The sequence below is a fragment of the Physcomitrium patens genome, chromosome 1, assembly GCF_059467195.1.
Source record: "Physcomitrium patens ecotype Gransden chromosome 1, ASM5946719v1, whole genome shotgun sequence".
In the NCBI taxonomy this organism is placed as follows: domain Eukaryota; kingdom Viridiplantae; phylum Streptophyta; class Bryopsida; order Funariales; family Funariaceae; genus Physcomitrium; species Physcomitrium patens.
The window spans coordinates 19698009-19838245 of record NC_143410.1 but is presented as its reverse complement, the minus strand read 5'-3'; the positions used below and the strand labels follow the sequence as shown (position 1 = coordinate 19838245).

The following is a 140237-nucleotide window of genomic DNA, read 5'->3' as shown; positions in this document are numbered from 1 at the left end:
AAAATCCTATTAAAAGAAGTAAATAATTAATATAGTTGGTACTAAGATTAAGTTGAGAGTAGGGTTGGACTAAAAACACCTTAAGATAGGTTAGATTGATACTCAAGGATCGACTATTTGTGAGACATGGTCGAAATTAGACCTCTGGCCACTAAAACAACAGCCTATGATATAATAGGGGGTCATTTGAAGATCAAAGGTTAGGATTTGAGATCTGACTTGAAGTTCTTTTAAGAGACGTAAGAATTAATTTAAGAGGATTTTGAAGGACTTAACAATTATTATTCAAAGTCAAGGTTTGTATCAATGATTTGGGTTTTATATAATATAATTAAGGCTAGCAATTTTAGCTAGTTTGTGCAATTTGTGTGACATCTATGGTTGAAAACCTAACATTATTTGGATTATTGGATTTGCTAAATGTATACAAAATTTTGTGATAATCTAATGGCGTGGTTTAAAGACATCTAGTTTTTAGCACAAGAGGGTTTCAGAAGGTGGTAGTTTGAGATTGGATAGGGTTTCTATGATATCTAAAGATATATCAATTGGATTAAAGTGAAAATTGGCATGGTACTGGAAGACTTAAAGATTAAGCTACATACCAATTTTGAGACAAAGTTAATGGTTGGAAAGGGAGAAATCATTGCTGGGATTTCTGTTTCACTTTTCAAATTGGCGGCCAAGTAACATCAATGCAATTTTTGGAGGTTTTCTCACAATCTATAAGTTGAATTGGGCTAAAAATTCTTGAGCATATATAAGACTTATATTAACAATTATATGAAAAATTCTACATCAAGTGGACAGTCGGATTGGATATTACAACTTGTTAAAGCTCACTGATTAGGATTGGGGTTTATAAGAAAAATCTAAATTGCTTAAATATGAAAGTAACAAGGTAATTGGGATTTAAATATGGTTAAGACTACTAAGGAGAGTGTTTTAAGCACTTTTGAATTGAAATTCAGATTATATTCTTCTCGTATGAGTAAAACCTATTAGATTTTCTTGCCTATTTGTGATACAAAATCTCACCTTCTACAACTAAGTGCCTAGTGCATTCCTAAGCAAAACAACACGTAATACGACAATGTTGTTAACTTGTTGACTAAATTTCTAACCTATCAATCAACTACAAATACATATAAGGTGAAAGTAGCATCTATGAAGCTTTAAGAAGCATTTCTAGAAGGTCTTATAAAATTAATCTACTTTTATCTTTTTTTACATACTTCTATTTAAACGTATAGGTCTTTATTAGAGTATATATGTAGATCTTTGACATTATCCCTTCTTCTAAAGATGAGTTCTATGAGAAGCAATCTTCATATTTAGAAGAAATCTAAAATACAATGAATTGTATTTGCCACATATTCTGATTTTTATTCTCTTCAAAGATGATTGATAGGTCTTCTCAACCATCTTTTATGTCCAATATGAGGGTAAGAAGATCACCTTGTTATTTGATCATTATTGAGGCTTTTGTAACTTTCTTCAAATAAAGCATTTAAAATACTATCAAGAGTTGTTCTTACCTTTGATATAATCACCATATATTGGAATTCTCTTCTAAAGTCGTGATACCAAACACATTGTATCTTGCCATCAATTTGAAGAAAGATGTGTTGTTCTTGAAGATCTTCATCTTGATTTTGTCGTCTTGAAGGTTGTGACAATTGTAATATCTTGTCTAGTAAGTTTGCGAATAAAAGCTCTTGAATTGAATCTGTTAGTTGTTGGTTCTCCATTTCTTTAGTGTCACAAATAAATAGGAGCTACAAAAAAAAAAAAAAAAAAAAAAAAAAAAAAAAAAAGGTAGAATATTATCTTTTTTTGATCTTGTTTCTTTTATAGTAAAGATTTACTATTCTTCATCTTGATTTTGATGGATGTCATCGATAAAAAGTTTCAACATTCTTTGTTGCATTTGTAAGATTCTTTATTGGCATCTATATACATTCATTGATGTCATATCCATGCTAATAAACAAGATATTTTAACTTATTTCAGTGCCACCTTGAATCTAAGACTTCTTCTACCTCAAACTCTTGATTACTAAACACTTCTATAGGAAGAGGTGGTATTTATCTTCTTTCTAAGATATTCATTATCTTATATGGCTCAAAAAGAGACATATGAAATATGGGGTGGATCTTTATAGACTCCAATAGATATAATCGATAAGCAACAAAATTGACTTATTCACAAATAAAAAAAGATCAAAGCCTACAATAGTCCAACTTGTCACAAAAACTAGTAGTCTTGATATTGCGACAAAGTAGCCATACCTTGTCACCTACATTGAATTGTGGTTGTTCCTTACAATAGGCATCTACATTAATTTTTTATCATTCTTGACCTCTCAATAATTCCACCTTCATTGTTGTATATACCTCTGACAAATGATTAATTAAATCTTAAATAGTAAAATTATCAAATTTTGAAAAGTTAAAAGTATAAAGTCATAGATGATAATCATAATTGGCAAAGAAAATTATTTGCTGAGTAGAAGAATGTACCAAATTATTATATACAAATTCTACCAATGGTAAAAGAGTTGTCTAAACATCTTAATGCTAGTTGATAGTACATCTCAAGTACTACTCCAAAACTTAATTCACCTATTTTGTTTGCCTATTAGTTTGTAGATAAAAAATTGAAGAGAACTTTATATCTATCTTTAATATCTTAAAAAGGATTTTCCAAAATCTTGATATAAATTGAGTCCTTTTATTTGATATAATAACTTTAGACAATTTAAAATAACAATAGATGTTGTTAAGAAAAAACTTAGTCATTTCTTTACCTATGATAGATTTTGTACACGATATAAAATGTGCCATCTTGATAAAATGATCTACTACTATGAATATAAAATCATACAAATCTAAGATTGGAAGATCCATAATAAAATCTATAGAACGAACAATCACGATTGTTTTGAAATACGTAAAGGCTGAAGAAGTCCATAAGGTCCATGGCAAAGAGTTTTGGATCTTGAACAAATATTACATGATTGTACAAAGTCTTTGACTTCCTTTCATATTTGAAGCCACCAAAAATCTCTGGATTTTAGCTCCAACATCTTATTGTATCCAAAATATCCAATTATTAGAAAGTCATGAGAAGTTTGAAGAATACATAATCGTTCTTCACCTTCTAAAATGTATAATTGTCTCTTGAATAGAGTAGGTTGTTCTTGAACTTGAACTTGGAAATATCATGAGACTTAGAAGAATTATTCTTGATACTATGAACAAGAGGATTAGAGGACATACTTGATTGAATTTGCTTGATAATTTTTGAATCAATAGTTAATGTTGATTTTGTTACTCAAAAGTGAAAAAATTTTGGCTGCAAGAAAATAAATCTTTGTTCAGCAAAAGATGCATTTCTTTCTTTTGGTACAAGATAAGAATATCTAAAAAAGGCATCTGACAAATCTTATTATTTTTTGGATTGATAAGTGATCTTGAATCAAATCATAAAAAAGACATTCTCTAACAAGCTTGGCAATAATTTAAAATATGTTAATATAAAATATTCGAGGTTCTTGTGATTTGTATATATAATAATAGGATTTAAGGTGCCTTTTAAATAATGACGCTATTCTTAAAATGAATCCATGATTGTAAAGAGCTCTTTATTGTATGTCTTATAATTAAACTTGGCTACTAAAAAATTTCTAGAATAGAAAGCTACTTGATGGAGTTTGTTATCTACTTCTATTTGTGATAATACTGCACCTAAGATAAAGTTGGATATATCTATTTCTATACAAAATGCCTTGGAAAAATCAACACAATATAAATCTGGTGTAGAAGTAAAATCTTTTTTTAAAACATCAAACAATGTTTTGGCTTCTTTATTCCATTCAAGTTTGTTTTTACAAGTCAAACATAGAAATGCAACTGTAACTTGAAAAACAAATTTGATGAAGATTTAATAGTAATTGGCAAAGTCCAAAAAACATTGCATATATCTTACTGTTCTTAGAATCTTCTAATCTATGATAGTCTAGACCTTTTTCGGATCCATCTTTAGTTCTTCATTGGAAATGGTATATCCTAAGAAGTTAACTTGAATAATATGAAATACATACTTTTTTAACTTTGCATATAATCATAAATCTCTAAGTTTTTGTTACACACAACATATACGGACTTCATGCTCTATTGTGTTTTTAGAGTAGATTAAAATATCACCCAAATAATAGATGACAAAATTATTAAGAAACTCACAAAAGACATCATTCATTGTATGTTGAAAAGCAGCTGGTGCATTTGTGAGTCCAAAGGGTATGATATTATATTCAAAATTTCCATACTTGATTCAAAACATAGTTTTTCATTCATCTCTTTTTTTAATACATACCAGATTATATACTCTTCATAGATCTATTTTTGTATAGATCTTTGCTTAATGATCAAAAATTCCTAAAATCAAAAATAGACGACATCTATTCTTGATAGTAATCTTGTTGAGTTCTTGATAGTTTATAAACATTTGTAGAGATATTTTTTTCACAAATAAGATAGGAATCCCGATTGGAAATTTAAAATAATATATAAAATTCTTGGCCAAATCTTCATCAATGTATTCCTTGAGTGCAATCAACTTGTTTTGTTATAGACTATAGATTGGTCCAAATGGTAGTTGAGCTTCTTTGTAAAGATTGATAGAACAATCATAAGGATGATACTCTAGAAGAATATCTATGTTTTTCTTTTCAAAAATATTTTGGAAATCTTGACATTGATTAAGAATACCACTTGATGTCTTTCAACCATAAAAAAATTAATGTGGCATATAAAGCAAAAGCTAACCTTTCTTTTATAATATGCATAAAAGCTTTTATACCTACCAATAAAGGTTTGGATGTATTAGACTTATGTATTTGTACTTGACTAATAGGATTTTGGAATAAACTATCACAAAAATTAAGATTATAAGAAATCTAATCTATTTGCAGATTATATTTTTTTAACTAAGATAATCCTAAAATAATTGGATTAGATAAAGACCTTATTATATTAAATATTACTATACTATTATGATCTTTAATTATTACATCTAAAGGAATAATTTCATGCGTAATATCTCCAAAAGATAGCAAATGACCATCTATAACTTCTACATATATAAGTTTAGTTTTTTTGACTAATAATATCTCCCTTTTTTTGATAAAATTTTTATTTCTAAAATAAACTGAGGCTCTTGAATCTAATAAAGCTAAGTCTTTGTGATTTTTTGGTCCTAAATAAACTTCTATTGTAAAACAAGTTAAAAGATCAGAGGAGAGAATAGGACCTTTATTAGGAATTATGCAAGATTTTAGCCACATAGTTCTTATTGTAGTTAGAAAAACTTATTTTCCGATACCTTATCTTCTTTGGCAACCATGCTTCTCATTTTTGTGATTGTATTGTTTCTTTAGGCAATGTTGAGTAGTATGTTTGACTTGTCTATAATATAAGTATAAGTCTTCATCATGTCATTGACTCTTTTCTTGCTCTGTGAGGAATTTTAAATGTACTATATTAATTTACATTGAATTTAGATTGATTAAATTCATTGGATTATTAGAAATGATACAATCTTAAATAGAGCTTGACTTTTTGCAAAAATCTTTGAAATTTTGATCTTATTCAATCAAACTTCTTAGGCATACTAATCCTTATCTCCATTATATTTATAGAAGAAAAACTCCCCAGATTTGATTGTGAGGTCAATCTACTTACTTCTTTCAACTGCACAACTTCTTGCCACAGACTCTAAACTTCTTTCATAGGCGTAGATATAGTATTTCCATGATTCATGTTGGAAATACATGAGATTTCTAATCTTAAAGTTTTGAAAAGCTCATGAAGATCTACAATAGTTTCAAATCCAATCTTACTTCCGCTGTCGTATTACATGTTGTTTTGCTCAGGAATGTACTAGGCATTTAATTGTAGAAGGTGAAATTATGTATCACAAGTAGCCAAAAAAATCTTAATAAGTTTCATCCATACAAAAAGAATATAATCTGAATTTCAATTCAAAAGTGCTTAAAATACTCTTTTTAGTAGTCTTAACTATACATAAATCCCAATTATCTTGTTACTTTCATATTTAAGCAATTTAGATTTTTCTTGTAATTCCCAATCCTAATCAGTGAGTTTTAATAAGCTGTAACATCCAATCCGACCGTCCACTTGATGTAGAATTTTGCATGCAATTTTCAATATAAGTCTTTTATATGCTCAAGAATTTTTAGCCCAATCCAACTTATAGATTGTGAGAAAACCTCCAAAAATTGCACTAATGTCTCTCAGCAGCCAACTTGAAAAGTGAAACAGAAATCCCAGCAATGATTTCTCCCTTTCCAACCATTAACTTTGTCTCAAAATTGGTATGTAGCTTGATCTTTAAGTCTTCCAGCACCATGCCAATTTTCACTTTAATCCAATTGATATATCTTTAGATATCATAGAAACCCTATCCAACCTCAAACTGCCACCTTCTGAAACCCTCTTGTGCTAAAAACTAGATGTCTTTAAACCACGCCATTAGATTATCACAAAATTTTGTATACATTTAGCAAATCCAATAATCCAAATAATGTTAGGTTTTCAACCATAGATGTCACATAAATTGCACAAACTAGCCAAAATTACTAGCCCTAATTATATTATATAAAACCCAAATCATTGATACAAACCCTGAATTTGAATAATAATTGCTAAGTCCTTCAAAATCTTCTTAAATTAATTCTTACGTCTCTTAAAAGAACTTCAAGTCAGATCTCAAATCCTAACCTTTGATCTTCAAATGACCCCCTATTATGCCCTAGGCCGTCGTTTTAGTGGCTAGAGGTCTGATTTCAATCATGTCTCACAAATGGTCGACCCTCGGGTATCAATTTAACCTATCTTAAGGTGTTTTTAGCCCAACCCTACTCTCAACTTAATCCTAGTATCAACTATACTAATTATTTACTTCTTTTAATAGGATTTTATTAATTTATGGTCTTTTTAAGGTAGTAGAAGGGTCTCTATAACCTAGAAGGTAAAATTACTAATTAACCTTCAACCTAGTAACTATTAAGATAAGAAAATAACCTAAGAGGCTTTTATAAAAGCCATGTTTAGATATCCCAAATTATAATTGAACTAAGATAATTAGATATTAATTAAAAATTCAACTTTGATTACAATTTCACTATATAGTCGTGTTACATCACGACACCGCTAAGAGTAGCATCCATAATCTTTCCTTCTATAGACATTTTAAATAAATTCAAAAGTTAAATTAGAGGAAGATAATCTACAACCTCTAATAAAAATTTCTTAAAAGATGGATAATCCACTCTCTTTAAGGAAAAGATCAATATTAAAAAATAAGATTATTTAAAGGTAGGTAGCCTACAACCTTTAAAACACAACAATAGAAGAGAAGTAATCTTTTTACTTTTAAAATAAGACAAAAATAGTAAGTTAGTATTCTTCTCAAACTATCAAGGATATAAATTTTAAAGAAAGAAAATCTTCAATACAATCTTGTATCACTGAAAGGAACTAAAAAGTCACTGAAAGATGATATTATATTGAATTAAAATGGCTGTTGCCAAAAACAAAAAGAGTAGAAAGTCTTGGAACAAGACTAAGGACTACAAAAGCATTGATAAGAGTGAAAAAGGCTTCACTTTTGGTTTGATATATACTCTAACTACAAGCTATGTAATCATGTCCTATAAGACTTTTAAAACGTATTGACTTTACAAGACACATATCTAAACTTGGAAGGCAAATTTTCTCTATCTATGCCACATAGTTATCTTATTCCACAAGCTATCAATATAAGATTAACTTGTTGACTAAGTTTCTAACCTATCAATCAACTATAAACACATATTAAGTCAAAGTAGTATCTATAAAACTTCTAGAAAGCTTTTTTAGCAGGTCTTATAAAGTTAATTTACTTTTATCTTTTTTTATCTATTTCTACTTAATTATACAGGTATTTACTAAAGTATATATGTATATCTGTGACATTTAGTCAAGTATAGCTTTAGACTCTTTTTTTTAAGTAAAGTTTGGTTTTCTTGTTCCATTCTATTTGGTTTTGTTTGCTTCTATTTGGTTCTATTCTCTTCTATTCAATCTTGTATTTTAGATTCCATTCTATTTAATTATTTTTAGTTTTATTCTAGTGTGCTTGATCTTACATTGTATCAAGATCTTTATTGTTATAGATTTGGTAAGATTTTAGACCTTACAAAATCCAATCCTATTTCAGTACAGATATAAGCTATCAATAGAAAAAATAAATGTAATTCAAAAGATAAAAGAATATTCAAATACATCACACATACAAAGGTTTCTAGAATCATGTATTTCTTATTATATTTTGCTTATACAGAAAAATTATTATATTATTTATTAAGAAATGGATTTAAATTTTAATAGAACATTAACAAAAGTAAGGCAATGAAAATATTGAAGAAACTTCTTTCTTTACTACCAACTTTGAGAAAGATTAATTATGATTCATAGAGGCCAATGATATTGATGGTTGATGCTAATCTAATAAATATTGAATAGGTAATTGAATAAGATGATAAAAGAAGAAATAGATATGTAGTTAGATTTCGAGTAAAAGTTTTAAATCCTTATTAAAGGGCTTATATACAAGTCAGGATAGAATTAGAAGACATAATAACTATAATAAAAAATAAAAAAAAATACTTAATTAGTACAATTATGATTGCTGAAACAGATTGTCTTCTACTATTTGATATGATTGCTAGTTGTTTAATGTCAGATATTACAATATTAAGGTAGATAGCATACATTAAGTCTATGAATCCAAAATTCAAACATACTTTAAAAAAAGATAAAATGATTGCAGATATGTTCTTGCAAGCACAATATGATAATGAGAAGGATATGATTGATGATAAAAAAAAAAAAAAAAAAAAAAAAAAATGTTAGTACTAACTTTTATTCAACTTTATGTACAAAAAAAAAATGGTTGTGTTTGACTACACCACTTAAAGTATTTTTGGAGGATTTATATGATGGTGAATGGTTGCTCATTGGAAAGTACTTAAGTACATTAAAATGGTAAGAAGATTGCATAGATTATGAATTTAAAAGAATTTGGAAGAAGGCTTATGGATATTTTTTTTAAGATGGATTTTTATGGAAGCATCCAAAGCAAAAGGTTGAAATGCCACAACGGATTGTATGTAACTATGATACTCAAAAAAATATCATTAAAGAATTTTATAAAAGTTGATAGGCCAAACACTGAGGCATTATGACAACATTTGCAAAGGTAAAAGAAAAGTATGGGTAGAAAAAAATATATAAAGATGTAGTAGATTTTGTAGGATCTTGTGAGACTTGTTAACTATATTTAAATATTTGTCATCAAGATAGATTGTATCCAACATATCCATTAGCAATTCATTACAAATAGGTGGTTGATTTAGTTGCAATGTCAATGCAATCTAGACAAAAGAAATATTTGATACTTGCTCATGAAGATTTGACAAATCAAGTAGAAGAAAAAGCATGTCAAATAAATACTATGGAAGGAATATGTCAATTTATATTGGAAGAAATTATTTGCCAATATGGTTGTGTTGAAAATAATTTTTAGATAGATGGGAATTAGATACAAATGAAGCACAAGAGTTCTTTAGCAAGATAGATATTAAACTTGCCTTAACAACCGCATATTATATGGAAGAAAATAGCAGAGTAAATATGGATATTTTTCAATTATTAAAGCATTGATTAAAGCATGCAAAGATAAGATAGGTGATTGGTCTAAGTTATTACCATTTTCTTTATGGATATATTACACAATTCATAATATAATTATGGAATATATGCTAGCAGAATTAATGTATGGACAAAAATTGGAGATGCTAATAGAAGAGGTTGTACTAACATATGATGTATTATCTTAGAATGATGGCTTAACAAAAAAAGAATTATTAACATCATAAATTTGACAACTTGAAAGAAGACTTAAAGACATTGAAATAGCTATAAAGAAGTTAAAAGAAGCAAGGAAGAAAAACAAAGAAAGATTTGATAAAAAGCATCAATTACAACCAAAAATAATTCAAAATTGTGATTGTATATTGATTTATGATAAAATTTTGAACAACCAATATAACACGGTGTCATATTACATATTTTCATGTTTGAGAATATACTAGGCATCTCACTATAGAAGGTGAGGTTGTATTTTACAAGTATCCAAGAATCTTAATATGTTTCATCTTTATAAAAAGAATGTAATTTTAATTTTAATTCAAAATCCTTAAATCTAATACAAAGTAATCAAAAACACTCTATTTAGCAATCTCAACCATATATAAACTCCAATAGCCCTAATACTTTCATAATTAGGTAATTTTGATTTTTTTTTATAAGCACAAATTTTAATTAGCAAGCTTTAGCTTCTAATCTAATTGTCTACTTGGAACAAAAAATTTCATACAAATACCACTATAAGTCTTCTATGTGCTCAAAAGAATTCTTTCTAATCCAACTTACAAATTGTGAGAAAATGTCCAAAAACCACATTGATGTTACTTGGCCGCCAACTTGAAAGTTGATGCAAATGCTGAAGCAATGATTTCTCCTTCTTCAATTGTTAACTTCAACTAAAAATTGGTATGTAGCTTGATCTTTAAGTCTTCTAATACTATGTCAAATTTCACTTTAATCCAACTAGTAGAACATAAAATATCATAGAAAATCTACCTAACTCCAAACTGCCAACTTCCAATACCTTCTTATATCAAAACCTTGATATCTTTCAATTTCACTATTAGATTATCAAAAAAAATTACACGCATTTAGCATAGCTAATTAACTAAGTAGTATCAAATTTTGAATGATAGATATGATATCAATTTTATGAATTAGCTGAGAGTGCAGTCCTAATTTTATTGCATAAATTCCAAGTTACTAATTCAAACCTTTTTTTTGAATAATAATTTCAAAGTCAAAACAAATCCTATAAAAACAAACCTTATTACTTTGTAAGGAGCTCTAAGCTAGCTCTCCAATCCTAATCATCAATCCTCAAATGCCCCCATATTTTACCTTGGTTGTCATTTTAATAGCTAGAGGTTTGATTTTGAACTTGTTTTACAAGTAATGACCCTTGGGTATCAATTTAATCCATCATAGGGATTAATTAGCCCAATCCTATCCTTAATTTAACCTTAGTATCAACCACACTAATTATTTATTTCTTCTAACCTGATTTTACTAATTTATGGTCTTTCTAAGATAGTAAAAGAATCTCTATAGCCTAAAAGGTAAAATTATTAACCAATCTTTAACCTACTAACTATTAAGACAAGAAAATAAACTAATAGGCTTTAATAAAAGCCATGTTTGAATATCTAGAATTATTATTGAACTAAGATAATTAAATATTAATTAAAATTTTATTTTTGATTATATTTTTACTATATAGTTATATTACAATATGACATCTATTTCCTCTGAACCTGCATATCTTTTAATATGTGCCAAATGAATCATATGTCATAATTAGCATCATACCATCTCTTTATTTTTTATATCAAATCTTTCATTACTATTTTTACCATCTATTTCAAAACAATTATCTACTTCAAACAAATTGATATTTTTAGTATGACCCTCTACATTGATTTTTCTATCTCGTCTTTTGTAAATCTTCACTTGCTTTTCAACAACAGGTATCTTCAATCTCATACCATCCAACTCTCTCAATGAATATGTGCCATTATCATAAACCATTACTACTACATATGGTCCAAATCAATATTTTGAAAACTTCTACAAAGCATTATATTGATTATCTAGACTGCTCTTATAAATAAGTATCCAATCACTTTCTTTAATTATTTTAGGCCTCAATCGTTGTTGCACATCAAATGCTACAATTCATCTTTTGTAACCTTTCTAATGCTAGTTCTACATCTTATGATCTTTGTTCAAATTGCCAAATTCTAACAGCCAAAAATTCCTCTCTTGCGAATCCATCTTTCTATAGTAGCATATTCCAAGTTGGCACATGTTCTTCAATTGGCATAATGCATTTTTGACATGTCATAAGTTCCATTGGCATATATCTTCATACTGAACTATATGTTGTTCGATCAACCTATAATGCATAAAGCAAAAATTGAGGCCATTCTTTCATTCTTCCATTGTAAGCTTTAACCAAAGCTTTTATAATTGGTAGATGTCAACATTCACTCTTTGTATTCTCATCTAGATTAGAAGTAGTAATTATGGTCAATCAAAGCAACAACTAGTTCATACAAATATCCAACCTTCACTAATGCATGTGTAGTTGCTCTAGTTCAATACTTTTGAGTATAATGACTTCAAATCTCTTTATCCTTATTACTTTGATTTTCAAAATATACTTTTTGATTATGACTCCTTCCCTCACTTATTGATTGTTTGCAACAATTATCAAATTTATCTTCTTTATTTGCATATATGCATGCATCAATAGTATGACTCAATCTAGCTTCTTCCATTAATTACCTCTTTTATTTAATATTATCAATAATAACATCATGGAATACTTTCTTGGCAATTCTCAAAATTTCTTTTAATATAAACTCAACTTTAGCATTGAGTATATGTTCTTCAAGTATTGCCTTTAAATTTTTTGCTACTTCAATATTAGAAAGTAGTTTGTAAGTTGTCAATTTACCTTTATCTTTTATCTCCTTTATTTTTATTTCGAACATTGTTGAAGTATCTTTCATGGACAATTCTTGCAAAGCTGCTTCACGAGCCTTATCTCCTTGAATTTGCCTCTTGGAAGAATTTTCTTCTCTTTTATCATCAAAATTTCTTCTCTTCTTTTCTTCCATTAAAGCTTCATACTATCTTTTAGCAATATATGCATATATTGACAAAGCTTCTACATGATCTTCTTAACTTGTAGCTCTACAAATTATTGCAGAAATTTTCAATAAAGCTTCTTATGACATCTTGTCTTTTTACATTGTAAAAATGACAAAAGACCAAAGTCTACTTAGTTGAATATTTCCAACAAAATTTTGTTTCCCATCATTATCCATGCTATTTCTATAACTTACAGCTTCTATTGCTCGAATTCAATGTGTTGCTAAATAATCCTTTACCAATACTTTCATACATCCTTTACCAAAGTTAGTTTGAAAAAGATCATTAGTATTCTTTAATGCAAATTTTTCATATTTTTAATAAATAATTTCTTGTTGCTCCATCTTATTGAATTCACCACAATCTTTTTAAGAATAAAAATCATCATGATACCAAATACATCTTTGCACATATCTTTATTTAAAAGTAGCCTTTCAACTTGTTGTAGGAGTCTTTTCTTTAAGCCTTGAAAGTTTGATTTAAAGATTCTACATCCCACATACAATAACCTCAAGTCTCATGTCTTCTTTCTTTGGTAAAGCCAGTGGAGATTCGACAATAGGCCCAATCAATCGTATAGTAGGTATTAAAATCTTTGATACTTGTACCACTCTTTAAGCACCAACCCTATTCTTTTTTTTTTTTTTTTCTTATGGTAAGCAATGCAACAACATCTTCAACAGCCCTCTATTTTGTTATCAATCCTTCATCCTATTTCTTGTCTTCAAAAAGAACCTCTAATTTCTCTTGTAATTTTCCATTAGCAACTTGAAGAAATAATTTAATCTTATTTGATCCGAATATTAAATTTTTCATTTTCAATAATCGAGAAAATTACCTTTCAAATTTTTTTAATAATTCTATAGCTTGTAAATTCTTGTTCAGTCGTTCAATCCATTTCAAGAATGATTTCTTGGTAATTCAATCAATATACTCCAAAAAATACTCATCTTTCAATGTATATAAAAGCACCTCCTATGAACTTCCAAATTATTCTATAATAGACTTTATATGCTTTCTTATCTCTAATACTATAGTAAGCTCAAATAATTGAATCATCTCTTTTTCAAAAATCCGATTCAATTCTATTTCTTGTACATAACATCTTAAATATGTAGAAATATTCCTTCCATCAAATTGGTCAACCTTGTTAACAACCACTTGCAATGCTTTGGTTGCCAAAGCCTCTTTGCGATCATTGCCTCATTTGTTATTGCATAAATAATATAAATGCTTGAAATATTTTTGTAGTATTTGGATCAAAATACATACCTTGTTCACTAGTAGAAAACCTATTTGAAGCTTTACTTAAAGATCAAATTAAAGCTCCACTCAAAACTTTATCAAAAATTCCACATTTAACCTTCTTTTCTTCTTATGCCATCAATTTCAAATAACCACAAATACAATTCAATGCCTTCTATTTCAAACTTTCACATTAGATTTATTACTTATGTTGTATTACATATTATCTTATTTAGAAATGCACTGAGCATTTGGTTGTGAAAGGTGACATTATATTTTATAAGTATCCAAGAATCCTAATATGTTTCATTTTTATAAAAAAAAATACAATTTGAATTTTAATTCAAAATCCTTAAATCCAATACAAAGTACTCAAAAACACTCTTTTTAGCAATCTCAACCATACATAAACTCCAATAGTCTTATTACTTTCATAATTAAGCAATTTTAAATTTTTTTTTATAAGTCCAAATCTTAATTAGCAAGTTATAGCTCCTAATCTAACTGTCCACTTGGAATAAAATTTTGTACATAAATACCTCTATAAGTATTTTATGTGCTCAAAAGAATTCTTTCAACTTACAAATTGTGAAAAAATATCCAAAAAATACATTGATGTTATTTGGCCACTAATTTAAAAGTTGATGCAAATGATCAAGTAGTGATTTCTCTTTTTCCTATTATTAACGTCAACTAAAAATTGGTATGTAGCTTGATCTTCAATTCTTCTAATACTATGTCAAATTTCACTTTGATTCAACTAATAGATCTTTAGATATCATAGAAAATCTACCTAATTCTAAACTGCCAACTTTCAATACCTTCTTATACCAAAACTTTGATATCTTTTAATTTCACTATTAGATTATCATAAATTTTACATGCATTTAGCATAGCTAATTAACTAAGTAGTATCAAATTTTGAATGATAGATGAGATACCAATTTTATAAACTAGCTAAGAGTGCTAGCCCTAATTTTATTGCATAAATTTCAAGTCACTAATTCAAACCCTGATTTTGAGTAATAATTTCAAAGTCAAACCAAATCCTACAAAAACAAGCCTTATTACTTTGAAACAAGCTCTTAGCTAGCTCTTCAATCCTAATCATTGATCTTCAAATTCCCACTTGTTTTGCATTGTGTATCATTTTAATAGCTAGAGGTTTGATTTTGACCCTGTCTCACAAACGGCGACCCCCAAGTATCAATCTAACCTATCATAGGAATTAATTAGTCCAATCCTATCCTCAAATTAATCTTAGTATCAACAATGCTAATTATTTACTTCTTCTAATCTGATTTTATTAATTTATGGTCTTTCTAAGGTAGTATAAGAGTCTCTATAGCTTAGAAGGTAAAATTATTAACCAATCTTTAACCTACTAACTATTAAGATGATAAAATAAACTAAGAGGCTTGTATAAAAGCCATTTTTTAATATCTTGAATTATTATTGAACCAAGATAATTAGATATTAATTAGAAATTTATTTTTCATTGTATTTTTATCATATAGTTGTGTTACAACATGATAATGGCAAAGAAATTTGTAATAAGATGATTTGGACTTTATATTGTCAAATAAATATATGATAGTGGAACATACTTATTAAAAAAAATTGATGGTATAAAATTAAAGATATTTATAGAAAGTAAAAGAATCAAGTTATTTAAATAAAGAGGTAAAAAAATTTATTTTGATAAAAAAAAAAAAAATCTATTACAAGACATTGAAATAAATAAAGAAGAAGAAATTGAAGATGAAGAATTTGATCAAAAAAAGAACACTCTATATAAATGTAATAAAGTAAAATTGGTATATATTAGAAAATGCACAAGTTCAAAAAGAAATCAGATGTTGTGATGTAGTATAGCCAATGAATGAAAAAAAGAAAAAAATATTACATTCTAAAAGATCTTATTTTAAAATATTATAGAAAATATCTTAAAAAATAGATAATACTCAAAAAAATAATAAAAATAAAGGATACTATTACTCCTTTTTTACAAAATAGGCTTTTATTTACTTTATAGGACCATAAATAAGGCAAAATAAAATAGATTAGAAAATAAAATAATATAAATATATATAGGAAGAAATTAAGAATATATATTAGTAAAAACTACCTTAAGGGGCCAAGAATTGATACATATAAAGGACTAATTATCAATTTGGATCAAAATCAGACCTTAACGAACAAAACAGTGCACCTATAGTGACTTTGAGGTTCTTTGAAAGATCAAAGCATAGGATTTGAGAGCAAACTTAATAGGATTTTTATGAGCATTGGTTTTGTATAACTTGGATATGTAATGAATTTATAAGAGCTTTATAAAGTCAAGGTTGTTTCAAATGACTTAGAATTTGTGAAATAAAATAAGGTTGACATTTAGGATAATTTTAGAAATTTTGTAGCAGATCTATAGGTACAATTTTGTAGGTTGGTGGATATAATTGTACTTGATGTATATTATGAATATAAGTTCAATCCAATAGTTAGATCAAAGTATGTCAAAGTTTTTGTGGATTGAATTCTCAAAAATTGGAATTTGAGTCTTGGTGAATATTTTTAAGATCTTTAGTAATCTATTAATTGGATTGAAATAAAAGTTTTTTCCGTCAAAACTAAACTTAATTTTTAATAGTTTAAGTGAATTTTGAGAAAAAATCAATAGTTCAAATGGAAGATATTAGTACTAGAAATTCAACATTTAGATTGGAGTAGGAGGCCAGCCAACACTTAAGTAGATTTTAGGATTTTTCTTCTATTTTTTAAGTGCAATTAACTTCAAATTTGTTTTATTGGTTTTAATTATGAGATTGAGAGGTGTATAAATTTTTAAGCAAGATTGATTATTTAATCAATAGATATTAGAATTCTAAGCTACTTTACGATTTGTCTAAGATTTGATTTAGGATTTAAGATTTATCTTAGACTTAATTTAGGATTAGGATTTGATCTAAGATTTGGATAAGAACTATTAAAATTTAAATTAAGATTAAAATATTATTTGATTAAGATTTATTTAATATTTCTTTTAATATTTCTTTAGGATTTTTTTATAATTTTTTATAATTTTTTAAATATTTCTTTTGAATTTTATTAAAACTTGATTAAAATTATTAAGATTAATTAGAGTTTATTTAAGATTCCATTAGAGTTGTTAGGATCTTGTTGTTACAATTTTTCTTCTACCTTCTACAATCAAATGCTTAGTGCATTTTCAAGTAAGACTTCACGTAATCCAACAATAAAATTTTATTTTAGTATAGATCTTAGCTTAATTCAGTTTTTCTAAAATCCATTATATCAATAGTAATAAATAATAATTCTTCACCATTATTTCACTGAGGCTACGATAATCAACACACATTTACAAAGATTTATCTTTTTTCTTTATAAAAAGTATTGAAGCACATATTGAAAATTTGGAATGCCAAATAAAGTTCTTTTTAAGATTTTTCTTGATATAATTATTCAATATCAAAAGCTTGTTTTGTGATTAGTCGTAGATTGGACCAAATGGAGATTGAGCCTTTTATTGAAGAACAATGGCACAATCATATAGTCAATACTTTGGTAATATGTCAGCATTTTTTTTATTGAAGACATCTTGAAATTCCTTATACTACTCTAGAATAACTACTAGCAAGTTTATTTCTTTACAAGCTAGAATTTTATAAATAACAAATGGTATTTCTTTCTTAGTTGTCTTTATAAAAGCCCTTACTTTAAGAAATAAGAACTTTGTTGTTGATGACTTCTTATTAGATTTTATTTGAAGTAATTCTATAGAAAATCTAACCTTATAAAACCTCCAATCTATAGATGGATTATATCTTTTCAACCATAAAATTCCTAAAGTGATAGGATTAGATGGAATTTTTGTAATATTAAATATTATTTTACTACTATAGCCTTTAAATGATATTTTTAGGAATATAATCTCATTAGTAATATTTTTTGAAGATAAAAATCAACCATCTATTACTTCTACATATACAAGTTTTGACTTTTATACTAAAAAAAATTTATGAAGTTTAAAAAATTCTTTATCTAAAAAACAAGCAAATACTCTTGAATCTAATAAGATATTTGTTTGAAATTTTTGTAGATTAAGAAATAAAAATATAGTAAAATAATAAGTATGTTGGATAGAAAAAAATGAATCTTGATGAATTTGAGGTGTTAGAATGTCCAACTAAAAGGTCCTTATTATAGTTAGGCCTCTTTGTTTTCCTAAATGATTGTATTCTTAGTTATAGTTGTACATTGTTTCTTCAAACAATTCTCAAATTTGTAGCTTCTTTTACCTCAATATAAGTATGGATCTTATTCAAATAAATGCTTCTTTTCTTATATTATAAGAGATTTGAATTGTACTACATCAATTTACATATCCTAAATTCTAAAGAATGGAAGTAATGTATTTGTTGAAGCAGCAAAATACAAATTTCTAGTACATTGTTTTATCAAAGTCTATGAGCATTGATCTTAATGGTGTCAAAGTAATTAATTATTATACCTCACAGTTTAGCTAATAGCTTCATTGAGTATTTAAAGATCATAATAATAAGTCTTTTATATCATTCTTTAGTTTCCAATAGAATTGATTTATGAGAGTTTGTTTATTCTAATTGATGTTACAAGCTAATTACTTAAAATCAAATGTAAAGCATAATCTTTGATATAATGAAAAAATCTTTGTTGTTGTCCATCAAGCCTTATCATGTTCTCTAAATGCCTCTATAAATGCTTCTAAAAAAGCTTCAAAGTTGCTCAAGATCAAAGTTTTTTTTCAAATAAAAGAACAAACTAAAATAAGACTTGGCTTCTTAGGAAGATTCCAACTAAACTAACTTGTGATTCTTTTATTTCATAGCACTTGAATTGTAGAAAAGTTATCAATCAAATTTTACTAACAAACTCTTGAAACTTGAAGTATGTGCCATTAAAAATTTTTAGAAGACTAATCCAAGGTTCTTTATGTTCTTATATAGATAAGTTTTCTTATTGAGATATACGTGCTATTACGTCTTTGGATGTAGAAGCTTGAGAAAGAGATTATATTATAGATTGAACTGCTCCAAGTTTTGCATCACCACAAAATCTTAGAAAGAATCCTTCAATTTCAACAATTCTATAAGATAAAATATTCAATGTATTCATAATAACATCTAACATGGACTTCAGAGGCTTAATCTTGTTAGCAACTTTAGTTTCAGCCAACTTAAAAGAAAAAAAGAGAATGCATGAAGCTTAGAAATAAATTTTGATAAAAGATGAATGAAGATATTTATAAAGGATGCATTTAAAATGCATAAAGTCTCAAGCAATGAGGTATCAACCTATTGAGTGGAAAAAAATCCAAACAAATATCTAAGCATAAATCTTAAATTTCTAAAAGAATTTAATTTTTTTATAGTCAAGCACATTGAATTATGTTAAAAACAAAAAATATATATAAGAAATAATTTTAAAATATTTTTGCAACAATATTTGGCAAATTATTGAATGGAATGATCTAGTGAATAGTTTATCTGTTTATACATATATTGCAAGTTATCATGAAGCATTTATAGAAGAAAAAAAAATGATAGATGAAAATAATAAATAGCCATCAAAAAGTTCTATAAGAAGAGAGAAAGTACAACAACAAAAAATTCTATATATAAAGAGAAAATAGAGAATATATCTATAAAAGAAAAAATATATATTAAAAAAAATACTCTTACTTATAAATTGCAATCAAATGTTGAAGTTGATACATATTTGAAGAAGATATTAAAAGAACAAGTTTTATGTAGAAAGGTTGAATTTATAATTGGTGAAATTTTAAGAATTTCATAGCATGAATTTTATGAAGTTTTTATTGATACAATTAAGAAAAAAAACAATCTATATGAGATACTATGATATCAAATGCATAAGGAACAAAAGCAATAGAAAACAATATAGATGAAGATATTGAAATGCAATTTTTAGAAGATATTTCATAAATTAGATTTACAAAAGAAAAAGATGTGATTTAAGCTTCTTATCATTATTTTTGAAATCAATTTAATGTCAAAAGAATTTTATATATATATAATACAATTAATAAAAAAAATAGGTAGATAATAAGATTAGCAAATAATTCAAATAGAAATATATATAGAGCATGTCTAAATATCAAGTTGATGATATGAGATGTTATTCATGAATAATTTTTTTTATATAAGATATATCTATGTATTCTATTATATTTAGACAACTATATATTATTGCCATACAAATTGAGACAAAGGTAATAGATGATGGTTCATCTTATTTAAAATAAAAAATAGAGATAGAAAGAAGGTAGTTTAATTTTTGATTATTTGTGCAAATTATTAAAAGAAATTGCAATAAGTTGAGAGAGAAGCTATTATCAAATAAAAATTTTGAATTCCTTGATGGTTTTTACTTCACACCATTGTAAAAGAAGATTGCAATGGCTGAAATAAAGAAAGGCTTTTGCTTAATTTTAAAAATAAGATATTATCTATTAAACTTATTAGATTAATATAAGATTATTTATTATCATTTTAGATTATTGATAAGATGAAATCATGGATACACATTATATCAAAAATATTAAAAAAATAAATAAAATTGAAGAATTGATTCAAAATAAATTTATTTCAAAAATATTTAAAGAAATAGGATTTGTAGATACAATAGAAGAATTAAAATATTTATTGAAATTTAGATTATTAAGAAGAAATAGAATTATTAATGTGGATTCTAAAGAGTTTTATGATGAAATTCAAGGATTTATAGAAATTTTAAGTAGCCAAGAGATATGTATTGAAACTAAGTAAAAATCAATGACAAAAGATATTAAACCGACTACTTTACCACTACCATCTAATTTATGCAACCAAATTTAAGGAATTCTGAGAAAATAGGACATGAATTTACAAATGCTACATCAAATAGATTAAAGGTTGGATGTGAAGGAATCTTGATAAAATATGAAAAAAAATATTTTAAAAACATACTTTCACTATATAAAAAGGTATTTACATTTAAAGCATATAAAATTGGATATATTGATCCAAGTATTGTAGTATCTATGGTTATTTTTACTATTCTTTATAAACCATAGAATTTGTGACCAATTCTAGTAGCTAGAGCATATTTATCTAAGTTAGTGGATTTAATCATTGAAAAGATTAAAATGGAGATTTTGAAACCATCTATGGCACTTTATTTTAATTGATGGTTTACAACACCAAAGAAAAATGAAACAATGAGATTTATTCAAAATATGCAATTTACAAATAAACTAATTATTTGAAATATGAATTCAAGTCCAATTTTTAATGAATTTGTAAAAGTATTTATTGGGAGAACATTCTATTTAATGAATAATCTTTACTCAAGATACAATCAATTTCAATTGGCATTGCAAAGTAGTGATTTAATTATTATAAAGACTCCATTGGATTTAGTAAGAATGTGTACATTACCTCAAGGATTATTAATTCAGTGGCTCATATAATGTATGGAATGAACAAAGTATTAAGAGATTTTATATCAAAAAAGACTATGCCATTCTCAAATGATGTTTTAAGTAATGGGTGCATAGAAGAAAAAAAAAAAAAAAAAAAAAAAAAAAAATTGATCATTGGATCAAAAAGAATATTAAAGATTTCTTACAAATCATATTACAAATTGTGTGAAGATTTTATTATAGTTGGAAGATATACATTTGATCTTTTTAGGTGCAAAGTCTATTTTTAAAATAAATGAGATTTTTATTGTTGAACACATGTATCAATCATATGGATGTAAGCCAAGTATTAAAAAAGTTGATATTATTAAAAAGATGAAAGAATATGTAAACCCAAAAAAAAGTCAAAAGGTCTTTAGGAGCATGTATTTTCTATCATATATGGATACCCTATTTTTCAAGTGTAGCAAATCTATTATATAAGTTGTTAAGAAAGAATAAAAAAATTGTATGTTTAGTAATTCACCTTGGTACTACACTTAATTAGATAGGTGAGAATTTGGAGCATCTACATAGAAAGCTATGGATGTTGCCCTTGTGATATCAAATTGCTTGATGGTCTTTTCACAAATTCCAACATTAGAATGGAATTCCAAGAAAATAAACTATCAGAATTGCTGCAATGTATACAAGAACTTTATTTCAACATGGAATAGCAATGATGCTTAAAATTATGTCTTTCAATAAGATTTATTATAAATTAACACATTGATACATGGTCAATAACTTTTTCAGCCAGGTTTTGAGTTTCAGTTATTTAAGTGTCAAATAAATCTTTGTATATATGTATGATAATTTTGTATCTGTTTGATCCTTAATTATGTTTAAATATTATTTGATTAACATTGTTGTTATTATTACTACTACAAATAATAATCAAGTTATTATTATTAATACTCAAAAACCGATTTTAATAAATGTCATACTAATTTATTGATGAATACATATCCACCACACAAACATTTCAATAATATAGAAGGAATCTTTAGATAAGACATTTGCTTAGTTTATTATATTAGATGGTGGCCGATTTCAAAACTTATTTTAAGAATAATCTCTTCATCCTATCAATTCAATTCTCGTCAATTAGTTACAACACACCTCTTCATGTTAATTAATGATTAATAAAGGCCATTGACTAAAATCAATGTCAATGTAGGGGTACACGGATGAGGCATTCTATGAAGAGAGGCCAACGAAAGTCGTCGACGAGAACCATGCTGGACTCTGTGACTCTTGCAGCCGTCGATTGGGATTGACATTGAACCGTAGGATGCGACCTCCCAGTGTAACAATCTGAGCCGTTGAAATGATTAGGGTTCAATACATGAAGGAATTGAGTGGATTGTAGAGTCTCTCTTTGCGAGTGCTTTGCGAGGTCATCCCCTCTGCTTCTGCACACCCAGTTTCTCCTTTTGACCTTGGCGCGATCCTGCCAGGTGCGAAAATGAAGGTTGTAGCTGCGTATCTGTTGTGTCTTCTGGGAGGCAATGCGTCTCCCAGCGCGAAGGACATTGAGGCCGTCCTCGGGTCAGGTAGGTGAAACCCTAGTTTTCTTGAAATTGAGGATTAGGGTTGCGGATTTTTGAATGCAGGCAGAGATCAATAGGGATTCTGAGTATTATCTGTGGGTGTACTCAGTCGGTGCTGAGGCCGATTCTGCGAGGGTAAGGCTTCTGTTGAAGGAGTTGGAAGGGAAGGACATCTTGGAAGTGATCGCAGCAGGAAAGGAGAAGTTCGCATCCGTTCCCTCCGGTGGAGGTGGTGGTGTTGTCGTAGCCTCCGCTAGTGCTGGCAGCGGTGGTGCTGCCCCAGCAGCAGAGGTGAAGGAGGAACCTAAGAAGGAGGAAGAGAAGGAGGAATCTGACGATGTAAGTCTGTTAGATGTAACTTCTATTTTGGCTCTTGCCTCTCCCCCAATTTGCTTAGAAAGGGTCAGCACTTTTTTTTTCTGGATTCGTTTGCCCGTTTTTTCCTCACATAGTTCCGTCAAGGTAGTGTTTTCTTTCGGACTTGTGCCGGTTTTTCCTCTGCTTGACACAGGTGAATCACATGTAGTTCATGAAGTCTCAAATGGTCCAGGTTTATAGGTTATTTCTTTCGCATCGTTTTCCTAACCGTTAATATCTCGTTGTTTTGCAGGACATGGGTTTTAGCTTGTTCGACTAAATGCAGCAGTTGTATAATTTTGCATAAATACAATTGCATTGTTTAGATCTATCTGTCCTGGAACTGTTTCTCCAAACCCATGAGATTATCTCTGAGAGGCCAAGTATCATTCTTGAACCATGGTTCATGTTTTGACCCAAGAAGTTCATAGCTCCCAGCAGAGATTTGTCACTGTTAGTGCTCACCTTCCAATTAATGACAGAAGCACTATTGTTTTTCTCATCTGATCGACATGCAGTATTAATGGAATGTTATGAATCATTTGTTACAACTACAGGAAGTAAGGAATTGAACTGATAAACGTCACATCCGTCCTATAACCATCATTGCCTGCTTAATTCTGTGTGCATAATATAGATGACATAGTGAACTGGACCAAGTACTCGCCATCGACAACTATTTTTAATGAAAATTAAAGATAATTATCTGTTATAGAAACACTCTCCTATATATTATGATCTTATAACGAATGTATCCTTGTTGCACATCGACGAACACAACTACCTCAAAATTGTCCAGCCCGGATATCTCTATCTAACCTGTCAGCATTCAATGTGCCTGGCAACTCTCGAAAGTCGTCGTTGAATATAGAATAGGCACTGCCAAAAGAAACATCCAGATCAGTAATAACCTGGTAGAACTTGTAATTCTCTCTCTAATTCACATGAGATATGAATCTTAAAAAAGAAAGGTTCTTACTGATCGTATCATACCGTAGCACCTGGCAAGCTGTTCAAGAGAGAAGAGATACTCAGCCGTATAGACAAAGTAGATAGCTTAGAAGTACTAAAATACCTTGCTTCGCCTGGTTGCCGTTTGCCCAGGTTCATAAAAATTACCGCGAAGACAGTGATAATAATCTGTACAAACATTCAATTGTTTAGAACTCAACAAGGCACTAGACTAGTGATTAAAATTCTTTGGTAGGTCTCAGAAAAGTATCAGAACAAAATGACAGCCATTAGGTACTCACATACACCGGGCCCAATTCCCACCGTCTTGCAATTGGTAATAAGACAAACCATATGGCTATTGAGAGCCATGCTCGAGGGCTAATGGAGAACAACACAATGAGGAATATATCTGCATACGCCGAAGATGATGTCTGTGAGAAGCAAAAATATTCCGAAAACTACACAAAGCCTTAATGCCATCATTGCATAGACCTAAGAAACAAGTGTGGTGTCATCGCTCACACTCTGAGCATACGAATGATTTGGAGTAGTACCAGGAACTTTCAGCTTCCCTCGCAGGAAGTTGCCAAGCTGTCTCTGTAAAGGAGTTGCTGATTCTGGTAATTTAAATCTCTGCAGGGACACAAAACCAATATATACATGTCACAAATCCGAAGTTTGAAATGCTCGTGGATAAACAGATTGAACACCGAAAACATAATTTAACAGATCTTGCAAGGTATGAATCCGGACATGTTTTCAGCTAAAAAAAACCGGTTGACAAATAACTTACAAGTTCTTCATCCTCATCCTCAATTTCACCGTCCCTGCTTGAGATATGTTTTGGAGGAGCTTTAGGAACCACCACCGCTATCAAAGAATCTGTGATATCAATCCAGTCAATGAAGATAATTCTCATTCTAGTAATATCGAAACGCAAGTCCTTACATATCTTCCTCTCGATCTATACCCTGATGAATTTTGACATTCAATCAACCAAAGATTGCCTAAGGATCCAAAACCATCTGACATCATCTGTACCTCCATCAGCAAACTTAACAGTCACAGGTTTGGTATTCATCTCGTCCTCAAGCGCTTTCCCGCCCACAATCAACTTCAATCTCTCGTGGGGCGCACCAAATTCATGGGCTATAGCTTGTCGGACCCAACCAACCTGTACACAGACCCGATTTCCATACCAATAGTTGAATTTACGATCTGCACTCAACAGCGATCATCAACGAGCAAAATTTACCCGATTGACAACTTAGGGCAAAGGAGCCTCTCCTACAAGTCCGTTAGTTGACGTGTAGGTTAAGTCGATAACCCATTAACTTTACATGGGTATTTGCAATTCCTCCACCGTCAATCACATCCGGCTAAACGAACAACAAAAAAATCCAATTCCACCAAAAAAAAAACATTTCTTCTAACAAGGAATAGCAAATTGTTTCGCTGTTCTACAGAAAGATGTACCCGCTCTTCCATTCGTAGTGAAACGAGTTACTGTATGCTCTCGATGTAGTGGGTCATAAGGTGAAGAACATGCAATCTAGAAAATAACCCCGAAACCCTGCCAAATACGTACCTCCGATTCGGCAGGAAGATCCACAATGCGGCGTCGCGTGGATCCAGCCGTCCTGATACCCACCCTCACCATCTCTCTCACGAATACTCCTTTGAACCCACTTACTCCCCAATCTCGAACAAATTTCGTGCAGCTAGCTTACGCGCTCTTCCGCACAAACCTTGATTCAAACCTATCTTCCATTCCACAAGGATGCGTAGCGCATCAATTCGATAAGCTCACGCTGCGCTTCAGTGAGCGCATCAGTATCACGTCTGAAATACATAAGCCTAACCTTCCTTTTCTTTCCAGATACTCCTTTCTTTCCGTCTGTCCTTCATTTTCAAGTTTTCTTTTACCTGTACAAGTGCGTCAGGTTCAACAACCTTCTAACAGTTTGCTGTCGGCCCGATTGCGCAAAGCCCACAGACTCCGTTCAACTGCAAACCGAGGACGCGTGTGAAAGTAAAACTGCTTGGTATATTCCTGTTGGAGCTCTTGATAGTTTTCTTCTATTTGTCTGGTTATTAGGTGCTGCATAAGATGCTGCTGGTTGCAAATGGTGAGGTGCATAAAATGTGATAAACATAGAGGTTGCATGGTCTTCAGTGATTGTAAAACGTCCAGAGTAAGCAACAAGTTGAACTGGGTATGCATGTCGCCAATATAATTTAAGGTAAAGCATTAACTATTATCGAGTGAGCAAAACTTTCTTGTATGTGAGACTCTTCATTCAAAAATAATGATACCGCATACATGGGTATTTCTCTTCTTTACACTTTTTCACTATCCTGCCAAAGTTAGTCACTTCCTAAAACTCAGAAATCAAAGAAAAAGAAAAAACCTAAGCTACGATGTTACAGGCTCCTACAGTAGTGTCAGCGAATCTAGTCACCAGTTCTTATAGGAATGGTATTCTCTTTCGATGAGGTTGCCTACTTATTGTTCTTGGATTCTCCACTTGGGTTTTCTTCTTATGAAGCAGCTGGTAGACTCCCTAGGCTGCCAAATGACTCCCCTATCTTACCAAAGAAGTCCTTCACTTTGTCCACTACGGAGTTCAGCTCTTCCTGGGGAGGGATCTGAAACAATCACAGCATCCAATCTTAGCTGAAAATTTGGTAATCAGACTCGAATGAACAACACAAACTTGGGGTTGTCGTCGTCTTCCATGTTGGGCATGGCCAGCATTTGCTGCCTGTTGGGCTGCCTACCAGGAATACCAGCATTTCGTCTGCCTTTCGCCCTCACGCTCACCAAAGCCCCCTTCCTCTCGTCACTACTCTTCTCACCCACTCAGCTACACGACAGCTTCAACGCCACTCCACCGCTTCCGTTCATAAACGACGTGCTGCGCACGCCCATCGCCGCGTTGCGATTGCACAGTGCTCCTCCAGCAACTGTGCATGCGCTGGAAGTACCCGCCATGGTTGCCTCCATCGCAATCAATCAACAAAAACCACAACCAACCCAGCCACTAGAAAAATGTCGATCGAGAGCGTAGCAGCAATGCAGACCGAAATCCAAAGGCTTTTATCCTCCTCTGAAGTGAGAATCTGCACAGTGATGGACAATTCAGAATGCTATGCTCACAAGCTCCGAGAGCGAGAGCTCATTCCATGCAAGCAAACCTCTCCGACGTGGAACTTCGAGGCTCGGGATATTTAGGTTCGAATCCAGACCTTAATTCCAGGTTCGGGGACGAGGCATGGCCACGTCGTCCATGTGCACAAAACAAAAGGATGATGTGGACGTAATGCTTGAATAGCATTCGTCCACGTGGATTTAAAATCTGAGGCTCCTTGAAAATGATTGCCAAGGTAGCGATGACATCGGCGCAGTGCTGGCCAAACCATTTCTCTTTGATCCCCTTCAATTGCCGTGCTCTCTGTTGTGTTCCAACACCCTTGATCTCTACTTTTTTAGATGTTGCACTGCGCTGGTTTGGTTATTTAACCTCGACGAAAGAATGGCATTCCTCACTGCCTTGCAACTTTACCTTGCACATATAAATCGTTTCACACATGGTTACAATATTCCCTGTTGTGACAAGGGCTTACATCAAATAGATTGATGTGAATCAAACTTAAAACTTTTGATACTTTTTTTGTTTTTTGCTTTAATTGGATAAATTTTCAGCTATATGTTTATAATAGATTTTACTTTAAAAATACAAATTACCGAGAAAATGCACCATCAAAAATTGTACAATATCATGTTATTCTGTTCTTCATCTGATTTTGGGGGCTTGTGGAATTTTATGTTATTATTTTTATTTATGTACTCATTTTTAAGCAAATGCACATGTGCATTACATTTAAGACAACAAAAGAACCAAAAGAATACTATGCTTCAGTACATCTTCAAAAAGAGATACAAAATCCTGAGTTTTTTCTTTTACATATATCAAAAAGCTACAAAGCATTATATATATATATATATATATATATATACAGAACATCATATCATGTCATATCATGTCATTGATGCTGGGACTTCTCATAACAGCGTCTCCCATGGATTGTGGAATCTTGAGTTTGATTCAAATGACATCTGTTCACAATATTCCTGACGTGTTGATTTATGACATTGTTCTGAAAGGTTGCTTTTGGCAACTCTTCTTTTCAACTTCTCCACTTTCCTCTGCGCTCTTTCATCATTCAGTAACCTGCCCTTACTACCCTTGGGCTGCGAGCTTTTGCCGATAAGTTGGAAATTATTGAACAGGTCCCAATTGTTTATTTCCATGAAATACTTTTTTATAAGTTCATCTCCCTCCATCAACCAGCACCCGCAGAATTGTTTGTGTGTTTGTGTGCAATTAACTTGTTACGGCAAAACCTTGCAAGATATCGTTGGAGAGATATCAACTTAGTAAAGTTATTACATAAAGGTGAGACGTTAACCCTGCAGTGTGCTAACGAACTCGTCGAAATGGATTAAGAATCGTGGCAGTCTCTAAGTTTAGATGCTTTGATTATTAATTGACAACTCAGTAAAAAACAAAAAAAAAACAAAAAAGAAAAAAAAAACAAAAAAAACACACACACACACACACACATGCTGTTAGATCACTTCACTAGGAAACATTTATAAAAAAGCAAAAGAGATACTTGAATAATGTTTGCTTGTGCACAATTCAACACAGCAAGCCTCAATGCAACGCTGGCACCGAACTCTAAGAACCCTGCACTTAAGACTTGATAGCAGCCCTATTTCTAAGTTTAAACAAAACAACTAAACCTCAGTATGTGACATAGATAGCAATATGGGTTTGTTACAAATTCATCATCTATCCATGTAAAAGAATCACAGTCACATGTCTCAATGTCACATATCGAAGAAACCTTCGTTATTGTTCAATAAGGAACCGGGCAGCAATTAAAAGGTCATTGCAAGCGCTCAGATTAAATATACCAGTTAACAGTTTTATCCTGGATGCTCTAACATGTGAAAGATCATACATTGAAAGATCCACCCAACCTAAGTGGTCTGAGTACCTGATAGGAAGACATGTGTATAATTATATACATTCATACACATACAGAAAATCAAACCCCTCTCTTACGAAAAGAGACTCAAAAGGTCTTTAAACATCACGAATAGAATCCTGTCGATCCAAATATCTATATACCTACATGTCAACAGCAAAGAGATGTCCACCATTCAATGCACTTTCAAAGTGCCGTCGAGAGTCTTTTCATACTCTTCAATAGATTTGAAGAGCTCCGAAAAATTCCCCTTCCCAAAGCCACCACAGCCTCCCTTCTGAACAGTCGCACCCGTGCTTTCGTCCTTGTCCATGCACCCAATCCTCTGAATGATCTCGACAAATATACTTGGCCTGTTCAACAAACACTGCTCGTAAATAACACACAAACCATAGACACAAGTATATTCTCCTCTAGAAAGGAAAGAACCACCACCCAAAGAATAAAGACGTTCCCAAAAGAAGCCTATGAAACGACAGCAGGATTCCTTCCACAATAGCGAGCAGTTGCGCTTATACCACAGTTGGAAGCTAATAAAGATATACAGCAACGAGCTTGACACAATCACCTGCAACAATGCAAAAATTACTAGATCGTAGAGGTGCTATGCAGTGCACTAAACGCACCTGTCACCAACAGGCTTAGTAAAAATCTGCAACAAAACGCCCTGATCATCCTTATCCACAAGGATACCGAGCTCGTCACATTCCTTAATCTGCTCTGCAGTGAGGATATCGCCAACTCGGTTTGCCAAGTTCTTGTAGTAAGTAGGCGGAGGTTTTGGCATGAAGTCAAAACCTCCAATGTGTGTGCGGGTCCTCATCTCTCTTAGAGTTGAGAAGATGTTGTCACATATCAGAGCAAGATGCTGAAGCCCTGGACCTTCATTGTGCTCAAGATAAGTCTGAATCTGAGACTTGCGTTTAGTACCAAAAGTAGGCTCGTTGATAGGTAACAAAACCATCTCATTGTTACTAGCCACGACCATGCTGTTTAGACCACTCTCTGTTGTCCCCACGTCGCCGGCTGTAAACTCAGCAAACTCGTGAAAACCTGTGAACTTAGCAATATAGTTCACCGCCTCCGCAAGGTTATGTACATTCCCGACGGCATGGTCGAGTCTAACAAGACCATACGAGAGAGGAAGCGATTCAACCTCCTCGTAATTGGGTAGCATAGAACCCTTATATCCCTGCTCGCTAACATACCTCAGAACAACATCCCCATACAGCTTCACCTCGGCCATTACCATTTTCCCACCCTTTGCATCATCACTCAAAACATGAGGTTCTAACACGGATACTGCTCCATGCTCAACACTAATGCGAAAGGCTTCATCAGCGTCGTCCACAAGGATTCCAACTGCCCTCACGGCTAGCCCGTGAGAATCAGTAAAAGATCTGGCCTCATCACTTTTGTAACCAGGGTGAGGCATTTTAGTATTCGTTTGATCTATCGTGGATGAGTACGGGGCAGTGAAAGCAAACACGAGCTCATTCGATTGAATCGCATAGCTGCAGTACGTTTGATTTCCAGTTGTCTGGTCCGACTTTGCTACGAGGTGCATACCTAAACCCCAGGAAAACCTCCTCCACGTGTTCGATGCATCTCCGCACCTGTCAATTCAAAACTTTCGTGAGATGCTGTAGTGTGCCGCATAAGTGCTTGCTAAGCATATAAATATCAATTACCTCGCCCGTTGAAGAAACCTCTACAAGCGAAGAGCACGAGATAAGAACCCAACCAGTTAGAACTGCAACGACCTCGCACGTACGAAAAAACGGAAGGCACGACGACCACATGAAATTCTCGTGGGTTACATGCTCAAACAAACACCGCAAACCAGTGCACCAATTCTCGAGAAGTTCGTCATCCCACCCCCTCGATCGAATACTACAACAACAACAACAAAAAAAAAAAAAAAAAAAAAAAAAAAAAAAAAAAGGGGGGGGGGCTCCCCATAGAATGCCGAGCAGCAGAAGCTTTCGAAAACAAAATTACGCAAATTAGTACCAAAACTCGACGTGATGGAATCGCTCCACTCCGAACCGATCCGTCTTTGGATTGTTCCTCACAAACCGCTCACAGCCCACAAGGTGCAAGGGACCAACGACGCTGCCCTCACTTTCGCTCTTGTCGAGCCCCATCCCGCCACTCCAACTGGCAAACCTTCCGCCTCTCCTCCCCGCTGTCCGTGACACTCCGCGATACAAACGAGTACCGCTCCAAGGAGCTGAAGAACGCGTTGGCGATGCTACACCACCCTGCGCCCACGCCACTACTCCCTCCAGGGTGCCTGCGTCGTAGCCCTGGCCCTTTTCCCTTCGCCCACCACTAACCTCCCCTGCTATAACCTCCACAAGAATCTCCGTCGAAGGCCTTCTTCAAATGCTTCAGCGTCACCCGATCGAAGCAAACGCAGGCGAAAGTTCCGTAAAGCTATGGGGTCGAGCCAGGTAGTCGAGAAGCCTGGGCAGGGAACCTGTGCATGCGATTTGGACCCGGGGTTGGCTAGATTCCTTCCGCCACACGGCCTGATAGCGTCATGAAATGCAAATGCTCACTCTCCGTGAGTGGGTGTTTGCGCTGGTGCGTGCGTGCGCGCGATGACGAGCTCCGCCCCTGAATGGGATAAGCGTGGTGACTTTGCCTGACTGGGAGGTGACGGCCATTCTGATTGTAAACGTCGTGTGTCCACGTTGCGGACCGACCTTTCCTGGTGGAGGTCTTTGTCGGAACTTGCGCGGGGACTGTCCATTCAATTCAATGCTATGCACAATTTCACGCTGGCCTCCCTTTGGAAACTCTTTTTTTAGTATGTGAGGTTACTGAAGCTGAATTTCAGATGGCTCTGGAATTTTCTATCGATTAAGAAAAAGAAATTCAGTAGTTATTCTTTTTATAAAAGAAAGAACAGTAACTGTCGATGTGATTTCTTTCCTTATTTGCTGTAGATTGTAAATTGGTAAAGAAGTGGTGGTTGAACTTCCTTCTAGAAGTTAATTGAGCAATTGTAAAGACAATGTTTGACTACAATATTAGCAGGTGTTTTTCAAACACATCTTTACATGCATATACACACATAAAAATAAATACTACATAAAATTTATATTTAATTGAAACACAATTGCTAACGAGCAGCTTCGGTAAAACCATGTCTTATTTAATCTTTTATTCATAATCCTTACAAGTCTAAAATCAATCACGCATTAATCTGATGTTTTGAAAGGAGGGTTTTTTTCTTTTCTTGCCTTTTATTTTACTTATGTTATATTAGCATGCAGTAATAATAGATTGTAATCCCGACAGGTTTAGGAAGCCATTGTAGATCTTAATACAAATATTTTGTTTATAAAATACTACATACATTGGTGAAAGTTGTTGCTAAATCACATCATGATACATATAGTTATAATACAAAATATATATATATTTACCCATCCATCCAGGGGAATGTTAAATAGACCTAAGTTTTTAATAAATTGACCCACCCATCTTAACCATCATGAAGAAAAATAATGATTTCCAAATTCATTTTCCCACTATTAGATCTGCAACCAGTAAAAACCAACCACATTCATCATGATTACCATATTCTTCATAATTTAAACAAAAATCCATGGTGTTTAAAATAAAGTTGTTTCAATTGTATTCTACAAATTCCTTTTTTTTGTATTAGATTGTCCAATCGTGATAAGAAAATAATCTTTCATGGAATATTTTTTATTATTGTTTTCATGCATTACAAATAAAGAAATCATAAAAATTCATAATGCGTGAAAGGTTTACGAGCTATCTCATTAAATCAATGAGGGTTTTCATCACTGCACATGACAGGATAGAAATAAATGAAAGAATAAAATGACGAACGAAGTTTGTGGGGGACGGAAATGGGTGGGATAGTGGGCACGGTCATGGGAAGCTGGGGGTGTAGGCTAAGTAGTCGGGCCAGGGGGGAGGAGGGAGGGGGATGACGTGGCAATCCGTGATGGTACAGCATGGACAGACACGGTATCGGATGTGGGGGTGGATGTTGGCGCTGGCGTCCTTGAGGGACTGGTAGTCAGTGGTTGATATCTGCTTCGCGGCGAAGCATCCGGGTATGAGGATCTGGAGGATGGAGGCCTTGTGGGCAGCGAACTGGTGGAGGTGGCGAGAATCGAACACAGGGTCGGAGTTATGAGGGGAGCGGAGGTCCATGCGGGTGAAGTGGTCGAAGACCTCCCTCTCCATGAGGGAGTCTTGAAGGACTCCACGGAATAACGCCGCCTTCTTCGTCTTCTCTAAGGCCTCGCTCTCGTTGTACCGAGCTGGGTCCAACGGTCTTGGGGCCACCTTCTTCATCTGCTTATTTAGTGAGAGAGCCATTCCGATTTCTGTGAAAACTTTCTCTCCTTTTTTCTTAAATTTGATGTTTACTGAAGCTTTCTATATATATATATATATATATATATTTATGTTACTTATTTCAAAAAAAATAAGTTTGAGAGAGTAAAGAAATCGATCCATTCTTTGATGAGCATTTGGATTTATTAACAGATTTTCCTAACAGTCGTTTTAAAACAAAAATCCAGAAAATGTATTGATTTATTGATTTATTTTTTATATAGTATTGTAATGTATTTCTTTGTTACTGTGTGCTTTTTATCTGTGTTTTTCTTGTTGTTGTAGTGATTGTAATGCAGTTGTGAACGATTCTAGTACTAGATTATCTTATTCATTGTCTTTGGATTTATGAATCTTCGTGATTCTGATTCTTTGATACCATGTAAAATTCATTTTTTCTTGTAATAAGAGTTGCACTTAAATGTTGCAGGTGCGTGCCTCAGTTGTCCAATTTGACACACTTACTTCAGCTTTCAAAAACCATTTTGAAAGATTTATATTGAATAAAATCACACGCTTTTGGAACAATGGGTATTGTAAAGTTAAAGAAGTAGTGGTTCTCTTGGTCCAATCTCCCTGTTCTTGTCTGTTACCTCTTGTTGAATGTGTATGCGTGATTTTATCCTCCAGCCTTGCAGAAACAAACCTTTTTTTTTATTTTTTTTTATTTTTTGTTTTGTGATTTGAAGTAGCTCCAATTTAGAATATTCAGGAGCTTTGTTTGAATGGCAATAATCCTATCCTTTTAAGAAAAAGACAATATCAGAGTTATTTGAGCAGTTTCTAGGGAGTTTTTTTTTTTTTTTTTTTTTTTTTTTTTTTGTGGAGGATGTGTAGCGAAACCCAAGGAAGAGTCAATTGCATGGGAAAAAAGAGTGTAAAAAGGAAAGACAAGAAGAACTTGTTTACTGAATTGCACTTCAAAAGGTGCAACTTTTGAGCTTTGAAGAGGTGTGTAGCATCAATTATTTCATTGCATCCTATGGATGACACGACCATTCATGGGTAGGAAAATAATTCATTTGGTTGAACCGATAGAAGAAATGGGTTTAGAGTTCTAGAAAGGACGGGGCACAAAAAAAAAAAAAAAAAAAAAAAAGGGCAAGGGAGAAGATGCTAGAATTACCAAATACAAAGAAAACAGAAAAAAGAAACGTAATAATTCAAACAATCTGAACACAAATCTTAACTTCTTTACCTTTAATATATGCTACCAATATCTTAAAGCTCAAAAAAAATGAAAAAAATAAAAATAAAAATAAAAATGAAAGCTCTGGAGCTCATTCTTCACCAATTTGCTGGTTTTGGGGAGAGGCGTAATTAACTTAAATAAAATAACCACTTTTGTTCACACTTGAATTAAAAATAAAAATGAATTATCATAATATTTTTTCAAGTGTACCTAAAATTTAAAAAAGAAAATTAAAAAAAAAACAGAAATCTTCTGTTGATGACACCTAATTTCTTGAGAAATGCTTAGGTTTTTCGTTTTTATTTTTTATTTAATGTATATGTACATGTGTGTTTAAATATATGTATTTTTCAATCATTTCTATACAATTCAACCATAAATCATTCATTCATTCTAACTTATTATCCTGTTCTAAGTTTGAGGTTTACAAATACCAATAGTGTTGAATTTCAAAGTCTCTTATTTTCCTATTCTTAAACACTATTTTGTCTTTGGTTTTAATGCATGCATGTTCTTCATCTGCCAAATCATGATTCATTTCAACACAGTATTCAAAGCGAAAGAAAGAATGAAGAATTAGAAGAAGGAAAAAAGCAGGAATCACAATGTCTGTACACAATTTGCTTTTTCATCATATATGTTGTAATTTACTGTATCTTTGTTACCACTTCTTTTTCTGTTTTCATTTTCATTTTCATTTTCTTTCTCGATATTCAATCAAATTTACATTGTGACATTTTATCCAAAAGATGACTCATACTTTGACATTTCCACTCAACAACATACAATTCTCATTGTATTGTGGTCATTTTAAAAACCATCTCCAATTGGTACTGGCATGCTTATTGTTCTAGAGTTCATTTATTGGTTGTTGCATAGTCATGCCTTTGTTGAATAATGATACAAAAGAGAAAAGAAAAGAAAAGAATAAAAAGAAAAGAAGGTAAAATGACAAATGGGAAGACAGAAAGTAAAAGAAAATAGGACATAGAACTATGGAAGGTCCTTTCTATATTACCAAGTAATGAACTTGGTTATTTTTCTTTTTAATTGTTGATATATCTTTTTAGTTGTAGAGTTATTATTGGTTATTATTGTAGAGTTAATATTGTAGATATAGTACAACTGTGAGTGATATTCCACAACTTTGCTACTACAGGATTTAATGATATATACACGAATAAATATATACACAACTTTCACACAAAAGTTATAGAGCAAGTTATAGTCATATGTTACTGCATTCTTTTTGGTTGGTTTGGTTTGGTTTTGCTTGCTTATTTATTTATTTATTTATTTACATTTTGACTTGTTTGTTTGATTTGTTTTGATTTTCTTGTAGTTTGAACAGTTTAGTAATCCACAAATAAAATAAGAAAAAGAAAATGAAGGAGAGTTTTTGACCCTTTAAAGATAAAGAAAGTAGAATTGCAATAACTGTCACACTAACCCATTTTAGAAGCCACATTTTAATAAATTAAAAAATAAAAGCGTTCATCCATTCGACGAGGATGGAGACGTTCATCCACGCAGTGGTGGCAGTGGCTGTTCACGCTGCAAGGGAGGGGAGGGGAGGGGGTTTGCTGGCTTCACCATTTGGAATCTGTGGGGGGGGGGGGGGGGGGTGCGTTTGGGATCTCATGGCTGTGTGTGGAGGTGTGATGGAGCCCATGAATTCCATGCATTCAAGCTCACGGACACAGCGCCCCTGTTGCTGCTGTTGTTGCGCCTCGACAGACACCATGGCCATCACCAGAGCCAAGGCACGGGCGCTGCAGATGACCAAAGTGGTGGACTGCCACACAGACACTGCGCTGCTCCCCACAGCTTCTTCGGCGCTGCTGGAGCCCCAGTTGTGGAGCAGCCTCCCCGAGCACCTCCTGCTGGAAGAGATCCTCACGCGCGTGCCCGTGGCCGCCGTAGTGAAGTTCCGGTGCGTGTGCAAGGCGTGGCACGGCGCGCTGCGCTCCCGGGACTTCCTGCGCGCCTACGCCGAGGCGCGCGCGCAGGGCCCCTGGTTCTTCATGTTCACGGACGACGACTACCGGGACGGCTCCAGCTTCGACCCGCTGCTCAACACTTGGCACCACATCCCGCTGCCGGCGCTGCCCCGGGACGAAACGTTCTTCCCAGCTGCGTCCGCGGGCGGGCTGATCTGCTTCGGGTGCTACGCCGACGGGTGGAAGACGTTCGTGGTGTGCAATCCCCTGACTCGGGTGTGGCGCCAGCTCCCTTCCATGCTGAATCCCCCCTTCCGGCTGCACACTGTCGGCATGGTCGTCGACGCCGACACCACTTCCTACAAAGTCCTCGTCGCCGGCAATTCCGACATTTACGAGGCACGCCTCCCCCCATTCAGATCCGTCTTTTTCCCTCTGTCGGTGGCCCACTCAGCGGCAGTCTCGCTTGAAAGTTGATACTCTTCATGCATCGCTTTCTATTCACTGTTAGTAGAGCGACGGACGAGCTTTACCATATTAGAAAAGACAAAAAAGAAAAAAAAAACAGAAAAAAGAAGTCATAGATCGATTCCTCGGAAAAAGAAAAAAAACAACAACTCGCATCAAAACACAATTCGATCTTTCACTTTGAGTGGCATGAATCTCAAACTCATTATCTAAGCTAATCAAACCTTCTGAAGTTTTTGTGAATGTTGCTTTTCTTCAAATTCTTGTTTGAATAAGTAGTCAACCTGGGTTACGAATGAAAGAGTTTTAAGTAATTAAATAAACAGATCTGTTTGTTTAATTTTATGTTTCTGAGTTATTTTATTATTGTTTATTGTCTAGGTATATGATTCAGCAACCAATTGCTGGGAGAAGACATGTATAATCCCACCAGGGTTTTACAGGTGGCACCAAGGCATACTTTGCAATGGGTTTCTATATTCCAAGCGTTTTGAGTTTGATGGTTTGGTAGCATATGATATGGTGGAAGGTGTGTGGAGCAAAATTCAAGCTCCCATGCCTCATGCCTTTGACTACCATGCTTTGGTGGAGTGTCAAGGCCACATTTACACTGTCGGTGGACAAATGAAGAATGATGTCACTAAACAGATTTGTATTCTGCAGCTTGAAAGAACTTCTCTTCAATGGATTGAGGTACCCATGAATGTTTATGTACTTAAATCTTAGTTCTGTTCTGTAATGAATTATGTTTGAAGTAAATTTTTTACATGAAATGATGTATGAACACTATCTGCAGTTACTTTTCTATGTAAGAATTTATCTTTGTAAACAAATTGAACTTGCAATATAACACATCTGATTTTGTTTATTCATAGTAAAACAAGAACACATTATTTCTAAATTCATTAACATGTATGTGTGTGCATATATATATATATATATATATTGAATATTACATTGGTTACAGTTGGTACAGATTTTATTTATTTATTTATTTATTTCTGTAATTATATTCTAAATTATCTATGTTAGGAACAAAGAAATAGTCACAATACTAATAAAATTTTAAAATGTTTTGTAGGTGGATTCCATGCCAAAGATTTTGTTTGAGGAGTTTTTGAAGGATGGAGAATCCTTTAGTTGTGCAGGATATAGTGATCTTGTTATGTTATATATTCCTGGTGGATTGAAAGATAGGTTGGTTTTGTTGTATGATTTAATTAAAAAACTCTGGAGGCGGTTGCCACAGTGCACTTTACCAGAGCATTGCATGCAAGATGGACTTTTAGATGGTATTTCTTTTGAGCCTCGTTTGGATGCTGTTGTTTGACACCCTGAATTTTTTCATGAAAATCAAAACTCTTTGTGTCGTAAATCATGAAAAATATGGTGGGTGTTACATTTCCAGAGTCATTTTTGAATAGAATATATTACTGTATAAAAATGTTGAATGAAAATTAATATTCTAAGTCAAGATTATATAACCCTTGACATAAAACTATCATTCTATTAAAGAAAAATCATTTATTTAAAAAAATGACTAATTAAGTTTTGATGAGAAATTAAAAATAAGTTCATAAGGACACAGTACTCATTACGTCATAACTATAGAAAGCTTCAAGAACATGGCACTGGAAATTCAACACAATTTCTTGGTTTCAAAACATAATCAATGCCCATAATAGTTTCTTGTTGTTACTGTGGTACTTCATACTTTTAGGAAGTGGGTTAGGAGTAATAGCACTTGTAAAAACAACAATTTAAAAATTGAGACACATGACTACATTATACTTTGAAGAAAAGTACAAAAGAACAAAGAATACAGATGAAAAACATAAAGGAAAAAACCCGTATCTTTTGCAAACTTACATGATCAAAACACAAAAATATGGGTCATTGGGGCTTGATTTTTATCACAATCAATGCGAAGTTGAAGCATCACATCAGATTATTGTTTTTCATTTGTAGTTTTTGTATAAACAGTTAAACATAAAAACATAACAATCTGATTTTTTAGACTAGATGTGTTTAACAAAAGTTCACCAACTTCATACAAACTATTATTATAGTCAATTTGAAGAAACTAAAAAATAATGATTATATCTATATATATACATACATATATACTTGCAGTCTTTAACAGAACCAAATTAGAATGAACATAAATACTTTTAAGTATCAATTCCATATTCTTTTAATTTTGAAGAACATCTTGTGTCTCTTGCATCATGAATGTTAATATATGGATATTATGCAAATAAGATGTCGAAATTATTACACACACATATAAGTATTTAAGTATGAATATCAAAATTTTATTTTTAAATATCCGATATTTTTTTCACTGAAAATCAATTCCCTTGACACTGAGGATCAAATGGTAATCCAAAAACTTTGAAAGCAGAATAGGCAATAAATATGAATTTTATTGACATACTTTACTAAATTTAATAATTAATCCAAAAATAAATTTATATAAGTATTATTACAATATTTAATGAAAATTTTATTACATAAATAATATTTTGTAAATTTTTAGTACATATATTTTTATTATATTATAAAATAAATAAAATATGTTTTTTATTTTTTTATTTTTAAATTTATGATATACAAATTTGAATTTATTTTGTAATAAATACTGAATTTGTAAGATCTTTTGGCATAATATAGGATACTTTGGCATATCTAGAAATATTATAGGATCCTTTAGCATATCTTAGGATATTTTGGTATATCTTAAGATCTTTTGGCATATCTTTCTAAATTCTAAATTCCTTTGGCATCTCACTATTGACCATTTGTAACTTATTTAAAGTAATATTTTTTTATTTTAATTTTATTTTTACTTATTTATTTTAATATTTAATACTTATACTTTGCTATTGATCAAAGACTTTCAAACTAAATACTTTTGTAAACATGTGATGCTTATCTTTAATTTATGCTTTTGTCAACAAATTAACAAACATGTCTTCTATTGCACAATAGTTCATGTCAATCACTTCAATTTCAATCTTCTCTCTTATAAAGTGATGTTGAATGTCAATATGCTTTGTTTTTGAATGATGCTTTGGATTCTTTGTGAAAACAAAGCATTCTTGATTATCAAACTTCATTGAAGTTGCTTTCAATAACACAAGTCAAATGCCTTTTAAAACTTATTATAGCCAAATTGCTACTATTGCACTCTAACTTGTTGCCATGTACTCCACATCTATTCTTAACCTTGTAATTATTGATTATCTCTTATAATTCCATGAGATAGCTTCTACTCCAATAAAAAACATATATCTCGTTGTTAACCTTCTATCAATTATATTTCTAGTCTAATCAACATTACAATAATCATGTAAAATAATATTATCACATTTAAGTCACAATTTAAAATGCAAAGTATCTTTTAAGTACTTTATGATCTTTTTGATAGTTGCTCAATGGATTAGTCTAGCATTTGACATGTGTTGACTCACAATACAGACTACATATACTAGATCCATTTTTGTATCAACTATTATATATATAAGTAAATATATTGATATCTTCTATGGAACACCTTGCATTGATTTTCAATTTTAGCAAATTCTTTATCTATGAGCTTCATCAACTTCAAATTGGTTTCCAAGGGTGTTATAATAGACTTGCAATTCTCCATATTGAATTTTAAAAAAAATTCTTTGATGTATTTGCTTTGGCTTATGGTAATGGTTTATTAAGTATAATTTCTTACAAATTCCACTACTAAATAATAGTAAAGTTCTTTCAAATAACTTATTTCATACTCTTTTTTAAACTTTGTTTTAAATCAATATATCATCTTCAAGATTTTAATTAAGTTGATCAAATCATTAATATAAAGGATGACAATCAATAAGAAATTATTTGATTCCATCATGTATATAAAATGATTAGCCTTATTTCTTACAAATCTCTCATTTATAAAGAATGTGTCAATACATTGGTATCATGCTCTTTATATTTGTTTGAGCTTATATAATAATTTCTTCAACTTATAAGTAAGAGATTGTATATTTTTTTAATAAATCCATATGGTTAATCTATGTAAATATTTTTTTTTAACTTTCTATTCAAAAAAGCCATCCTTACATCTATTTGATATATTTTTAAGTCCATTAATGCTCCAATGGCCATAATAGTTTTAAAGGTAGTAAATTTGGTCATAAAATAGTTTGTGTTATCTTTGTATTATGATTGACTAGGATCTAAGCTACTTACTATGGATTGGAGTTCTTTTATACTTCTCGCATTCAAATGACTAAAGCATTGATGATTAATATTAAATTTGTCTTGATCTTTTGGAAATCCAGCAAACACCACCATTTCAACTCCATTCATCTTTTTACAATTGATAAAATAGAAGTTTCCAGTTCTAAAGCCTTTGGCTATATTTTGTTCATCAAATGGCTTTATAAAACATCTATACATGTTAAATTAAATCTTACAACCATGAAAAATAAATTTGTTTATGAAAAAAAAGTTTTATTTATTTATTTATTTTCACATGCAATTTTTTTTTATATATAATTTTATCTTCTTGATTTAATCCTTTATAATAATCTCCATTACAATGGTTCTAATTTTAATAGCATATATTTTATCATTGTCTTCCATCTAAATTATTATTAATTAAATTTCTTTTTAATTATTAAATAAATACTTGTATAGAATCATGTGCTTGATAGCATCTAAATCAACTATCTACTTGGATATAGTTGCTATAAAAGCTCCTTTACTTGCCATGAATACATAATCACTCCATCCAAATTAGTCATGTACATTGTTAGTATTTTTTCTATCTTCTTTCTTTATCTTGTAATATTTTTTTACAAATTGACATAATTCTTTACGAATGAAGCAAGTTCTAATATTAATTTTTACATTACCACATTGGTTGACATATCTACTTTATTCTTCTCTTAAAAAGAAAGTTGAATCTTTATTTTAATATATATATATATATATATATATATATATATATTATTTTATTATTATTTATTTTATAAACAAGTCTTATCATAACATAATGTAATATAAGTTCTTTAATCTTGGTAGATTCTAATGCTATAATAAGATATTTATAGAACTTGAAAAGGCTCAAAAGTAAGATCATGACAATGTCATAATTATATATCGACTTGTCAATAATAATTAATTGATTTATAAGAATTTTTACCTTGTTGACATGAGCCTTGAAATAATCACCTTCTTCCATCCTAATTGTTAAGTTTTTTTTTTTTTCTTTATCTATAAAATATTTGTAAAGTTTTTACTTTAAAAAATATTGCAAAAAACCTTCTATACTTTTGCTTGTTTATTGCAAGCACTTTCAACATATAACATCAACAAGGTTGCACAAATAGAAAATGTGGAGTAAGTTAAATTTCACTTCTAATATCCATTATTTATAGGTAGTAGTTGTTGCTCTTATTAATAACTTCAATTCTTTGACTTTTGCATTCATCGAAAGATACACCAAGTATATCTTTAGGCATCTTACTTACTACAAAGATATGCATTTAGCATATTTTTTATGCTCTTATATTATCTAATGATCTTTTGACATAATCTAAAATCTTTTAGCATATTATAAAATATCCTAAGATCTTTTGGCATATTCTTCTATATCTTAAGATCTTTTTTCAATTCACCTTTAATCATTAGCAACTTACTTAAGATAATATCTTCTATAAGGTAACTTATTTTATTTTTTTCTTTTTACTCACTTACTTCAATATTCAATAAAGACCCATCAATTATTTCTTTACTATATTATAATCTATCCAAAATTAGAATATTATTTTATAAAAAATATTAGATTATGATTAATATAATCTAATTTACTTATTAAATTTTAAAAAGAGATTTTTATAATAAAGTATATTTTTTATGAAATTGGAAAATAAATGTGAAAAGAAATTCTAAATAGCACTAAAAATTAGAAAAATATAAAAAGTACATATAGCTTATTTAGTAGTAAAAAGAAATACCAATATTTTAAAGAGGTTTTTGATTCTTTAAAGACCATTTGTAAATAGAATTAAAGCTTAATAGGATTTTAAATTAATAATAAAAAAATTATTATAAGAAAGTATTTTTTTGCATTATGAAAAGAAAATGAAAATTGGAACTAAAAAAACTTACACATATGAAATGTAATTCTTTCAATTTTATTCTATATTTTAGTTCCAATACTCTATTTTTAATTTAAAATAAATGACCAAACCAAATATAATGTCTAATTTCTAAAAGCCATTAATTTAGCATTCATTAATTAATATCTAAAAACTATTAGACATTTATTTTTTTGCTTAAAGAACCATTAACTTCCATTTGGACATGAAAGCTTTAATAGTACGTTTTGGATTATTTGTGCTATGGCTACTTTTATTACAATCTTTGCAATAAATAATTCAAACCACTTTGAATTACATCAAAGAAGTTATACTTTTTATATTAAATATTTTATCAAACATTTACTTTAATAAATGGTCTTTATCAAAGCAATTCATATGATTAGTAAGAAACATAATAAGAAAATTAATATTTTATTTAAAATGATGGCTTAAATTAGTAAATTGATTTTAATAGAGCACTAATAATCTATTTTTTTTGGAAATGTTTTGATAAAAATTAATCAATATCATATATGGTCAAGGAAATACCAAAAGATATTAAAAAAAAATTATTGATATTAATTTTAATGCTCATGTGTCTCTAACTTGATTTAATAAAGTAAGTTGAAATATTTATTTAAATTGCAAGTAGATTTTAAATTTAGACTAATTTATTTCAAGACTTAAAGCTAAGATAAATTTCTTGATATTATTTATCAAATAAAAAAACAAATTTCCTCTTTATATATTATAATTATAGAATCAATTGGCATGTTGAATAATGACTTGTTTATAGAGATTCTATAAAATAGAAAGATCTCATAGATGTTGTTAGACAACATGCTAAATAGCAACATCAAGAATTTCACCAATCAAGATAAAGAGGTAAGGTGCCAAAAGACATCTTTGTCTTATACTTCTCTCTATTGGAAATTAGTTTATAAAACTTTTATTAATATTTATTATTTTACTTGCACTATAAATGCTAGTTTTATTCATATAAAACAAAAAATTATTAAATTTAAGTGGTTCTAGAGGTTTAAACATAAATTCATAATTGAAATGCTCAAAAACTTTAGGAAAATCAAATTTTAATAGAATGAGGGATTGTTTTGAAGTCTTAGACTAATTTATGGTCTCTTAGGAAACTAAAAAATTAATTAAGATGATCCTTAGTGAGAGAAAGGTACCTTGGTTTTAATGAATAACCTCTATAAAAATTTCTTGGTGTTTCCTTTAAATTACTAGGATAATTTTTTTGTAAGATGTGTTTTATAACTTATCAGACCTTTGATTACCTAAATTTATTCTTTTATCTATTTTATTACTTAACTTTGATTACCTAACATTAGGCTATAAAGAATTATATAATTCTTAAATTTTTATTTTACATAATTATTGTAGAAGAAGCTTAGGATTACTTCAAGAAATAATGCTTTTAAAAAGTTCAATATTCAAGCAATGAAGTTGAGAAAGGTAGTAGAGGTAGGAGTTTGTTTTATATGTGTAAATAATATTTGCAATACTTTGGTTTTACACAAAAAAAAAAATATATATATATATATATATATATATATATATTTTTTTTCTTTTTCTTTTTCTTTGGTCCACTAAAATTCTAAATTTTATTATGTCTAGCTATTTTAAGTGCTTCTTGTTTGGATAAAGAACCAAAGTATTAGATCATTTCTTCTTAAAGATTACTTTTATTTAACTTAAACAGTAAAAATTTAAGAAGAAATTGAGCAATTATCTCTCAATTTATCACTTGTTATTACTAAATGCTTCTTGTTCTATTCACTTGCTTAAAACTTAAGTGTGAATTAAGATTTCTATCTATAATTAAAAAGTAATTTTAAGTCCTATCTATAAGATCTCTTATATCTATTACCATTAATTATAGATGAAAAGAAATTAATTCTTGATCTTGTAGCATATCATGGCTAATATTACAATCTATTAGAGGATTTAAATTGGAGGCTATAGATGAAACTTTCACATCCAAGACCTTTGTACTAAAAACAAAGTATGACTAAACATGGTTAGTGAAATATGAGATACTAGCAAGATATATATTATGATTAGATGTCAAACTTTCCAAGTTACTATCTATTAAGTTTAATGAGCTTAGCAACTTGGATCATGTGAGATTATTATTTCTTCAACTTAGATTGTAATTAGAATTAGATTTTATTTAGTTGCAATATATTAAAATTAAATGTTAAAATTTATTAGATCTTATAAGTTTGTTATCTATTTGATGTGAATGCTCAATCATTCTATGTCTCATATGGTCCTTACTTATTGTAGTATTATGTGAAAATACCTTAAGAATGTATTGATCTTATCTTGAAGTTGGATTTACAACTCAAAAGAACAACTCAATACGTGTTTAAAAACACCTTCTTGGAAATCTTGAAAAATCTAAAAAATCTTATTTTACTTAATTCAATTTCAAATAAATCTTAAATAATTATTCAAAAATACTAATTAAATCCTTAAAATTTTAAATAAAATTATAAATAATAAATCAATAATATTTAGATTCTAATCAAATTTTAATTTAATCTTAATTAAATTCTTATCAAAATCTATGTAAATCTTAATCAAAATCTTCAAAATCCTAGAAATATTTAATCAAATTTTAAACAAATCCTAACAAATCTTAAAAAACTTTAATCAAATCCTAAATGAATTTAATAGAAAATTTTAAATCTTTATAATTATTACTTTAATTATAAATCTTCATTCAATTTTTTATATATTTCAATTTATTATTTGATAAAAAATATAATTTTTTTAAAGAAAATCAAACGTTTGATTTTCTTTCAAATGTAAAGAAATAAATGCTCTTAATTAGATTGTTTTTTGGTCATCTTCCTTCTCCAATCTCAATGTAAATCTTCTTGCATAAAATTCTCCTTTTTCTAAGATTAATTTTTTTTCAAATTTTTTATAAATTTTAAATCTAAGTTAATTATTAGTACATCAAAAAATTATTTTTATCCAACTAGCAATTGATTAAAATCATAGAAAATCTCAATGACCTTCAAAATTTTATTTTTGAGATCCTAATTTACTTGAATCTCAATTACACTTGATTGAATTATAAAATTATCTTCAAATTTATAACATAATTATAATACAAATATTTCAATAAATGTATAATATTTCATCCATAGATTTGTTATAAAATTTACTCAATTTAATAAAATGTAACCTTTTTTTATTCCAAATTAATAATATAGTCATCCAAAATAATCTTAATTTTGTAAAGTTTTTACAAAGTAATTATAAATTCATATTTCTCAAAATCAAAGCTTATAAAAACAATATCTACATCTTCTTTTAAATTTTTTCTTTGATTAAAAATAAAATAAAATAAAATAAAAAACTCATATTTACAGTAGGTATGTGGTTTTATGCCTCATAATCTACTTTTGATTCTAGTTCACAATTGGTCCTAGCTTATAGTCTATTTTTTATCCTAATTCACAATTGGTCCTAGCTAAGTATCAATACAAGATTTTTTGAGGTAATTTTTGTTGAAAACTATTATTTATTTTTACTTAAAGATACCTACTTATAATGTTATTTTTGCTAAGCTTTCAACTTTTTACTAATTAATAGTTCTACAAAGTAAAGAAAAGCTATTTTTTTTTATCAAAAGATGATATTAGCACTAAATTATTTTTACTACTATCTTAACTTTTATCTTTGTTTTTAAAATAATTCTCTACTATATTTTAAAATAAGCTCTTTTTTAATGTGATTTTTTTCTTTTACTTTCATTTAGTGGTTGTGTTATAACACAACATCATTACATCCAAGTAATGAATTTATATAGATCCTATAAGGTTCCTATCTATCATATCATAAGATTTGAATATTCAAGGCCTTGAAGGATCAACTTGGATATATTGTATTGGGCTTTATGTGCAAAACAAGCCTAGGTCATATAGACATCTCAAGTTTTTTGCCACACCTTTTGAGCTCAAGACAATGATAGATATTTGGCCTTTTTTTTCCTACTAATAGAAAGATTTGGAGACATTGTGTCATTTTAGGAAGAAATCATTAGCTCTAGTTGTCATGCATCCATCACGTTGTATTTTGGCCCTATATCCTCTACTATTGTTAATTTTGCTTATTTTTCCAGATGATTTTGCTATATGAATTGAAACTTGGCTCTACTATTGTGAATGTAAATTTCACTCCTCAGCCCTAATTACAAGATGGCCTCAATTAAGAGTTGCTTATAAAGTGAAGTAAGCAATTGGCAAAAGACCTAGGAGGAACAACCACAATACAAGTAAAAGAGTTGAAATCAAGTAATCACAACATCCAAAACGAAGTCACAGTCCGTTCATTGGATTTTTACCAAGTAAAAAGTAAAAGTAAAAAGTAAAAATATATATTTTTAGATAGATAATTTTTTTATCTTTCCAATGACATAAAAATCATGTAATTACAAGATACTATGAGTAAGTTATGATAGATTAAAGATAGAATGTAAAAAATAGAAAAGTTAAGTGAATAATTTTTACCTCAACGATAACTTGCTTCTGAAATCAGGAGTTCGAGCCTCACCAAGGCTCATAAGTAGTGTATATCCCCCCTTTAAAAGGCCTTGAGGCCTTAGTCTTATCTTTTTACCTATACCCAAGGTGCTACAATCCATATGGGAATTGTGCACCTCTCTTCTTACAAGGACTATACTAGCTGCTGATCTTCCTATTTTCTACTAATAAAACTACTTTTTTTTTTTGCATTTTTGACTTCACCATGGTGTTTGAAAACATCAAATTAGCCTAGAAACCTTGCATAGTCTTCAAATCTTGCTTCATTTCTTCATAATGGCTCTCAAGGTGATAAAACTCAATTTTACCAAAGTCTTGAAATTTTCTCTAAAAATTCATAAAAAATTCTAAATAAATTCTAAATAAATTCTAAATAAATCCTATACTATTTATATAATACTAATATCCATACGAGGCTGTATTTTCCTATCTTAGTGATTTTTTATAGTAATAAAATCAATTTAAATCCACTAAAAATCTTATTTTATATATAATTAATTAAAAAGACATGAAGCTCTTTTTCATGCTTCTTCTAACTACTAACTAATCATTGATAGGATTTTATAAGTAATACATGTAAAAAGGAGCCAATGAAGATATTGGTTTCAATAACTAATTCTTAATAATTAACAATAAGAAAAATACTAAACTAACTAAGATAATTACCTCTAAGACTTACTAAGTCTCTATTTTTATAAATTTTCTTCTAATAACACTTTTTTAATTTATAAATACTTTTAAATTATAATAAATACTCAAATAGTCAAACAAAAACTCTCTATTCTTAACATTTGTATAATTGAATGACTTAAAACTATGTTTTTAACTAATCCACTAATTAAGATCAATTTGTGGAATTCACAACTATAAATTGATGTCAATATTTCTGGTACTTATTGCCCTCTATTTGTAGCCAATCTAGGATTACAAGATAGTTGCACACCTTTGAGAAGAACCTCTCTTTGAGATGTGATCAAGGGTCTTGGCCCTTAAAGGTGTTGTTCACATTAATGCAAGCCCTATATTATCTATAACATACTTTGCACCCTCCTAAGGAGTTTCATTAAGCACTATGAAAATTCTAGAGTTGACAATGGCATCAAGTGTAGGAGCAACTAGATTTTGTGAATTGTGATTACATGGAGACACGACATCTTCATCCCTATGCAACTTATTCCTTTGCAACTTGAGTGTTTCATATGTGATTATTGTGAAGTCTTACAGTTTTCTCAGGTTGCCAACTCATGTACTTGGACTCCTTATGTTTTGTTGCTTTGTTTATTGAAGATGCATAATTACCAGCAATTGAATGTGATTTTTAAAATTTAGTTGCAGGTTGTAATGTGTACAGAAGATTCAATATGTAATGAGTTGAGGGAGAAAAAGAAGACTTAAGTCTTCTTTGCGGTGCAAAGAATTGCTACATCCATTTGAAGGAAGGTTCTGTGAATCAACAGATTGGCACACTAGTTGTTTTAGGACAAAAGAATACATGTAGAGTGCCAAAATTACAATTATTAGCTAAAGATATGCTTAGAAGATATTAAAGAAAGAAGAATAGTATTAGCGGAGAAGAAATGGAGTCTTAGTAAGTCTTAGAGGTAATTATTTTACTTGAATTAGTATTTTTATTTATTATTGAGGAGTAAGGATTAGTTACTAAAATCAATATTTATATTGATCTTATATCTATATGTATTACTTGTACAAAAAATATAAATTTTAGTTAGTAGTTAAAAGAAGCATGAGAAAGAATCTCATGTCTTTTTAGTTATTTATATAGAAAGTAGAATTTATAATAGATTTAAATTTATTCTATTACTATAAAAAATCAATAATATATGAAATTATATCCTTAAATTTCTATTAAAATTATGGAAACATTATAAATTTTTTTAAAATTTATTTAGAATTTATTTAGAATTTATTTAGAATTTTCTAAGAATTTTTAGGGTAATTTTCAAGACTTTAGTAAAATTAAGTTTTATCACTCGGGGAGCCATTATGAAGAAATGGAACAAGGTTTGAAGGCCACTCAATGTTTCTAGGCTAATTGGGTGTTTTTAAATACCATGGTGAAGTCAAAAATGCAAAAATATTAATTCTACTAGTAAAAAATATGAGGACCAGTATAATCCTTGTAAGAAGGGAGGTGCACAAGTCCCATATGGGTTGTAGCACCTTGGATGTAGGTAGGAAGATAAGACTAAGGCCTCAAGGCTTCTTTAAAAAACTGGTTTACACTACAATGAGCCTTGGTGAAGCTCGAACCCTTGATCTATAAGCAAGTTACCCTTGAGGTAAAATATTTTCACTTCACTTTTAATTATTTACTTCCTTTTTTTTAAAACTTTATAACTTACTCATAGTAATTCGGATTTATATGTTCCTTACGTCATTGGAAAGATAATAAATTTAACTATCTAAAAACTTACTTTTTTCTTTTTACTTTTACTTTTTACCAGATAAAAATACAATGAACAAATTGTGACTTAGTTTTTGATTGTGTACTTGCTTCATGTCATTCATTTCAATTGTTTTGTGGTTGTTCATCTTTTGTTCTTGTTAATTGCTTACTTCCCTTCATACCACCAATTACAAGCAATTCTTCATTGAGGCCATCTTGTAATTGGGATTGAGGAGTGAAATTTACATTAACAAGTTCTCTAATAAAGCCAATGCCAAAGAAGATCCATTTGTGTAGGTTGTAGGTTAGTTTGGAAGTGTTGGAAGGAGAGCTTTGTAGCCTACTCATGAAGCTGCTTTGCTAAATTCTTGCTCCAAAATAATATTAGCTAAGAAAAAATTAGTTGCTGCTGAGAAAGAACAGCAATGACAATTTGATCTAAACATAGATTATGAGCAGATGTGGACACAGATATTGAATTGTACCCATTGACAGATGTGTTTAGGTCCATAGCTTGATGATGTTCAAATTTATCACATGTCTTGTTGAAGACGTTAGAATTGTTGAAGACGTTAGAATTTGAGTGTGCCTTTGTTGGTAGTATAGATTCAGAGGCAAGTACCTCTTATCTGATCAGTTCAATGCATAATCAAAATTAATCTCTTAAGATCAATATTAGCGAGTTATCCATGAAAGAATAATGTAAGTTTAAAGTTGGGCAATTTTTGATACAGTGAGTAGTCTATAGGCAAAATTAATAGTTGATAGGTAGGTATAGATAAGTAATGTACACAAATTTCTTCACATTTGTCATGAGGTTGGACACTCTGAGTTCAAGCTCCCAACCAGTGCCTGAGTTCATGGCCATGCAAACTGAGGCTCCAGAGAGTGTCCATTGTCAAGGCCAGTGTCTAAGGTGTGACCAAGGCTGCCTACTGCTTCTTTGGCAACTAAGAGAAATTCTTCAGAAAGTCCCTTAAGTATTATCTATGTAGGAATTTTGAAAGAGCTGGAGTTGACAACAAAATCCTTGGTTTAAAATAACATTTATGAACATAATTATTGTTTTATTAAAGTTACAATGCAAGTATATTTTGAAGTAAATTGTATTTTAAAGGATTCAACTATTAAAATTCATGAATTTCAATTATTATTTATGCATAGATAGAGACATAAATAAAATCAGATTGATTAAGATTGTAGTGTAAAATATTTATTATAATAATATTATAACACATATTGAGGCATTTCAAATGGATTACTCATTATAAAACCATCACATGGATAGAATCAAAACATCTGCACATTAGATTTAAGCAGAGAAACAGTTAAAAAACACCATGTATAATCATGCTCAAATTTTCATAGGTCTAATCTACATTTCCCATGAAGTTAGAATTTTAATTTTGAAGGTTTAATTAAAAAAAAAAAAAAAAATCTTATCACGATGGATACATTAAACAACACACATCAAAGCAAAAAAAAGTATAAGCAAAACATGAATTTACTGACATCAATAAATCCCAACTAATTTAACCTTAGGAAATTTTACCAAGCCCGGGAAGTATCTTTTTCAAGACTCAGAATTTTAGTCCACGTTTATTTGAAACAAGATTGACATGTGGAGTTGTCACACTTACTGTGTAACTACAAATTCTTCTCTAAACAATCCATGAGGTTGAACAGTTAAGAGAGTTACACCTGGGTGATACTCGGGCTGCGACATCGCCAACCAGATACCAGGCATCACGACGCCCGAGCCCGGTAACATCTTCGCCTCGGAATATTAACGGGTATCAATAAGGATATATGTAGTGGTATCAGTTGAGGGTATCAGTAGCCGGTAGAGACGGGAGAGACGGAACGCGTTCACACTGGCAATCGAAGAATGGGTTTGGTTGTGTACATATGGCCGAGCCTGAAGCGGAGTTCAAAGGCCTTCGTCCTTAAATCGTCCGTTGTTTCTCGTGGTCTGCCCTAGCTTAGCTGTGCTTTGCTTACCTTCTCCCCTGTTTGCTTTCTCTTTCAATCGGCTTTGCACTCTTCGTCTGTCACTCTGTGGTGTTTAATGAGGCCAGATCTCCAGCACCAGCGGTGCTTTTGATTGACATCAGCGAGCGAGCGAGAGCGAGAGAGAGAGAGAGAGCGAGCGAGAAGCAAGGGATTGAGAGAGCTTGAGAGGGCAAGATCGATCAATTGATCGAGCGTCATGGACACCGAGCTTACTAGAGAGGAGGTGAAACAACTGTGGAGATTGTGATTTTCATGTTTGGGTAGTAGTAGATTTTTGCGGTGACGTGATTTTGTGGTGTGTAGCAGTGATTCGTAGTGTGATAGAGGGCAGCTTATTCGGGGTATGGCAAGCGGTGGTGATGGGAAGTGGTGAAAGGAATGTTGGTCGGGATGGGGTCAGAGGTGAGGATTAGGGCAACGACAGAGGAGGAGACGATCCAGTGAGGGATTTTAGGTTTAATGGTAGGGAGATTGGTTTTTTGAGTGATGGATGGTGGGTTTGGTTGTGCGCAATAGTAGGACTGATGGAGAGATGATTTGATTGTTGTAGGTGTTGAAAAGGGATATCCCATGGGAGACGTACATGACAGCCAAGCTGATCAACAGCACTGGATTGCAACTACTCAGGCGGTATGACCACCGTCCGGACAACGTGCAAGCTGCATTGCTGGATGAGGTAAATATTTTCACGTTTTGCTGAATTTCTTGCCCTGCCATTGCTCTCTGGTCGAGAGCTGCAGGACACTTCTACCTAGCGATTAGCATCTGGATAGAAACGTGCTGGCTTGTTATCTCAACTGGGGTGGATCCATGTTGCCAATTCGGTGTGCAGCTGAACCGAATTCAACTGCTGCTCGCTGAGTTTCTGTGAAGGAAGATAGTATACACCTGAGTAGATTGTACTGGTTCCGTTCGTCAAGCAAGAAAACAACCAATCTTGAGTAGATTGCGGTTAAACCTAAAACAAAATTTGCCGGGTTTTACTGTAGAGACCAATTATGACCTTCATGTCAGGATCTAAATTGGATTTCAGTTTTGGAAACTTGCATTGTTATAATCTTAGTTTTGATCCCTTTCTTAAGAATATCGTATATTTTTCCAGTCACAAGTGATATGGAGATACGTCTATCATTAGCGGTTCGTAGAGTACTGAATCTTCTTCACTTAAATTTACATCTATGTTTAATTAGTATTAGTTTTCTAGAATTTCGTGTTTTCAAGAATAGACCATTTGAGTCGATTTATGGTTTTTTTTATTGCTGCTGTTCGTAATGCGAAATCCAAATATTGGTTTCCTTACGGTACGGATTGTTGATATTGTTTTTCTAAGAATCTTTGTACCTGAATTGGGAATGCAGAATGGAGTAGCTTACGTCAAAGTGTTCGTGGGCATTCTACGAGACATCTCCAAGCAGGAAACTGTTGAATATATGCTCGCAATGGTGGACGAGATGCTCACAGGTACTTTGCTAAAAAATACGCGATCTTAAGTTCGTATGTGCACGACAGTTTGTTGACAGGAATCACAAAATGATCGTGAATTGGTGGTTTTCTGGACTGGGGTTAGACTGCCATTGCTGGAATTTTACTGAATTTTGATATCTTCCTATTCTCGGCCTCGATTTGCAAGTCGAATGTGTTTAAAGTAATAGATATCTAGTATTTATGAGCGGCGACTTCAAAGACATGATGTAGAGTGTTCATCGACGTGTCGTTTGATAATGTGGGGATACTATATCATGGGAGGGCTATATGATCATAACTTAGTTGAATAAATTTCTGTCCTCATTTTGGCAGCGAACCCAACGCGTGCTCGTTTATTTCATGACAAGTCTTTCCAAGACAATGAGGATGTTTACCGACCGTTTGTAAGGTTAGTTCCTGCTCATTTACAGGCTCATTCATTTTTGAAGTACTGAGAGAGTGTTAGAGATAGAGAAAGAAAAAGAGAAAGAGAGTTCCTCCTCCCACTTATCATATTACCGCGGGTCTGCTTCAGGTTGCTGTCAAAGAAGAATTGGTTTATTCAAGAGAAGAGCTGCAAGATTCTCACATTGATTATCAGGTAAGTAATCTATAATTCTGACATTAGTTACCGGAAGGGGCATTTATAGATGTGCCTTTTCTTTGGTCAGAGAACGCTTTAAAAGTTATTTTTACGTTGAATGGTAATGTCTCACCAATATTTCACATGAATAAGCACAATTCCTTTTTATATCCGCGAGGTGCTTGACTGATCAAGTTTGTGGCTAGGGTGTTGCAGTGCCCGGCAGTATGAAGAGACAGATCTTGAAGATATTACAGCTTCACAGAAAAAGGCAGACACATTTAACGAGGTTCTCCGGAGTGTTCTGGATTGGCTCATCACACAGGTAGAGGTCCTACCTGTTTGGTTTAGGAAGCTTCATTTAGGGCTGTTTGATTTGACTAGCAGATTCATCATGGCGTGGTTCGTTTCTTGCAATAACATTCAATATAGCTTGAAGTTTAATTCATAAATAATTTAACCGGTGGCATCTGTGTGCAGCTAAGAAACCCGTCACATCCATCTCGGGGGATTCCCACTGCTGTGAGCTCTTTGGCAACCCTCTTACGTGTTTCAAAAGTGCGAGCTATGTTTGTGAAGGCTGATGGCGTCAAGCTTCTAGCTCCCTTAGTTACCCCTGCTACCAACCAGCAATACATTCAGGTCATTATCCTCCCCCTCCTATTGCTGTTATTAATGATGCACTTTTACTGCCGATAGTGTTGTGGTGTCTAAGCTTTTTCTTATAGGGTGTTTAGGTAGATTAGATTTAAGTTTCTCTTAGTTGTCTGTGAACTTCTATGATCCTCTTGTTTTCCTTTTTGAAACTGACGTACAGATTTTATTCTAACAACTTCTCAAGCCCCTAATTGTTGCAGCTGCTGTATGAGGCGTTGCTGTGCATATGGCTTCTATCTTTTTATGATGGTGTTGTGGAATCGTTTTCCACAGCGAGAGTCATATCCCGCCTAGTGGAAGTTGTGAAGATATCCACTAAAGAAAAGGTGTTTTTGATGCAACCTACAGAGCTTTAGTTTGTAATGTCTTGCTTTTGAGTTTGTTTTCTCAAGCAACAAAGTCTTTTTAATACGCTTGCACAGTGGGATTGGGAATAAACTTCATGACAGCTGTATTGTGCTGTGCATTGCGATTTCTCTCTTTTCGTTCGGCAGATTACATGATAGTTAATCAATGGCAAAACTGCAGTTTGCAAATCTCATCTTTGTACCTCTTTATCTCTCAGTTACTCTGAGTTGCTTCAATTAGGAGAAAGTATTCCTCTGCAGCATCTTTAGTTATTTGAATGCTGACTGATCAAGCTACTGTGTACAACAGGTTGTGAGAATTGCTATGATGGCATTAAACAACCTTTCAAGCAAGGGGAACTTTGCTGCAGAGATGGTAGATTTGGGCATGTCCAAGGTTGTACAGAGCTTGAAATTGCAAGCATGGAATGACGAGGTCAGTTTCTACTAATTTCTGTTCTTAGCTGCGAATGGTGATTGTATATTTAAACTACCAAACTAAACTTGCCACATTTAATTGTGGAGCTGAGCGGTGGCTTGTAATCCCTTTCAAATGCCTCCGCATTGAACCTTATTGACATCAAAGAAGGAACCTAACATCAAACACACACTTTGGGTGCTTTTTGCAGGACTTGTTGCAAGCGTTGGATGTAGTAGACGCAGCTTTGAAGGATATTATACGCAAGTTGAGCTCATTTGACAGGTACAAAGGTGAAGTATTCTCCGGGAATCTGGATTGGTCTCCAATGCACAAAGATCCTGTGTTCTGGCGTGAGAACATCTCCAAGTTTGAAGAAAGCGACTTTCAGGTTCTTCTTGACGTCTTCAATGTTGTTCTCTTTCTTCCATATTCTTCTCCTTCCTTGTCTCTCTGGCTCACTCCGTCTCTTGCTAACAAAATTGCAATTGACACATATACACAAATATATATACGCGTGCACGTCCATTCAACTCTTAGTTTTTTAATGAATCGAACAAAATTTCTCGCACGTTCCTAAAGATTGTCGTTGGCTGTGCGTGAAGGTACTACGTATTTTGATTACGTTATTGGACAACTCCCGAGATCCTAAAACCCTTGCAGTGGCTTGCCACGATATAGCCCAGTTTATTCAAAATCATCCAGCTGGTCGAGGGATCATCCTTGATTTGAAGGCCAAGGAGCGGGTGATGAAGCATATGTCGCATCCCAATCCTGAGGTTGCAACGCAAGCCCTTCTATGCGTGCAGAAAGTGTTACTTAGTGCCAAGTATGCAAGCTACATGCAATAAGTCACTGGTGAGATTTTTTTTTATAATTTTCTTCCTTTTGCTTTCTTCATCCAGCTCATGATGCCCAATAACTTACTGGGAAAATGCTCAATTGTCTTTCATGAAGCTTTGATGATGTACTTGATTGAGGGGCCAGTTAAGCCCCTGCAATTCTGCAAATAATGTACCACATTTACACAATCATTTACAATTTCCCCTACATCATGAGTTGGAATGCGTGATTTTGTTTTATGAGTTTTCTTTGTTCACTTCTGTTTCTTATGTTCTGAATACAGTTCTAAATACTTCAATCTTCGGCTGAGTACGTTGATAGCGTGGTTCAGTTTCCAAGCATTAACACAAGCAGACCTACTGTGTATTTCTTAACGACTGCTCCCACGGGCATCCCTTGATTACCCCTTCATCCGAGCTGGTCGTCCGCTATTTCAAGTGCAGAAAGATATGCATGCTTATCAAACTCGCTAAGACGCTTGTATGAGGTTGTGTCGAGTTCCATTCCTTGTTATATATTGAACAACAGCAGTTAGAATAGTGGCTTGCTCTTGAATTGAAACTTTTCCTTTTCAGGAACCGAAGTCGATAATCCTGTGCTGTCTTTATTAACGATGGACATATATTATGTCATATGTGTCTCAATTCACTTGACATTGACAGTATTCTTAATGGTAGGAGTCGTGCTATCGACAAATGAGTAAGGTGGACTGCCCTGTCCTTATCGTGCGCAAAGTGTATATTTTGAGTAAACACTAATAGATCTAAATCAAACAAAGCACATTCATGGAGATGGAAATGTAAGTGGGTGTTGAATTTTGAAGTGCATATAATATTGAGGTCTTTAGGTTTATGGGAGAAGGTGAGAGTTTGCAAAATATAAATCTTGTGACCATTTGAAATTGAAAAGGATCCTTTAGGTGGCTTTATACTAAAGAAAAAACAGTCCAGAGTTAATGTGAAAAAAATAAGGTGGAATGTATTTTATTTCCAACCTGTGTATAAGGTTGTTAGGAAGGTCTATGAAAATTAAAAGGAACTATTTAATCAATGTTTGTTTAAATAGTCATGTTCAAGACTTAAGTTGCCATAATTATGATTGTAACTAAAACATGACCTAGTTTATGTCATAGCCTCTTTTTGCTTGATGCTATCTCCAAGGCTTCTAAAAGACAATTACACTAAGGGAACTTCAGAAGGCTTTAGAACTCTGACCTTACAAAGCTACCTTCTAAGACTGAAGACAGTGGAAGTTGGCTCAAAAAACATTATTAAAAGGTTAAAAACTTTGTTATTAGATGATTTTAAAACAGTATGGTACTCAAAATACAAGAGTTATAACAACATCCATTACAAAATTCAAACTCATATAAACTATGTTTTTACTTATTAAGTAGAATTATAGTATTAATCATAATTACAACTTGTTCTTTTTGATCAAGTTATCAAAAAAAAAATTAGATAAAAAAACACTTGTCAATATTTGTAATTTTCTTTGTTTAATTCAAGCCATAATATATATAAAAATTTCAAAAAGATGTATTAAAAATAAATAAATTATATAATTACATAATTCTCTTTCACTAATATAATCCCCCCACTCTCCTTACATCCTTAATATGATGAATGTTAAGCAAGAATAATTATTCTTCTACTTCATCTAGTGATATGGAAATCAATTTTATAATATATTGACATCTTAGTTTGGCCTAATGATATGTTTTTAACTAAAAAGATTCTTGATATGTATTCTAAGTTTTACATTATTTTTCTCTACAAGTTCAATAGATCATTTGTAAATATAATTGCATTTATTATGTCTTGGTCATATTTTTATGATTATAATGTGATGTTAAACATGCAAACTTCACAACTTGTTCTTACATCTAAAAAGTTGTAGTACCATCATATTTGCAAATTATGGACTATAGTACTAGATTAATTTGCATCAAATTAAATTTGTTTGTCAATATATTTTGTTAAAGCTTCATTAGAATGTTTTTCTTTCCTCTCATATCTCTTCCTCTTATATGTATTCATTATTCATAGCTTCATTCAAATTTTGGGGCTTGACTATTTTGAAACCTTCTTTTCTCTTGTCTACGTCTAATCCATTCGGCTAATTTTGGCCCTTACAGTTCAAATAAACCTCTATGTCTATCAATTGGATGTTAAAACAACTTTCTTTAATAGTTTATTTTGCAAAAAGAATTAAATACAAATCCTAGATGGTGTCACTTCTCTGCACCATGGCTTCATATGTTACCTCAAGAAAACCTTCTATGAGCACAACTAGTCTCCTTGAAAGTGGTTCAAAGTTATCAACTCCATTCTAGTCACTTTTGGCTTTGTTAATTCCATTGTCAATCACAACATATACTACCTCCACCATAGCCATGACTTTGCTATACTCACATTATATGTCAATAAAACTATGATTGCTAACAATTGCCTCCTCCTTCTCCAATCAATTAAGAATCAACTTCACTCCAAATTTTTACTCTTCAGCTTTGACAAAGTCCACTACATCCTTAGCCTACAAGTCATCTGCAACATTCACTATGGTTGGCTCTAAATCACCTAGAACTTCTACTTCAAATAAAATTTGGTCAAATTTGGATTCTTTCATATTCAATCCATCTTTATTTCTATTGCCCTTAGAACACTCTTCTTTATAGCTTACTACCCCAAGCAAATCATTGATAACCCTGACTCACAAATTTCCTTTTCATTTGTCCACAATGTGTGTTACTTCAATTGAGCCAACATTTCCACCTAATCCAATTTGGCCTTCAAGGTTAGTATTTTATTTCAATATATACATAATCTCAGCCAAAAACATATCTAAGCTTATAAGCATATCTTTTATTATATCCATGTTTTGCTCAAATATAAACTAGAATACTACTATATAATATACCTTTGTACTTATTTGGCTTCAGCAATACCAACTAGACTAGCAAAATAGACCAACATTGCTCTACTTTAGGCTACATATTCTTTTTGACTCAAGGCAATATTAGTTGATATTCTACTCGCTAAAGATCTACTATCTTTTCTAGTATCAAAGTCAAACATATGGTTATGGCTTTGATGGCTTCAAAAATAATTTGGCTTTGATACTTGCTATACAATCTGCTTTAATTGAAATTGTAAATAGTGTCACTTTTATTTGGTGTGACAATTAGTGTGTCTTAGTTTTAATTGATACTACAAAATTTCACTTTTGTACAAAATATATATAATTATTTTTTACTACTTCATTTGTAAACTAGTAGCTCACAAAAACATTCAATTCAATAAGTATCCAACAATCTAAATGAGAGCTGATCTATTTATATAAGCTCTATTAGGATCAAAGCTTGTTTAACATCTTCCAATGATTGGTATATGCAAAGGAGAATCAATCCTATATCACACTTTGTTTAAATGAGAGTATTAAAAAATAACAATTATTATAAACTAATTATGATATTCTATTGTATTTATTATAAAATCATATCATATTGATGAGTCACAATCTTTTTAGCTATATCTTCTTTGACAATATATAAATAAAATTTAAATATAATGTTAAATAAGAAGAAAATATATTACTAAATAAGAACTATTAAACCCTGAAACATAATTTATTGTCACAGACATACACATGTAAACCAATAATTATCTACATGATTAGATAAAAGTAGATAAAAATAAGTTAATTCCATAATATCTTCTATAGAAGCTTCATAGACATTGCTTTGACTTTATAGGTGTCTATAATTGACTTTTTAGGTTAGAAACGTGGTCAACAAGTTAGCCATGTGCCACACATGTTAATAGCTTGAAGAACAAGCTTACTATATGGTACACATATAGAAAACTTGCATTGTAAGTTAAGGCATGTATCTTGCAAAGTCAACACATATTAGAGGTTCTATAGGACATCACCATGTAGCTCCTAGTCACATAGTATATATAGAGGCAAGAATGAAGCCCTCTGCACTCTTGTCAATTCTTCTCTTGATTCTAGTCTAGATTCAAGAGTCTCTAGTTTCCTTGACTTTTGGCAATAGCCATTTCAGTTTTCTTTTAATATACATACTTCTTTATTTCCATTTTGTTATACTTGTTAATTTTCTTTCATCAAGTTCTTGTCCCTAATACTTATAAGTTTTAATAATTGTATGGTTGCTTTATTATCTATTTACATGATGAAAGAAGAATGTGTTCAACCTTATCTAAATGGCATTAAAATAACCATTGTCACTTCAAGACATATGTTCAATCTTTGAGTGAAAATTAAATATCCACCATCAATAGAATTGTCAAGTTTAGTCGCAATTAATGACTAGTTATTAGAATATATTAAAACAAAAAACATATTTTTAAAAAAGTAATAGATGCTTCATTATTAAAATGATGCACTTTTTGTAATCAACATCTTAAATTCTTAAATATCAATATATGATTATATGCCTTTCTTTTTTTGTATTCCTGATTAAGCCATAGATTTAGTCATAATATTGGCTTTTATTATGTCTACAGCTTCTATGGTATGAACAACAATCAATTGTTGACTCACCTCCTAACCTTCACCATCTTGTACAACTATTGGCTTCTTCATGAGGGCCTTGTTGGCCTTTGGAAATGATGAGGTCTTTATTACCTACAATGTTGTATACTTGGATTTTTTTGTATATACCAAGAACCTCTTGTTTTTGTCAATTTGAAGAATCAAAAAATTTATCTACAATCATAGCAATATCTTTTTTAGATGTATTTTAAAATATTTAACATGGTTCTTATATTTTAAAAAAGAATTAAATATTTTAGTTTTTTATATATTTTTTGGTTTATTAAAAAAATTTTATAATGTTTGGTTGTTTTAAAATATTTAAGGAATTTGCAATTGATATCAAGTTTAATGCTCATAAAATTGGTACCTTTGCTTAAGCAATGCATAGATATAATTTTCTTCTATTGTATTTATAAATAATTAAATAATATTTTTTATAAAATCTTATTTTAAATCTTTACATTAAAAAAAATAGAATATAAGATTTAAAATTTTAAATGGATAGTAATTAAATATTACTCCTTGAAACAAATATAATCATTTTGACCTTTATTTTAAGTTTGATAAGATTGTGCTAGTTTTTCTTTTCTTTTCTTTTCTTTTTTCTTTTTTCCATCTTTATTAGCGTATACTAATGTATGCTAAAATATGAATTAATAATTTAGAAAAGAATTTATCTATATAAAATAAAATTAATAATATAGTTTTTATTTAAATGCATGAAGGTTGTTATCTATATTGCAAAAAATATCATCAATTCGCATCAAATTTGACTTGTGAATATTTAATAATTAAAGTAGGTGTATCTTTATATATACAGTTGTACAAGAGGTATTATTATTATTATAAAGATCTTAATATTTGTAGAAAAGCACATGGCTTCTTATTTTCCCTAGTATTGAGATATAGCCTCCAAAATTTGTGAACGTAACTATGTCAATTGACATGTTAACATGCATACTGGACCCAGACAAGAGGCTAATTGATACCTACATGGTAATCAAATTATCAAAAGCAATTATCTGTGTTTCATAAGTTGTGTTGATTGTAACTTCAGTAGAAGTATTTTTATTATTAATAATTATTAATATTATAAAATAAATGTATAAAAAAATATTTAATTCTACTAGCAAAAAAATTGTAAGAAATAAATATAAATAAATAAATTAATATATATTACATTTTTTCAAATTTCTAATATAGTTATTCTATATTAATAAGAAAGTATATCAACAAATTTATCTAATAATCATTCTTTAAAATTTTAATTCTTGATAAAAAAATAAAAAAATAGTAAGAAATATAGTGGTTGTTATTAAAAGACTATCTTAAATTAAAAATTTGAATTTATACGAATAAAAAAATTAATTTTTATTTTTTTATAGCAAGATAAGTTATTTAATAGCATCTTATTACAAACCATTTTTTTTTTGTTAACATCCAAAATATTTTTTTCTAATTTCAAATGACTTGGATTTGTAGAATAGGATAGCTTAAATAAGGTAGACATACAAAGACTTCCAAGACTTCTTGATGGATCAAATGACAATGCCTATTTGTTAACCATATATATACAATTCTTATTGGATCAAATGATAAGACCTATTTATTGATCACATATGAAGGCTTTTCACTAATCAGTTGATAGTAGATTCTCATTAGACTAAAGAAAATACAATAAAAAGAAATTTAACAAATACAAGAAGGGTGTTGAGGTACTAATAAGTAATAGATTGAGAAATTTGATTTAGCATTTAGAATTTTTTAAGTATATAGTATGTTTTAAAAAGTAAAAAGAAGCACTTAGTGGACAATATGCATCTTCTATATGAATCTATATAATTAAAGGTTATAATATTGTATTTTAAAGTGATTATTTATGTAAAATATTGAGATTTTTTTTGAACTTTGTTAAAGTTTTGAAGAAAAAAAGATAGGCAAGTCTAATATGCTTGCTATCTAAGCATGGACAATCTACAATAAAACTTGAAAGTGTCAAGTTTGACCACGTTCTAAAGCATAATGAAAACTCCTGACCCTCCAGCAAAATCTTCCACATCTTAGAAGCAGAACTGACAGTTGGACTCCATGGTCTTCAAAACTAGAAAATTATCTTTTATGTCACAATACAAAATTCCTCCAACGCCACCCTTGAGAACTGGGTCCCCATGGTGGGTAAAAGGACACGGTGTGAAAAGGGATCCTGCCAGAAGGAAACAGCAACGAAATTACCATCCGACACCACCAAGTCAAATCGTTGACCCTACGATGGCGGCGTGGATTACGAGGTGGCTCCGATGACTAACAATGAAATCACTCACAAATATGATGCGTGACGGCTCTGTCGAACATGAACCCTGTAGTCGAAGGAGCAGCATGTTTTCTAGCGCCGTGAACGAGATGCTCAACCTAATTGTTGATTTCCGCGTTAGTTTTGAAGGGTATTTTGTTGTTGTTGGTGACATTGTTTTTTTCGGTAATCTTACAGAGTTGTAGATTCCGATGAAGCCTCGAACCTGGGCAGGTATCCCGATCCTGTTCGTTAATTCAACTCAAGAGGAAAGAGTCCAGAGGATGTAGACTCAGCCGAATGTGCGCAGTGCACGAATGGGCAGGGGACTATCTGCCTTCCATGTTAACTGAAGAAACGCACCCTATTTCATCTCTGCTGGCGCTGGTGGTGGTGACGGCTGTGGGCGAGTTGAAATGGCGTCCAGTATGGGTATACGAAGAGTTGGCGTTGGATAAATCGGAGTCATACCAGCGTGGTCTCGGGGTAGATTGATAGCTCTCGAGGAGATGTTTGAGGAGATATTCGGGAAACTCTCGCGCGCCGATCAGCACCTGGACCACTTGCGTGATGGAAGGCCGGGACGTTGGAGCGTCGTTTGTACACAGAAGGGCCACCTTTAACACCCTGATGGCTTCTTCTTTGTTGAAGTCGTTTTGAAGCTTTTGATCCGCATAGCGAAGCATCAGCTCTTCTGCGCCTGTTTCGTGAGCTTTTCTGGACAAGTCCCGCATCTGCATCCAAACAGAGTATTCAATCGAGCGCAAGGATGGTTTACACTTGATTCTGAGCATTGAAGATAAAGGAGCACTTGTTCGCGCGAGCGCGGAAGCGTGTGTACATGTGGGCGAGAGAGAGAGAGAGAGAGAGAGTGTGAGAGAAGATGCACCTCGTCAATAAGGCAAATCGAAGATCCAAAATCGGTGATGCTCATGGTAGCCCTACCAGTGACAATCTCCATCAATAGGACGCCAAAGCTATACACGTCCACCTTCTCTGTAAGCTGCCCGCGCGTCATCTCGGGAGCCATGTAGCCTCTTTTATGCAATCCCCAACAACAAACAGCTGCACGTTAGATTCCTCGAAGTGTTGTTAAGTGCACAAAACTATGATTGGAATCCATTCGTGAATCTGTGCGACATTGGTGAACTAGAATGGACACAATTATTCTGAATTTTAGGTTAGAGACACCCACAATGTGCCTGCAATGGCTGTTGTCAAATGTGTTCGTTCATCTGGGCAGAGCTTGGCTAGACCAAAGTCAGAAATCTTGGCTTCGAGGTTAGCGTCCAGAAGGATGTTGCTTGCTTTGATGTCCCTGTGGATAATGCGAGGAGTAATTTCCTCGTGCAGGTATGCCAGACCTCGAGCAGTTCCAACCGCAATGTTGAATCGAGTTGGCCAACTGATATGTACCACTTGCTCCGGGGCCCCTACACTTCCGGAATTGATTTTAGGGTATACTGTAATATTTTTAGACATCGATCTTCATGTGCAGAAAATTGCTAAGTGAAGCTTCGGAAGAAGAGGATTACCCAACATGGTTTCACGAAGACTCTTGTTCTCCAAATATTCGTACACAAGAAGTCGGTGACGTCCCTCGACACAGCAACCCCGCAATTTCACGAGGTTCCTGTGCTGCACTTTGCTGATGATCATCACCTCTGCCAGAAACTGAGGCTTCCCTTGCTTGGAGTCTTCAGAAAGCCTCTTCACTGCCACTTGCGAACCATCCCTAATCTTTCCCTGTCCAGAACCACCACAGCAGGTCAACTCTGGCAATCCGGCTTAACCTTGCACGACCATGAAACTCAAAAGTTTTTGGTCTTTGCCCTCCAATTATTACTTCAAGAACTATCAGCTGTCATGTTCCGTGATAGGCAATTTCGAGGGTGCTTACCAGGAAAACTTCTCCAAATCCACCTTCGCCCAGTTTATTGTCTTTGTGAAAATTTCGAGTGGCCTTTTTCAGCTCTTTATACGTGTACAAATTCGTTGATATAGACGCCTTTGCAAAATCTGAAGGCAAAAACACACCACCAGATTTTCAATGAACTAATTCCTTCTATGCTTAATCGACCATATATGTATTTGTATCTAAATGTATGTATATGTAAGTGTGAAATGAGAGGAGCGCTCAATTCTGCTTGAAGTTACGGAGCGAAGCGTTCAAAGTTTCACCCTCACCTTCTTGGATCTCTTGAACGTATCTCCGGGCAGCTCTGTATTTCAAAGCAAAGACAGCAATGATAATTATCAGTACGATGACGACAACACTCGTTCCCACCGCGGCTAGATACACTGGAACAAGATTACGATTCTTGGTGTTCCGGAAAGTGCAAGTGCCGCAACACAGCAGATTCTTGTAAACCTTTTCCTGATCCTCGTTGAGATACATATTTTGCTGACACAGAGGTTTAAGATTGGGGTCGACAGCTTTGGTGCACCCGCTAAGGTTAACCTGCACATTAAAATCGAGGAACTCCTGTCATCTTAAAAGGTGTGATCAGCACGTCCCATGCAAACCAACAAGATCCACCGGGCGTTGCTCAGGCTTCAGAGATCCGCGTCCATAACATCACCCAGAATATTCGTGAAATTAAAATACCATGTCAAAAATCTTACTTACGTTTTTTAAGTGACACGTCAATTGGGCGGTGGGGACATTTGGATCAACAGCTTTAGACTTGATGATGGAATTGTCTCTCTCATCAACAAACACGTCAATGCCGGCGACGCCATACAACGTTCCGTTCGCGTATACTGCAAATGAACGAATGACAACCCATTGCGATCAGTTAACATAAAGTCTCTGCCTCAATTGTACCCAGTCTCCTTAGCTATGCATCCAGCAATGTTGATAGAGTTCAGGTCTAGGGTGGGGATCTGCGAACCAGGGTGAGCAACAGTGGCGACCTCGCCTAAACCATCGAAATCCATGTATGGGTCGGTCCAGAAACTGCCATTCGTGCTTGAATTTCGGAGTTGCGCTTGGTAATCGTAGTAGGGGCGAATGGCCCAGAGAGGATTCCAGTGAGCATCTAATTGGCTCACATAAGTCACGGTGCTGTTCATAGAACATGAGACTTTGCGGAGTTCTGTAAGTGGATCTGGGGGGTTGTCAGCTTCACCCGGCCCAATGCTGAAAAAGAATACCACGACGTTGTTCGTTTTGAGGGTTGCAACTTCGCGCTGAAGAGCGGGGTCGTAGAAGGTGGAGCTCTTGGAAAAGTAGCCGTCGGTGAATACCAAAAATATCTGCCGATGGGATTATCCAAAGACGACGCATGTGCGTAGGTTTAGAGGTATTTGAGAGAAAATCTCCCTGATTCTGAAGAGATCATTGGGAAAATGGAAAACACATATCACAGACGGTTTGGGGATTGACAAGGTACGAAGAACCGCACCTTCAGCTTACTTAAAGGTTGAAGCATCGACCTTGCTTGCTTAAATCCTCCACTGATGTTTGAGTAACCATTAGCTGTATTCTTCACGCTGGACAGCTCAAACCTCTTGGACAACTCTGCGGCATTGCTATCTTTTCCAATGCGCAGCTGCAGGTTGACGGCATGATCCAGAAACGTCGATTACTATGTCAGAAAATTTTACTGTATCTATCACGCAACTTCGGCGCAATGGGAAAAAAAAAAAAAAAAAAAAAAAAAGAAGAAGAAAAAGCAACGATAAGTCATTCCGAGTAGTAAGAAAAACACTTACCGAACTCGGTTGCAGTGGAGTCGCGGCTGTGGAATCAAAAGTAACCACATTTACCAAATCGTCGATCCGAACGGTATCAAAAAGTTCTGAAACAACATTCACAGCCAACTTAAAGGCGTCGACATTTTGCTGTCCGGTGTCCAGAAGGATAACCAGATCTTTGACCACCGCCGTTGCCAAGATATACCACGGCCGTTTGCGGGGATCGTAGGTTATGCAACCCCCATTAGGATCGGCTACCTGTCAAGGAATTGTTGACCACACATTCATGCATGCTGTGAGACTTTGCAATCCCACGGAAACAAGAACTTGTAATAAAAAAAAGTGGTAGACTCATGGGACAGTTTGAAAAGTACTCGTCCAGGAAAGCTTCTCCAAACACCCTCTGCAGATCCGAAGTAGTTCCAGAAAGTGTGGGTAACCTCGCTGCTCGATTGGAACGCAAGATTTGACTGGGAGCAAATTGCTCTCGTGATTTCCGGCCTCAGCTTGTCATTCGAGTAGTCGATGATGGGTGGCGGAAGCCTACAAGCGAAGCAGTTCAAGAAATGCATATTTTGTGAGTCGCTGCTCGGTTGATACAACACTGCATTGAGCACAACTTGGGGGCACATCATACCGAGCAAGTGAATTAATCCACTTACCGGACGAAGCCCTTCATGTCAAAGCTGAGCTTCAGCTGTAAGCATGGTTTTCCAGTGTCAAGAGATTGGCAATCCGAAACGTTTCGCAACGTATTGGCACACACAAAATTGTCAGTGTGAACGGCCGAGCAGGCATGACGCGCGCAATTGTCGATGCACAGCGTAAGCCCTGCAGAGGAAGAACCAAGAGACAAAACCTTGGTAAGTACTCAACGTTGGAGCCCCCATCGTGGTGATCTAGTTTATGGAAATCAAGAATTGCTGTATTGCCCGTAGAAACACCGATCTGTGAAATCAATGGGGAGGCCTGTCGTGTATTCTTCGTATCATCTGCTGTTCAATCTGCAGTGTCAGATGGACGTGTCTCCAGAAAACGAATGCTATGAAGAATTGGGCACCTCACCGCATTCATCCGTATCTCGCGCATTATGGAGAACATCGGATGCCAAACGCTGAACCTTCTTCTCCTTAACGCTGAATTCTTCCAGTGTCATCGACTTCGAAAGCAATACCCAGGGCGACGCAAGGAGCAGCCACCACACCAACACCAACGTTCTCAAATCAATTCCCATCACTCCAGCAGTGTCTTGCTCCTCGAAAACCCAATCTTTCACCGATCCTCGTTTTTGCTCCGCATTTGTGACACGGAAGTTTCAGGACTCAAGACAGAAAGTCAAATATTCATCTGTCCCTGTTGTCTCTTTCGCCTCTCCACCCTGCATCGAAGCCATCAATCGTCGCGCAGCGCTGATGCGACGCCAAAAGAAAAGTAGCTGACTCTCCAAACAGACATGATCCTCATCTGTCAGGCCTCCACAGTCAGACATCCCACTTCTCCTCATTACTATAAACACCTTCCACTACACTGCACCAGTATTCGTTTCAGACGATCGATTCTCGTGCATGCTTGCGCAAAACCATCGACCAGCAGATGTTTTCACGAGTGACCAGTCACCCGCAGCCTCCGGCCGCGATCAGCTAGAAAGACTTGAGATACTACCTTTCTTGCCGCACTAACAAGCACTAGTTCGTGGAGGATCGACACCAGCCTAACAAGCCTCGTCGCTAACAAAATCCCACCCATGAGCACTGTCCAGATAAGCGAACCTCATGCGGCGATCTCATTTACTCTCAGAACCCCTCTCTCGCGTGCTGTCTCGCTCTTACTCGAAAACAATGACGGCGATGCAACAATGAAAGCCGGGATCGACAGGAAGGAAGAAGCACCCAGAAGCCGAAGGGAGGAGGTGGAGAGCTGCAGGCGGTGAGGCAGTAGAGACGAAGAATCAATGAATCCATCAATCAATCAATCTTCGTCGGTCTAGCACAGTTTGGTATCAAACCCATGCAAATGGTCCCGCACCCACGAAATCTATTTCCAGATTAAGACAAAACATAGGCACCAGCAAGTCAATCTCCGCCATCTCAATCTGAGGTCCACTCGTCCTTCCTGTTTTTCGACGCCCTCGGCCGATGATCTCCCCGCGCCCGGCGTCGCGCGCGGTCAAACCCCTTCGGTGGGCTCGTGCCGCCCGCGGCAACTTAGGGGTCTTATCACCGTGGAGACGGGATCCCGTGGGCTTCGGTGGCGTTTCCAAGTTGCATGCCGCGGTCCACGTCAGCGTGTGGTCGGACTTACGTCATGACTTGTTTGTATGGCATTTTGGTATTTATTTAGGGTGATTGGAAAAGTGGATGAAGTTTCTCACTTTATTTTTGTATTTTTGTTTTGTTTCCTTTCCTTCTTCAAGGCATAGAAGGGTTTTTTTTTTTTTTTTTTTTTTTTTTTTTTGTTGTTGTTGTTGTTTTTTTGTTATTGTTGTTGTTGTTGTTGTTGTGTTTCATTTTATTTTTTTCAAACCTTGTGGTGTTGTCATTTTTTAACAAGTTGAGTCTTTTTTAAGGTGATCTTATTTGATTTATTTTATTTTATTTTATTTTGTACCAATTGGTTTTGTCACATTCTCTAAACGGATTCAACATTAGTAATTCTATCATGTTAGGAGGCAATATTTCTCTCTTGAAGATTATTTTATTTTATTTTATTTCCATAATATCTAAAAGCAAGCTCCAACACTGAGAGGCAATAAAATCTTAAATGTCATTTCAATGACAAATATTATTGTCAAAAGTTAATTGAAAGAATAGATAAGAAAGAGAATAATTGACAAAAGAGACTTGTTTATTATTTCCAAAAATTTAAGATATTATAATTTACCAAATTCTATATTTTAATTTGATTTTCTATATATATATATATATATATATAACTAATTTTGTTGTTTCTAGGATGCAAAAAATGCAATTGCTATTCATTCCAAGATCTTCATTAACAACAACTGATTGTTGTGATGTGTTTTAGGCACCACATTTTGTTTATTTATCATGTAGTGATATTATATGGCATCTAATTTTTATTTATTTTAATTTTGGTATTTGGTGTTTTTTTTTTTTTTTTTTTTTTTTTTTCATTTTGATTACTTGACATTCTTGCAATTTTTATGTTAGATATTTCACTAGATAAAGGTCAATTTTTTTTCACCTGATGCAAACAAAATAATCTTAATCTAGTATTAACTTCCATGCTGGAATAAAAAAAATAAATAAGCTAATTTCCAAACCTAATTGTTTATATATAGAGAGATTGAAATACTTATGAAAATTATTTGCTAACAACAGTATAAAGGGAGTCTGAAACAACAAAGCAGAAAGAAATTAATTTGTAAAATCAAATCAATTTTATTAAATTAATCTAACCAGATTGCATGATTTTTGAATTTTAAAATGCAAAAAATTCATAGAAAAAAAGAAAAGAAAAGAAAGAATGACAAGATAAATAAACATTTAAAAAAAAAATGCAAGTTGAAGTATGTTTAATGACACATGTAACATCAATGACTGAGGAATGATATAATATACTATAAAATTGTTTTATATGAAAGCATGATTTTTTTAGTTCTAGCCATTAAATAAATAATCTTTAATAGTTGGTTTTGTTTTTATTTATTTATTCGTAAGTGATTTTAAAATACCACAAATAACAACATTGCAATAGTTTTTCCTTAAAACACATAAATTAACAACAAAACCTTCACTCGTTTTTTTTTTTTTTGTTTTTTTATCGGTTTTGTGTATTCCAAGCCCTTACGTTCGAATGTTTAATAGCTGTCTGTTTTGTAATATTTAACATGTAAATAACAGTACTTTGGCAACGGTCCCTGGTGAGTGAGCCCCCACTTGTATCCTGTTCATTTCATTATTTGAAGATGACTACAAACAAACGTGCAACATGGCAAACCACCTTATAAAGCACCCAACCAGTCACATCCACTACCAATTATGAACAGGAAGGAAAAACACAAAACATAACAAACAAGCAAAACAAAGAAAAAACAACAAAAACTAACCATTTCTGGGTCTCTATGAAAAGATTCATAAGAATCAAAACCACATACCCATCAACAACATTTGCCAATGTCCTAAAAATAAACATTTAAATTTTTTAACCCCTGGGTCGCAATTACTAAGTCTGTGTGTGTGAGTTTTTTCTGGGTGAGTGTGCGCGTTGTCGTTGTGGGGTCGAGGGGCTGGAGCTGCGCTATGGGATTAATCCAAGCGGTGCCCAGAGAAATGTGGCCTTATTTCGGGAGCTGGGCCTCGTTTCTTCCTCCGACGTCGTCGTCGTCGTCATTCGGATCTCATGAAACTGGGTTCCGGCGCAGATGGGATCCCAACCATCTTCACTCACTCCATCCATGGATCCATGGACGCTGCCTCTCCTCCGAATCGCGCACATTCGGCAGGAGCAGTGTATCGCATCGTATTGCAGTGAAGCGACAGCTGTGGGATACCAACTGGGTCGGTGCTGCTCTCGATTTCCTGCCCCGTGATGTTCATCCTCCGCGCATGCGCTTAGATTCTGCGGACCAGCGTGGGCTAAACCCAGAGTGCGAGCCACAGAGAATTCTCGTGGAGGGAAGTATGATTGGTTTGTGAGACATCGCCTCCAAATGAGCCTGCTAATTTTGAACTGTTCTCCCGGCAGTGCGGTTGCCGCTTTTGGTTTCGTAACATGCCACTTGGATTCGGATTTGCCGGCCCCGCTAAGGACTATCAATGGTCTCGTCGGGGAGCTTTATTGGGTTGTGAGTTTGAATCCCCCACGTATGATAAGAATTTGCTGACCCTTTCTCGAGAATTGTTGGAAAAGGTCAGAGCTTCGGGTCTAAATTCACGTCTTGCAATCTGCTGCATAGAGTTTGGCATTTGAAGTTCCCACGTGACAGAAAGAAAAGACCAGCCTAAGTAAAATCTGTGTTTGCTCTGCGAACGGTGGTTACAACAGTGTGAGATATTGAGGGTGCTTTCATGCTAAAATCATGATTCCTTCACTATGTGGGGTGTTAGTTAAAGGAGCCGAACTGAACTCCACCAGTTCTGCGGTTGATTTCTTTGACTGTGTGCGAGTCAGAGAAGGGTGTAACTATTTAACGTCAGGATTCGCTCAACATGGAATTGCTTTTTGAAGAAAACCAGCATCCTGGTAATCGTTTTCAAAAGACCCACTAGCTCATCAAAAGCGACCCAATCCACGCTGGACCGATCGAATACCGTGCATGGGAAGAAATTTACTCTTGTGGTGGTTGTCAGGGTTCGAAAGATTTCAGCTGGATTTCTGTTATTTAGATTTGCTTATTTATTTATAAAAAAAATTCTCTCTGCCGCACGAATGAAAGGAAATTTCGATCTGCATCACCTAAGGCTTAGCTAGCCCAACGAGAGAGCAATTCTTTATTGATATTATTATTGCTATGTTCATCATTTAAATCAATGCCGTGATGAAAAGTAAAAACAAATCCAGATGTGCACTCAACCTTTCATATAAGCATGAAGACACCACGATCATACCGGGCAATTCCCTCAAAAGCTGACCCAGAGAAAATGATACAACTCGGAGGACACTGAATGTTGCGATTTAATACGGAGTCAAGGGACGATAAGAAGGAAAATAAGCGAGAAAGATTGATCCGCATGACTCAAGTACTGCAACAGATTCTCCACGAGTAGGACAACACTACTGTTCCCTGCACGAGTGGCAATTCGTCGAGAAATAGCTGTCTTGAGATAATATTCTCGATGCACCGTATTTAAATTGACAGAGTACGATCTCCTCCAATGGATGTGATAAATAGTAAGCAAACACATCTCGCAAGCACCACTGAAGTCCATTACAGCAAATTATGTAACGAGAGCGACGAATTCAGTGGTGAGCAGTGTAAATCATAGAGGGCATGTAGACTGCAACATACCTACTTCACCACTAAGGTGAGATATAAAAAAGCAGAGCCTATTCATGGAAAGTATAAAAGTTTCCGTTGAAAAGAAGACCCTCAGATCGATGCCTGTACAATTTTTTCCAGTTGATCCATCAGCTTTTCAAGTGTTAAGGGCCACTTAATCAAGATAGATATGCGTCGATGAATTGGACCGCAGATGCAGATGACATTGCTCCAGGAAAGTGCTATATTGACAGAAGCAATAATGCCTCCCCCTGCAAAAGTTTCTAGTATTGTTATTCAACTACCCAGATAAAACAGTAAAGTGGAATATTTAAAAGGAGTAGGGTCTTTGTAGATAAGAATAATGCAATTCAAGTAGACTCCAATGCTAGAAATCACAAAGGAGTTTCACATTCAGTAATTAAAGAGATTAATGCATCTCCGGCAAAGGCTATGCTCCATATTGGCAAGGAGCAATGAGCAATAGTAGATCCAAGGTACACATCCGTGAAGATGATGGAAATCTATACAATCAAATTGAAGTGCTGGAACGGCTCGGTTTATCCTCGCTTTAACATACTTGTACAGATTGAGGCCTAAGCTCTAAGCTATGGGTCTGTGCAGGAACTGTTACCTTCGCTATCCTCTGTTTTAATTTCACCACTGAGTCGCTAGGAACCGCGAGTGCTGCAGCTACACGTGTGGTTATCTATATTGAAACCGAAGTTACGGATGCCTACACAAAAAAGAATCAGGCAATTGCACATTTTGAAGGAATCAAGACGACAATCGAGGTGAGATACTCTCAGCTTTAGAATCAACAGCTGCATACGCCGCCTAGTGCGAGATACCCTTGATCCCACATCTGATCGGATCTCAAGAGATTTGTCTCCAATTGCGCTGTGTCGGCTGTCAAACTGGGGGTATCCAAAATCTTGTGCACCAGCTCGTCAAAGCAGCGCTGAACATTGATGCTCGTCTTGGCACTTGCTTCCAGAAACAAGCACCCATGTTGCCTCGCAAACGCAATCCCTTCCTTCTTAGCGACCACGCGTTCGCTCTCCTCCAGATCCACCTTGTTGCCGATTAGCATCTTGATGCAATCCTTGTTGGTGGAGAATCGGTCCACCTCCTTCAACCACACATCTGACAAATCTGTAAATGTAGCCCGCCTTGTAACATCGTAGACCAAGATGATGCCCTGAGCACCTCTGTAGTAAGTGCTCGTCAACGTCCTAAACCTCTCTTGCCCTGCAGTATCCCAAATCGTCAGCTTCAGACGCTTTCCTTGCAAGCTCACCATTTTCACTTTGAAATCTACTCCAATTGTTGGCGACAGGTCGTCGAATTTGCTGGCAGTGAACCGGAGAAGGAGACTGCTCTTTCCAACACCTGAATTCCCGACCAGGAGGATCTTGAACAGGTGATCGAAGTCATTTCCGGGGCCAGCCATACTCACCACACTCGAATTACTTCCTGCAACTGCATAGACCTGTATCCACAAATCCACTTTACCCTATCCGTCGACAAACTTCCGCTCCAACAAACCCTATTCTTCTTTCTTCCAACACATCGTCGAACCCACAGGAATACCTACTCTACACGCAGCTGATTGACTCGATCACTCACGTCAGGGACGACATCGCTGGCAATACAATATTGTTGCTCAATTGAAGCAAATACTAAAAAAAATCTCTTCAACCGAAGGTATCGCATCGCAGGCACAGCAGTCTGAACAAGAGCAGACCGGTATTAGCCAGATTACGCCCTCGAGATCTACAAAATGTGAATAAGAAGACGCGGCAACGACATCTCTCTGCATATCACAAGACGATTGCGATTATCCCAATTCGCCAAGCAACAAACGTGATGAAAAAGCAACCGACTCAACAATTGCGTGAAGTGTTCCTCATGGCACAGCATGTTCCTTCTCTTACGCTCTTAGGTTAGGTGTGGATCGTATCCGATTGCTTCTACCTCATAGCTGCCAGTCGCATATTCCTAAGGTATGTCTTCAGCATCCGCGCAACACAGTGTTGAGTCTTAATGAGGCTGATAAACTTTCAATCCAGGGAAGAAACACTCTTCAATTGGTGGTCGCAGCTTGACTTTCTAGACGCGATTGGAGGTGTAAGACTCCAGCCCATTGACCAGTGTACCACGGTAGTGTATCGTGTGTGTCCAGGTCGGAAAGATTTCATACCCTGCTTGACCATAGCAAGCTTCTCAACCTTTTAACTACACAACATGCTCAAACCTAGTAGCTTTATTACTAGATGTGCGCTCATCTTTTCGGATCTGAGCTCTGAAAGGGTGTCATGTAGTCGGTAGTGCTTTTACATGAATGTCCGGGTTTACTACGACTCGAACTCTGAATGGAGTCTTGCTATTTGGACATATGTCACGAACATGCATAAGCGTTTGGCCAACTGTTAGCAATACACGCAGCGCAAGCCAACATGTAATTGTAATTGTCTGCCCGTAACATGTTCCATTGCTCAAGGCCGCGCTGGTAGTAAAAAGCTATCTCCCATTTGCCTGAACTTAGATTCCCTGGGTTACTACTTTGTGTAGACTTGACATTAGAAATTTAAAACTTCACTACCTGGAAGATGTCGATTGCTACAGTCAACAGACTGCTCTCTTAACAAGTGCCCAATTCAACTCCGATCGTCGTCTGGTTCGTGATAAGCGATTGACTAACTCTATTCACGAGTACCACTTCTCTACTTTTCTCGCCATCAAGAGAGTTCGAAACGAAAAGGGTGGACGCAAGTAACATTGATGTTAATGAAAGGTTTATATCCTTCACTCAAATGATCTCAAGATCGTCTGCTGGAGTTTATTTGCGCAACGAACAATACTGCGGAAACCAATCGTACGGCTTTTCAAATAGAAAGCACTTCAGGCTAAGCAACGATCAACTTTAGGCTCTGCAATCAGAACTGTTAGACTACCTTGTAAACAGCAGCAATCCAAGCATCATGCGAGCCAACAAACTTGATCAGGGCAGTACATGATACGAGGATTATCATATTCAGACTTTTTGACAAACAGGAAACCACAAGGAAAAAAGCATTCATGCACCCAATGCCACGGTTTCCGTAATTTCACGCCTGCGGGACAGACGCATTGGCGGCCTAATCTTCGCAGCATTTACTAGGCTTGCACAAAGTGGTCAAACTTGCACGTGACGAAAAAGAAACCAATATCAAGGGGATTTTAGTTGATTTGCTGCTGCTCAAATGCGGGATTGGCAACCATCAACTCACACAAGCTTGTCTGCATCAACAAGATCATTTCCAATAATCTTATCTGAAAATCTCTATCCTGAGTCATCGACATCGTATTCGGTCTTGAAAGCCGTAATTGAGGAGGCACCATCCTCACCCGGCATGTCTGATGTTTGCCCTCATGGACTCACCAGGGCACCCCTCTTGCATCGTGTAGCTGATCAAATTCACATCTTCTTCAATTTCGTCAATGCGTTTCTTTCGAGCTTTTCAACCATTGCTGGATTGCTGAACGACATCAACACTCACAGGCGATTCCATCACCTGAGTAAGAGTTGGCAAACAGGCTTTCATACCTCTCACTTGCAAAAACTCCACAGGTAAATGCTCCTGAAGTTTAAAACCGCACAATGCTCAGAATTGTCTTGGAAACACCGTCCGAAATGTTGAGGGACCCAATTCCTGGAACAACCTCGGCTCTATTAGCAGCACCTAATCTAAAGCAAGGCTCCCTCAAATACATCTCCAATAGACCTAAATCATACGCAATGTGAACCCAACAATGAAAACGCCCAACTTATGATCCATGCAGAGGTAGAATCCATCGCGCGCATGCAAAGAAACGTAATAACGAGATCTTGGCAATACCGGGGCCACCATCGCCACACAGATCGTTCCCAGTGAACGCATCAGGCAGGACCTCGGGGTATCACCCTGGCAATCTTTTTAGCCGTAGCTCCACATTTTTAGATACCCTTTCACGCTTGCTTCTCCAACTCTGCCATAACCTTGATCGCCTCGAGATCTCCACAATCCCCACAACAATCCTAGCCATAGCCCTAGCCCTAATGATTTCCGAGTATTCTTTTCCTAGTGTCATGTATGCCCAACAATCAGCCCACACAGGCCTTCAACACGAAGAAAGTTTACAATAAACTGTTGGCCACATAGCTCTCCATGGCAGAACTTCAATGTCACAAGACCCAATCTTCCGACGAATTTTGGAAATTTTTTCATGCCCTCCCCTACGTTTTAATTCACGTACCTGGTTAATTTCTCTTGTAATGACCACGAGAAATCCTCTAAGTGCTGACAAGGCGACATTGCAGGGAGCAATCCCGCCTGGGCTTGTTCACTTGGGCCTTATCCGGCCTAGTTCGTAAATCAACAGGGGGGTTTGCATTTTGAGCCTGAGCATGGCAATGGCGCTTTTAGGGGTTTAGGGCGCCCGGGAGAATTTCACCATTCGTTTATGATGTTTCTTTCGACTTGTTTTGATGGCAGATTGATGATCCGGGTGTCAGTGCAAGAGTAGCCTTCTTTCGTCCATTTCAGTAAGGAACTGCTTGTTCTGACGTCGATTTGTAGTGGCACGGACAATCAATTCGCCGGGTGGTGTTGGACATGATGACGTTGTTGTCGCGGGCAAGTTTTGGTTCGCTCCGATTTGCTCCAGAACGTGGAGCAGAATGTAGCTCCCTGTGTGTATCATTTCAAGCTCGAAAGCAAGGGGGTAGTGCAATTTTAATGTCGTGGCCGTTGGTTTTGAAGCTGCGATCGAGGGGCGTTTGTGCATCGGTTGGGAATGAGAATAGTGGGGAGACTGTGCGAGCAGGACCTAGGATTATGTTTGCTGCGGGTGGTACAGGGGGTCATGTATACCCAGCTCTCGCAATTGCTGACGAAGTGAAGATGTTGAATCCAGCAGCTGAAATTGAGTTTGTGGGTACCATAGAGCGCATGGAGTGGGTTGCAGTTCCCAAAGCAGGCTTTCCAATCTCTCCAATTCCTGCTGTGGCGATACGGCGGCCATTTTGGAGCTTGGCAAATGTACTCTTACCGTTCCGCTTGCTTCTCTGTTTGTGGATGTCGTGGAGAATAGTACGCAAATTTAGACCGGATGTGGTGGTTGGAACAGGGGGCTATGTCGCAGGTCCATTGTGTCTCATGGCCGCGCTGGCTGGAACCGCGGTTGCCATTCAGGAGCAAAATGCATATGCGGGAGTGACCAACCGCATCCTTGGTAGAGTTGCGAAGGTCATATTCATAGCTTTTGCGGCTGCTACCTCCTACTTCCCAAAGCAGAAATGTGTCTTTATCGGAAACCCCACCAGGAGAGTGCTCCAGCAGCGTATTGATCGATTGTCTGCATTACGTTACTTTTTTGGGGATCTAAATGTGGATGGCCATGAGGATCTGGAGGTGGTTGTCGTGATGGGGGGTTCACTTGGAGCACGTATTATCAACGAGACGATGGCAGAAATTGCTTCATCCCTGTTGGAGCAGAAGCGTGGGAGGTACATTATCTGGCAGACAGGGACAATCAATTACGATTCTACAATGAGGAGAGTCGGCAGCCATCCACGATTAGCTCTCTTACCGTGAACCTCTGCACCTTCCTCTTCATGTTTTCGTTAGGTCCTTGTATTTACAACAATCTTTGAACAGTTGCAACCAAGTACTGTCCGTTGTTGATAAGTTATAACGGTAGGATAAACCCGTAGCTGTAGTTCTGCAAAGCAATTTTGTGTCGTTTCCGAAATCAAAGGAGTTGACTGGTTCCTTGTCTGGGTGGTTGGCAGATATGTAGACGCCATGGAGATGATGTATGCTGCTGCGGATATTGTTGTAGCAAGGGCGGGTGCAATAACCTGCAGCGAGTTGCTGGTCACAGCTACGCCGGCCATTCTGGTTTGTGCTCAGACATGTATATTTATGGGGTAACAAGAGTGAACCAATTCTAGAAATGAGTTACGTAGAGACAGAATTCTTCGCTGTTATCTGTTCTGGCTTGTGGCAATGTATACCTATGGGCTTGTGACTCAGGGAAAAAATAATGCTCTAAGAATTGGTAGATGCTGTCAGATTCCGGCCACCTCTGTAGCTGAAGATCATCAAATGAAGAATGCACGGGCCATGGCTGAGGGTGGTGCTGCTACTATCCTACCAGAGAGGGATCTTGTTGCAGAAAGACTTGCGACAGTGATTCTGAACATTCTAGGTGCCGCGTATAACTCCTCTTGCTGCTTTATGTTTCATGAACCTCTCCTGTTTGTTGCATAATTCTACTGAGATCCCCTCTACATTATTCTTTGTTAGATTTGTTTTATTTTCAACTATTTTAATGTTATTAATTAGGGGAAACATTCGAATGCCAAATGCCAGGTGCTTCTTGCAGCATTCCCAATATAGTCCAGATATATTGACTTTGTCTCATTACAGGAGACAATGCAGAACAGAGGAGGATGCAAAATGCTGCACTACGTATGGCAGCACCAGATGCAGCACAGCAGCTCGCCAAACATGTGCTCTCCTTGGCATCATGATTTATTTGGAAGCCATGCAACGAGTTTGATTGCTATAACTGTTGTAGGTTTTTTACTCCAGAGATCCGTGAAGGCTTTATGTTAACAAGGTATGACCTGCCCATTGTGCTTTACTTTGGATGTAATATTTGGCTTTGCTTGGTCTTCTTTACTTTTCGAAAATGCACTACGTAGAATATAGAATCTCATTTCTCGAAAAACATTCCCGTTGATTTTTGATGGATGGTACGAAAGTACAGGAATCCTTTCTTTTTTACTGTTCATGAGACCTTTATGCAGCTACACTCCAGCATGTTAAACTATGATTTATATTTCGTTACCTTACTGGATCAGGCACGCTGTTTATGGTATAGCTGGCGGAAATATCGACTGAGAGAAGGAAATGATGTGCGAGGAGAATTCGAAGCATGTTCTTGACGAGGCTGTTGCAGATGCATGATTGAAGTGCCTGCTATTTGATACACATCACAACCACGTTCGTCTCTTTCAGCAATTGTATTTGTAAATGCCATGATCATTTCATCAATGTCAGAGCAACCATAATTGAATGTTTCATGCGGAATACTAACTTTGGCTTTAGTTCAGGTCTTGGCTAGGGCTTGCATTTCCATATTGAAACGCTCGTGAACGCTTTCCTATACAAACCAGATTCGAGCAGGGATACATAGGATATTGAAACCTTTTTTTTGAGATCCTGAGTGTGCTGTAAACACTAGTTGCACGAGAGTGATGAAAATTGTTTGCTCGGTTTCCTTATATCGTTGCAAACAAGATTCTTACTGTTGGCATGCACTCTCCAGTAGATTTTAAGAATTAATCTCGACGAAATGCAAGGATACGTGTGGTAGTTGCTGCAAAATCTATAAAAAGCAATGTATTACATGTTCTTATATTTTTTCTTCAACGTTTCTCTCATATGTCGGGTCTGAGGTTCGATGTCGGAACGATATGCTGCAGTGAATCTTCCTCATTCAGTTATCACGAACAGAAATCTTCGATGTATACAGGAAGATGGGAGGTGCCACATCATTGCAGTAGATGCTGCATTTGGAAAGGTATCTAGTGATCTCACGATGCTGGCTTATGAAAAGTAAGCCCTATTCTGTCTTTCAATCCATTAAACGCTGAATGTACAAGTACACTTAACTCCTTAGCGGCGTGGAAGTCTCTATTTCAAGGGCTCATCCTTTCTAGGTACAAATAATGTGCTCAATATTCATGTTTCACCTGAGCTCACAGTGGATGCTGGGTTGTGTTGATAGGGGGTTGCCAATGCAAGGTTCACATAGGATATGGAACTTCAGCCCAAATGAAAAGGCTGCTAAAGTATGGCCAATGGACATCCTTGACCACACATAGTCATCCCAAGGACTGAAATCTCCTTCATTGAGCAGGCAATCAAGACTCTCACTACTTCTAAAGAATTTGTCCTTGATTCTTGTGAAGCAATTGTAGTTTTCAATGTTGAATATTTGTGGCAGAGCTCGAGAAGATGTTTGAATTGGCATACTTCATTTTACCCCATCAATCCTGGCATTGCAATAGTGGCACTGTGATTTTGCAGTGGAGCTCTGAGAATTAATTGTTGTGACTATTTAGTGCAAATCTATACAATTAACTGATTTGGAGGAGTTGATCAAGGTGAAACAAAAGTAGTATGTGCTTGCACCTCTTAGTGCATGCAGTCCATTTAAAATACACTACTCTGCAATAAATCTTGTTCTACTTGCAGTGAGGTCTGTGTCTGAAAAAGTCTTACTAAACTGATACGCAACTCAATGTCATGTCTTTTATGAACTAAGTGACAAGATTAAATATTTAAGCCAATTAATTATTTTTCTCCAATTAATCTTTCTACCTTTTTGGTGCATATTAGGCCATGTAATGCTTGCCCATGAGGGAGTCTAATAGACAAAGAAGACAAAGCAAGACTTCTTACCTCTCAATCTAAGTTTTATTACAACATTTGATATTAATTGTTGGCATTTTGTATTTAATCCAATGGCTACATTAGATATTGGCACATTCATTTTATTTGTGTGACTAAAATGTTATTTAATAGATAATAGATAATTAATATGGATGAATTTTTTTTCAAAAAATTTCAAATTCAAAAGAAAATATCTTGAAGATGCCATTTTGTTCCATTTATGTTTACTTCAAATGTGTCAAAAATCAATTCCAAATCAAAAGACTCAATCTTCCAAAAAAAACAAGGATATTTAATCATTAGTTAATATGTAGATGATTTGGAAACATTTACAAAGTATATGAATATATTCTTGACACAATTGATGATAAGTTGAGCATATTTAATAGGATTTTAGGTTCAAAATAAATTAAAATAATTTAGTAGTATTGTAAATATGAATAGAAAAATATGACTTATAATACAATTTAGATGAATTGAAGATATATTGACAAGTTCTTAAATTATGAAATTCAAAACAAACTCAAATATTGGTATTCTATAAGATTGAGTCTAACAAGCCAAATTCTAATAGTTAATTTTGTTATTATGGTTTCTATAATCCTCTTTGTCATGTTGTAAAATGCCTCACTTAAGGTTAAAAAAAACCAATTGGCATTTTACCAAAGAACTTCTTATGGGGAAGAAGAAAGAAAGGTAAAACAAATAAAAAAATAAAAATAAACTTTGCATAAAGAAGAGTTTTATAGGCTATAAGAAGCCAATGCATTTTTTAATAGAAGACTTGACTTACTAGATCAAAGATAGGTCTTAATACTTTATTAAAGAGATGAATATTCAAAGAAATTATTTTAGAAAATTTGAATTTACTAATATTTTTCAAATTTAAGATACAATAGATCCAATTACTTAAATGATACAATAGACAATAGCTAGACAAACATTAGATAATTAAATTTAGAATCAAATTTTGTTCCAAAACAAAGACATTACAAAGAAATTACAAAACAAAGAAATTATATCAAAGACTTTGAATACAATCTTTATATAAATTCTATTCAATTTTTATACGTCAATATAAAATATATATATATATATATATATATATATATATATATTTTAAAAAACAACATCAATAATTACAACCAAAACTTATAGAAGTAATTTTAATATACAAATTAACTAATAAGTTCTATAAATTGGCCTAAAAAAGATCTAAGACATGTTAAATTTACACTCAAAGATTTTTATGGCATGAGAAGGAGCAAGTCAAATTCCAAATTATAAATGAAGAACAAGTACAAGAATCTACCATCAAAGGTTAGAATCTCATATTCTAATTTAGAAACATAAAACATACTCTCCAACCACTTTATCTCCAACCACTTTATAAACTTATTAAGATCTTAATATATATATATATATATTTATTTATTTATTTTAAAATATATATAATAATATCTAATTATTAAGAGCATAATATTATGCTTTACATAACTTGGTGCCATGTCATGATGTATTATCATAGTTGACCTTTAATAACTTTAAACATATGCCATTTAAGATAGTCTTTGTATGCTTGGATTATATAAAATGTTTCATTTCATCATCAAATTTGGATAATTGTTTATCCACATGAACAACTAAGCAACTCTCTATTTAAAAACATTGGATTTCAACCCATGTATATATTTATTCTCAGCAAGGTTTCAAATAATTTTTAATGAGTTGTAGATTGATTCAAGTAAAAATCATTGTTTTTATTTTTTATTCTTATAATCTTCTAGTATTCTTATAAAATAATATTTTTAATATTTTATTTTCCTTATTGTTATCCTTTAAAAATAAAAATTTGATGATTTAAGATTATATTATTTTTTATTTTTATAATTTTTATAAATTATTAATAGGAAAATTTAACTTTTAGAGCATGTTAAATATTGGCAAAATAAATAGGCAAATAAAAACCTTAAAATACCATTATAATTTTGTAATCATATTTTATTTTATTTTATTAAAAATTAATTAACCATAGACTCATTGTAAAATATAGCAAAAAATAGATTCCAAAATAGATTTTAAACGTAAAAAACTGTAAATGTAATGACTAAAATTCACAATTTATTTTTATTGTTGTATCTTTATAAGTGGAGCTACTTTTCTACTACTTGTTTTTAGAAATAACAAAAACTTGCATAAAATCATTGTGGTTTTAAAATTTAAAATCTAATTGTTATGCAATTAAAATTAATGACAGATTTACAATTACTTGTACTATACTTCATCATAATATATTCAAAAATGATTAGTGAACATCTAATTCCTATTGATCATTTTTTAAGAGATAATATTTTTAATTTTAACAATGCATATATTTAGAAAAATTCAAAATAATAATATACACCTTATTTCTCAAATTTTACAAAAGTAGTTTTCATTTATGTATGCTAAGTTCAAAAACGTGTCACTCAACAACAACAACAACCATTTTTTTATATTTTTTTTCTTACCTTCAATTTTCTTCAACAAAAGAAATTCTATAAAATTCTAAAAAATAATATAAAAAAGGTATTCCAAACTAATCTACAATGAAAGTATGCCAAAATCAAAACACCCAATTGCAATATGGGATAAATTTCCAAGAACAACGTAACAAACGGCGGCACTTGCGATCAAACAGCGCTGATACCGAAATACATTCATCCAAAAATGAATCCATCCATCCATGGGTTCATTCATCCCTTAATGATTTTCATTTATTCATCCTTCCGTGTCGCGAGTGTGACGACTGGAAAGCTTGAAAGCACAAAGCAGGAGAAGAGAAGGGCGCCGTGTGAGCAGCGCGGCACTGCCTGCCTGCCTGCGTGCCTTCATTTGCGATCTGTGGGATTGATTCCTTCTCAAGGGTTCTCGCATTGAAGCAACTCGCGAGAGATTCGCAACCATGGGGCGTCGCCAGGGCATGCAGATTGGAGTCGTGGGGTTCTTCATGCTGGGTCTCGCTTCTCTGCTCTTGGTTGTGTCTCAGGAGTTTCCCGTGGAGTCTTCTTCCTCAACCGTCACCCCGGCGTTCATATGGTCGGATCTGCGGTATGGCTTGGTGCTACAGACCTGTCTCGTTGATTGACCCTGCTACTATTCTTTTCTGTTTTCTTTGAAGAGAATGAAGTAGAGCGTAGGTTTGTATTTCGTGTCTCCAGGGTCTGGTATCGGGTTTGCGATTTTTTAGTTCTTCTGGGAAGTAGCCTTTAGGGGAAAGAAAGAAGAAAAAAGATTCGAATATTAGCCATGTAGGTTATCAGATGGTGAGTTTCAATTATACACTTGCTGCTGTTGTAATAATTTTGATCTGGGTCCCGGTCGGTGCACGTTATTTGGTTCATAATTTTCAATTTTCATTTTCATCTTCATTTTTTTTTATATATAATTCGGTCGAAAATTTTCAGAATGCCGGTGCACAGGTTTGTGAATTTCGTTTTATTTGGGAACCCTATGCATGGAAAGATGATTTTATTTGTTGATAATAAATCTCGAAGCTAAGCAGGACTTGTACTTTGGAGAGTGTGTTCGTTGAGATTTTGCGCACAGATGCTTGTTTGCGCAGGATCGACGTGTCAATTATGAATTTCAAACGTCCGAGACCCTAGTGGATACAATTTTCCATGACTTTGGAAGGTGCGCAGCTACTGAGGTAAGCATTGTTAGAATTGTTCACACCAAGTCTACATACTCATCTTGATCAAGTGAATACACGTGTTTCAGGTGTTGCGGGGGCCTTTGTGGTTTTTGAGATATTGTTTCTGGTTATTTATATATTGTTCAGATTGATGGTGGCTGGTATTTGAAGGTTTGAAGTGACACTTAAAAAACGAATTTTTATTTACAGTGTCTATATTGCGCCTCAAGCACTCGGATGTTGCTGCCCAGCCTTCTCTAATACAATTCTGTTCTTGCAGGATGAAGTCCAAGAAGAAGCAAAGCCAGAGATGATTATTATGTTTATCGGAAAAGAGGCGAGTTTCTCTGGTTTTGATTTTTAGTTTTTTGGGAGGATTTTGAGCACTGAATGAATTTTTACTGTTGCAGGGTACATGTATCAGGTGCCTCTGATAATTTAGGGTTTACGTATACTGTCTATCTCACTCATAGAGTCTCTTATCCTGAACAGCTCAGATCCGAGGACATTTCTCGCAGCGCATCATCTAGCGTTCTGAAGACTCTTCAGGTAATTGTTGTGCTTATTATGTTGTTTATGCTGGTTAGATAGTTGGCAGGTGGGCAGGCTTTGAGCGGTGTCATGAATGGAATCGTGTCTCTTGGATATGTCATTTTTACGCTTTTTGAGCTCCAAACAGCTTAGCGTTATGATAAATCACATTAAGAATCATTATTTGCTCGATTGCAGAAATCTATCACAGGTGTCAAATACTCAATGTCAATTCCTTATGTCACTTCGGCAAGTGACAAAGCCTCAATTTCAGAGTCCTTCCTCTCAAACATTCGGAACAAGTTTGACACCACTCCTAAAATTGGGGTAGTAGCGGTTTCTGGATCTTGTGCTACCGGAGACCATGCTGTCAAAAGGCTCGCTGATGTCGCTGATATTCAGGTATTTTGGTGCTATCGAAGCTCTGTGATGAAAGTTTAAACATCATGGTCTTATAGCCCAGCACAATAGGTGTTTAGTGCATTTAAATGATTGTTCATGTAAGATTATTTTCAGTATTTGGGTTGCAAAACTATGCCTCTTATTTCAAATATATCTGTGATGCAGGGTTACATTTTCGGAAGGAAAACTTCTCGGGCGCAAGGAGAAACTGATGTTATGGTCATCTGCTACAGCCCTACACTGCACTGGAGCACAGATGGTGTCTCCAACTCAGAAGGTGATACGCGATTTTGATTGATTGCTGCTTTGTGGACTGCAGTGAGAGGATTGCAACACTACCAGTTTCGGAGTTGCTTTGTCACATGTGTTTATAAACATTTTTCACTTTGATCTAGGCTTTTATTGTCAACCAAGACACTTTCTACTGAATGCTCAATGACGTTCTTGGATTGGAAGGCTTGGCTACAAAGCTATCTATTGTCATTGGCACAGAAACAGTTAATTTTTAACTTCTTTTATCTGGCGTCTACACATTGCAGGGATTGTATTGGAAGAGGTCCTATCAACCGTGAAGTCTTCTGGAACTAGCAATGTCGCTATTTATTTCTCTGAGCCATCGGTTTCTAGTGTGAAGCACCATGGAATTTTGGAACGTCACCTTCTCGAAGGCTCCGGCACTGGAAGTACAGATTGTGATGCGCTTTGCAGGAGTAGAGCAGTGATCCTTGAAGGGATTTTTGTGGTAAGACTATCCTGCAGTGAATAGAGTTTTTTTTCTGTTATCTCTAAATTTTTAAAAGTACAGTCTTTTATTTTTGTTGTGATTCAAATTTAACGCAAATCTGTGATGGATGCAGGCGTTTACGCTTATCACTATTTTGGTATCTGGTATTTGCTGTATGAAAGCAGTCAAGTCACCTGCTCGTTTTGAGACCGCTAAGGAATCATAAAGCGATGGCAAACCCGGTCATGAATTTTGGGAATCTCTCATCCTCGGGTCAACCTCCAGTGAGCAGAAGGCGTTGCCAGCAAGGATTCAGATTGGCCAGTCTATAAGCAGATTGCTAGGATCATTCATTTGAACTTGTCCATGCGCAGATTTTGTGTATTGATCAAGCATGGTAAGGCTTCCAAACTGGCATCATATTTTCAAATGGTCAGCTATGTGCAACCAAGTTGTTTTTACTCAAAATTTATTTCTGTAGTTGGAAATAATTAAAATTAGCAAATGATTTCTATCTTTGTAATTGTAACCCTCGTGGTTGCCCCTTTCAACCAAATAATATAGTCCATTTTGAGATTGCATTTCACAGACCTATTTTAAGAAGATGGTGTAAGGGAGCGTAGTGCTTGTGCATGATCCTTAGTGTGGCAGACTTGAGCATCAAATCGAACCATATGGTGAAGATAACAAGCCATATGGAGTGATGAGATTTGAGCCTCGTGCAACCTTCATACAAGTAGAATTTTTTGTGTACAGTGCCTTTGTTGTCAGATGAAAAGATTCATAAGCTTGTATGCTGTAAGAGTGGAGAGATGGGGTCTTGCAATGGCACAATTTCAACATGCTAAATATATTACAAACAACAAAGATATTATAAGAATTTTATTGTGTTAATTCAATGTTTTACATCCACTAAAAACATTACCCACTGTATGCTTTTGTTGTTTAAAAAACATGAGGTTTACTTCTTTGCTAACCTTTTATAAAATATGATGGTTGTCAAATTAGGTTACGAGCTTGTGCGCTTCAGCGAAGGGCACACTACATTCTATTCTAAAGTGTAGTTCCATCCACACATAATGCAAAAAAGATGAATAAACAAACATCAACAAGATAAATTCCCTCAGATATGGTTTTTCTAGAAACTAGTATGGTGTTAAAGAACTTCAAAGACATGCGAAGCCGCTCGCTGGATGTCGGAATGTAATGACAAAGTAACATCAAACCAGTCAAACCCATGTGATAACAACAAATATGCAAACCGAAACTCTTTGTTCCATCTCAATTATGTACGGAAGGATCAAAAAACCTAACAGTAAGTTCGACCCAGCGTCTCACAATGCAGGAACCTTATGAAATTCCCAATACTAAAGGAATATGCTCCCACAGAAAATCACAGAACTCAGATTAGTTGTCGCCGACGCAAAGTCATGTGGGGGGATGGGCAGACAAGCGGGTCTCACATTCCTGCGAGACCAGGCATGGATGTCAAGTCAAGTCAACTCTACTCTACTCTTCGACTCCGTCTCTTTGGCTGGCCAGGTCTGTGCAACGTGATGGCTTGTGGCGCTTAGCTCGGCTCAGCTGCGTGTTTGTTCGGGGTTCTCATTGCGACTTCATGGCATGCGAGCCTAACCCGCTAGATGCTCGACTCTCTGTGTGTGCTTTCAGCGAAATTTGTGTGTTCTGAATGCTAATGCCGGCGTAGTTCACAGAATCGCGTTCTACACTGGGGTTGCAGTCCTTCAGTGCAACGGCAGATGGCAGCAACATATTGCGAAGCCAGAGACGGAGGCAAGCATGTGTGGCGCCGAGCCAACCACGAGCGTGATGTGTGGTTGCGAGACTCGCGGGGCGAAATTGGAAGTGTGGGTGTGGGTGTGCGCGCGCGTTGTTGAAGTGAGAGCGGGTGCAGTGGCAGTGATGGGATTGTGAGGCTTGGTTGTTGGGTCGCAGGATGTTGTTTGCATGCAACAGGCAAATGCGTGAGGATGTGTTTCCGTGGTTTGGTATAAAGGAGGCCAGCATGGCTGAAGATGTGATCCGGAGTGACGGAGAAGAGGGGTGAAATTGTGTGTTTCCACGATGTGAATGTGGAGGGGGTGACAACGGCGGTGGAGAGGTAGGCAGGCAGGCAGCGTAGGGACCAGTTGGTGCGGCGTATGGATGCGAGGGGATGGAGGGGGGAGGGGAGAAGGAGAAGTGCAGACCCACATGGATTGGAGGGAGATGTTGAGGCAGTTATATAATGTGGCGATGCTACATCTCCTGTTGTCTCTTCGGAGACATCTGATAAAATTGGAACGATACAGAGAAGATTAGCATGGCCCCTGCGCAAGGATGACACGCACAAATCGAGAAATGGTCTAAATTTTTTTCTCTCTCCTCGTCTGCAAAGTCATCTTTATTTTTTGTTTTTATTTATTTTTTAATATATCATGGCCATAAGCAAATATACACTGCTGCTCATGAATTTCCATCTCCCGAGTTGCTCTCAAGCATCATTAATTTTGTAAGTACATCCCACTCTTTAGAACAGATAATGAATCAACTTTCAATGCCAATTTTTAACATTTCATTTAGCACTAAATTCATTTGTCTCCACTCTTAATACAAGATTCTAGAATTCTATGTGCTCAAGAAAATCACAAGGCTATGTGATCTATCAATACATGTTTTTATCTATTGTATTATTTTGTAGAATTAGCCATCTAAAATTGAATAATAATGGATTTATAGAAAATAATGTAATTAATCTAAAAAATAGTTGTGGTGGAGATTTAAGAGATTCTTTTGTAGTCTATTTCCTATTATTATTATTTTGTATAAAGGGCCTCAATTGTTTCAAGTCATTAAAATTATGTCTAAATATTAAATAGACTTACTTTTTTACTAAATCAATCCACTTTATTTGAACCATCATTAAAACCATCATTTCCAACCCTTGCTCTTTTTGTTCCTAGCTCTCATCTTGACCTCCTATTTCCACTCATAGGTTTTGTTGTTGTATTGTAAAACAAAAGGATTAATACAAATTTGTGTGTTTTACCATATGGTGCAATGAAGCTGCACCAATGGATGGAGGAAGAAAAGGAGAGGGGGAGAGGAAGATGATGTGTGGATGTTGTAATATTGAGCATGAGACAAGACCTTTTGAAAAGCTAGTTGCAAACAATGCAACATATAAATCATGTCTTTTATAGTGTTTTGATAAAGGCCAAGTCCTAGATTCTTAATATTGTGAATTCATGTAGAAGCAGATACAAACAGATACAGACACATATATACACATACACCTTGAAGTTGCAATTAAAAGCAAAACTTCTTAGTTTGAGTGATCTAATTGGCATGTGTCACGGATATACATAGGTACTCTAATAAATATCTATATGATTGGGTCGAAGTAGATAAAAGTAGATAAAAATAAATTAATTTCATAATACCTTCTAAAAAAGCTTCTTAGAAGCTTCATAGATGTTGCTTTGACTTTACATGTATTTGTAGTTGATTGGTAGGTTAGAAACTTGATCAACAAATTAACTACGTGTTGGTAGCTTGCGGAACAAGCTAACTATGTGGCGTACATATAAAAAACTTACCTTACAAGTTAAGATACGTGTCTTGCAAAGTCAACACGCTTTGGAGGTCTTATAGGACATCACCACATAGCTCCTAGTTAAGAGTATATATGGAGGCAAGAATATAGTTTTTTTTTACTCTTGTCAACGCCTTTCTAGTCCTTAGTCTTATTTCAAGACTTTCTAGTCTTATTGTTTTTGGCAATAGACATTCTAGTTCAATATTATATCATCTTTGAATGACTTTCTAGTTCCTTTCAGTGACACAAGAATGTATTGAGGATTTTTTTTTTTCAAGATTCATGTCTTTGATAATTTGTCAAGAGTGCTAACTTACTATTTTTATCTTATTTTAGAAGTGAATGGATTACTTGATTTTTATTGTTGTATTTTGAAGGTTGTCAATTGTCAAGGACAAGAACTCGATGAAAAAATAATCTAGACAAGTGAGCCTTTACTCAAAGAAAGGTAACAAAATATAAATAAATAAATATGTATATTGAAAGAGAAACTAGAATAGCTATTGGCAAAAGACAAGAAAACTAGAGACCCTTGAAACTAGACTAGAAGCAAGAAAGGAGTTGACAAGAGTTAAGAAGGCTTCACTCTTGTCTCTACATATACTATCCAACTAGGGACTACGTGGCGACATTCTATAGGACCTTCAATATGTGTTGACTTTGTAGGATACATGCCTTGACTTACAAGGCAAGTTTTTCTATATGTGGGCAACATAGTTAGCTTGATTTTCAAGCTAACAACATGTGTGGTATATGGCCAACTTATTGACCACGTTTCTAATCCAAAAAAGTCAATTAAAGACACCTATGAAGTCAAAGCAGCATCTATGAAGCTTCTAGGAAGCTTCCATATTAAATATCATAGAATTAACTTACTTTTACCTACATTTACTTACTTTCACTTATTTGTATATGTAATTACTTGCTTATATAAGTATGTCCGTGACATTACCCCCCTTCTAGGGACGAGTTTTATGAGGAGCGATCATCATATGTTGAAGAAATCTATGATGTAACGAATTGTATTCGTCACATACTCTGATCTTTGTTCTCTTCGAAGATGATTGATAGGGCCTCTCAACCATCGGTAGTGTCCCATACCAGGGCAAGAAGACCACCCAATTGTTTAATTGTTGTTGAGGCCATCATAACTTCCTTCGAATAGAACATTTGAAACACCATCAGGAATTGTTCCTACTTCTAGCAAAATCACCAAACATTGGGAGTCTCTTTTCAAATCGTGATACCAAATGCGTTGTATCTCGCCATCTATTTGAGGAAGAACATGTCATTCTTGAAGATCTTCATCTCGATTGCATCGTCTTCAAGGTTGTGAAAATCATAATGTCTCATCCGACAGGTCAGTAAATGAAGGCTCTTGAGTCGAATCTGCTGGTTATTGGTTCTCCATCTCCTGAGCATCACTACTACAAAGAAGCTACGAACAATAATTGAAAGTAGAATGTTATCTTGCGTAGATGTTGTTTCTTTTATAAAAAAGGTTTTCATCTTGATTTTGATGGATGTCGTCGATGAAAAGCCTCTACCACCTTTGCTATGTTTGCAAGATTCTTTATTGGCTCCCATGCACGTTCACTAATACCATATCTGTGCCAATAGACAAGATATTCAAATTTATTTCGACGCCACCTTGAATCTAAGACTTCTTCTACTTCAAACTCTTCATTATTGTCCACTTCTATAGGAGGAAGTGGAGCTTGTCGTCTTCTTGGTATGTCCACTATCTTATATGGTTCAAGAAGAGACATGTGGAATATTGAATGGATTTTCATTGACTCTGGTAGATGTAAACGATATGCAACTGGATTGATTTGTACAGAAATAGAAAATGGTCCCAGCCTTCGATTGTCCAACTTGTCACAAGGATGAGTGGTCTTGATATTGCGATGAAGTAGCCATATCTTATCACCCAAGACGAATGATGGTTGTATCTTTCGATAGACATCCGCATTGGCCTTTTGTTGTTTTTGAGCCTCTTTTAATTGCGCCTTCATCATTGCATGTAGCTTTGATAAATAAATTGCTAAATCTTTCGTAGCAGGATTATCAACTTTTGAAAAGTCAAAAGTATCAAGTCATGGATGATAACCATAATTAACAAAGAAAGGTGTTTGTTTTATAGAAGAATGTACCATGTTATTGTAAGCAAACTCTACCAATGGCAAAAGAGTTGTCCAATTATCTTGTTAGTAGTTAATGGTACATCTTAAAAATTGCTCCAAAACTTGATTAACATGCTCCGTTTGTCCATTAGTTTGAGGATGGAATATCAAAGATAGTTTTATATTCACTTTTAGAATCTTAAAAAGAGTCCGCCAAAATCTTGATACAAATTGAGTTCCCTTATCTGATATAATATCCTTGGGTAATCCATGACAGCGATAGATATTGTCAAGAAAGAGCTAAGCTGTTTCTTCACTTGTGATAGATTTTGTACATGGTACAAAATGTGCCATCTTGGTAAAACAATCTACTATCACGAATATAGAATCATAAGAACCTGAGATTAGAAGATCCGTGATGAAGTCTATAGAAACATGAGACTATGGTTGTTCTGGAATGGGTAATGGCTGAAGAAGTCCAAAAGATCGATGACGAGGAGTTTTTGATCTCGAGCAAACATCACATGATTGTACAAAATCTTTGATTGCCTTCCACATTTGAGGCCACCAAAAATTCTTAGATATCAGCTCCAAAGTCTTATTATATTCAAAATGTCCTGCTGCTAGGAAGTCGTGACGAGCTTGAAGAATACGTAAACGTGCTTCTCCTTCTGGAACATATAGGTGTCCTTCGAAATAGAGTAGATTGTTCTTGAATTCAAATTTAGAGGGATCATGAGATTTAGAAGAATTATTCTTCATATCATAAACAAGAGAGTCTCAAGACATACTTAACTAGACTTGCTTAAAAAAAGTTAAATCAATAGTCAATGTTGATTTTATTGCTCGAAGATGAAATTGCTCTAGCTTCAAGAGAACCGTTCTTTGTTGCTCAAATGCTGCATTTCCTTCTTTTGGTGCAAGTTAAGAATGTCTAGATAAGGCATCGGACAAACCTTGTTGTTTTCCTGGCCGATAAGTGATGATGAACTCGAATCTTAATAAAGACATGCTCCAACGAGCTTGATGACGATTTAATACGCGTGCTGACATAAAATATTTGAGGTTCTTGTGATCCGTATACACGGTGACTCGACTGGAAGCGCCTTCTAGATAATGATGCCATTCTTGAAAAGAATCCATAATTACAAGAAGTTCTTTGTCGTGGATCTCATAATTGATTTCTGTTGTTGAGAATTTTCTTGAATGAAAGGCTACTGGATGAAGTTTGTCATCTATTCTCATTTGTGATAAAACCGCACCCAGAGCAAAGTCTAATGCATCTGTTTCCATAAAGAATGCTTTGGAAAAATCAACATAATACAAGATTGGTGTAGAAACAAACGCTGTCTTCAAAGATTCAAAAGCAACTTCTGCTTCTTGATTCCATTGGAGTTTGTCTTTACAAGTCAAATGTGTAAGTGGAGCTGCAACTCGAGAGAAGTCTTTGATGGAGATCTGATAATAGTTGGCAAATCCCAAAAAATATTGGACATCTCTTACCGTTTTTGGAATCTTCCAATCTATAATAGTTTGAACTTTCTTAGGATCCATCATAAGTCCATCATTTGAAATGATGTAACTTAAGAAATCGACTTGAGTAGTATGGAATATATACTTTTCTATCTTGGCATAGAGTCCTGCATCTCTTAATTTTTGTAACACACGATGAACATGAAATTCATGTTCTTCTGGATTCTTAAAATAGATCAAGATGTCATCTAGATAACAGACCACAAAATCATCTAAGAACTCTCAAAAAGCATCATTCATTAGATGTTGAAAAGCTGCTGGTGCATATGTAAGTCCAAAAGGCATGACGTTGTATTCAAAATATCCATACCTAGTTCGAAACGTAGTCTTCCATTCATCTCCTTGTTTGATGCGTACTAGATTGTATACTCCTCGAAGATCTATTTTTGTATAGATCTTAGCTTTATTCAGTTGATCAAGAAGTCCAGATATTAAAGGTAGTGGATACCTGTTCTTGATGGTAATCTTGTTGAGTGCTCGATAATCAACACACATCCGCAATGATCCATCTTTTTTCTTCACAAATAGAATTAGAGCTCCTGCTAGAGATTTAAAATGGCGTATGAAATTCTTAGCTAGATTTTCTTCAATATACTCCTTGACTTCAGTCAACTCATTTTGTGATAAACTATAGATTGGTCCGAATGGTGGTTGTGCTACTTCTTGAAGGTCAATTGAGCAATCATAGGAACGATGTTCCGGGAGTGTATCCGCATTCTTTTTTTCAAATACATCTTGAAATTCTTGATATTGGCTTGGAATGCCACTTGAAGTCTTTTCACCTGTAAGAACAGGTGTGGCATAAATAATATATGGTGATTCTTTCATAGCAACATGCAAGAAAGCTTTTGTACCTATAAATACGGGTTCAATTGAACTGGATTTATGACTCTCTATTTGATTAACTACACTGTTAGCTATACTTTTAGAAAAAGTAAGAGTTCGAGAAATCCAATTTATTTGAGGGTTGTATTTTTCTAACCACGATAAATCTAAAATGACTAGATTAGAGGAAGATCTAATGATATTAAATATTACAAAACTATTATGACCATTGATTATTACTTCTATAGAAAGGGTTTCGTGAATAATATCTCCAGAAGACAATAGACGACTATCTATGACTTCTACATGAACAAGTTTAGTTTTCTTTATTAAAGATATGCTATGTCTTTTAATAAATTCTTCATCTAAAAAACACCTCGAGGCTCCCGAATCTAACAAAGCAGAGACTTTATAATATTTAGGTTCTAAAATAATATTTAATGTAAAACTAGGAGAGGGCTTTGAGGACAGAATAGTACCTTTATTAGATGTTGTGCAAGGTTCCAGCTGCATAGTCCCTATTGTAGCTGGACAAACTCGTTTTCCGATATAATGTCTTCTTTCACAGCCATACTCCTCATTTTGTGATTGAGTAATTTCTTTGGACAATGTTGAGCAGTGTGCTTTGCTCTCCACAATATAAACATAATCCTTCTTGACGATGACGAGTCTTTTCTTGCTCAGTAAGAGGTTTGAAACGTACTGCATTAATTTGCATATCCTCTACTTTCGAATGTATGTGTTGAAGAGGTGTTGGTGTTGCCATTGAATTATAGTAACGTTGAGGTCCACTTGTACGGTTCTCAGATCGAAATTCAAAAAGGCGATTGTCACACTTCACAGCAAAGTCAATTGCTTGACTCAATGTTTGAGAATCAAATAAGTTGAGCATTAATTTTTTTACCTCATATTATAGTCCATAGAGAAAATGGCTAATAAGTGCAGCATCATCCCACTTGATATCAGTTGCAAGTTGTCAAAATTGTGAAGCATACAACGTTACTGATCAATTGCCTTATCGTAAAATACGGATCTTATTGATTGAAACACGAATTGCATCATGTTCTCCATACATGGATCAAAACTCCGCCAGAAAAGCCTCTAGATTATCCATTATTGGATCTCGTCATTCTAAAAAAGATAAAAACTATGATAGTATTGAACCTGAAAGAAGCGTACCAATGAATCTAACTTGCGATCTTGGAGTTGGATAGCTTTGGGATTGAAGTTCAATCACAAGTTGCACTTGATTGATAAATCCTCGAAACTTGGATGTGGTGCCATCAAACTTCTTGAGTAGGGCAATTCTTGGTTCTCTAATATTGGAAGGGTATTCCACCATAAGAGAAAGGACATGGTTTGGTGTAGATGTTGAAGTAGCTCCAACTATTTCTATATCTTCACTTCCTGCCAATCTTGTTGCTCTTTGTGGTGGTAAATTGAGTTGATGCATCACAAGCATTAATTCCCTCAATTGCTCTTGCATTTGTGCCATTGCATTCTTCATTTCAATAAGTTCTGCAATGATAACACTTAGAAAAAAGAAGCTATCTAATATGGCTCAAGACAAATAGAAAAGAGGACTTGAGAACAAAGAAAATACTAAGAACAATATCAGTTTAGAAGAGGATAATCCGCAACTTCTAATATGCTTATATCTTATCAAGAAAAAGAGGTAATCCACTCTTAATTAAGATTAGACAAAGCTCTGATATTGTACGTGTATTCTTGTCAATGTGTCAAGGACAAAAACTCGATGAAAAAATAATCCAGACAAGTGAGCCTTCACTCAAAGAAAGGTAACAAAATATAAATAAATAAATATGTATATTGAAAGAGAAACTAGAATGGCTATTGCCAAAAGACAAGAAAACTAGAGACCCTTGAAACTAGACTAGAAGCAAGAAAGGAGTTGACAAGAGTGAAGAAGGCTCCACTCTTGTCTCTATATATACTATCCAACTAGGGACTACGTGGCGACATTCTATAGAACCTCCAATATGTGTTGACTTTGTAGGACACATGCCTTGACTTACAAGGCAAGTTTTTCTATGTGTGGGCAACATAGTTAACTTGATCTTCAAGCTAACAACATGTGTGGCACATGGCCAACTTATTGATCATGTTTCTAATCCAAAAAAGTCAATTAAAGACACCTATGAAGTCAAAGCAGCATCTATGAAGCTTCTAGGAAGCTTTCATATTCAATACTATAGAATTAACTTACTTTTACCTACTTTTACTTACTTTCACTTATTTGTATATGTAATTACTAGCTTATATAAGTATATCCGTGACACGGACTATCAACCTTTTAACAAAAAATCTTATTTTCTAACATTGATCTTTTTTGGAAGATAGTGAATTACTCTTCTTTGTGGAAATTTTCATTTGATATTAGAGGTTGCAGATTACTTTCTTTTAATTTAACTTTTTGAATTTGTTTGAGTTGCCTATAGAAGAAAAGATTATGGATGCTACTCTTAGCAGAAGTAAAAATAGATTTATAACTAATGAGATCTTCAATATTAACTCCTATACAAGCACATTTATAAAGACATTAGAAATACCATTTAGGCATAAGATTTGAACTATGTTATGTAATAATAGTATGTTCATGATAGAATTTTTTCATCGTTAATATTATTTGGTAAATATTTTTTTATTTATTATATCTATTACTACAAAAGAATGAACTTGTATCTTTCAAAGATGTTCACATTGTTACTAATCATATTTGTCAAATATTTTGAGTTCTTTTCTACTAATAAGAAAGAATGTTTGTTAAACTATTATATCTTGCATTGATAATTGTGAGGTTAGAAAATATAATAGTTACTTGTTCAAAGTACTGATTGCACGAAAGACCTAATTGTATGAGACAATTAGATTGAGAATCTTTTACACAATGTATTCTTTCATTCTTTAAGGTTGTTGAAGCAACAAGAATTATTTGGCATTATAATAATTTAAAAGGATATAGATATAATGTGCATACTTGTCTTATTTGAACTATCATGTCTTTACAACTATCTACAAGTATATTTCAAATATAATGAAATATATAATAAATATGTACATATGCTTATTTAATAAGAAAATAGTTGGTATGTGGGTGGTATAAAATGAGTTTGTTTAGTAATGTGAAGGTGGATTTATGATTATCATTATATAAGATATATACTTCTAGCTTTTGTATAAATTTATAAATGTTTACCTTTATCCAACAGATTAAAAGTGACTTTCATTTGTAAACTTATTTATCATCATCAAATGCAATATAACATTATAGAAACAATATATATGCAAAAAAAATTGTAATATTTATTTTTGTGGCATTAAATAATCTACCATTTCCATTAGTACTTTCTTTTCTTTTTTTTATATTGTTCTACAATCTAAGTTAACTCTTTATTAAAGGCTAATATATAAGATCTATAAAAAATTGATTGAAAGTACATCTAAAGGCTAATAAATCATAATTGAATACATAATGGGTTTGAAAACTTTGGCTATTGATGCAAATTAATTGCATCAATAATACCAAAAAAAATAAGGTAAAAAAAAAATTTAGTAAAAAATATAAATTAAATCATTGAAGAAATTAATTGAAAAAATAATACTAATGAATTGTTCATTAATTTACTTCTAATTTAGCAACTATTAAATTAATACATTTAATGCTTTTTACTAAATATCCTAAAACTCTTCAATATAATATAAACTTCTTTATATAAATAAAAGTGGCTCAAAATTTAATTCTATACTATAAAATTATAAAATCCTAAAAATCCAACACATCTTCTATCAATAACATTCCATGAATATCAAATACAATATAATCCAAAAACAATATATAGGCTTGAATCTACTACATTCAATCTAAAAAGAAAGATGTAATAAGATTGATCTACCTTAAGATCTGCACATGTGATATCATTCTTTATTGCAACACCATTTAAGATTGTCTTAGCAGTAGCTCCTTAGTAGCGGTGGTGTTGTTGGCAATACCATTGCCATCTCTCTCCATCATCCCTTGCTCTAACCAACATCATTATATTTATATAGCATGGATCAATCTCTTGCACTTTTCTTGTCTGAAATGTACTAATGGTGTCTTTGGTATCCTATAATTTTTTTTAAATATTAAGTCTTTTTATACTTTTTGATAATTGACTGCCTAACTAAAGCTTTCCTCTTGTTGATAACCAATACTAGCTTATCATTCTATACATACTACTAGATATTAAGATGAAAAATAAAATCACAAATAAATTTGAAATAAGTTTTTTTATAACTATAAAATTTACAAGTAATATTATTTAGAAAATCAATTATTAAGATACCATAACAACTATAATGCACCTCATTTTTTAATATAATATTTTTATTTGCATATTTTTTTAAAAAATTCATAATTATAATTTTTTAATTCCATAAATTTAATTAGATTATAATGTAGACATGTTTCTATATTTTATGCTTTTCCACATTAACTTTTATAAGCTAACAATCTTTATATTTCAAAGCCTAAATAAGATACATCTTAATGAAATAAAAGATAAATAATAAATTTTTCAAGAGTATGATCTACACTCAATATTATGATACAAAGCAACAAAAATATTTATATTGAATAAAGGTTGTAAAAAATGATAGATCAAAAGGCCTATTGTAATTGAGAATTTATAACTAATAAGATAACAAATGACCATCTATGACTTCTACATGTACATGTTTAGTTTTTTTGACTAATGATATTTCCTATTTTTTGATAAAGTCTTCATCTATAAAGCAGGTTGAGGCTCTTGAATCTAACAAAAGATAAGACTTTGTGAATTTTCGGTCCTAAATAAACTTCTATTGTAAAAAGAGGTGAGGGATTTGAGGAAAGAATTAGATTTTTACTAGGTATTATGCAAGATTCTAACCGCACGGTCCCTATTGTAGCTGGAGAAATATGTTTTTTGACAACTCGCCTTCTTTGGCAATCGTGCTTCTCATTTTGTGATTGCATTATTTTTTTTGGAAAATATTGAGTAGTAGATTTATCTTCTCTATAATATAAAAATAAGCCTTTTTGACCTCATTGAGTCTTTTCCTACTTTGTGAAGGTTTTAAAATGTATCATATCAATTTGCATTGATTTTGGCCTTATTGAATACGTTTTTGTAAACTTAAGGGCTATCATCATTATTTTAATTATTTCTTTTGAGCCAAAATCTTTGTTCTTCACATCTTTTAAATAATCAATTTTTGCATGCAATGGCTTAAGCAAAAAATTATTCAAAAGATTTTATCTTCGGCAATATTAGTTACAAATCTTTGATATAATCGTTTAATCCATATCAAAATTCATTGCCAAAGGCTTTATGATTCCAATCCATGTCGCAAGCTAGGCTTTGAAATTTAGTAGCATATATGGAGCTTGACCGTGATCTTCGCCATAAAGACAAGAATTTGGTCTTTGCTATTCTTTTTTTAATACTTTCTATGAATATTGTCATAAATACTTCTAAGAATGAATTCAAATCATAATGCAGTTGCAAATCTTTTTTTCATTAAATGTGCAAACCAAGAGAGATTAATTCTCGATAGAAGTGCGTCTATGAATCTGAGTTGATTAAATCCTCTTGAGTAGGAAAAATGATTTAACCTTAGATAGAGCTTGACTTATTACAGAAATCTTTGAAATTTTGAAGTTATTCCATTAAACTTTTATAGGATACTAATCTTTATCCTCATCATACTTATAGAAGCAAAAATCCTTAAATTTGCTTGCCAAGTTGATCAACTTGCTTCTTTCAACTATATAACTTCTTGCTGCAGACTCTGAACTTCTTCTATAGGCATACACATAGTACCTCCATAATTCACGATGGAAATATATGAAATTATTACTCTTAGAGTATTCAAAAGCTTATAAGACTTACAAAAGTTATAAATCTATTTTTACTTCTGCTAAGAGTAGCATCAATAATCTTTTTTTCTATAGGCAACTCAAACAAATTCAAAAAGTTAAATCAAAAGAAAGTAATCTGCAACATCTAATATCAAATGAAAATTTCTACAAAGAAGAGTAATTCACTTTCTTTCAAAAAAGATCAATGTTAGAAAATAAGATTTTTTGTTAAAAGGTTGATAGTCCGCAATCTTCAAAATACAACAATAAAAATCAAGTAATCCATTCACTTCTAAAATAAGATAAAAATAGTAAGTTAGCACTCTTGACAAATTATCAAAGACATGAATCTTGAAAAAAAAAAATCCTCAATACATTCTTGTGTCACTGAAAGGAACTAGAAAGTCATTCAAAGATGATATAATATTGAACTAGAATGTCTATTGCCAAAAACAATAAGACTAGAAAGTCTTGAAATAAGACTAAGGACTAGAAAGGCGTTGACAAGAGTAAAAAAAAACTATATTCTTGCCTCCATATATACTCTTAACTAGGAGCTATGTGGTGATGTCCTATAAGACCTCCAAAGCGTGTTGACTTTGCAAGACACGTATCTTAACTTGTAAGGTAAGTTTTTTATATGTACGCCACATAGTTAGCTTGTTCCGCAAGCTACCAACACGTAGTTAATTTGTTGATCAAGTTTCTAACCTACCAATCAACTACAAATACATGTAAAGTCAAAGCAACATCTATGAAGCTTCTAAGAAGCTTTTTTAGAAGGTATTATGAAATTAATTTATTTTTATCTACTTTTATCTACTTCGACCCAATCATATAGATATTTATTAGAGTACCTATGTATATCCGTGACACATGCCAATTAGATCACTCAAACTAAGAAGTTTTGCTTTTAATTGCAACTTCAAGGTGTATGTGTATATATGTGTCTGTATCTGTTTGTATCTGCTTCTACATGAATTCACAATATTAAGAATCTAGGACTTGGCCTTTATCAAAACACTATAAAAGACATGATTTATATGTTGCATTGTTTGCAACTAGCTTTTCAAAAGGTCTTGTCTCATGCTCAATATTACAACATCCACACATCATCTTCCTCTCCCCCTCTCCTTTTCTTCCTCCATCCATTGGTGCAGCTTCATTGCACCATATGGTAAAACACACAAATTTGTATTAATCCTTTTGTTTTACAATACAACAACAAAACCTATGAGTGGAAATAGGAGGTCAAGATGAGAGCTAGGAACAAAAAGAGCAAGGGTTGGAAATGATGGTTTTAATGATGGTTCAAATAAAGTGGATTGATTTAGTAAAAAAGTAAGTCTATTTAATATTTAGACATAATTTTAATGACTTGAAACAATTGAGGCCCTTTATACAAAATAATAATAATAGGAAATAGACTACAAAAGAATCTCTTAAATCTCCACCACAACTATTTTTTAGATTAATTACATTATTTTCTATAAATCCATTATTATTCAATTTTAGATGGCTAATTCTACAAAATAATACAATAGATAAAAACATGTATTGATAGATCACATAGCCTTGTGATTTTCTTGAGCACATAGAATTCTAGAATCTTGTATTAAGAGTGGAGACAAATGAATTTAGTGCTAAATGAAATGTTAAAAATTGGCATTGAAAGTTGATTCATTATCTGTTCTAAAGAGTGGGATGTACTTACAAAATTAATGATGCTTGAGAGCAACTCGGGAGATGGAAATTCATGAGCAGCAGTGTATATTTGCTTATGGCCATGATATATTAAAAAATAAATAAAAACAAAAAATAAAGATGACTTTGCAGACGAGGAGAGAGAAAAAAATTTAGACCATTTCTCGATTTGTGCGTGTCATCCTTGCGCAGGGGCCATGCTAATCTTCTCTGTATCGTTCCAATTTTATCAGATGTCTCCGAAGAGACAACAGGAGATGTAGCATCGCCACATTATATAACTGCCTCAACATCTCCCTCCAATCCATGTGGGTCTGCACTTCTCCTTCTCCCCTCCCCCCTCCATCCCCTCGCATCCATACGCCGCACCAACTGGTCCCTACGCTGCCTGCCTGCCTACCTCTCCACCGCCGTTGTCACCCCCTCCACATTCACATCGTGGAAACACACAATTTCACCCCTCTTCTCCGTCACTCCGGATCACATCTTCAGCCATGCTGGCCTCCTTTATACCAAACCACGGAAACACATCCTCACGCATTTGCCTGTTGCATGCAAACAACATCCTGCGACCCAACAACCAAGCCTCACAATCCCATCACTGCCACTGCACCCGCTCTCACTTCAACAACGCGCGCGCACACCCACACCCACACTTCCAATTTCGCCCCGCGAGTCTCGCAACCACACATCACGCTCGTGGTTGGCTCGGCGCCACACATGCTTGCCTCCGTCTCTGGCTTCGCAATATGTTGCTGCCATCTGCCGTTGCACTGAAGGACTGCAACCCCAGTGTAGAACGCGATTCTGTGAACTACGCCGGCATTAGCATTCAGAACACACAAATTTCGCTGAAAGCACACACAGAGAGTCGAGCATCTAGCGGGTTAGGCTCGCATGCCATGAAGTCGCAATGAGAACCCCGAACAAACACGCAGCTGAGCCGAGCTAAGCGCCACAAGCCATCACGTTGCACAGACCTGGCCAGCCAAAGAGACGGAGTCGAAGAGTAGAGTAGAGTTGACTTGACTTGACATCCATGCCTGGTCTCGCAGGAATGTGAGACCCGCTTGTCTGCCCATCCCCCCACATGCAATTATTGCTTTTGTTGATATAAATGGACTCGAATTAGAATGTATACTAGTGCTTATATGTACTTAATATGTATGGTTACAATGGAGATTGCTTCCTGAACTAGTTGTTGGTGTCTTTTGAAGACTATTAAGTTTGTACAAATATGTTATTATTTAATTAGGTTAGTTTTAGTGCTTCGTTAAGTTGAAACAAATTGGCTCAGCTTTTCTTTTACTCGTCGTTCTCTTGTGGAAGAATTTGTTTAATTTAGTTTATATTAGCCATTATTTCTGTATTTGTCAAATGCCAATACCCTTGCATCGTGTTGGTTACCAATAGAAACATACATGTCGTTATCTTCTCAATTTGTTTATTTTTTTGGTGGAAACCGATCCTCTACCTTTTCACAATTATCTGTGCGCCAATACTTCAGCTTTTCTTCCTGTGTTAGGCCTGCCTCTCTGGAAGGAGTTCCGAAAATGTAACGGGATTTTTATCCTGCTGGGAGTTAACCTAATTTTTTTGTCCTCGCCGACCTGATTTTGTCTGCTCACAACAGTTCTATAGCATCCTCCATCTGCCACTGTGGGTGATTACTCAGCACATGCAGCATTATCAAACATGAGTTGCTGCGTGGGTAAATCGAACTAAATCAACAGCACAAATTCCCACGTAGCTGCACCGGATGAATCTTGGTAACGTTGTACGTATAGGGCAACAGTATGTGCTAGCGATTGATTACCCTACAGTTATCGGCAAATGCAAGATAGTCCACTTCAATTCTTCTCTACTCACATCAATGATCTCCTTTTAATTGATCACGGTGATTATGTATCACGCAACTTGCGTCACAAATGAAGACCAGTATTCATTTTTATCCTCTTGATCATGTGCTGATGATTGCAACTCCCTCGTCTATGTGTAAGCTGTTTATTCCAGATAGACTACAATGATTTTGTCACTACATCGACAGCCCCTTCCTCTTTACTCTGCCGTGACCGAATTCTTAAATAGAGTGAATTTTGTTGCATTATGTGATGGGTACAGAAGAAAGCATAGCCTGGGTTATTCAGGAGCAAGTTGACGAACTATGTTTCAACAGTACTGATAAGAATAGTTCAGCATGGGACCTCAGCGGTCAACAACATCATTGTGGTGGCGATGATTTCACTCCGCAACTCGAACTGAAAAACTGTTATTCAAGTTCTGAACACGTGATGTTTGCATCCATGACTGCTTGCCTGGTTCGATGGGCATTTGAACCTCCTCGCTGATTCGACGTCTTCCTCCTACTCATTGGGCTTGATTGTTGAACACGTAAACAACGTCTCTGAGCGTCTGTATTTATACATTACGGCCGATATTTGTACACTACAGAATCCTAGGTTTCCCGTTCTAGTTTATCTGAAGATGGGCTCAGCGTTCAAAGCTGGAGACTACGGTACGAATGTAGGGTTCCAATATTGTTGTATTTTCTCAACATTCTTTTTTTCCATGTGTTTGTATGTATTAAGATGAAAAGGCGGTTCGTCGATTTTAGTCATGGTGATTACTGTATAGATATCATATCTATCCAATAGGGCATCGTTCGGGAGTTGTTTCGTTCTCCAATGGATTCCAACTTTTTCTGTATGCCGCAACCTATTTCGCAGTAGTAGCAATTGTCACCCGCGCTGCGTGATGGGTGAAGGATAAACGTGGATTGCACTGGACGGCATCCAGTTGCGAAAGTCGCCCACCGAGAGAACGGGTCGCCGGGCCAGGAAACTTCGTTGCATGTGCAGAAGCAGCAGTGAGGGGGGTGTACAAGGAAGCATCCTTGCACCTCCTATTGCCTGGGACTGATACTGGGAGATCCTAAGCGATTCTTCGCAGAAAGTGAATTATCAAGGGATATAATCTCAGAGAGTTTGCAAGTCCTGTTTTTCGACTGCCAGCCAGTTCCATGAACAGTTGCATTTTGGCAGCAGACCTCCTCGTCGCATGAGTTTCAGGGCGCGGTTTGACTGTATGGGAGTTTAGGAGGGAACTGTGTTGTTGTGTTGCTCAATGAATAGTCGCAGCTTGAAGCAAGAGGAGTTTGATTGGCAGGTAAGTTGGGGAGATCGATGTTTTTTTCCTTCTTGGGAACTGGGTTTTGCTCGTTTGCTTCTTCAGGAGATGGCTTTCTTCTGTTTGATGTCACAGGTTTGGTGAGTGCCGAGGGAGAAATTTTGCTCTCTGTTTGGCATTTTTTGGTGTTAACGTGAAAGATTTGGGTTCTTGTCGGTGAGAGACGGGGAGCTCGAATTTTTTATGTCCATGTTGATGGTTGTATTCGTGCTCTAGAAAGGTACTGGGAGCTTAGTACTATTGGGAAGATTAACCTTCAGAACGTAGATTGTATGGTAGGCCGCTGTGATTAGAACTCTCGCATTTTTTGAAGCTCTCAGTTTCCTAGCTTGTGAAGGTAGGAAACTGAGAGCTTCTTAGTTTCTGTGGTGTGGCACGTGTGGCTTGGTACATGTGTCTCGACCTCATGAACGGAGCTTGTTATTACGATGTTGTAGGGGTTAGAACCATCAGGGAGTTAGTCTAAACTTCATGTCTGTCATTCAATTTACTGATGTTGTTAGCTCTTTGGATCACAGCCTTTTCAAAATCTGTTATTGGTGTTTAGATCGGATCTGCCACTTTGCGGCTCTGCAAACATCGTGTATGCAGTGGTACCTCTGCTCTAAGGTTGAAGTGAGTAATTAGCAGAGTGGGTTTCTAGTAGAGAGGTCTTCACGCTAAGTTTCAATTTGGGCATCAGGATGGACTCAAGGGATGGTATTTGACGGAGGACCTTTGGAAATTGGACTCAAATCGTGTCTGGAAGCCTGTTAATTAGTTGGTTTTCAGCCCAGGTCGAGATGGCGTTAATCCACTCAAAACTGGCCTAATTACAATCATCTGTGTATCGTTTTCGCCTCCATTGCAAAGGACTCACGCACAGCAAGTTGCAGGAACGCAAATGCAGGGAGTATATCTTAATGAGGAACTTCCTTACACTTGTTCAAAGGAAGTAACTTTTTGTTTTCTAAGAAATATTCTAAGCCTTGGTTGGTATAAGTGCCTCGTAATATAAGCCCGATTGATAGCTGCGAGAACCCAGGTGCTCCTGTACGTGGATTAGGGTTTGAAGCAGCAGGGAGATTTGGGTAGTCGGTTATGGAGGATTACACCGGAACGCCAAAAAACGACATTCATCAGAACGGACGTACAGATCTTGAGGTGATTCGATTCTGTATGCATCTCTGTACGCTTCTTTTCTTGAGCAATTTTCCGAGCTCACATTCGAGTGAAGTTTTTGGAGCTTAGAGGCTGTAACATCACCCACATTTTGTGTTTCAGAAAATTGCAATTGAAGGCTTTTCTGTACGAGCAATTAGCCAGGGTGATTGAATTTTTGCACTATCTCATCTCTTCTATGCATTGTTTGTGTATTTCTGCAGCTAATGGCTCTAGTGGAAGGGGCTTCACCACCCTCAGACTCAACGTTACTCAGAAATGACAGCTATCGGAATGATGCAATGATGGGCTCCTGCTGCAACAGGAGGAACAGGCTAAGATGCCGGATGAGCAGATTGTTAACTTGTATATCTAGGAGTATTTGTCCTGTATTGTTTGGGACAAAGCTGAATTGGCTGATGCTATGCGTTCCAATGGCGTTAATCGGTGGCCAAGGGCTGTTCGGACATGTAAGCCCAATGAATGCCTCCGCTCGGTCGGCTTGTTAGTCTGGTCGTCTTGCTCTCCACTACAAGTTTATGAGAGCTTGTGTGTTTGCCGATTGCCTTCCATCCTACACTGCTTAATTTCATCATTTTCAGCTACTGTTTTCTGTCACGTTTTGTTCAGCTTTTGACTTGAATGCTAGTTGATTTTACCGAAGTCTTAAATTCATGCACTGCAGAGAAAACATCATCTCAGTGAGTAAAAATAGTAGTGTCTGTAACATAGAGCATACTAAGACACAGTTACTTTTCTTCTCCAGGGCTGGGTTTTTGTACTTAGTTTACTAGGAATGGCTCCCTTGGCTGAGCGACTGGGCTTTGTCACCGAGTGAGTTGCTGTACTCCTTGCGTTTATGTTTCATTTTCAATGTTATACTTTTAATTTCCAGAGTTTTACGGCAACAGGGATTTGTGGATGAACATTTAATCGTATTTATTGTGGCTGTTCAATGTCACACACACACACAAGTTATAGCAAGCGTGTGTGGTATATGTTTATCTCATTTTGAGAAGCAAGGTCTAGGACCAAAATGGCGGTTGACGAATAGTCCGATTTGTTTTGAAACATCTTAATCAAACGTTCTGCTGGTGTTTGCAGACAACTGGCCTTTTACACTGGTTCGACAGGTAATTCTTGGTGTTGGAACATTGCAGCTTAACGGAGTATGATGGGTTGAAGTTCCTATAGTTTTTCGAATTGGAACTCATTAATGCTGATAATTCTGAAGTTCAAAATCGATCCTTGTTTTCGGAAACTCAAGTTTCGCATTGACATTAACTTCTGTACGTGTAGTTCGTGTTCAATGTGAATTGTAAGCACCTTTAACAGATAACAGATTCGAATGATCTGTTATACTTATTATTATTATCGAGGATGTTGACTTTATTTTTCATTTCCAGTTGGAGGTCTCCTGAATGCGACTTTTGGAAATGCGACGGAAATGATCATATGCATAATGGCGTTACGGAAGAAAATGATACGAGTTGTACAGTTATCTCTACTTGGTTCCATACTTTCCAACATGTTGCTGGTGTTGGGATGCGCATTTTACTTTGGGGGTCTTAAACATCCACATAAAGATCAGAAGTTCAACAAGGTATTTGCACTGTAGATGTTGATTCATTTTTGGGATCACGTCCTTTGGGAGAATATACTGTAGTATTTATTTTGTTTTCAGTACACCCTCTCTGCGCTGGGTTATTTTCTCAATGATCTTCTCACATTATGTGATCACTAATGATGTATGGCTATCATCCATTGCAGGTTACGGCCCAGGTCAGCGCAAGCTTGTTATTGATGGCAGTCATGGGTCTCCTATTTCCTGCCGTTCTTCATGCCACTGGTACTGAGCTGCAAATTGGAAAGTCGGAGCTCGTTTTGTCGAGATTCAGCAGCATTGTCATGTTGGTGGCCTACATTTCCTATTTGTACTTCCAACTAAAGAGTCACAGATTGCTTTATGATTCAGAGGTGGGAGAAAGATTGCCGTCATTTTTATTTTTTATTTTTTTTATCTTCCAAACACTGATGAGTGATGTTTTCCGCAACTTCTAGTTTCTATATTAGAACGGTTATTTGTTTATTTGATATATTATCGTTTTTTGAATGCAGTTGTGTTGTTGACTGAATTATCTCTGCTTCGTGTGCATATAACTCGTCACCTGAATGTGATGTTGAAACAAATCTTTGTTTGTGTTTTCGCTAACAGGATGCGGTAGAAAATGATGGTGATTCTGACGAGGATGAGGTTCTGCTAGGTTTTTGGACTTCAATTGGCTGGCTTACTATTTTGACTCTCTTTATCTCCATACTGTCGGAATATTTGGTTGATGCAATCGAGGTATGCTTTTGACTTCGTTACTACTTTCAATGTAATCACACCTGCAACTGTTGTGGGCACTCAGGTTGCCTACTGGTGCGATTTAGTTTAAAATTAAAGTGAATTGTACAGACCATCCTTATTGCTACTTGTGGTTCTATACGCATATTTTCAATGGGAGCCGATAGTTATAGATAGCGAACCTTCCAAAGAGATCTTTCAAATCGAAAGCTGCTCTTGGGCCTTGGTTTTGAAGGTCGTGTCCTAAATGTTTTCAATTTATTTTTTCTTTCTGAACCTTGCGTTTGTTACATGGTGTGTAGGGTGCTTCAACTGCATGGAACGTACCCATTGCATTTATAAGCGTGATCATATTGCCAATTGTTGGAAACGCCGCAGAACATGCGAGTGCTATTATGTTTGCTCTCAAAGACAAGCTGGTATGTCTTCTCATGATGGTCTTTTTTGAAAATATCACTCTCTTTGCAAGGACGACCGGACAGCAACTTAATATTTATTTGAGGTCAATGTTTTGAAGTTCTACTGAATAACTCGTCACTTTGCCGGCCGTCAGTAATCGACTATGTTTTCTGGAAATATTTGGCCTGGTTTTTATCTTACAACTCTATGATCATTTTACTCACTGCCAGGATATCTCGCTTGGGGTGGCCATCGGTTCTTCCACTCAGATCTCCATGTTTGTGGTAAGTTGCATCAAGCCTTTCATGTTATATACTAAGCTCTTGGCATAATATTTTTTTACTTCTGCAAGCAGAGGCTTATTAACCTGATGCAATGCTTTTGTCCAGATTCCATTTTGTGTAGTGATCGGGTGGCCTATGAGAACGCATATGGACCTCAACTTTGAACTGTTTGAAACTGCGACACTATTCATAACAGTTCTAGTGGTTGCTTTGATGCTTCAGGTAATCTTTCAGTGCTGCTTCCCGCCTTGCATAGAAGCTGATAAAAATGCAAGGTTTTTGGCTATCTTGTAAGCATGCTCTTGCTTTTTGCAACACTAACATCTATTCGTATATGAATGTGACAGGAGGGTACTGCAAATTATTTTAAGGGTTTAATGCTGATTCTTTGCTACTTGATAGTTGGTGCCAGCTTCTTTGTTCATGTCGACATTCCAGACAAGCATCGTGCGTAGTTCCTATCCTTCAAAATATTTGTATTTGCTGCGAACTGTATTTGCGAGGTAGTTTTCTTTGAGTGAATTCATTGTGACATGGTATTGTTTTCATGTGCAGCTGGGAGTTAGAGAATCTCTTTTTTTGGACGATATTCCTCTTTTTCATATACCGTGGTGATACAAAGTGACAAAGTTCCTCCAACAAGGTCGTGCAAAGCTCGGTAATGGCCAAATGCCTACCACCAATGTGGTTGCTGTTGGGTAGCCATTTCTGTGACTTTTTGAGCTTCTGTACTATACGATGTGTTTGTGCACAAAGTGTCCGCCGAAATTAGTTGTTTCGCTAAGAGACAGACTTCATGGGTAATAGCATCCTTGACGCGCATTCTTTCACTCTCGAAGAACTTTCTATGTAGAGCTTGAGGCTGAGCAATCACTTGCCGTGCATGGTCGCAGTCTTCACTCTCAACCACACACTAGTCTCATTTCATAATTCTTAGAAGAGTCGGGAGAACAATTCACTGTATGTAGATATATTTGTAATCATTTGACAGATGCCGAGTCGAATCGAAACTTTGATCCTTCCCATTACAAGGAATGTAAGACGTTTTATACGACCAACCAAGCAATCTAAGGATGAACTCACATGATGACGCGCACTCTATTTTCGTAAGTATGTTGATACCTCGCCTTTGTTCGAGTAAATATGGCAAACCACGGCCGATTCCAAATCAAAAAAGACTGGTAGCAGTTCCTTGATGCTAAATCACCACCCTTGGGCATTTCTTTTCACTAGTCACACCAATTCCACCTGGTGGTTTCCCGTGTGGACCCCTCCAAGTAGCTGCAGCTTCTGGTGCTTCTGGTCATTTTTCATTTCTCAGTAGTAAAAAGATGAAACTTCAACAAATACAAAAACATTGGATATTTATACTCAAGAACATGACAAAATTGCCTGGAACTCCACGTCCTGGCGATCCAGATTATCTTCCCAATCCGAAAAGTACTCGAGGGTTTTCCCACAGCATCGTTGTTCTCACATGCGATGGTGGGATCACACAGCTAGCCGTCAAGTCATTGCAGACACATTATTCTGTTTGTGACCCGAGTTCATGGCTGGTAAGGACATTGATGCGTGTGTTCCTCGAGAGCAACTCTCGAAGACGTTCTCTCATGTCTCTCACGTTATATTCGACTTGGACGGCACTTTGCTGGACACAGGTTCGTGACCAGGTTTAGGGTTTAGGGGTTTTTTTTTTTTGGGGGGGGGGGGGGGGGGGGTGTTTTGTGTTAGTTTGAATTGCTTCTTGCCCGACATCGTAAAAAGCTCGGGGACAATGTAGCTCATAACAGCCCCTCAATTGACTATTTAGATTGAATCCTTTTTCTGGGGATAGAATTTGTATAAGAATCCCTGCATTGACTGTTAAGTTAAAATTGGGTTTGTACATCTTCGCCCCTTGGCTTTCTGAGCAGTATTACTTCAACAATAGATCAAGCTGACATGCAAATAGGGTTCTACTACACATTGCTGAAGTGTCAGGTCGCTTATGGTGTCTCCTCTCCACTCATCGACCTGCATATTGTACTGAAGGGCAGAGTGCCATTTCCTCTAGAAATTGATTTGAAAATGCTCTTTTCTTCTTTTTGACAAAACCTTTCGGTTGCTGACTGGCAAGACAATCCCGAAATGTGATTGCAGAGTCGCTAGTAGATGAAGTACTGGAAGAAGTAGTCGCCCGCTATGGGAAAGAATGGGATGGAAGGGGTGCTCAGAAACGACTGGGCAAACGGCCCTTGGAGGCATCAGTATCTGTCGTCGAGGATTACGAACTGCCATGTAGTGCTCTTCATTTCAACAATGAGGTTGTAGCATCACTTCAATCTAGGTCCGTTTTAACCGTTTTTGATTATTCTTCCCTACTGAAATTAATCTGCTAAATTGCAAGTTGCTATGCTGCTTATTCAGGGAAAGAAAAATATATTAGTTTACTGTGAGTAAACATCTCAGCGTGGAAAATTGGTTTTTCTATGTCAACATGACCTTTTTATGACGAGTTACATGTGATTGTTAATTGTTTGTTTACCTACGTAGATCCTGAACTTGAACCTGTAGATGGGTGAGGGCGAGGCCTTTGCCTGGAGCCGTTCGACTAGTGAAGCATTTGCACGACCATTGCATTCCTGTGGCTATTGCCTCAAGGATTAATCTCTTGCTTCAGGTTGGACGGACTACTTTCCAGTGGTCGTTGCTGGGGATATGGTCAAGAATGGAAAGCCTGCTCCTGATATGTGCGATCTCGATATTATTCTTTTAGATTTTGATGTTTCCCTACTCTTTCTAGCAGGCATGTGATAGGTGTTTATTAGTTTCTCCTGCTCAATTTAGAGTTCATATGGTCAAGTTTCAGATATTCGGCTACCGGGTATTTTAGTGAAATGATGCAATAGATGATTAATGTTGTTTCCTAGTAATGGTTTGCAGATTTCTAGAAGCAGCAAGGAGGCTCAATGCAGAGCCAAGCAAGTGTCTTGTTATTGAAGATGCTCCGTAAGCTTGATTTCATTTTCTAGTTTTATCTAAGTTCTGCAAACGATGACACAAGTTAATTTTACACGTTGTTTATGTAATTTCACAGAGTGCAGTATCAGAGCCACCTGAAAGCATGTAGAACGATGATATCAATATTGGTTCATTTCTAGCATTAGCCTCTTGAGAGCATCAACTTACAACATCGGTGTTGCATGAGCAGTTGTTGAAGTCTATCTTTTGTTCGCTCCATTGTACATGTTTCTTCGATGAAATACTCGAGTGCTTTGAGACGAAGCTGGTTGACATCTTAATGTTGAGGTTGTCGTTATAGTCTCATAGTCCTCTGACTAAAGGTAGTGTGAGCTGCTCAGGGCGGGCGTGGTGGCAGGTAAAGCTGCAGGAATGCAAGTGGTTGCCGTCCCTTCTATGCCATCCAAGGATGCCTTTCTATTGTACTCTTCAGCTGACTTGATATTACCTTCCCTACTGATCTTTCAGTGTGAAGTCTGGGGCTTGCCTCCTATCAACGACAGTAATTCCTCTGACTCACGAACTGACTTGAATTATGCCGATTCATCGCATGGAATCAAATCACTTATGGTTGAGTCTTCAATAACAAGACACTTCTAGTCTTTTGTTTACTTCTGGACAGAATACCAGCTCTTAGTGGCGAACGATGACTCTCATGGTATTTACAACATGCAGGAGCCATGGATACTTCACGACATTGCTGAGGACTTCGATGGAGAGGAGCTTCGACTTATTATTGTAGGATGTATTCGTCCAGAGGTAAATGCTCCTGAACTCTGGTTCCTTATTAACCTTTCATCTTCGACTTCAAGTGCAATTAATATTGTCTAGCCAGCCTGTTGAATGCATTTCATCCTAAATTATCCTTGATTGCTGAGGAGTTATCCTTGATAAATTCGCTCACTCAAAGGAAATGGAATACACATTTACTCGCATTGTCTCGAATTCACCCTCATTGAGAATAGCTTTCGAAGTTCGTTTTGAAGTGTTTGCTTTTGGGTATGCAATTTGGGAGCATCAAGCTCAAAACTCACTAACCTGATTTCACAGTTATCACCAGAAGGATTTAATTTTTTGTGGCATTAGTCTTTAGTGCGATTCAGGTTCCTCATTTCTCTCCATCGTCGAAGACATTCCATGACTCAGTTATCTTTCAACTGTGGCACACAACCTTCATAGCACTAAACCCTGGACTCTGAGCTTACAATAAATTTTCAAATTTGATGTAACATGAACCACTAAAGTAGCATTGTGTTAGCCAGTGGGCTCGGCTCGGCTCAGCTGTATAGCTGTAATCATTTGTGTGCAAGTTTAAGACCCGAATTCAGGTGCTTCGGATTAGGTCCAGCATCATGAACCCCTATTTCTCACATAGCAATGCGTGTGACGACCCTTTCTATTTGCTCTTAGCCTCCAACTAGCATGAGCATCCCATGCACCTCTTACATTTATTCCATGCTAGTTTCAATTTGAATTTGCACAGCAATAATTGATCACACATGTCAGAGCCCTACTCTAAGTGTCCTACCTTGACGAAAGCATGGAGAGTACCACCCCAGTATGTCTTAGTGACCAATCCTCTGGGTCTCATGGACCTAGTGTCTAGTTACTATAAAAAGGCAGTCATTACTGTATACCACATTTGTCCCAAGACAAAGTGCCATGCATCTAAGTTTGGTTGTACTACTTTTTTTTGATTAGTTCATCCAAAATAAGATTTTAACATGAAGAACAGTGAATCAATTCCATGTCTAAACTAATACATCATGCTAATGGGATCTCTTATGAGAAACTCATACTTTTGAATGAAAATGTTTAACAAAATATTACTAGTAAACATTGTAGTAAGTTCAAAATAATGTCTTTTAGCTTCCAGGCAATAAACCACCACATTATTTCTTTTACCAAGTAGAGTATTTTAAATTTCTTTAGTTCAAACTCGTCCTTACAAATGCTATTAATCGTCTTTCTTGTATTCATAATCTTCTAATTACAAAGTTACCATCATCAAAATGCATTTCAAAAGATTTGTGAAATTTTAAATTCTTAAGTATTCTTTACAAAACTAAGATATTCTTTAGATTTCGAAAATATTTTTAATGAAATTCATTACATTTTAAGATTTTGTTTTCTTTGTTAGAAGGTTGGATGAAAGTCTTACTACTATAAAAAAAAAACCATATTTGTAAAGTTTGTTTTTAATAATTAGTAAGTTTTAGTAAAAGATCTCACATATTTTTATATTGTTGGCATCTTTCACTTCTTTATTATAATAGTCTTTTTAAAATTTATATATTTTAGAAAATACATAGCTATTTTTATGTTAAAAAAATTAAAATTTCAATAATAAATATACATTCTTGTATTTCTCTATATATATTTTAAAAATAATTGTTGTAATAAATAATATACTTTATTTCATGCATTTTTTTTTTAGGAATATATTTTATTATTTTGTTACTTAAACCAAATTTATATAGATGAAATTGTATAAGATTTTTTATGGAGGTTTTGTCTTTAATACCAAATGAATGTTGTAGCCTACAATTTATAAACATTCGTTTAGAAGCTTGTATTTTAATACATTATTAAACTTAATGTTGGTGATAAAAACTTAAAGAATATAAATAAAGGTGTTTCTCAAAGAAAAATGAATATATATATATATATATATATATATATTTAAGAAGAAACTAAAATGATTATTATCACAGACTAAAAAACTAGAGATTCTTGAAACAAGACTAAAAGCAACAAAGAAGTTGACAAGTTGAAGAAGGCTTCATTTTTGCTTCTATATACACTATCTAATTAAGAGCTACATAGTGATATTTTATAAGACCTACACATGTCCAATTAGGAGATACAAGCCTAATTTGTAAGATAAGTTTTTTTTTATCTATATGCCATAAATCCAACTTGTATCACAAATGGCCAATATGTACGACATGTGGCCAACTTGTTGGTCTAATTTTCAACCTATCAAATACTTTTAGACACATAAAATGATAAAGTTGTACCTAGTGAACGTGTGAAATAATAATTATAATTTATTTTTTGACAATATTCGTTCCTTTAATGAGTTTGTGTTTTCTTTTGTTTGTTCTCATGTTTAATTCGATTGCCTACCTGTGAGTAGTGTTATCTTTGACTTAACAACCCTTCGTCTTTTGCATAAAATTCGTTATTGACTGTCGTGGTGCAGCGCAGAATTGGGTGCATTCATGCTTTACACCACACATTTTTAAAATAGACGTACTCAATACCTACACAAGTTAACTTCAACCAAATCAGTAGGTTTTAGTTTTTTAAAAGTAATGATATTAACAAATCATAGTTTATTTTTTAAGAGTCACGTGGCAATAAGAAGCCTAGATGTAACCACTCGTAAAAATCGTGAAGTGTGAAGAACGGGTTATATTTAACCAGAAGCAAAACCGACATGGCAAAGATGATGTCATGGTTGTTCAACAGCTTGGGAACGAAACCTAAGAGAGTGAGAACGTGGTTCGAATCACGTCGTTCGAGCCGCAGCGACGATCCCAAACCCGGCTTCCGGGCGCTGCAGCACCAGCAGCAGCTGCGTCGTCGAGGGAGCGAGCGAGCGAGACCGGCGGCTTTCGAAATCACCGCGTCGTCGTCCCGGATATCTGCTCGAGGATGACCAGCTGCGGTGCATGGAGGACTTTCATTGTTGTTGGTGAGCCTGGATCCGTGCACACGATCATGGAACTACCCACCGTTAGCACTTGAACAATCCCAACTGCTGAGTCCAGAGTTTGGGATCAGCTCCGAAAACCTCCCGTCGACTTCTATCGTGGCTCGGTTGGTTTTCTCGAGAATCTAGGAAGGGATTCCTAAAGTGCAACTGGGCACCACCCGAAGCGAGTGGGACGGTTTTATGCCCCATTCGCGCATGAATCGGCCCTAATGGATGCGAGCTTTTTGATGATGATGGTGCGAATGTCAAAGGATTGATGTGTTGATAGAGTGGCTCCTGGGAGGGATCTTTCTTGAAGCTGGTTGCGTCCTGCACTTTGGCCTCGCCGCCAGATTCACGTCTAGTCGATTCTAGTACTGATGGTGCCGTTGTGGGGTCTGGCCGTGGCGTCCGTCCCAGCTGTGGCATGGCTGCTTCTCAGGAGAGAGAGTGAATCTGACGAGGTCAAGAAGCAGGAGCGGCGTTCTGCTGCGAGGTCAGTGAAAGGCGAGAGACTCTTGTTGGACACGGCAGTGCAGCGACGGTTCGCGAGGCAAGAATTCTACCGCAAGCATAAGAATTTCGACTTCAATGTGCACAGCCCATTCCCTTTTTTGTTTCCGTTGTCTTTCGATGTGTTGCCGTTATCGTGCGAGACGATGAGCGTGTGGACGCTGCAAATTAGGAGGTAACAGGTAGTATGGCCGGTCAGTGGGAAAAACTTGTTGATTCAGCTTCACTAGCAATGACCTCGGATCAAAAACAGGATTACGGTCTATAAAATCCCTTCGGAATTGTTCGAGTTGCTACCGGTTTGGCTCAGTTGCATGCCTCTTGCTGTGTGGATTGGCAGAAAATTGACGAAGAACACGGCCTCAATGTTTTAGAGGTATAGTTTATTCCTGTTCTCACCTTCTGTCTCCAGAGTTGCTATTCTGTCTAGAGTATCGAGTTCTGATGCGGTTGTTGTTCTGTTCTTGTTGAGGCTTCCGAGCTTCAGGGCACTCGTTTACTGCTATCAATGGAATTCTACCAAATGCTTGAACAAACTTTATATTTTAGAGTATCTCATCAATGAATTATCAATTTCACCCTAGTGATTTTCCTCTTGACGTAAGTCGCTCTTAGGAGAATGATAGCTTGTTCAAATCTGCGTGGATTTTTGTTACTGGAATGATAAAGGAAATGTGGATTATCGGTATCCGACTTCTATTCCTATAATATCTCAGCTTCTCGGGTGCAGACATATGTATTGAACTCAGATGGCAAGGAGATTTTTGTGAAGAGTTGGATACCTGCACAGAAGCAGCTCCATGGCGTTGTTTTCTTGTGTCATGGTTATGGCGATACCATTACCTATTACGCTGAAGGTACAACAAGTGTATGATTGTGTTCCTTGACTTGTCTAGGTTGTTGAGGGTCTCACCTTCCTTTCAGTATAACGCTTTAAAGGAGTACAGTTTACGTGTCAATTCTATGGGATCACTCGAAACCCTGAAGCAGAAACTTTGAAATTGCCTCATGTGACTATTTTGAAACAAACATGAAATGGGAGGTGTTGGCAGAGATTGTTATGAAGGTTCCACTTTTGTCCCATCTTCTAGATAATGCTTAAAATTAAAATCAATAGAAATGCTCTTAAATGCCCGAAAACGGCATCGAAAGTTTTTTTTCGTATTCCATTTTTTTCTTTAGGATGACTAATTCTAGTTGAAATATATATATATATATATATATATATATATGTGTGTGTGTGTGTGGGGGGGGGGGTCCTTTCCTTTTATTTTATTTGACTGTACGTTTTCGCAGCATAGACGCACGTTTTCACACAACGCATTGTTGTAGGCGTGGCGCGAACATTGGCGTCAGCTGGATATGCTGTGTTTGGCATGGATTATCCCGGCTTTGGCATGTCAGAAGGCTTGCATGGATACATACTCGATTTCCACAAACTTGTGGACGATGTCATAGAGCAATACCGCGCCATTAAAGGTATTTCAATTCACTTTGCATAATGCCAACTACACTTTTATTAGGATTGGAAGCAATCACATTTGGCAATTCAGTCCACGAAGAGCGTTGGTGATTGTGAAATGCTCCCATGCAGAGCGCGAGGAGCTGAAAGGACTGCCATGCTTTCTTTACGGTGAGTCCATGGGAGGGGCTGTCGCCCTGCGAGCTCATCTGAAAGAACCAAGTCTGTGGAATGGGGCCGTTCTTGTGGCACCTATGTGCAAAATTGCAGACACGATGTATCCTCCTTGGATACAATTGCAAATTCTGCTCCTCCTTGCTCGCATCATTCCCAAAGCAAAGCTTGTGCCGGACAGAAACATTGCTGCTCTCGGGTTCCGTGTTCCGGAGAAAAGGCATTTGGTGGGTCATGACTTCTTCCATGGTTATTATCGCGATTACTTTACTGAGAGGATCAGAACAAGCAATTACTACCCTATATTTTGACAGCGTTCATGATTTTAACTTTGCGGCAATTTTGCAGGCTGATATGAATCCTATTTCATACTCGGGAAACCCGCGACTTGGAACTGCTGTACAATTGCTCCGGATTACGGACTACATTGAGAGCAAGTTGCATGAGGTAAGATCCATTCTATTGTTCAATAGAACCAGTGTTTCTATAAAATAATGCTTCCGCTGTTCAAGGGGTTGATTCATGAGAAGTCCGGATCTAATTTATGTTTAAGATAACTAACCGTCCCCTTACTTCGGCAGGTTTCTTTACCATTGCTTGTACTGCACGGTGGTGATGACCGAGTCACGGATCTATCGATCAGCAGACTGCTCCACGAGAAGGCAAGATCTAAGGACAAGACGCTACGAGTGTGTCCCGATTCCTGGCATTGCATTATGCAGGGAGAACCAGATGATGTGATACGTAAAGTGATGAGGGAAGTCATAGAGTGGCTTGATGCCCGCGCTGCGCCGAAATTGTGGAAACTTGGCCAGAGTGAGGAAGAGTTTGAGGAAAGAGTCGCTGCTGCTGTACCCCATTTGATCAATTTTGGTAGATTAAACGTAGCAACATAGAGTAAATTGACTTGATTATTTCATAGTACATTGTTGGAAATGTTACTGTGAACTAGTTGCACGAAGCAATTGGTATCCTGAAAGTACAAGGCTTTTGGAGCAGAGGATTAGGTTCCTGCAATAGTACCGCATAAACTCCTGTTTTGCATTGACGCAAACATTCAATGGGTCTCGTAATTGAGGTGAGTAATACCCTCTAGCTTTGAACACCTTGAGCACTACGGTGGTGCCTAAATCACCAGGAAATCGTTTGCCCAAATATGTTCAACTGAATTTTGCTTTTGAAGGCAGGCATGCATGCATGCACAGGTCGTTCCCACGGAGCAACCCAGCCACGCTGGAGGATTGCATTGTTACATTCTCAAGCTTGTCTTGTTGCAGGATAATCGTTGTACAGCTTTTCAATCTTTTCGATCTTTACACCTAAATGATGCAGCTTAATATGAGGCTACTGGATGACAGACAATTATCGTTTCAGCAAACAAGTTCAGGTCAGGTTCAATGATGAAGTGATCTAATGAAAGCTGCCGACGGTTGTAGATAGTTTTCCATTTCTCTTCAGCGAACAAGAATTCGAGGCAATTCAGAGTTGCAGCAGATTCTCTACATACAGCCCCCGTGTGGTCGTACCTTCACAAGGTCGGGTGCAGGGTTTGTTGGAACGCCTTGAGCAGCGTTGCTTGGTAAGAGCTGGGAATATTGGTAAAATTGCTCTTGGTGTCACTGGCCGTCTACATTTGGCATTTTCGTTCCTCCCATGTGCAGCCTACTCTTGGCGTTTCCACCAGGCATTGGGCAGTGTTCATGAAATCGCTGAGGATATTCTATGCGTTGGGTTGGCTAGGATTGAGCTTGCAAATATTGTTCAGATGGTTTGTTACACTATGCACTTAAACATCGAGAATCTTTAACGCATGCGTACCATTGAAGCTAAAGCCTCGGGTGTCAACTTCTTACGAGGGTTCTGCCATAGGAGAAAGTTTTCGTCAGTTCGATTTAAAGCTCTCATAAATGTGATCAACATTGCAGAGAGAGCTTAGAATGTCTGACCACTTTGTTGAGAGTGATAGGACTGATTCCTAACGTACAAGAAATAAGCAGTGCTCGTCTAGTTTTAAAATTTGTACGTCTGTATAAAAGTCAATCAATCTTGGCATTGCATCACCGTCAACCGTACGTTATAGTAACATTCTGCAAGCTACCCCTGCAGATTATGTAATTCAATGTCTTGCCAGAGAGTGTCCAAATTAGATGTGAAGAATGTTGAACATCCATCTAGTTATTTAAATGTAGTAATCTACAGCAATGACAACTTAGAGAGTACACAGAGAGGAAAATCCAGTAGTGCATGGAACTTCAAGTGCACAAACTTTGCCAAATATTCGGAACTTGAAAATACCTTTTTTATTTCCGTTTTTTGTGACAACAAGGCATGGCACAAACAATGAACATTCTAAACAATACATATGTGCAAAATTTGAGAGACCTCGTCTACAAACCTCCGGATGTCCCCGAATCCTTGGCATCCTTCCAGGTTGCTTGCCATTGCTTGTCGTAGTCAGTAGACTCCTGGGCAAGGGTTCTAAGATTGTCCACATCACTGTTTTTCCTGATGGCCAAAACTCCAACCACGGAGATAAAAATTAGAATCTTGCCAACGAAACTGTTTTGTTGGTCAACCAATCCAATTCCAGTAGCAGCATCAACCAACCAGCCAGCAGCGTATCCAATCATGGCAGCACGACCTGTCAAGAAACATTCCACAAAGTTAGGTGGGTGCCAAAACCTAAACCCTAGCAAGGCACCAAGGTCAAACTTCAAAATACCGTAAGCTAGGCACCAAGGTCAAACTTCAAAATACCGTAAGCTAGGCACCGGGGTATACCATTCAAAAGCTCGGCCTCTGGAAGATGGAAGCGCTTCACCCACGCCCACCAAGGAACTATAGACGTATCGAATACAACCTCATCATCGTTACTTGATGACTCGGGGTTAGCTTCCAGAATCTTCCTCCTCACCACCTCTGCATGGATGTAGCCACCACATTATATCCAAATCAGACCACGCTCGACAGTTGGGGTAAATTCCACAACTCCATTGCAAATGACAAAAAACGCTTCCAGTTTCAAACTGCACAACTCTGCGTTGTGAGTGGAGGCGAAAGTTCACAAATTAAGGCCTATCTTAGAAACACGTCACTCCAGAAACAATAGAACAAATTACATCAAGGTCTCGACTATCAGAGTCGCACATCAAGAGAGTCTCAGCAGTTTAGAAAGTTGCCCACAGATGAGATGAAAGATGAGCTGTTGATTACAATAACTATGTAACCTATCTTTTCCATCTATTAAAAGCGACTATGATACATCGGAACCACAAAGAGAACTACCATAGCCACAGATCAGTACACATTTCAAGGTACTTACAAAAGACCAAATGCAGACCTGATAACTTCCAACCCTCTCACAGGACTTTTACAACGCAAAGTGGATTTCTAAAACTAAGTATTCTCACACCGAATAACACTCGAGTTTCAGCGATCCAACGAAACCAAAAAGAAGAGCCGCAAGCAAAGCGAGAATTGAGCATACCAGCATCAATGATAGCGTCCCAGTCGGTCTTGCCATCCGTGGTGAATTGGGAAAGGTCCCAAGTGCCATTCTTCCACCTAGGATCCTCGAACTTCCCCGATGACACCAAGGGGGAAACCTTTCCAAGAGTAGCAGCGGCTGGGGCCTTCCCTTCTGCCTGCGCTCCATCCAACGTTCCTCCCCGCGCCAGAGGCGAAGGCTTCCTGGAGGAGGAAGTCGTGGTCGCTACATTTCCAATTCCTTCCGTCTGAGGCTCCTCTGGTAGAGCTGCCACCTCCAGCACGATGCTATTGCCTCCTGCATCCGCAGCACTGCCAAAATTTTCATCAGCGGAAGCTCTTACGACAACTCTTGCCCCCCTGCTCTCCACATTCACTACAGCCCTAAACCGTCGCAAGCACCTCCGCGACGCTACCCACAATTGAGATGATTTCCTTGCTTGAGCAGACAATGTAACACTCCTCGCCACTGGCACCACGGCCGCTCCTGCCAAAGGTTTCGTGACAGTGGCCATTGCTACCATATCCTCGCACAGAAACTACAAAATGCAACGATACGGAGAAGCGCAGCGGATTACGAGAGCATGGTAAATGGGGCTATTCTTCATGAAGCAACTCGCTAAGAGGGAGAGACTCTATTGGGCTGGATAAGAATCTAAATATGACCCAAAGTCATGTCTCCTTCCAGCATCGGATATCAACCCAGATGTTCAGATAATCGGGACCTCGTAACCGGCGGACTTACGGTGCACTCGTTTGTCGTGTTCACAGGTTTCAAGGGAGCTTCGAAGAAATTGTACGAGTATGGGACAGGTATTGATGGTGTGTTATGTCACAGAATAATGATAAAAATGCCATTTTCGAGTGTCAATGTGCTGCGCAGCATTTGCAGTTAGACATCAGGTTCTCTGGATTGGAGAATCACCCGACATCCTTTTGTGTACAATTCAGAAATAGATTTTGTATGTTGGCCGTTTTGGATTGAAAATGCATGCTACAAATGGGCAATAGTTTTCTTCAACGCATTCTCAGTGTAATTGATAACAGCTGAATATGTGTATTAATCCATTTCACTGTTGCTCGATTCACAGATGATAGAACCCGTGTTGGTAAAACACCAACAAGTTGGATCCTCTCATCTATTATCTGAGGTTTCTGGAAGTTTGAGCAACCCGTCTTCCACTTTTGATGAGGATATCGCAATTCCCCTCAATAGTTGTAACTAGGGCAAGAGTTCTTTTCCCGTTGACGGCAGGGTTCAATGCTGGCGAACTCCACCCGAACTTGATCTCATCAGCCACAACCTGAATGATGTGCATTCCTACAGTTTACATAAGAAATGATCTACTCTCTGACATTTCATCTGGATTTGTTGTGAGCTTGAATCCAACTTCGGTGACTAAGTGTTTCGGAAATACTGATAAAATTTAACAAAGACCAATCATTCGTCGATTTCTTGCAACGTGATGTAAACATCTCGAATCATGTTCCCCCTTTTCACAGTGACCTGCAGACACCACCAAATTTTGTTAAGAATTGCGAGTAAAAATTGTCAACACTGTCAAAAGTTACGTTATCAAAATTAATACACCCTGGACAAAAGTTCAAAGAGATGATCTGCAGTAAAATCACAAGTAGAAATAAGTGGAAGCGGCAAACGAAAATGAATAGGATCGCACTTCTTACCCGTACTCTCTCTCCAATTTGGCGATCATCGCAAGCTGCTACTAAATCATCCACCCTGCTCAATGTCTGCACAGTGTGATGCACGGCCGTCAGACGCAATGCTAAACTATTCCAAGAGGAAATAAACAAGTAAACAAAACGCATTGACATGATGAAAACTCTGCAAACAAAGTCCGACACCAAACGACATTCAAAGGATAAATCAGGTTGTGCGGAATGCAACGCACATTGCCATTGATAGCCACAATGACGTCTCCAAGTTCAATTCGACCAAAAAGATCTCGCTTCGTAGCTGTAGAAACACAAACCAAGGCGGCGTTAGCAATGAACTGGCAGCGCATGCATTGAACAATCTTGCTTGGTGATCGTAATTTACCCTAAAATTTGAGAAACCATGAAAAGGAAACGCACCAAGAAGGCCAGCCTTCGCTGCTGCACCGTTGTCGTTCACTCCCAAAATCAAGACGCCATTAACTCCGAGTTGCTTAGCTTGAGAATCGTTCGCACACATAATGCCCAAGCCTGGTCTAGAAACTTTCCCTTTCCTTATCAGTTCATTGACCACCCTTCGTACTGTGTCAACAGGAATAGCGAATCCCACTCCAGCACTTGCACCAGAAGGAGAATATATTGCTGTATTCACTCCAATCAAACGCCCTTGGCTGTCCAAGAGAGGACCTCCTGAATTGCCAGGGTTGATGGATGCATCAGTTTGGACGACACCCCTGATTGTGGCACCTCCAATTGATCTAATGTCTCGTCCAACGCCGGAAATGATGCCGCTCGTTAAAGTCCTGTCCAAACCAAATGGATTTCCAATTGCTAACACGTGCTGCCCGACTTGCAAGGCCTGTGAAACCAATCCAGAAATGCATATCAATACTTAACCTCACTAATGTGATTAGAAGAAACCGCAAATCCTAACTAAACATTTGCAGGAAGACAGTGGGCAACAGGTAATGAAGGGGTTAATAGAGAGAACACCAACCTGAGATGATCCGACAACAATGGGCTTCAGCGACTTAGCTGGAGCACTAATCTTCAATACCGCAAGGTCCTTGTTCTTCGCCACTCCTATGACCTTCCCCTCCCAAGTGGATGCATCCGCAAGAGTAATCTTCGCCTTGTTACCATTCATGACTACATGATAGTTTGTAACAACGTGCCCATCTGTGTCCCAAACAAACGCACTTCCTGTGCCTCGGGGTATCTCGATCGGGTTCAGCGACAGGCCAATATTCGCAGTGGACGATGTTGTGATGTTTGCCACTGAGGGACTGCAATCTTGGAACACTTTCACTGTGTTGCGCTCTGCCTCTAACCACCAACCTGTGAGCCAATCGAAAGAACACCACATCGCTGTCAGAGAATTCGTCTAACTCTTCTAGAAAGCAAAGAAAATCAAGCGCTGCAAAGCGAACCTCCTCACATTCAAAAACTGAAACCAAGGTTGTTATCTACCTTCCACAGGATTTGCGACTTCCACCGAGGAAGCGGATAGCTCTGCATCGTCCTCCCCACGGAGATACGACTGCAGGAGCTGTTGAGCGGAGGGTGGAATGAATTCCTGGGTATCCTTCAATCGCTTCACCAACTCCCCTTTCTCTAAACAATCACGATAGTCCACTTTTCCGGCATCGAGAACTTTTTTGATCTGGCTAGCTTTGAGACTCTCCAAATCGTTGCTCTTTTGTGAAGATTTGCCATCCCCGGCAAAAGCGACAGCCACTCCACATGTGCGCCTCGTCCAGGATTCTCCTCGAACAAATTCAACATTCCTGAGCTTCGTGCCATGAAACTGAGACGAGAGCCTCGCCTTTGCAAGCGACTTCGGAACCACAACATTGACAGGCTTCGTCACATTTCCATTCTGCGTCAAGCTACCCCTAATTTGCTGGAACGAGATCCCAGTTGGCGCCTTTGCCAGTACTGAAAACGTCTCCATCCTGTCACTAACCACCCACTTCAAACCTCGCACCTGCACGGCTGATTCAGGTACCACTCGATTCGACTAATTGATAACACCAACAATGCGAGCATGTATCACACCTGAACTTCCTTGGCCATAAAATAGGCCTGGTAGAAGTGAATTGAGGCAAGGAAGGTTCAGGTGCGGAATCGACTAGCACTGGAATGACCACCGCCATAGCCCAAAGCTTCCCCCTCGTAGTGAACTCTCCGCACACCTTCCGTGAGGCACAAGGAGAGGCTACGTCACCAGATTCCTGGTTTCTTCGAATTGTCAATTTTTTTAAGTGCATTGTCCCGATATGATTCATATCCGCATTTCATCGTCTATTGGTCCTGGCTCTTTTCGAAAGATATGCGGTGCTACGAATCTTCAACATATGTGCGTAAAATCAAAAGTGCCTCTTCACTGCACCGAGCTCGTGTAGGCCACGTCGACCTCTCACAAATGTATTAACTTACCACCGCATCTGTTGTGGAAAAAGCATCAAACAGGGACCTGATCAAATCTACTCGTTGACGCTTCATAATTGTCAAACATTTTCGATGGGCAGATATCTCTTTTCGGAGCTGATTGACTTACATTTGTCAATGCCGAAGTGTGAGAAAGGACCAATGTTAAGGGGAATGGTAATGGTGGCAGTTAAACTCTTATGTTGCAGGTGTCATTTGTTTGGCACTGCACGCTTCTAAGGTTCCACCCACCGAGATAGCGGTGAATTTCTATGAACTACCAGTGTGTGGGATGAGATCGATCATAGACGCGGTGGTGGTTGAAAAACTAGTGGGCCTCGTGAATTCGGAGTGTAGATTGCCATGTAACGAGGAAAGAGTATTAAAATATTTATAATCTTTACACTGGGGAGGATAAGGCACACTTTTGGTTGCCCTACTCAACATGGACAACGTAGAGATCGCCGATTCTAGAGCTCAAGTGTTCTTCAAATTCACACTCACCCAAACCGAGTATTACACTTATTTGTATAGAAGTAATATCTATAAGTGACTACATGTCAATTTGATAGCATTTTTGTACAAGTGCAGTAAATTTCTGATACAACCTCCCACATGATCAGGGGAGAGGTAACATAAAAGACTCAAGTGGAACTAAGCACTCTACAGAAAGAGAACTCAATAGTAGTTCCCAATCTTGCGATGGTGTGCAGCGGTTTTGCCATCGGGATTAGAGACGTTGCCATCTGTAACTTCGGCATACACAATCCAATGATCTGCGACTTCGAGACGGCTCTTTACGACACATTCCATGTATGCTAAAGCCTGGATCAAAATAGGACTTCCATTTGCCCCAGCCGTCCACTCCACTCCTTCAAAGCGATCAGCTGCAAAGTGTAAACAAAGCATTTACTCATCAGAATTAGACACCTCATCTACTTTGGAAAACTTGATAATTTGATTTGTGGAACAAATGCACGACAACGAGTGTTTAAGTGCACTTTGAGAGAGGACGTGATTACCTCCTGCGGGAAACCGTTTCAAGAAGTGTTTCATCAGTGGAGCGTACTTGCCCTCTTCTAAGCAGTTGAGGACAAATGTATCACCAACCTGCATGAGTGACTCTATGGCTCTGTCTTTGGCAACGGCGATGGTGATACCTAGAGGTTTAAAACTCGCCTGAAAGTTGATGTCAAACATCATCAGAACACAAAGTGCCATCTCCTCCTTGGTTTGAGAACTTTCACCCTAACTTAATCTAAGAATTTGCAGATCATACGTTAGACAGCGGGGCTGACACTAACCTGAGAAACCCAGGATGCAATCATTGCACTTCTGGACACACCCTTTTGAGCAGTGACAACATAGAGGCCGCCTGAAATTCGGGCAATTGCTTTAGCTACATCCGCTGGCATGTTCAGCTTCTTTGCTTCAATGACTTTCTTCTGAGTGAGTTGTTGGCCAAGATCAGTGCCCGCCTCCTCCAACAACTGATAACTGCAACAACATTAGAACATTTTTCAACTGTCATGATGAAGATACAATGACATTTGAAGTGCTTGACCACACGAAAAGAAGCAGGATCAAACACCATTTACAAGACTTCTAATTACATTCAAACTGCTTCAGATGCCACGAAAAAAAACCCGAAAAAAAAAAAAAAAAAAAAAAAAAGACTGCAGATCAGGATCTAACTATAAGTGCAAACACATTACGTTGCTTCTGTGGGCACGTCCTTGATTCTAATCGGGGGTAAATTTGTAATAACTCCAGCTCCCGTGAACCGTTGCAACAAGGTATCCACTGGTTCATCATCTCCTCCAAAGCTCTCCGCTATCAACAAGGGCTGCACGCATACATTTTGAGCTCCCCATTCAGAACCTTTCGAAAATACTAGTAACCTACACTTTGTTACAATTGAATAACTTAGTAGCTTCAGATGAGGAAAGATAGGCAAACTAGGAAGTACAAACTCACTTGCTTGGCTTTGACAGCCGGAACCAATGTTGAGAGCGCTGCATTTGCAGGACCTTGACTAGGTGGCGCCATAAGGACCACTGCGGCGCATTTGCTTACACATTCTATCAGTTCCTGAGAGTCCGCAGAGTTCATGTCCAACATCTCTACAAGCGTGTTCGTCTTCGTCAAGCCTCTTGCAAGAGCCTTCTCCCATCATCACCCATAGCAACAATTCAAAGAATACAAGTGAATAAAACTTGATTGTAAACGCAGCTGAAATATTAAATATCTAATCAATGATATCCTGTAGCTATAATGCAGTCGTTGATCACCTAAAATTTTGATAGAAGAGGAAAACAGAAAATTGATCTGGTGATTATACCTGTGAAAGACGGTCACTGTAACCGTAATCAGATACGTAAAGAACGGCTACTGAGGTCAACTTCTTTTCTTGAGCATCTTTGCTCCAATTCTCATATTTCAGCATCAGATCTGCGACATTGTACCGCAACAAGGGGCCGTGTCCCGTTGCAATCATTCCAAACTCCTTGTCGCTAACACGTTTCAGCGCTGATAGTACTGAGCGGGCGTTAGGACGCATGAGACAATCATAGTAGAACCGAAAATGTGGCTCAAGCTTCTCCAAATCCTCATCAAAAACCTGAACCAAGAAATTTTGTGTTAGACTAGAAGACTAAACCATGAACTAGCTCGGTTGATTCTTTTTTATTAACTTACAGAGAAGTCAAGCATGCCAAATTAAGAGCTCCGATAGTTTAAAGGATTGTATGGTTCTGAGATGATTCTTACGGCTTCGGAACAGTAGTGCATGCCAAAAGCGTCACAAGTAAACATGATGCCGGACTTGCGATCCAAAGTGAACATTGTGTCCGGCCAGTGCAAATTGGGAGCAATAACAAACTCCAGAACATGCCCTTCCCCAAGATCCAGTGTATCTCCTCCCTGTCTCCCACATCATATGACACAAAATTTAAAATCTAATGATCGTAAGGAGTAGCGACTATCGAAAAAAAATTGGGCTTATCTACAAAAAGAGTTCAAAAGCATGAGAATATTACGTACCTTGACAACCAAACTCTTAAAAGGTTTGAGGACAAGATTTTGCAAGAACTGGATGCAGACTTTTGAGCCCACCACCACGGCATTCGGCGCCAGCTCCAGGAGGTCTGGAATTAGTCCACTGTGATCAGGCTCGGTGTGGTTGCATACAATGTAGTCAATAGTACTTGGATCAATCTCATTTTTAAGTGCTGCTAAGTACAACTCCCGGAACTTCTCGTGTGATGCGTCAACCACCGCCAGCTTGTTTCCTTCAATTACATAGGAATTATATGTGGTTCCGTTCTGTAGGCCAAATTCACTGCAACAATTGTCACGGGGAAACGATATTAAAAATTATTCGCGTCGATATCCCAAGATCAGACGAACGTTCGTGAGAGCAAATTAGTGAGTGTTCACATGAGTTCAGCAAATCTATGACACATATCAGAAGATAATCATCAAAATGATTTTCCTTGGCTTTACGGAATGCTACGCACATGTCAAACCTATCGCGATCCCAATCCAAGGAGCGAATAGTTTTGGTTTCCGGGCCTATGACTACACTCTGAGTCTGAATGCGCTTGCTCTCTTGCCACTGCACCACCTGCGACACTTTCGGCGCCTCCGCCACACTCACAGCCTGCGCTCTCACGCCATTACTCCTTATCTTCAGGCCATCAGTCCCTGCACGCCCTGACCTAGCGAAATTGTGCCTAAATGCAGGCACGAATGAGCTCCGCAAATTCCCATCGACTCCTGGTCCTTTCACTACGCTGACCTGCACCTCGCACACACTTCCAATGGCCGGCACCGCAGCCGAAATAACCCCCGCCATGCTCCCGGTCTAACTCACAATACCCCTCTCTCTCGCTCTCTCTCTCTCTCTCTCTCTCTCAGAGCACTTGGTTTGATTTCAATTCTCCAGGTCCAGACCTCCACAATGAATCCTCCGTAACCGGAACAAAACAATGGATACAATCTGGACCTCAGGGTAAGATTGTATCATACGAACGCGGTCGGTCTCAAGATCAATTGGACCACTGGCCCGATTTGCACCCCGCCTGGTGGCCGCGCAACCATTCCAGGCGTAAAGCTTGATGAGATATTCTCGAGAGCCTCTCAACCCCCCGCGCTGCTGTGACTGTGTGGCTGACGTTGATAGTGGTGTCCATCTCAGCAGATTTCTTGCTCCGCTAATCCCCTACTGCCATGTGGAAAGAGTAATGGGTGTGGCGAATGGGAGTAACGTTTCGGTTGCTGACTAGGACGGTTTCATGGGTGGGGAACGTTGGTGACTCTGAGAACGAGAGCAAGCGTTGCTTCTCATTCAAGTTTTAGATTCTATATTATAGCAAAGGATTTTGATCACAAGTAGATATTGAAGACTGCATGACTTTTGCACAGAAACTTTGGATTTTTCTGCATGTGCACATACACATTACAATTTAGTAAAACATACATAGGAGATAATTTACTCATAATTTTCTAAGCATGATTTTTCTTTTTTATAATTTATAGTGTTAAAACTATAGAATGGCAATAAAGTTCACAAAATAAACATTTTAAAGAATAATGAAAATTTTGATTTTAGAACAAAATTATGTCAATTTGTAACTATTTTTGAACTCTGTTTTATTAAAATGATTTTACAATTAAACTAAAAATAAAATTTTGAAAAATTTATGCTCTATCTTGTTAATCTCAAAAAATAAATTAAAATATTTATTTCTTTTACACATTATCAACTTTTTCATATCTATAATTTTTTATTTTTTATTGTTTCTTTTTATTCTTTTAATAATTTTACTTTTTCCATATGCACAAAGAGAGATTAATATTTTTTGGTTACATAATGTTAAATTCAATGTAAAAATAAAATCCTGATTGTTCGAGTAAATTATTTTAAATAAATTATCGATATACTTATTTAGAGCATAATTGTTCATTCATTTAGATATCTTGTTAATTCATATATTAATTCTTATTTCTACCCACATACACATTGAAAAAATTATCCTCCAGCATTGGAACTATTTAGAAACCTCCTTTGCTATTTAAATAAGAGTTTGTAAATAGGATGTGGAAGAAAAGGTTTCTTTGAATAACCAAGTAGATTATTCTAAATGAATGAATGTAATGTGTATTATTATCAAATTCACACTAAAATTTTAATCTTGATTTTTAAAACTCATCAACTAATGCCTTTAAATCTGCACAAGGAAATGATTCTACATGTAAAAATGTTCCAAATGGTTAACAGAATTATAAATAATAATGATATATCTATAAAATTTAAGTAACTACTGTGGTATATATATATATACATGCGGGTATGTGGGTAGAAATAAGAATTAATATATAGAATGTCTACAATATCAGATGTATTTCATCTTTGATTTATAAATTCATTCGCAACAATGACAAAAACTATAATCACAAATCAGAGGGGTATTACTAATCAAAACCACACTCATGTGGAACGATTTTTTAGATTGATCTTCTGAAGATAAAACAAATAAATTTATGATATTGATATTTAATAAATAAATTAAAATTTTATTTATATTTATAAAATTTTATTTTATTTATATTTATATTTATAAAATTTATGATATTGATATTTTATTTTATTTAAGACAGGTTGTAACTATATAAGATTTTTGGAAAGATAGAAATATAAAATTTCTTACCTATTCTTTCCAGTTCTACAAAAAAATTCGTTAATTTTTTCTCATTTCTTTTATTTTAAAATTCATACATGTATTAATAGCTATATATTGAAATCTAATAGTATTTATCTTCGTTGCAATCCAAAAATTAGACATCTTCACCAGCCACCTTCAATCACGGATGAACAGAATGTAGTTTTCATCTCACATAGATGAACGTTACCCAGGACTGCCGAGCCGTAGAGCATAGCTCCTGGGCGCCTACTTTGTAAATTAGCATCCGGGTCACTCACTACCATAGCGTCGGATCACTCTTCAATTCTCCGCTTTTCTTAAGCTTGCACTTGGGTTTCAGTGTCCAATCGGCACAAGGGTTGACTACTGTTTTGATTTTTATTGTTTTTGCATGAACATTTGATGCAGCTTTTGTTTGTGGATTCCGAGGAGTTGGTCGGAAACGAGGTGATCATAGAATGTTGAAAATCCACTTGGCCATCACTGGTATCCTGCATTTGGTTCATCAGTACCTCAATATCAAGTTTGAGAATACGTGTGTCGTTGATGACACAAAATACCCCTCACATGCTTGATTTCTTATTTCCCTAGTTCTGCTGCACTCTTGTAACCTTAAATTTCATACTCGGCTGCAACGCTTAATGAGATTGAGATGGTGTCTCCTTGCAAAAGCGATACGTTGTTTTTTTCTTTGTGAAGCAACTGGAGGACATGGCATGTTCATTATGCTGGGTTAGTAATCGTACTCGCACGGTGTGCAGTACAGCGATTGTTTTGAATTGTATTTTGCATATCTCCATCTGCATGGTCCTTTCTCTGGCTGACTACACACTGCGTAGAGTTCAGATTCCTGCTGATGTTAGTCCTGGTGAGAGGGCTTCCCATCGACGCACTATCTTGTTAAACCTCCTCTTGTTAACACAGCTTGCTGTTAGGAACTGCTTTATCCGAGGTTCTGTTAGATGTATGTAACTTCCAACTGATAAATAGCATCTGCATATTGAAGTATGGTATTTTGCTAAATAGGCGTCAGGTATGCTTTGAAAACATCAGGTGATCCTAATAAGTATTCTACTACCCACCCGTATCAGATTTCTTCATGTGTACCAAAGGGCCTGTTGAATTCCCGCTTAGAAATAGCCCACGTAATTCTCTGATGTCGTTTGAGAAAATAATAATATTGATCGCCTTCTGCTGGACGTTATCGTGTACAAGTATGTAGTTGACCTCTCAAGCATTCAGACAGTTTATTTGAAATTATGGGAATTAGATTGAATGTTCCTCATCCATAAATTTTGTTTACTAGAATTCTTTAATCAGTGTGAAAAGGCTTAACAAAAACAGGCTAATTCCATTACAGTAGGAAATTACAAGACACTGACCAACCATTCTGTTAAATATTTCTAGCTGTTTATGCAATTGCTAACGCACAAGTTTATGCAGCAATTGTTAAAACTCGCTTACAATAATGGTATAAGAAACTCATGGTGTTTTCATCATTACGACTATTTTGTGCACCACCGCTACTACTCATAGCATGCTTGCAATGCAAATGCAGCCAAAACATCGAAGTCCACAACAGTCGAAGAACTCTCAGCTACACATTTCCTCCACATTCTTTAAAAAAACTCTATGCATAGTGGCTGAAACTCCCTACTGCTATTCACACTAAATACTACCAGCTCTGGTTGTAATTTCCGCTGCGCCCACCAGATGAGTATCTACGGTCATCATAACTTCCTGCGCCATAGCCGCCACCTTGGGAAGCACCATACTGTGTAGTATCGTCATAAGTGCCACCACCACCATAACCTCCTCCATAGCCACCACCACCGTATGCTCCACCGTAACTGCTGCCACCGCCAGCACCACGGGAGCCATATCCTCCTACATTAGCACCTTGGGGACACTCTCGAGCCATATGTCCCTCTTGGCCACATGTGTAGCATGGCCTGCCACCGCCACCGCCACCAAAGTTGCCACCATACGCTCCTGCACCTCCCCGACTGCCAACTGGGTTGGGGCATTCACGAGAAAAATGTCCAACCTGGCCGATGTCACACATGGACGTGAAAATTGGCATTAGGTCAAAAAGGTAATAAAGTAATTAAAAATCTTGATTTTTAATTGTGCAGAAAAAGCCCAATCAAAATAGACACTAACCTCTCTACAGTTGTAGCATCCTTCTTGTCCCTTATTGCCACCCTTGACTCCACCCCATGTATCACCGTATGAGCTTCCTCTTATGCCGTCACGTTCACGACTCCGGCTGAAATTAGAATAGCCTTCAGGCTCGCTACTACCATAGGCAGAACCGACAGCAGCAGGAGGTCGCTCGTCTTCACGCCGAGGACGTCTTGATCCACCAGATTGAGCAGTTTGAACAGCAATTTCCTGTAGAAGACAGACATTTGACATGGGCGACGTATCCGACAGGAAGTTCAGGGCTCAATATAAGAATGAAAAATCGTGACATCATCAACTACGACGATACAAGTTTACTGAAAGAAACATGGTACATTGAAAAAGAAAAACATATACCGCACAAGCACCGCTGTATTTAAGTAACAATTTGCAACGGTAAAAGCATCTTGGAAAGTGGTGAGCAACATTCGGAGACTGACTTGAGTAATACTAATCTTTCATGCTAGAGCTATAATCTGTCTATTGCCATGACTGACCTAAGAATCTCATCACGATCTCTGAGAACATGCATGGGCACAAAAGAAGTTGGCAATTCACATCTAAAACTAGTGCAATGATGAATGGTTCTTCGGATCTCTTCATGCATACCTCGAATGATGCCAATAACTCGTCAAGTTTTTTTTCCATAAGGTTGACCTCCTCTCGAAGCGCTTTAGATTTTGTTGGATCCACCTCTTTGACAAGTTCACTTCTAGCAAATGATAACTCTGCTTCTGCAGCTTTCTTCTCCTCGCGTTGTTGTTCGGTGAGAACAATCTGTCCACAAATAAGAAGGAAAATAAGCGACCAGCGATTCAGTGACCCCAAAACATGGAAGACTAACAACTCAAACCAACTACTTCTCACTGTTTCTAAAACTAATAAACCTACATTCAAGAATTATAATTTAGAGCCAAACTATTTTAAAATACCCATATTCTAATCCGGAATATGATGAAGTAGGCCAGATAAGACAATTTGAAGAGAAAATAAGTTTAACGGAGTAATAGTAGTGCTCACATTTTTCTTCCATTCCTTTGCAGCTTGTTCCTTCAAGATCTCTTGTTCCTTTTTTCCAGTTCTTTCAGCGATGACTTGTTCTCTTGGTCTTGCAGCACCAAAGGGGTTAGGCTGCAAAAAAAATTACCACGTTCCAAACAATGCTTAGACAAGAAAAAGCAAATAAAACCTCATGTACCAAGGCCAGTGTTAGAGGGAGAACGATACCAACAAGAGGTAACAATAGGACAAAAATAAGAGACACAGATAGGGTATGAGGATCAATCTTTCTGCGAGTGCAATGATTGCCAACGAGAAGATGGGACATAAGAAGGGGACAGATAACTCGCAAATAAAGCCTATTGTTTGGACCGCAAAAACACCCTCCGAAAACCTATTTAACACAGAAAGATCAAGCCCTAAAGACGTTGAATAAGAATAAAAGTAAGTGTAACTGCTATTGATCAGACTCTCGCTTTGCAATGCCGCATTGGAACTGCTGTTATAACCATGTAATAGCCCGTAACCACATTTCAAAGGGATTGGAAACTTCCGAAGCTGCGCTTCACGGCACAGATCTGCCTATAGCAGACTCAAAATAAATTCCAGATCCACAGAAAGAAGTCAAACTCACTCGGCTTGACTTGGCTGGAGAAGATGAAGCAATATCAGAAGCAGATCCACGGGGTTGAAGACTCAGCTTGGGCCTGCCCGCGGTGTCCTCCTCCGTATAACTCATCCTGCACAACGAGAACATTAACAACACGTAACACCTTCGTCAGAACCGTAACTGATCACATAAAACTGGCGCATACACACACATCACAACAAACTAATTTCCTAACTCCAAAATAACCTTGTGAACAAAATTAAAAAATCGCCACTCACAGGCAAACGCTTGACCCCGATAACCTACACGCAAGAACTCCCCACACCCCGACGCTCCATCCCTACAGTGCGCAGAAATCTCAACCTCATTGAGAACCTTTTCACCCAGGCAAGACCTAAACAGCAAAACCTATTCTCTCTCTTACGCGACTACTCATACCCTAACACAACCCACGCATCACCTCCCTACCGCCACGCATACAGGAAGAAAAAAATTATATAGATATATATATATATATATATATACCCAACCCAGAAAAACAAAACCCACAACCCTCTAAGTCACACACAACTGGCAGCAGCAGCAGCAGCAGCAGCAAATCTCACATGCACGATCCGGAACACGACCAAACTCTCGTGATGCGTCAGTAAGACGCGCTCGAGATTCGGCTACCGAAGGGGCACACCCAAAACTCAACAACGCCAAACCACGAAACTTAGTTATGCCTCGTTCGCAGACCAGCAGCAGTAGCAGCATCATCATCATCATCATCATCATCATGAAAAAGAAGTTGACAAAAGAGAAGCGCCTGCCCGCGGCAACCAGCGGGCGGGCGTGCGCGCACACGCGAGCGTGGGGCTCCACGGCTGGGTCGTTGTCACGGTCTATATTCAGACGCCATCCTTCGGATGCCCGCCGCCTGTGTTCGGTTAAACGCGCCTGGGCCGTAGGCTCTTTCTGTCCCGGGTCGGGTCGCCGCCGGGCCGGGTCGGGTCGCCGCCGGGCCGGGTCAGCAGATTTCAACGAACAAACATACGAACGATCGTATCCCGTCAGTTTCATCCGTTCATCCAATGGCCGACTCGTAACATACGCAACCTGCAATTTGGCAATGGGGTGGGGAGCGCATTCCCCTAGCGTTCCCCGCGACGCTCCCAGCCTCCCCCCACACCCCAACCCCCGACCCCGACCCCTTTACATTGAAGTCGGAGGTTTTCTGTGCGGCGGACAAGTCAAATCTCGCGCCGTCACCCATAATTGGGCTTCATTGGCACAGCCTCGTAAGGAACGCCTCCATAGGAAAGCAGAAATATATACAAAACAAAATCTTAGATGGTGTCAGGGGCTGGCATCAGATTCATAAGCACAACAGTGTGGATTTGCTGAGATGGCGTAGTAGGGTGGGATATTCACTCTCATTTAGACACGCTTGGATGGGGTCCTGAATAGAGGGAAAAAAAAGTATTTTGTCATTGTTGGTTGCTGTGGGAGTGTGCCTCAAATGGCAGCATAAAAAGTTACTCGCATGATAAAGCCATTTCCCGATTGGTTTACAAAGAAATAAATACAGTGAGGAGCTTTATATCTAATAGAACAACCTGCTCTTTACCCAAATTTTCATAATTTTTCATCGATTTTTTATTTGATTTTTACAATGCCTACAACACATTTGAACTTGTCAAGTAAATATGTTTGTTGAGTTATATTTTTTATATTTTCCATAAACTAACGATTACAATCCACATCTGTCCACAGTGATGCATATGTTGACATAATGCAATGCTTGTCTGAACTCTTGGTGCTTTATCATAACCAAAATTTTTGTTTTCGTTGTTTTAATATTATTATCATTAGTATTATTTTACATTCCATCGTATTACATCTTAATATGTGATCATGCATTCAATATGTGCTAAAAATGAATATAAGCTAACAGTTTTTATATGTAATCCTCTCTCTCTCTCTATATATATAAATAATCTTGAGCTTTTATATAATTATTCAAAGTGCTTTACATAAATTATCATGTTTTCATATTTTGTCTTTCATCTTAATCAATTTACATATTTATGAAAAATTGAAACATTAATTCAGAAAATCATGATCGAGCTAATACTGTGTATGCACAACAATTATTTTTTCCTACATCACTTTTTATTTTCTTTTATTTTCTTTTTCTTTTCTTTTCACTTAATTACAAATTATGCATTTTATCAAACATCACAATTCTTTAATATACTTTTTCTTTTTACGGAGGGGGGACTTAGAAAATATTATTTCGAAGAAGATGAACAATAAATTTCATCCATCCAAACGGAGGACGAGGGCAAAGGGATGGATGAATGAACTACATGGCCCCCACCACAAGCCACATGAGAGAGAGTGTAAAGACGCAACTGGGAAGAAGAGCGAGGGGGACGTGGGATGGAGTCACTAGTAGTGACCCCAACTCACTATTTTACCATCTTCCCCACTTGGACACGGAGGAGGAGGACGAGGAGAAGAGGACCCTCCCTCACTTCGCAAATGGTATCGCCGCGCTTGACTGGGATTGACTACCATCCTCTCCAGGAAGCTGCGATTGTAGGAGGCTGATTCGGCTGCGTATGGAGAGAGCCATCCGGGGAGCTACGAGGCGAAGGGTTTGGTGGAGCATCGAGGTTGGGTGCGGCGGTGGGATATGGATGGGGCGAAGAAGCGCATAGCTGCAGCGTTGAGCAAGGGATGGAGAAGGGGGAGATTGTGAAGAAGAAGAAGAGGGAGGGCGGGGTAGAGGGGAATCATTGTCACGCAGGGAAACTAATGGCGGAAAGAGGGTTTTGGGGTAAGGAAGAGGACAGATCGCGTTGGAGAAGTGATATAGGCGTGTGGTGATTGAATTGAATTGTGTTGGGGTGGGTGGGAAGTGGAATTGCGGTGAAGGGGTTGGAAATTCCGCAATGGAGGTGAATGCGCAGGTGATGCAGGCTTTGCTGAGCACGGCGGCTCTGCTTCTTCTGGTCATCTCAATGCGTGCCACGCAGCTTCTGCCCGCGGGCCGGGAGAGTGACAAGATTGTTGAAGTTGAGCTTCCAGGTGGATCTTTAAAAGCTTAGGGTTTGGATTCGCCTAGTTTTTTCCGCAGAGAATGTTGTTAGTGAGTGCAGGCGGTGGATCTTTTGGAAAGATAAACGAATTGGATGGAATGTGGTGTCATTTTGAAAATGAACATGTTGTTGGTCGAGCGCGGTTTGGGAAATTGTGAATTGGGATATCATAGTGCATTGGTCTGTCGTTTCTACGATAGGCTTCACACGGAAGGTCTGACTTGTGAAAACCTACAGAACGCTCATTGGCAATGCTGCCGCCTGAGAGTGAGACGAAAAGGATTGCCATTACGTTTTACACTGCACCAGCTCCTTTTGATGGAGCTGAGGGAATGCGGCAGAAGTTGGCTATTCACTCTTGGCTGCATCTAGATTTACGCCCGGACGTGGTTCTCATGGGACGACATCCTTCGCTCAAGACTTTCGCGGAGACTTTACAACCCTATGTCACCGTGGATTCGGACATTGATATCACGTACATTAACTATCCCTTTTCAGCATCCCATTTTATTGTATGTACTTCACCTAAGAAGGAGAGAAAGAGCTGCCACGTACGAAAATGGAATTGCAGCCAACTCATGATCCTAATGAGCTGGGTTTGTTTCAAGCAGGTTTATGGGAAATCCTATGTTTCACAGCATGATTGGACGAGTACAGGCTTCAAGTTCAGAAATTGTCGTGCTTATAGACCCTAACCTGGTTCTTCTAAACGATTTCACCGCCGCGATCACAAAAGTGAGGGCAGTAGACAGCAATTGGCTGCTTGTCGTGAAGCCTATACACACAACCATATTTCCGTTTGAATTGCAAG

At 36.0% G+C, this 140237-nt stretch overlaps 16 protein-coding genes, 2 non-coding genes and 1 pseudogene across 35 annotated transcripts in view; 10 read left to right on the top strand and 9 right to left on the bottom strand.

Annotated features, from left to right (window-relative positions):
• The first annotated feature begins 23082 nt into the window (after window positions 1–23082).
• On the top strand, window positions 23083–24105 carry LOC112279816 (large ribosomal subunit protein P2y). The gene is made up of 3 exons (XM_024514551.3): window positions 23083–23249; window positions 23356–23585; window positions 23857–24105. Exons 1-3 carry the CDS (start codon window positions 23162–23164, stop codon window positions 23881–23883), a joined length of 345 nt encoding a protein of 114 aa, XP_024370319.1. The 5' UTR covers window positions 23083–23161; the 3' UTR covers window positions 23884–24105.
• Window positions 24106–24266: 161 nt separating this feature from the next.
• Window positions 24267–26367, bottom strand: LOC112279809 (uncharacterized). The gene is made up of 7 exons (XM_024514538.3): window positions 26146–26367; window positions 25599–25731; window positions 25351–25439; window positions 25112–25190; window positions 24857–24966; window positions 24679–24743; window positions 24267–24482 (listed from the first exon to the last, which is right to left on the bottom strand). The coding sequence occupies exons 1-7, from the start codon at window positions 26215–26217 to the stop codon at window positions 24389–24391; spliced, it is 642 nt and encodes a 213-aa protein (XP_024370306.1). The 5' UTR covers window positions 26218–26367; the 3' UTR covers window positions 24267–24388.
• A 3109-nt stretch (window positions 26368–29476) lies between these two features.
• LOC112279802 (4-hydroxyphenylpyruvate dioxygenase) lies at window positions 29477–32158 on the bottom strand. The gene is made up of 3 exons (XM_024514524.3): window positions 31629–32158; window positions 30242–31231; window positions 29477–29968 (listed from the first exon to the last, which is right to left on the bottom strand). The coding sequence occupies exons 1-3, from the start codon at window positions 31760–31762 to the stop codon at window positions 29791–29793; spliced, it is 1302 nt and encodes a 433-aa protein (XP_024370292.1). The 5' UTR covers window positions 31763–32158; the 3' UTR covers window positions 29477–29790.
• Window positions 32159–36813: 4655 nt separating this feature from the next.
• Window positions 36814–39002, top strand: LOC112284779 (F-box only protein 6). Its single transcript, XM_024525049.3, has 3 exons — window positions 36814–37532; window positions 37983–38294; window positions 38683–39002. Exons 1-3 carry the CDS (start codon window positions 36834–36836, stop codon window positions 38929–38931), a joined length of 1260 nt encoding a protein of 419 aa, XP_024380817.2. The 5' UTR covers window positions 36814–36833; the 3' UTR covers window positions 38932–39002.
• Window positions 39003–52666: 13664 nt separating this feature from the next.
• LOC112291446 (putative V-type proton ATPase subunit H) lies at window positions 52667–57837 on the top strand. Of its 2 annotated transcripts, XM_024538852.3 has the most exons (12): window positions 52670–52958; window positions 53286–53411; window positions 54094–54196; window positions 54533–54608; window positions 54735–54800; window positions 54999–55107; window positions 55263–55424; window positions 55640–55765; window positions 56097–56222; window positions 56416–56595; window positions 56810–57062; window positions 57331–57837. In XM_024538852.3, exons 1-11 carry the CDS (start codon window positions 52932–52934, stop codon window positions 57053–57055), a joined length of 1347 nt encoding a protein of 448 aa, XP_024394620.1. In that variant the 5' UTR covers window positions 52670–52931; the 3' UTR covers window positions 57056–57062; window positions 57331–57837. The 2 variants fall into 2 exon arrangements, with proteins under 2 accessions (XP_090108697.1, XP_024394620.1); XM_090252571.1 differs by lacking the exon at window positions 57331–57837 and having other exon boundaries at window positions 52667–52958; window positions 56810–57254.
• A 5864-nt stretch (window positions 57838–63701) lies between these two features.
• Window positions 63702–69535, bottom strand: LOC112281325 (uncharacterized). The gene is made up of 13 exons (XM_090248327.1): window positions 68662–69535; window positions 68259–68427; window positions 67887–68139; window positions 67615–67854; window positions 67305–67451; window positions 66792–67155; window positions 66527–66660; window positions 66085–66358; window positions 65798–65916; window positions 65433–65643; window positions 65093–65330; window positions 64787–64934; window positions 63702–64631 (listed from the first exon to the last, which is right to left on the bottom strand). Exons 1-13 carry the CDS (start codon window positions 68828–68830, stop codon window positions 64227–64229), a joined length of 2871 nt encoding a protein of 956 aa, XP_090104453.1. The 5' UTR covers window positions 68831–69535; the 3' UTR covers window positions 63702–64226.
• Window positions 69536–73257: 3722 nt separating this feature from the next.
• On the bottom strand, window positions 73258–75757 carry LOC112289476 (ras-related protein RABC1). 3 transcript variants are annotated; one of them, XR_002971884.3, is made up of 2 exons: window positions 74172–75757; window positions 73258–73809 (listed from the first exon to the last, which is right to left on the bottom strand). XR_002971884.3 is itself a non-coding variant. In XM_024534744.3 (2 exons), the coding sequence occupies exon 2, from the start codon at window positions 74988–74990 to the stop codon at window positions 74355–74357; it is 636 nt and encodes a 211-aa protein (XP_024390512.1). In that variant the 5' UTR covers window positions 74991–75353; window positions 75515–75757; the 3' UTR covers window positions 73900–74354. The 3 variants fall into 3 exon arrangements, 2 of the variants coding, with proteins under 2 accessions (XP_024390512.1, XP_073392135.1); XM_024534744.3 differs by lacking the exon at window positions 73258–73809 and having other exon boundaries at window positions 73900–75353; window positions 75515–75757; XM_073536034.2 differs by lacking the exon at window positions 73258–73809 and having other exon boundaries at window positions 73900–75268; window positions 75515–75757.
• A 2417-nt stretch (window positions 75758–78174) lies between these two features.
• On the top strand, window positions 78175–81831 carry LOC112289442 (uncharacterized). Of its 6 annotated transcripts, none has more exons than XM_024534702.3 (7): window positions 78175–79151; window positions 79353–79461; window positions 79636–79771; window positions 79993–80185; window positions 80430–80571; window positions 81104–81151; window positions 81359–81831. In XM_024534702.3, exons 1-4 carry the CDS (start codon window positions 78175–78177, stop codon window positions 80094–80096), a joined length of 1326 nt encoding a protein of 441 aa, XP_024390470.1. In that variant the 3' UTR covers window positions 80097–80185; window positions 80430–80571; window positions 81104–81151; window positions 81359–81831. The 6 variants fall into 6 exon arrangements, with proteins under 6 accessions (XP_024390470.1, XP_024390464.1, XP_024390455.1 ...); XM_024534696.3 differs by having other exon boundaries at window positions 81104–81186; XM_024534687.3 differs by having other exon boundaries at window positions 81054–81151.
• A 3035-nt stretch (window positions 81832–84866) lies between these two features.
• LOC112294941 (uncharacterized) lies at window positions 84867–87945 on the top strand. Of its 2 annotated transcripts, none has more exons than XM_090252541.1 (8): window positions 84867–85116; window positions 85631–85717; window positions 85983–86039; window positions 86195–86251; window positions 86432–86635; window positions 86801–86912; window positions 87175–87377; window positions 87493–87945. In XM_090252541.1, exons 1-8 carry the CDS (start codon window positions 85102–85104, stop codon window positions 87583–87585), a joined length of 828 nt encoding a protein of 275 aa, XP_090108667.1. In that variant the 5' UTR covers window positions 84867–85101; the 3' UTR covers window positions 87586–87945. The 2 variants fall into 2 exon arrangements, with proteins under 2 accessions (XP_090108667.1, XP_024401764.1); XM_024545996.3 differs by having other exon boundaries at window positions 85615–85717.
• A 1687-nt stretch (window positions 87946–89632) lies between these two features.
• On the top strand, window positions 89633–89735 carry LOC112292502 (U6 spliceosomal RNA). Its single transcript, XR_002972766.1, has one exon. It is a non-coding gene; the product is annotated as a U6 spliceosomal RNA (small nuclear RNA).
• A 13455-nt stretch (window positions 89736–103190) lies between these two features.
• LOC112292497 (U6 spliceosomal RNA) lies at window positions 103191–103293 on the bottom strand. The gene has a single exon (XR_002972764.1). It is a non-coding gene; the product is annotated as a U6 spliceosomal RNA (small nuclear RNA).
• A 2161-nt stretch (window positions 103294–105454) lies between these two features.
• LOC112282239 (vacuolar cation/proton exchanger 3) lies at window positions 105455–111496 on the top strand. Of its 7 annotated transcripts, XM_024519644.3 has the most exons (14): window positions 105455–105559; window positions 105771–106209; window positions 107106–107373; window positions 107595–107840; window positions 108137–108204; window positions 108475–108503; window positions 108777–108973; window positions 109141–109347; window positions 109586–109717; window positions 110020–110136; window positions 110347–110400; window positions 110506–110622; window positions 110748–110847; window positions 110956–111496. In XM_024519644.3, exons 3-14 carry the CDS (start codon window positions 107311–107313, stop codon window positions 110964–110966), a joined length of 1341 nt encoding a protein of 446 aa, XP_024375412.1. In that variant the 5' UTR covers window positions 105455–105559; window positions 105771–106209; window positions 107106–107310; the 3' UTR covers window positions 110967–111496. The 7 variants fall into 7 exon arrangements, with proteins under 7 accessions (XP_024375412.1, XP_090108660.1, XP_090108651.1 ...); XM_090252534.1 differs by lacking the exon at window positions 105455–105559 and having other exon boundaries at window positions 105726–106209; window positions 107106–107386; XM_090252525.1 differs by lacking the exon at window positions 105455–105559 and having other exon boundaries at window positions 106003–106209; window positions 106749–107373.
• A 317-nt stretch (window positions 111497–111813) lies between these two features.
• LOC112284735 (bifunctional riboflavin kinase/FMN phosphatase-like) lies at window positions 111814–114770 on the top strand (annotated as a pseudogene). The gene is made up of 6 exons (XR_016501813.1): window positions 111814–112058; window positions 112540–112726; window positions 112948–113129; window positions 113323–113388; window positions 113742–113902; window positions 114076–114770. The product of XR_016501813.1 is annotated as a bifunctional riboflavin kinase/FMN phosphatase-like (transcript).
• Window positions 114771–117091: 2321 nt separating this feature from the next.
• Window positions 117092–120354, top strand: LOC112284017 (caffeoylshikimate esterase). The gene is made up of 7 exons (XM_024523481.3): window positions 117092–117693; window positions 117954–117989; window positions 118344–118470; window positions 118946–119092; window positions 119208–119476; window positions 119598–119696; window positions 119831–120354. Exons 1-7 carry the CDS (start codon window positions 117481–117483, stop codon window positions 120143–120145), a joined length of 1206 nt encoding a protein of 401 aa, XP_024379249.1. The 5' UTR covers window positions 117092–117480; the 3' UTR covers window positions 120146–120354.
• Window positions 120355–121530: 1176 nt separating this feature from the next.
• On the bottom strand, window positions 121531–123317 carry LOC112284025 (light-harvesting complex-like protein 3 isotype 1, chloroplastic). The gene is made up of 3 exons (XM_024523503.3): window positions 122737–123317; window positions 122031–122168; window positions 121531–121890 (listed from the first exon to the last, which is right to left on the bottom strand). Exons 1-3 carry the CDS (start codon window positions 123257–123259, stop codon window positions 121637–121639), a joined length of 915 nt encoding a protein of 304 aa, XP_024379271.1. The 5' UTR covers window positions 123260–123317; the 3' UTR covers window positions 121531–121636.
• A 452-nt stretch (window positions 123318–123769) lies between these two features.
• On the bottom strand, window positions 123770–126548 carry LOC112284013 (protease Do-like 1, chloroplastic). Its single transcript, XM_024523469.3, has 6 exons — window positions 125883–126548; window positions 125410–125750; window positions 124833–125271; window positions 124649–124713; window positions 124422–124487; window positions 123770–124242 (listed from the first exon to the last, which is right to left on the bottom strand). Exons 1-6 carry the CDS (start codon window positions 126364–126366, stop codon window positions 124177–124179), a joined length of 1461 nt encoding a protein of 486 aa, XP_024379237.1. The 5' UTR covers window positions 126367–126548; the 3' UTR covers window positions 123770–124176.
• A 660-nt stretch (window positions 126549–127208) lies between these two features.
• On the bottom strand, window positions 127209–130825 carry LOC112284006 (uncharacterized). The gene is made up of 9 exons (XM_024523455.3): window positions 130361–130825; window positions 129885–130182; window positions 129612–129764; window positions 129184–129462; window positions 128820–129005; window positions 128558–128688; window positions 128147–128339; window positions 127865–128021; window positions 127209–127729 (listed from the first exon to the last, which is right to left on the bottom strand). Exons 1-9 carry the CDS (start codon window positions 130696–130698, stop codon window positions 127521–127523), a joined length of 1944 nt encoding a protein of 647 aa, XP_024379223.1. The 5' UTR covers window positions 130699–130825; the 3' UTR covers window positions 127209–127520.
• Window positions 130826–133878: 3053 nt separating this feature from the next.
• Window positions 133879–137021, bottom strand: LOC112278658 (uncharacterized). Of its 2 annotated transcripts, XM_024512402.3 has the most exons (7): window positions 136946–137021; window positions 136619–136680; window positions 136365–136470; window positions 135752–135862; window positions 135341–135508; window positions 134711–134941; window positions 133879–134594 (listed from the first exon to the last, which is right to left on the bottom strand). In XM_024512402.3, the coding sequence occupies exons 3-7, from the start codon at window positions 136467–136469 to the stop codon at window positions 134223–134225; spliced, it is 987 nt and encodes a 328-aa protein (XP_024368170.1). In that variant the 5' UTR covers window position 136470; window positions 136619–136680; window positions 136946–137021; the 3' UTR covers window positions 133879–134222. The 2 variants fall into 2 exon arrangements, with proteins under 2 accessions (XP_024368170.1, XP_024368088.1); XM_024512320.3 differs by lacking the exon at window positions 136619–136680.
• Window positions 137022–138865: 1844 nt separating this feature from the next.
• Window positions 138866–140237, top strand: part of LOC112288733 (beta-arabinofuranosyltransferase RAY1) — a 4861-nt gene continuing 3489 nt past the window's right edge. The window contains exons 1-3 of the mRNA XM_024533251.3: window positions 138866–139415; window positions 139664–139901; window positions 140038–140237. The exon at window positions 140038–140237 is cut by the window's right edge and continues 53 nt beyond it. Of these exons, the coding sequence (XP_024389019.1) occupies window positions 139280–139415; window positions 139664–139901; window positions 140038–140237 (574 nt within the window). The 5' untranslated portion in view covers window positions 138866–139279. The remainder of the gene's footprint in view (window positions 139416–139663; window positions 139902–140037) is intronic.

Coding starts and splice junctions, on each gene's coding strand:
- LOC112284006 (XM_024523455.3), bottom strand. CDS start 130,698: ATGGCGGGGGTTATTTCGGCTGCGGTGCCGGCCATTGGAAGTGTGTGC. Junction 129,463..129,611: donor TGCACTACTGTTCCGAAGCC/GTAAGAATCATC, acceptor TTCTTGGTTCAG/GTTTTTGATGAGGATTTGGA. Junction 128,022..128,146: donor TTGCATCCTGGGTTTCTCAG/GTTAGTGTCAGC, acceptor ATCAACTTTCAG/GCGAGTTTTAAACCTCTAGG.
- LOC112289476 (XM_024534744.3), bottom strand. CDS start 74,990: ATGGCTGGCCCCGGAAATGACTTCGATCACCTGTTCAAGATCCTCCTG.
- LOC112282239 (XM_024519644.3), top strand. CDS start 107,311: ATGGAGGATTACACCGGAACGCCAAAAAACGACATTCATCAGAACGGA. Junction 108,205..108,474: donor CGACTGGGCTTTGTCACCGA/GTGAGTTGCTGT, acceptor TGGTGTTTGCAG/ACAACTGGCCTTTTACACTG. Junction 110,401..110,505: donor CTCAGATCTCCATGTTTGTG/GTAAGTTGCATC, acceptor GCTTTTGTCCAG/ATTCCATTTTGTGTAGTGAT.
- LOC112284017 (XM_024523481.3), top strand. CDS start 117,481: ATGGTGCCGTTGTGGGGTCTGGCCGTGGCGTCCGTCCCAGCTGTGGCA. Junction 118,471..118,945: donor CATTACCTATTACGCTGAAG/GTACAACAAGTG, acceptor GCATTGTTGTAG/GCGTGGCGCGAACATTGGCG. Junction 119,697..119,830: donor TTGAGAGCAAGTTGCATGAG/GTAAGATCCATT, acceptor TTACTTCGGCAG/GTTTCTTTACCATTGCTTGT.
- LOC112278658 (XM_024512320.3), bottom strand. Junction 134,942..135,340: donor AGTTATTGGCATCATTCGAG/GTATGCATGAAG, acceptor TGTCTTCTACAG/GAAATTGCTGTTCAAACTGC. Junction 134,595..134,710: donor GATGCTACAACTGTAGAGAG/GTTAGTGTCTAT, acceptor GACATCGGCCAG/GTTGGACATTTTTCTCGTGA.
- LOC112279809 (XM_024514538.3), bottom strand. CDS start 26,217: ATGGTGAGGGTGGGTATCAGGACGGCTGGATCCACGCGACGCCGCATT. Junction 25,440..25,598: donor TGTTAAGTTTGCTGATGGAG/GTACAGATGATG, acceptor TTGATATCACAG/ATTCTTTGATAGCGGTGGTG. Junction 24,744..24,856: donor GGGAATTGGGCCCGGTGTAT/GTGAGTACCTAA, acceptor ATGTTTGTACAG/ATTATTATCACTGTCTTCGC.
- LOC112281325 (XM_090248327.1), bottom strand. CDS start 68,830: ATGGGAATTGATTTGAGAACGTTGGTGTTGGTGTGGTGGCTGCTCCTT. Junction 65,331..65,432: donor TCTTCGTGAAACCATGTTGG/GTAATCCTCTTC, acceptor CCGGAAGTGTAG/GGGCCCCGGAGCAAGTGGTA. Junction 64,935..65,092: donor ACAGCCATTGCAGGCACATT/GTGGGTGTCTCT, acceptor ATTGCATAAAAG/AGGCTACATGGCTCCCGAGA.
- LOC112291446 (XM_024538852.3), top strand. CDS start 52,932: ATGGACACCGAGCTTACTAGAGAGGAG. Junction 55,766..56,096: donor AGATATCCACTAAAGAAAAG/GTGTTTTTGATG, acceptor TGTGTACAACAG/GTTGTGAGAATTGCTATGAT. Junction 56,596..56,809: donor TTGAAGAAAGCGACTTTCAG/GTTCTTCTTGAC, acceptor CTGTGCGTGAAG/GTACTACGTATTTTGATTAC.
- LOC112294941 (XM_024545996.3), top strand. CDS start 84,971: ATGGGGCGTCGCCAGGGCATGCAGATTGGAGTCGTGGGGTTCTTCATG. Junction 85,117..85,614: donor TTCATATGGTCGGATCTGCG/GTATGGCTTGGT, acceptor TTTTGCGCACAG/ATGCTTGTTTGCGCAGGATC. Junction 87,378..87,492: donor TCCTTGAAGGGATTTTTGTG/GTAAGACTATCC, acceptor TGATGGATGCAG/GCGTTTACGCTTATCACTAT.
- LOC112289442 (XM_024534702.3), top strand. CDS start 78,175: ATGATGACGTTGTTGTCGCGGGCAAGTTTTGGTTCGCTCCGATTTGCT. Junction 79,152..79,352: donor CCACGATTAGCTCTCTTACC/GTGAACCTCTGC, acceptor GGTGGTTGGCAG/ATATGTAGACGCCATGGAGA. Junction 79,772..79,992: donor AGTGATTCTGAACATTCTAG/GTGCCGCGTATA, acceptor GTCTCATTACAG/GAGACAATGCAGAACAGAGG.
- LOC112284025 (XM_024523503.3), bottom strand. CDS start 123,259: ATGGTAGCAATGGCCACTGTCACGAAACCTTTGGCAGGAGCGGCCGTG. Junction 122,169..122,736: donor GGACGCTATCATTGATGCTG/GTATGCTCAATT, acceptor ACATCCATGCAG/AGGTGGTGAGGAGGAAGATT. Junction 121,891..122,030: donor AGAGGCCGAGCTTTTGAATG/GTATACCCCGGT, acceptor GTTTCTTGACAG/GTCGTGCTGCCATGATTGGA.
- LOC112279802 (XM_024514524.3), bottom strand. CDS start 31,762: ATGGGGCTCGACAAGAGCGAAAGTGAGGGCAGCGTCGTTGGTCCCTTG. Junction 31,232..31,628: donor TTCCATCACGTCGAGTTTTG/GTACTAATTTGC, acceptor TTGAATTGACAG/GTGCGGAGATGCATCGAACA. Junction 29,969..30,241: donor ACTAAGCCTGTTGGTGACAG/GTGCGTTTAGTG, acceptor TTTGTTGAACAG/GCCAAGTATATTTGTCGAGA.
- LOC112284013 (XM_024523469.3), bottom strand. CDS start 126,366: ATGGAGACGTTTTCAGTACTGGCAAAGGCGCCAACTGGGATCTCGTTC. Junction 124,488..124,648: donor TTGTGGCTATCAATGGCAAT/GTGCGTTGCATT, acceptor CACACTGTGCAG/ACATTGAGCAGGGTGGATGA. Junction 124,243..124,421: donor AAATTGGAGAGAGAGTACGG/GTAAGAAGTGCG, acceptor TGGTGTCTGCAG/GTCACTGTGAAAAGGGGGAA.
- LOC112284779 (XM_024525049.3), top strand. CDS start 36,834: ATGGCTGTGTGTGGAGGTGTGATGGAGCCCATGAATTCCATGCATTCA. Junction 37,533..37,982: donor GCAATTCCGACATTTACGAG/GCACGCCTCCCC, acceptor TTTATTGTCTAG/GTATATGATTCAGCAACCAA. Junction 38,295..38,682: donor CTTCTCTTCAATGGATTGAG/GTACCCATGAAT, acceptor AATGTTTTGTAG/GTGGATTCCATGCCAAAGAT.
- LOC112279816 (XM_024514551.3), top strand. CDS start 23,162: ATGAAGGTTGTAGCTGCGTATCTGTTGTGTCTTCTGGGAGGCAATGCG. Junction 23,250..23,355: donor TGAGGCCGTCCTCGGGTCAG/GTAGGTGAAACC, acceptor GGGTGTACTCAG/TCGGTGCTGAGGCCGATTCT. Junction 23,586..23,856: donor AGAAGGAGGAATCTGACGAT/GTAAGTCTGTTA, acceptor GTTGTTTTGCAG/GACATGGGTTTTAGCTTGTT.